The 144179-nt window shown below is 41.5% G+C and overlaps 3 protein-coding genes and 1 long non-coding RNA gene across 7 annotated transcripts; 2 read left to right on the top strand and 2 right to left on the bottom strand.

Annotated features, from left to right (window-relative positions):
- Nucleotides 1-22569: 22569 nt before the first annotated feature.
- lsm3 (LSM3 homolog, U6 small nuclear RNA and mRNA degradation associated) lies at nt 22570-25761 on the bottom strand. Its single transcript, XM_073469176.1, has 4 exons — nt 25676-25761; nt 24133-24243; nt 23874-23969; nt 22570-23539 (listed from the first exon to the last, which is right to left on the bottom strand). Exons 1-4 carry the CDS (start codon nt 25694-25696, stop codon nt 23459-23461), a joined length of 309 nt encoding a protein of 102 aa, XP_073325277.1. The 5' UTR covers nt 25697-25761; the 3' UTR covers nt 22570-23458.
- A 985-nt stretch (nt 25762-26746) lies between these two features.
- LOC140998793 (uncharacterized) lies at nt 26747-29913 on the top strand. The gene is made up of 2 exons (XR_012179458.1): nt 26747-26880; nt 28985-29913. It is a non-coding gene; the product is annotated as an uncharacterized lncRNA (long non-coding RNA).
- Nucleotides 29914-51035: 21122 nt separating this feature from the next.
- On the top strand, nt 51036-56655 carry abraa (actin binding Rho activating protein a). The gene is made up of 2 exons (XM_073467541.1): nt 51036-51662; nt 56218-56655. Exons 1-2 carry the CDS (start codon nt 51036-51038, stop codon nt 56653-56655), a joined length of 1065 nt encoding a protein of 354 aa, XP_073323642.1.
- Nucleotides 56656-72955: 16300 nt separating this feature from the next.
- rims4 (regulating synaptic membrane exocytosis 4) lies at nt 72956-132736 on the bottom strand. Of its 4 annotated transcripts, none has more exons than XM_073468811.1 (7): nt 132634-132736; nt 117980-117987; nt 92886-93010; nt 85916-86028; nt 83762-83863; nt 79521-79660; nt 72956-73174 (listed from the first exon to the last, which is right to left on the bottom strand). In XM_073468811.1, exons 1-7 carry the CDS (start codon nt 132734-132736, stop codon nt 72956-72958), a joined length of 810 nt encoding a protein of 269 aa, XP_073324912.1. The 4 variants fall into 4 exon arrangements, with proteins under 4 accessions (XP_073324912.1, XP_073324911.1, XP_073324910.1 ...); XM_073468810.1 differs by lacking the exon at nt 117980-117987 and adding an exon at nt 102972-102979 and having other exon boundaries at nt 92886-93019; nt 132640-132736; XM_073468809.1 differs by lacking the exon at nt 117980-117987 and having other exon boundaries at nt 92886-93030; nt 132640-132736.
- Nucleotides 132737-144179: the final 11443 nt, after the last annotated feature.

Below are 144179 nucleotides of genomic sequence, written 5' to 3'. Positions count from 1 at the left end.
GTGATGATGTATTTACACGATTTGGCCGCTACAAAAGTTGGCTTCAAAGTCTGGCGCTCTTCCTGGGGGCTTGGGCTGAACACACCGTCCATGACACGTAGTTAGCAGGCAAAAACATTGTTTTCCTCTGGTATGGCACACATGACGCATGCTCCTCTCATGCACCACGTGTTATGAAATATGCTCAACTTTTCACTGCAAAGCACAGAGTCACGCTGCTTTTTCCCATTAATTATATTTGATTGCCCGGTTGCACAAGCAGCCCTGCTCCACAGGCGCATCACGCTGGGTAGAGGGTAGAGTTCCTTTCCAGATCTGCCACTCTGAACCATAATTGGGAGACCACTGGTTTTAAGCTGTTTTGGTACCAGGTACCTGGCAAACCAACCCGGAGGCAGAGGTAAAGCATGTACAAATGGCCTGGCTTGTGCATGTGCTCGCTCTAGCCCTCCGCTCAGTTTGCAGCTGAATATGCATCAAACGGGACTTAGGAAGAAGAAATTCTTCTGTCTCACTCGTCGTGCTGCACCTGTTTATTCTTCCTCTCCCTTTTTGAAGGTCCTCCTGGACAAAATGGCCCCTGAACACACACTCAAACACAAGCTATGTGTGAGCTATGAGTTCGAGACTAACTTAAAGTCATTTTACTTTCACATCCTTCCATTTATTCGATTAATGTGTACTCTTAAACACAACCGTGAAAAGTTTTTATAATACTGTCAGTGCTTTCAGCAGAGAGTGAATATTTTGGCTGTACACAAAGTAAAAACATTGTCACTTAACATTTTACAGACACGCTCTGCCTCTCACCGTTATGTTAATAGAACACATGATTTACAGCTCTGCATTTCATCCAAAACAGATTTGCTGTTTCATATTCGCTGCATTAACACAATTTCTAGGAAACAGAGTTGGTCTGCCAAGTCTCAGCATGTTGTGTCAAACACAAAAATGCATCACTCCATTCGCTGGGAAAACAAATACACATGGTTTAATGTACTGTGTAGTACTAAAAGAACAATGGAGGAAAGTCTCAAATGACCAAGTCTCCTGGGGTTTGTATGATTTTTCAGTTAAACCAAGAAGTCAGTTGGCCGTCTGCTGGGAAATCTGGATTTCATGACTTCTTTTATTGTCTGGACTTGATTTCAGGACACTCCCAACCCCCCTCTGCTCAAGACAAAAAGGTATTAATCCAAATTGTTGCATAAGTCTTGTATTAGACATGCTTTTACACCAATAAGCCACAAGATTAAAAGGACAAACAGGTGAAGTGAGTAACGCTGATCCTCTTGTTACAATTCTGGTTTGGATGGGACCTGGGGCTGACCTGTCGAGACATGAACACAGGACCTCTGATGGGGTGCTGTGGTGTTTGGCACCAGAGCGTTGCTGCTGGATCCTTTTGAGTCCTGTGGGTTGCAAGGTAGGGCCTCCATGGACTGGACTTGTTAGGTCCTGTCCCATGGACACTCAATCACATTGGGTTTGGGGATTTTGGAGGCCAGGTTGACGCAATGAACGAGAGATGATGAGGCCGATTAGGCAATTTGCAGTTTGGCAACTCAGAGCGACATCATGTGACGTGTTTGGAATGAGACTCGACAATCGACTTTTCTTACAAATGACACCTTTAAGAGCACTGAGATCAGAGTTTGGAGGTCAAATTGGGAATTTTTACGGTTGATTTTTGTTTAGTAGCTTTTCAACAGTAGTAATGGAAAGTAAGACCACAACTCTGATGATTTTGTCTTGATTGAGAGACCTCCAGCAGCAGAAATTGCACACTGTGCATTGAAGGGTTTTATCTACGTTTAACCCAAATATTAGCAACAGAAAGAGTTGCTAATATTTGAAAGAGAGACCTCTTAATGGGGCTAAATCTGACTGAAACATTGTTGTACTGTGTGGGATCCGACCTGAACACAAAGAAAATGCTTTTACCTGTATATTAAAATTTCGAATATATGGTCTAAAGTCTAATTAGATTGGGCTTTTGAAGAATGAGTGTGACTTTAAACTGAAGCGAACCCATCAGTCTGCGCTAATTGTCGCTGCTGTAGCTGGATCAGTGCTGCATGAAAATATGACTCCTGCCAGAATTTCAAGTAAACACATGCCTGAGGCGACACAACAGCTCATTACGGCCGCTATGACATAAGCTCATTAGCTTTCCCGGCATTTCTTTAAATACTTCATTACACATTTGTTGTTTGCTTTCTCACTCTTGTGCAAATGAGTTTGTGATGTCTGGTACAAATTTCATCGTGTTGGTTAATGAGGAGTTTGAAGGGCAGGGTGATAACAGGAAACTGACTAACCAATCAGTCAGTTTGTTTTTTTATTCATGAGATGCAGGTGTTGCCTGTGAGGTGGGAGTCGAGGTAATCTGTGCACAAGACTGAAATGAGATTACACGTACAGCTACTACAGCTTCTGCTCTGTTGATGTGTTTATTGCGAGTCAAGGAAAGTGTATTTGTATTTCACGTTTCAACACCAAGGAATTGCTGAGACTAATTTCTATGACTTCCTCTCATTTGTCATATTGTGCGACAGTCTGGGCTCAAGTATCACCCTCAGATTATGCTACATTTTTGTTTTTTTAACTGATAGTTTTTCAGTTTTATTGCTGAAAAATAAAGCAGATGTTTTGAATCAAGAGCAGCAGACTTTGAGGCCATCACGGCCCGCGGCGTCTTTCAACCATCCAACCTGACCGGCTGGACCGCTCCCAGGACTGAAGAGAGTCGGAATAAGAGCCATGCTAATCCAGTTTGGTTTCAGGCTGCTCCTGAAGCCGGTGATGTCCAGTCGCAGGGAAAAGGAAGCAGACAAATGTGACTCAGGCTGACCAAACAACAGGAAATCAGAGACTGCTGTGCCCAAAGAGACCTCTCCCCGCCACAACATCCTGGATCAAGCTGTTGCACTGCTGTTGCGGACTCTGCGTGCTCTGAGCCAATGGAGCGCAGGACTACAGCTGGACGGGGAGAGGTGGACTCTGTGTTTACGACATTGATGCGTGGTGCTCACACACAGTCGAAGTGGATGGACAGTGTTAACCCGATGATTAACTTTTAATGTGAAGATGCCGACCACATAATCACAAAAGTTGAAAACTGCATCGTCACCATCAAAAAGAAACACTGGGCAATATCAAAAGACACATTCAAATGTGGTTTGAAATGAAAGACAAAAGTAAGTTAAAACAGGATAAAACTACAAGTCTGGGAGGTGACTTGGATGTGTTTTTTATTTTTTAAACATGCACGTGATTTAGTCGTATCTCACGCACGAAATACTCAATGTACGTTTTCTGTCACAACTTTCACATGCATATGATACTATATGCACTTGCATCCATCCTTAATTGTTTGTCCTGATTGGCAGTAGTCACTGCCGCAATGTTATTTCATAAATGAATCATTACCAAACTACTCTTACCTTGACAACTCGTCCATCAACATGGCTAGCATAATAGCTAATACAACCTACACCTGGACACTCATCGTGGATCATCAAAATACCTATTACATATACCGTAATACATACGGTAAAATGTAATACCTATTACATAATACCGTTACACAATAATAATAATACACTATTAACTTCTGTTGAACACTTGGAGTGATTATTAATATACTGTTCTCCCAAAAAATGGGTGATGACCTTACAGGCGCACAAAATACGACTATAAAACAGATGCAATAACAGTGTCATGCAAAATACTAATCAATAGTCCAAAAAGATTTATTAGTTTAATTTATAAACAGTTTTTTGGGGATTTTGTTCCCGATATGAGGTGAATAAGACCTCAGTGACATCTGCATGTTTAGTTTTGTACGAAGCACCCACATTGAAATGTCTTTCGTCGCTTTCACATTCCCTCAGAAATACTTTTGTGCTACCTCAGCTTCTTACAGCCGTGACAGTCAGCAGGGGAACACAGAGGCGGTTAATGGAGATGGATGGAGAGCAAACATAACACCGAGGTGTCACAGAAACAGACACACGCCTCAGTGTTCAAAGTCTACACTGAGCCCCAGCTGCTGGCTGCTGGTAGAGAGGGTGATGATGGAGAGGAACTCTGTACTCAGGCAGATGGATATATTTTGCTGTATGGTGCACAGAAATGCCCTAAAATAAGATTACCGAGAGGCCTGAAGAGCCCGTGTCTGTGTCAAAGTCAACAAATGATTCAGTCACTGATAAGACGGCGGTGGTAAATGAGGGACTGGCAGGATCTCTTCCTTATCACTCTCCGAGGCGAGCAGCCCACACTCCAATTAATCCGCAGAGTCAGGTAGTTCACATGCCTACCTCAGCATCCCACCTGATAACTGGCTTCACCCGTCACCACCATCCGCAGGGCTTGTCGGTCAGATACCGCAAGCTACTCTGACTCATGAGTGGGCAATTTAAGGAGCATTTACTCTGTTTAGAACGTGCAGGAGTGAAAAGATGCAGTAATGCCAGGACCTGATGTGCTGACTTCAGGAGCCAGTACTCCTCACTGGAAAACATGATATATTTATTGTATGCAAACATGCAAGGGAGGGTTTTTATCTAATGTTTAATCCATCGTCATCATCAGTTTAGTGACATGGGTTATATGGAAACTAGTAGTATTTTTGACCACCTGAAAGTTGGTCCCTACACAGGGGCGGACTAAGGATGTTTGAGGGGCAGGGGCAAACAACACAGCTGATAGGAAGTCTTTATTTTCTGATATTGACGAGGGGGCACTTCATCACATTTTGTCCACTGGAAGGCGCCCTGAAGGGAACGGTATCAAGTTTTTATCTACCATAGTGGCATCCAACAGGGCACTTTCACTGTGTTTTTGAAAATACGAAACATTATGGTGGCCACGTGGCAAACAATTAAACTAAAATATATTTCTGAAAACATTTTAGGCAAGAAATAGACAGTAAACAGGATCCTGGTCCATATTTGATCAGCACTGGCTTGTTTTAGAGATGGTTTCAGTTTTTTAAGCCTATGTTTTTGTGATCTTTCTCAACTGCAGCTAAATGATATGCTAAAATATGTTCCTGAAAACATTTCAGGTGAGAAATAGTAAGTGTAGTAACAGAACCTGGTTTTATATGTAGTTGACATGGAGAAAGTGCAAGAAAACTGGTTTAAAATCGACAAAGTCTCTGCTTAAACACGACAAAATGTAGCTAATGAAACACACTTCTGATGATTTGTTGTCCTTCTTTCTTCTTCTTGCATTACGTGTGGTGAACTTCTTCTTTCACTTGCAGGAAGCCTGAGAACAAATTTCTTGGAAAGCCACTGCTGCTGGTTATTTGTTTCAAATTAAAAGTGCGATGCAAAAGAGATTAAGTCTGGAAGACAGGGCTTAGCCAAATCAGCTGTTTGCAAATGTTGTCTAATATTTGCCCTGGATAGTCAGGTGACTGTACTTAAAGTCAAATAAAGGCTTAGTTCTGCAAAAATCAGTCACAGATCAGTGTCCATCCGTCTGTTGCTGTTTCCGGTATCCGTCCGTCTGCCTCAGTGGTTCCCAGACTTTTTCATGTCGTGCTCCCTGCTTCTCCTAATCACTTTCATTCATTCGTTCATTGTCTCTCAGTGCCTATTGTTGTGCTCCTTTCTTCCCGTCCTCCCTAATTATGATCCATCATCACTTATGCTGTCTAACCCCGCATATGCAAAGTGAAATATACAGCATGAAGGCACCAAGGAGGACGTGATGAATAAAAGAAGGAGTTAGCAAAAGAAGAAGGTAAAGAGAAGAGGACAGACATTATTGGAGCTTAGTTTCTGTTTCCTTTCCTTCTTCCCTTCTCTCTCCGCCACTGCTCCCCCTCCTCCCACTCCTCCCACTCCTCCTCCTCCTCCTCCTGGTCTGTGTGGTGAACCACATGGTTAACTGTGGTCCAAGCCTCAACGGCTGTTTCTCGTAGACCTCGTGGCGGCACAATGACACCCTGGGCGGCCGGTTGCCACAAAGCTCCACAGTCAAAACAGCTCCATCAACCAGCAGCTGAATACTGCAGAAAAACTCTGTGACCACTTTAGGCTGACGTTTATCAGACAATTTAAGAAGAAAACAAACCCAGTGCCCACAGAGCTGAGTGGTTAAATCACTGAGAGACTGAGCATTTAACTCTATCCACCTGAACAAAGCCTGTCCACGTGAGGCGGTGACTCCCCAGAAACATTATTCACAACAGAATAAACTATGGCAATGCATGTTTCTGTAAACCACGGATAAGCTGAAACTTTAAGTTTTTGTCTGTTCAAGTTTCAACTGAACATAAAGAAATACCACACTGTGCCTGTGGTCCGGTCAGGGTCAGGCAAAGATCACGTCTCACCTGCTTTCGTTGACACAAACATGGCTTGAAATTGTCCCAATGTCTCGTTAAAAAAACTCCTTTGTCTGCAGGAAAATGTCCCATCCAGCGGTTTCGTGCTTAGTTAATAGTGAAACTCATACTCAAACAGTAGCCTCTAGATTGGCAGCCATCTTGCCCTGTGGCACACCATCTTCTCCACTTCATGACATTAAAGTCAGCTCATATTAGTTAATGGTGGTGTGACACATATTGTAGAAATGACGATATGGTAAATGGACCTGCATCTCTACCACACACACCGTCACATTCACCCATTCACACACAGTGACGTAGCGCCATGCAAGGTGCTCGTCAGGAGGATACTCAGACGTGCAGCCAACGAAGCCTGGGAATCGAACCAGCGACCTTCCGATTACTGGACAACCTGCTCTACTTCCTGAGTCGCAGCCAATACAGTTCATATGAAACGTACAAATGTATCGTAGCTGTGTTTTGCAGAAAGGTACAATGCCAACACTTTACACTGGTGACAGAAATGGTTTTGTGACACTTTTTGACCAGTTTATAAACATAATATTCCTAACACATTTAAGAGTGATGGAAGCTCTTATTTATCACGTTGTCAAAGTTAAATCAAGAAACACCTCAAGCAGCAGTTTTTAACTCATTGACATGTCATTAACTGAGGCCACGGCAGTGCAGACAGGGAATCAGGATGAAAAACAAACATCACATTGCGTAACTTATTCTGCAAATGTTTTTCTGGCTTAAATTTTTTCCAGACTATTTTTAAGCACACTGGACATCTGTGGCGGACCAGACTTTCCTGAAAGTCTCGTGACACATCCTTATTTTTGCTTGCCGTGCTTTAATTGACCTAAATCGAGTCAATTATGGTCAATTTAGGAAAAAGAGCCGTGCAAAAGTGTCATGAAACGTTGTGGTGATGGGCTGGCAGACCCAAAAAAAAAAAAACAGGAGATGAGTTTTTTCTTATTTGATCAAATATGTGAACTGCTTCAAAACCTCCGACTGCAGAGGATGTTACACAAATTGAGTGTTTGCGCTGCACTAACTATTACCAACTTAAAAATAAAAAGATTAAGAAGCATTTTGCTCCAAATCCTTCCTGCTAAATCCCAGCCGGCACATATTGTGAGCCGATGTCAGCTGCAGGGCGTCTAGTGTGCAGATGTTGCATAAACTGCTGGATTTATAAAGTAAACAGAAATGAAAACTATCAACCTCCGTCGTCTGCAAGAGGATTTCTGGTGTGGTCGCATTTTTGCATGCTTAACTTTCTTTAGTGGGTTTTCTCTTGGTGAGTCTTTGAGCCCCCAATTTGTGGTCGCTTGCTGCCGGGAACTATTCAGATGGATTCACACACACACACACACACACACACACACACACACACACACACACACTCTCTCTCTCTCTCTCTCGCTCTCTCAAAATAACATCTGGATTTTAAATATTTTGTTTATTTTTTAACAACTGTGGAAAATTGCCTCAAACTCAGAAAAGGAGCTGCAGATGAGAGCTGCAGCTATCGCTCAATAAAACGAGCAAATTATTTTAACTCAACGATTATCATGTCTCGACTCCGGCCATTTATCGTCTCGTTTATCCTTTATGATAAATCAAATATAACCTCAGTTGGGAACTTACTTCTCTCTCCACAGATTTGTTGTAATGTAGTGATGTAATTAGTACGCTGACTGATTTCTGGCAGTACTTCTGACTGTAGTTAATCTTAACCTCAGGTAGAGTTTAAACTTCTTCTCTGGTGGAAAACGTTTGGATAAGTGGCCGACATTTGGGGTTTATAATCACCTCTCAAGCGTGTAAGTGTTTCTCACTCAACAAACCACCTAAAGTCAGAGAATATCACGTTACTTATTGCTTGCCTCTTTGCCTCCGAGTGCATACATATTACCATTCTAAAATGTTTGATCAGTTCTGCTTTTAACCTGGAGAGGACTTCCCACAAAAAATAAACATATCAGTGACAAGGCTGTCCACAACATTAGTTTTGCAGCTTTAAACTACAGCTGCAGGTGATTTACACTCATATATGCAACTATGAGACAGAACATCTGTCATCTGGTGACGCAGACAAACTCTAATTTAAAAGTTAAACTCAAGCTGTGAGACTCGTATGTGTTCGGTCCAGCCGTCCTCCTCCTGTGCTCATTAAAACCTGTCAGTCGCCTCTCCTGTGGTGAAGCTAGCTGCTGTCCATGATGCCGCCACAGGTAGAAAAGTAGCAGATGGTGATCATGCAACATAATTGCATGCTGATGTTCGCTGTATTTCTTAGCAAGTAGCGTCACAGGTTTTCCCATCCTGCTGTCCTCTACAAGAGAAAGCTAAAGCAAAACAGGATTGAAGAAATGAATATGAGTAGACTGAGGAATATGTCAGGAGGCCCGGGGTAAATACATGGGACTCTTCATTGGATAGAAAAGGAGTTCACCGCCATCTCTACATGAACTTGTAGACTACAGTGACCCGACAACAGCTGTTTTATTATGGATTGTTAAGATTAAACTGACCGTGACGTCACCCACTGGGTTTGTGGACAACCGTTTTTTAAATCCTTGGCATGACAGCCGTCACCGTCATGTTTTTTTGGAGGTAGAAGTGTCCATATTCGGACGAGAGGGTGAAACCGGGAAGGACATCCTGATTGGATCTGACTGAGAACCCAAGAGGACCCACGCTTCATCGTCAGTTTCTCTCTGAACAGGACCATAATTTACTAAATGAACATCGTGCTGTGTTGAAGAAGACTTGAAAGTAGTGATTGAGACCATAAACTCATTAGGAAGATGCTTACTGAGGTAATAAATCAAGTGAGAAGTAGGGTCGCTTTCTCATAAGCTTACATACGTTCAGACTTCCTTTTGCAACCATTGAAAGAATGCAGTTTCAAGGCACTTCTGTCCACTATTTATATAGTCGATGGATTCTGGACAGGATTACATATTAATTCATCTTAAAATCCACCTTTTTTTAATACAAGTGACAAATTACGACAAGAAAAAATATGATTTTTACACATTATTTATATACTGTTTTCCAGGTCTTTAAGTGAAATAAAAGACCATATTTTCTACTAAAAATAGGACTATTTGTAGCATAATCCACGGTCAGTTACATAAAACTCTAAGTCTTTGGGAACTCTTGAGGTTTATAATGATTTTAAGCATATAAAACACGTTTATCTGCTAAAATGACTCAAGGTAAATCTCTCATTTAAAGTTTTCAGCCATATTGTGTCACATCACTACATGTTCTGGTAACCTGAACAGTAAATACAGGAGCTTCACTCCTCCATGTGAGGGGCTTGATGGATGTTTTAATATAGAAATTAACAAACAAACTGCGTTTTGTCAAAAAATAATATCCTATTATTGTTATTTTAAACTGGGCTTTAAAACTGTCGCACACACACACACACACACACACACAACAAATTCTGTGCATCTGGTATTTTGAAAAGCCCGTTCTCTCGGGGTGGTTCCGGGAAGCACCAACCACAATTGACCAGTTCCCGAAAACATGTTTTTATTTTTCCACGCTGAAATAACTGCTGTCCACTGGTCCCTGATAATCACAGCATACATTACATTATCCCATGCATTGTCCTGAAACAGACTGTTACAAAAACCCTTTAGGAGTCAGACAAAGGGTCCGGTGGGCAGCCAGCAGCGTGAAACTAACTCCTCCAGACACATACAGTATTGTTGCCGTCGTCATAACAAACCAGGAGCTGTATATATTAACAAGCTGGGACATGTTGACCACAGCACGTGCTGCTGCTTCCTCGTCTGTCCGCCCGCCGCTGCTGCTGCTGCTGCTGCTGCTGCTGCTGCTGCTGTCCTGTGAAAACCTTGTAACAGTACTCGTGGTCATCTGGAGGTTTAAAACCATCAGATGAATTAAAGAAAAGTGCAGCCTTAAAGCGAAAAGTGAAACGAGGTTGTAATATCTGATTCCTTCTGAAGATCCAAGGTGTGTTTTTTGAGAGTAATGACAGAGAGGAGGAGATATGACAGGAAGAAGTGAAAGGTTGTGAACCAGCACCACATTATTAGTTAGTGAGCTCTTAAATAAACATTTTGTCTCCCTCTCTCTTATTTCTCTTTTTAATAAATGCAAGGTTTTAATGCCCCCTGTCCAGGCAGGATTAGTATTTCTGGGTCAGTCCTTTTTGTTTCTGCTTTGCTTTTAAGAGATTTAGTGAAAATGCTCCCTCGTTGAAGGTCAAACTTTATTATTTCACCGAGAACACATTTTTACACTTTAACTGCAGGCAGCATTACTGCCACTTGCTACATTTAAAACTTCACACAACACGAATCTCCCATTAGTATACTTCCCTGCAATTTGAATGTCCCAATCCCAAAAGGTGTAATTACTAAAAGGGATTAACGAGGGCATGTCCTCCTGATGTTGATACTCCAATATAACATGAAAGCAGCATTCTGTTCAGTGTTGTAAAAAAGTACCTAAAAGTCATATATACATCTTAAAGTTAAGATATTGTGTTAAAATATTAGTCTGGTAAAAGTGAAAGTCACCCGTTCTTTAGTACTTTAGTAAAAGTCTTAAAGTATCTGATATGAAATGTACTTAAAAGTAAAATTTGTATTGATTCTGCATTAAAATGTCAAAAAAATGACTGGACCTTTGTTTTGCATCTTCTTGAGATGTGTTCCTACATTATCCCAAATGTTTCCATGTGAACAGCCAGTTCACTTGACCGTTCACTAGCCATAAGCTAACGTTAGCGAGCAATGGCACACGCCAAGGGTCTGTGTGTCTGTATGTAACTAAAGAGAGGACATATGGTATATAAACCAGCTTTAGCATCGTTGCATCTGGTCAACTTGCACCTCCTATAAACAGCAGCTGCAGTTTATTGTTGTAAACATATGGGAACTGATATTTGCTAACTGCTCATTTCAATTCAAGTTTCATTCATTTCAGATTTGATTTACGTTGAATTTTCCATGATAGGAGCTTTTTTTCAGCTATTTTGGTGTTTGTTGACACTGATTTCCTACGAGACTGACCTGAACTGTTTCTCCACCTGACTGCCCGTATTTATAGTACATTACGATGTGAATATAGAATAAGTTCTATCTAATTAAACCATTTAAATGACAATTTTTGAAAAACTGACCGACACGGACACATAGAGCGACGAGGAATGGAGTCATTTAAAGCACAACTTACCCTGGAGTGATGATCCTCGTTTTTTCAGATCCAGTTTTTGGCTCAAGCAGCAACAGTCGCTCCGATACTGTAAAGCTTCCAGGGCAGAGCGAGATGAAGGATCTTCTTCACACTGATGAGCAGCCAACACCTCCAGATGCTCAATCCCAGCTAACTAGGCCATAGCTGCTCTTAGGAAACCTCACTCTGCAGCACTAAAATGATCTTTAACACCAGCAGCTGTAAATGGTTTGCAAAAGGCAGCTTTCTAAGACACCGAGTGTTGGTGTCCAGGAACAGAGTCACCTCTGCAGCTCCTGACTAGAAACAGGTGCAATCATTTGCTCTGATGAGTCTCTTCAACTCTTTGTTGTTTCTGTATCTACCCATCAAACTGGGGTTAATAACCACCATAACACTACTTTTTAAGTTTGATCTCCTTTACCATAAATAATGTGTAATCTTGTTTTCAAAAACATCCCGCAGGGTCTCAGATTTTCAAAATATTTGTCCAGCCGTTGGTTACTGATTCATATCTCTAATGTTTGACCCTTTATCATAGAAATGTTCTGTAGATGTTTTATTTTTGAAAAATGTTTTGTCTACATAAAAATGTTATCAGGCAGACCTTGAACAGTCTTTGCAGTAACAACATCCATCCATCCTACACTCGCTTATCCTTGAGGGTTGCTAGAGCTGACAGTGGGCGAGAGGCAGGGTCACAGGGCTGACACACACAGACGAACAACACATTCACACACACACACACACACACGTGCGTGCACATACTGGCAGTTAAGAGTCATTAATCAACCTGACCTGCGTGACTTCACATGGAAAAGCACGGCTGCTCGGCAGGTTTGAACCCAGAGCCTTGTTACTGTGAGTTCCAACATGTATTCTCAAAATCAAATGACAGCCTTTGTAAACAATTTTTTTCATTAAAGCGGCAACAGCGTTAATTAAAAATGATATCAGATACATATCAGTCAGTCTTTGTTGAGAGCCAAATCTCCTCTGCTTCTCACAGAAAGCAACCGACAGTGAGCCAGTGGCAGGATGAATGACGCAGCAGTGAAAGGCAATGCAGTCTGAATTATCAGAATTAAATATTATGAAACAAAATCAAAAACAAACACTAGAGGGAGGTAAAATGAAGCTTTAAGTTGTCTTACTTGGTTCTGTCGCCACAAACACGGCTGGAAAATGTCCTGACACTTCATTAACAAATATCATTTCATATATAAAACACCCAGTTTTAAGTTGCATATTGTCCTGAAGGTCTATGTCAGGTTTTCTGGCTGGAAATTGTCCCGACGCCTCGTCTGAATATGCAGTTTTGTTGCTACTAACACAGCTGGAAAATATCTCGACGTCTCGTTAAAAACACCCGTTGATCGGCAGCAAATTGTCCCGACGTCTCATCAAATATCCACAGTTCTGTTTGGATTTAACCGTCCTGACGTCTTCTTAAAAAATATCTAGTGATTTTGCACTTACGAGTGTTGAAAAGCTGTCTCGAACACTTAATTTTTGCTTGAAAATTGTCACCGCCATCTCCTCTTCCTCCTGACATGATAGTCAAGCTCGTATACAGTTAGTCTGTATGTGATCTGACACGTATCGAGGAAATGTTTATATGAAACAGCTTTAACATATATACGGTTTGCTGGACAGTACAAAGCCAACGTTGTACTGTGGCGACTCGGCTGTAAAAAAAAAACAAGAAGCATAAAACTCTAAGATGTTCTTGTGGCTTCACGCTGGTGAAAGCAGGAGAAAGGATCTCTCATATGAATACATATTCAGCAGCGCATATACGTACACAAACATAAGTTCGGGGCATTTTTTAGAACATTCTGTCTTCCCATGAGTCACTGATGCCCCACAGCTGAATGAGAGGACATCTCACTGATTACATCAAAATAAACACACTCACATGGACATATGAAGTCACGTTATACTGGCACATGGAAAACAGAAGGATTGACTCATTTTCTCAGTCACATTGAAAAAAACCTGCAAACAATCTGATGAAAGAAACTGCCTCGCTGTTATTATGATGCACCACGAAAAAAATCTCATTCAGAGTTTATAAAAAGTAAGAAATGATTTGAGATGTGAGGGAATGTGTAGGGACGACACGCGATGACCGGATGAAGCTGTAAGTGGAGGGTTAGGTTACAGCGTGGGGGTAAAAGAAACAGATAGAAGCTACATTTCGACCGAGTAAACAATGTAAAAATAAAACTGCTGTGTCTCGACATCCTGCTGACTGTGCCAGTAGTCAATTTAAGAGGAATTCAGACTCATTAGCCCTCTGAAGCCGTCATTACTGCACAATAACAGAGAGGAGAGACAGCGGTGGAAGTAGCTTAAGAGGTAAGAGGAGCTGGCGTCCGACCAAAGCGTTGTTGGTTTAAATCCTGAGGCTCACAGGGGGGAATCTGTTTGTGAAAGGAGGAAGACAAATGTCTTTTATTTTCATCCACAGACTCGTAACTCCTCATGGAGCTGCTGCAGAGGACTGTGGTCACACTGGGCAGCGCTCAGGTATGAACGTCTGGAGTCACAACAAAAAGCCTCTCTCTGGTTTCTGGATGAGTCTCATGCTGGTCAGGTTACTTGATGAGGATTATGTCTCTGCAGGATGACATCCTGTGTTTGGTTGGTTTGAGAGATCGTTGACTGCTCGCTCCGCTATAGGAAAAATGTAGCTGAAGGCATTTCCCGCAATCAGCTAGGCTAAAAACAAGGCTAACCCAGTCTGTCGCAGGCCAAACTTCAGCCTTTGTCATGGGTAAAAAAACTGACATCCATAGAAAAGTTTGGTCTCATCTTGCACATGCACAAAATATTTACCCTTTTCTGAAAAAGACAATATTCCTACTAAGCTGCTACACAACTAATGCAAGTGAATATTCCACTAATATTCCCGTTTTACGTGGAGCCATGTGCCCTTACATGTCATTTATCAAAAAAGTGTAACACCTGGAGCTGCAGGCGCCATTTTGCTTCCCACCACTGATCACAGCCCCCCTCTTTCACACCTTTAAACACCTTCTTGAAAAGGTCTGCTCGCCTTGTGATATTTGTGCATATCCCAAAAACTTTTTTATATAAAGCATGTGTCTCCTTCTGACCAGAAATGTGGGCTTTTTTCTTTTGAGCATGCATCTCCACCCCAACCTTGCAAACTGGTGGCTAGATGATGATGATTACAGTCTGTGCTTCATCATCTGTTACCTCAGATGTTTCACCTACTCTCAGTCAGACACACCTGGCCGGAGATCTAGACTCTACTAAGTGCGCTCTTTGTTCCTCCTGACATTATATAATGCTGCACATTATATTCTTTATTCCTCCGTCGTGGAGAGATGAAACGACAAAAAACCACACATTACACACCCTGTTTTCTAATGTTTGTACAGTACATGAAGAGGTGAGTGAATAGGTTGGTTTTGGCGAACAGTAAAGTGCTTTGGCTGCGTCTGAACAAGGTTTTTCATCGGTGACTCATATCAGTGTGAGAAAAGTGTGAAAATAAAAGCAGAAATATATGCAGGGAATATTGTTAGATGGGAATCTGGATTACATAAGATTATCCTGCACAGACATCACTTTATTTCATATTTTCATCTAAACTTTGAGACGAAGTGGCACCTCAGATTCACGTGCATATAAACACACACACACACACACACACACACACACACACACACACATCCGTGCCTGGGCCTCTGCTCTTCAGCTCAGCAGGCAGATCTCTGTTGGCATCATAAAACGGTTGTGGCATCTTGGTATTTTCTGGCCATCTGTCCCGCTCTCTTGTATAACAGATCCCTCTGGGCTGTTATTTTTCAACTTCTACAATGGGTCACTTGTTGGAGAAAAAAAGCACACAGGGCATTCATTTTGTTTTATCATAATAATTTCAACTCCTGGCTCGACATCTCAGTCAAATTACAAGCAAATAAGTTGGCGTTGGTGGCGTGCCTGGCAGTGTGTGTACTCTCTGTTTATTCTGTACGTGCTGTGCAGTCTTCATCAGCTGGATGCTTAACAGCAGAACAGTTCTGGCTCCCAGCGGGCCATCACCACAAAAACACTGGTACTGCAGGATCGCAATGTCCAATACATAAAGCGTTTTGAGGAGAAAACCCACAGAAACCATGTATTTTTTTCCTGATCATGAACCTTTTTGAGTGTAAAAAAAAACATCAGTATAAAGTTATGTATCCAGCTAGAAGGGAACAAAATGGAAAATAGTGACTTGAACGTGGGAAAGTTTCAGGCTCACTTAAAGAAACACATTTTGTACCACCTGAGGTTGCAGATTGCAACCAACTAAATACCCCTCAAAATTCAGAGGTATAGCATCATAGCAATGTGTTGGTCAGTTGCAACGATGGTCCTGGAGCGACATTAATTATGACGTTCTGAGAAGATGGATCAGATAAACTGCCGTGTAACATGGCGGACATCTTTGAAGAGGATCCGTAGATATAACAAGGCTCACTCTAAGGTAACGAAAAACAAAATGGTTATTTAAATCTGCCCCTGACGTAAGGCGAAGGTGAGACGAGGGGTGTTCAGTTGGGTGCAACAACACAGCTCAACCCAGAATAAATGTTAGCAATGTGCATTTGTCCGAATCACAGATGTGTTAAAAGTTTACATTTATGGGTTATGAGTGCACCTTTACGTTTTTTTGTTTTTTTTGGTTTAGTTTTTAATTTCTTTTTCTAAATCTGGTGACAACACTGTCTGTATGGTCCGGTTAGGCTAAGGCACAAAAACAGCGTGGTTAGGGAAAGGAAATGATCATGGTTTTGGCCTACCTGGTTCGGTCGCCACAAATTGACATTAGAGTAGGGTTGTCTGGGTTTGTTCACACTTAGAAATGTTGAAATGCCACTTTGAACGGTGGCAAACGTCAATATGCTTCGTATATATCGTACAAAAAAATGTAAAATGCCAACATTTTACTTTGGCGACTGGGCTGCACCACTAGATGCCACTAAATCCTACGAACTGAACCTTTAAATCTGAGTAACATAATAAAACATTTTTCGTTTCACCATAAATGCATCACAACTTATTGCCCACTGGTGCAAACCCCATCACATGCAGCTGGTGCTCCCTTTTTCATTTTTTCACACCTGCCCCTTAAAACAGTGTGAGTCAGAGCCACTGGTGCTTTTTTGTTTTGTTTACACAAACTCCAAAAAAAAGCAAAAATCTGACATTTAGATAAACGTCAGAAACTGTAAATTAAGAGGTGAAGACGATACATACATGTCTCTTAAAAAAGTGTGCATAGGCAAGCAATAAACTCTGCATACACATCACAGCAGTTGTTGTTTCATGTGTGTGTGCTCACATAACTAATACATCACACACACACACACACACACTAGGAAGGCTACATGTGCAAACGTCCAGTATACACTCAGACATAAAGAGGATACCAGGGATTTAGCAATGAGATCACGTGTGTGTTCCGCCAAGCGGCCGTGACATGATGTTATGTAACACACGAGACCCACACACACACACACACACACACACACACACACACACACACACACTCATAACTCAACTCTGTTAAACTGTCCAACATGTAGACAGACTCGGGGGAACGAGGGAGAAATACAATCTGATGAGGACGCCCGCTGCCCCGCCTCCCTCCACAGTAACCAGGACAACAGAGGACACACACAGCAGACTCAACTCAGTTTTTTTCCACAACTCTGCAGAAAAGCTCAAGTCAGCAACACTCGTTCACTGTACGGGGCTTAAAATATAGAATGTAACACCTCATAGCGGAGGGTGATTGTTCTTCATGTGACCAAACCTGCTCAGTTGCTCAATTTCTGTTAAGCTGTTGTTTAAGCGAGATGCCGAAGATGCAGCTGCACTAACAAACACCTGTGGGACGCGTCGCTTAACTTGGCAAAAACAACCCGACATTCTGGACTTTAAAACAACGTTAGTTTCCAAGGAAAAGTTTTCGTGACACCTAATCGTGTTCACAAACGTGTCAGCAGCAGCTGGCCGCAACCCAACGAACCCATCACGGTCGAATATTAAGTTAATCGCTCACACGCTAGATTTGTTACGCTGCTCTGTGTTAAATACAGAAATAGGCAGCAGACAGTAGGAGGTCAGTGATATTTCTGACGCCTTCGTGATAGTAGAGGCTGTGTGTGTGTGTGTGTGTGTGTGTGTCTGCATGTGTGTGCAAGTTTACTTTTATTAAGTCAAGGGCGCGTTGGTCCACGGTTCCACGGGCCTTTATTTGGTTTATTTTTATGCAAGTGGGTCGCGATTGCAGGACTTTCTGTGTGTGCTTACGTGTGCTACGTGTCCTTCTGTTTGCAGTTACTCCTGTTCACAATGCTTCACCACGTGGCGAACATACATCATGAGTTTATTTTCAGCTCGGACGAACTCCACGGCTACAGTCGTGTGCTGACAGGTAGTCCGAGAACAATTCTGGGGTTTTAAAGGGATAGTTCGGATTTTTTGACATGAAGTTGTATGACATCCTCACCATCAGTGTCGTGCATCAGCAGTGACTTTTCCCCCACTGCGTCCTGTGAGCCGAGGTCTGTCCCGCTGTTGTTGCTGAAGAAAGTAGTTACGGCTAGTTTGCGGGGTCACGAAGATAAAGCGTTTTGCTTCAAAAAACAATATCCGTTCAAAAGAGTAAAACATTTGCATCACAAAATCGTTTACGACAAAAAAGTCAGACCTCACGATCACCTGGCACTATTTCCCCTCCCTTCGTATCACTGCGCGCTTCCGCCTGTTGACACACGGCACCGCTCCGTCAGCTGTTTCACGGTGTTTAACAACAGCGGGACAGACCTCGGCTCACAGGACGCAGTGGGGGAAAAGTCACTGCTGATGCACGACACTGATGGTGAGGATGTCATACAACTTCATGTCAAAAAATCCGAACTATCCCTTTAACCTTGCTTAACAAAGTTTTACAGCTCGTCTGCAGCGAATCATCTGAATCTCTAATCCAGAGAAATAATTTTTTATATTAACAGTGACTCAGTGATTATCGTTTTGAGCCTCATTTAGCTCATTGTTTTGGTTTTATGGCCCTTTTATGGAGAGGGGGGAGACACAGGTACGTTTAATTACAGGAGTAGAAGCATACATCTTCAGACACTCCCTCCTTGAAGACGCTCATACTGTTTGTTCACATGAAAAACTAGTTGTATAACAGTTTTTTTTAAAAGGAGCTTGACAGAGTACCTTCAACACATGACAAACCGACATCCTTTCAGATGTGTTCAACCATCCCCAACCAATGTTTCTGCCAAAACACGGACAAGTTCAAACTGAATGTTTCTTTATGTTGCAGCTTTATGTTTGTTCAGGTTGAATTCTTCTATCTTCTCTCTCGTCACGACGCTGTGCTTATGCTTTGCTTAGGGTTTACGCACAAAAAACACTTGGTTAGGGTTTGGAAAAACATCACGGTTTGGCTTTTAAATACCTGTTTTGGTTGGAGACGTGTGACTCCCTGTGAAAAACAGCCGGTTTTGTTCGCCACAAAAATGACTAGAAATGTCCCCAGGTGGCTTTAAAAGTATCCAGGTGTGAGACTCAAACTGCGGTCGGCAGTTAAGAAGTCATTTTGGCTTTTAATGACACCACCACTACTCCCGCCGTGTCCTGATGTCAAATAATAAGCATGTAATGTAAACTTTTTGTACCAAAATGTCAATCTTGGATGTATCTGTGGTTTTCAGACGTAAAACACGAAACATAATAAGACAACCGCATTAAAAGTGCAACTACACTCATGTTAATAAAAAGTGTCATTCGGTTGGATTCCAACCACCGGCCTTCCAGTCACAAGTTCACCGCACTAATCCATAAATAACGAGCCCAGGAGGGTGCGTTAGTGTTGGCAGTGACAGGGGCAGATTTAAATAACTTCAGCCACATCAGAGACATTGTTAGCCTGAGTGCGAACGCCGAGCGATGTGGCCTCATCACATCGGAGCTCTGGTGATTAGAACTCAAAAAATATCTCTGACACAAGTGTGGAGACATGTGAAGCATGAAGTCATTTATTAGTCGACCGCTTCGAGGAACCGGATGACATAATGATTGAGTCCGTCCAGCTGCTGCTGGAATGTGCTGAAAATCACAAATTGGTGATATCTGAGGGTGAAAAGCTCTTTTATACTCACACGCTGCTCTCTTTGATTATTTACATTCAGCAACATAACCCATGAGCATCACGGCAGCTGCAGTTATTGAACACTGCTGACTTTAATCTTGGTGTTCAATTGAACTACAGTTGCATCTTATAACACGGATCAAAAACCTGGGGGATATTTTTAGCCTTTAGAAAAGACTCGGAAAAAGAAATGACATTGTGCAAAGAAAGCAGGAGATGTGGCAGTAAAAGAAAAGCTTTTGCGCAAATAGATTCGTTGTCCCTTTCCCATTTTCCCATGTGCTCTCTGCGATGTCAACAGGCATTGCCAGCAGAAGCAATAAGCCAGAAGGAGAACAGGACATCTCGAGCCCCGAGCGCAGTAAACACACCCTGCTAAGTCCCTGCTATGACTGTATTATGATAACTTCATACTTGAAGATCTGCTTCCATGTTTGCTGCTCATTACATTTAAGTAGCACTTAAACCGAGGTGACATGACACACAAGTGCTGCTTGCTTAGTTTTGGAAGTATTAAAGGTCCAGTGTGCAGGATTTAGGGGGATTTGAGAACAGAAATGGAAATATGATATTCATAAATATGTTTTCATTTCTGTTTAATCACCTGAAACTAAGAATCTTTGTGTTTTCGGCTCCTTGGGATGAGTCCACCATGTTTCTACAGTAACCCAGAGAAGACAATCCAAACACTGGGTCTAGAGATGATCTGTCATGTACGTGGGGAGGCAAACCCTGGGAACTAAAATGACTAAATCCCTGCAGAAGAAGAGCTAACAGCTGCTTGCTTGTGTGGGTTCATACCGTTACCAACCAGGTTAGGTTTAAGGGTAATTTGCCAATTTCAGCATGTGGGTTGCTAGCTTGGAGGTTGTTGTTGTTTCACTCGGCAACAAGGATTTTGAAAACAGTCCAACCAGTTAGTGGAAGGATGAGGAAGGAAGGCCGCCCCACAGAATTGCCCAATGACATGCTTATACCAAAAGTCTACATCCAGTGAGTCAGAGTACATTAGTGATGTTAGATCTGCAAACAAACACCTATTTTTTTTTTTTTTTAAATGACTCATGAAGAGGAACAAGTTAACTCACTTTGCAAGGAGAAGTCTTTTTGAGTAGAAAGTTAGTGTTTGCTCTGATCTTCCCAAACCCGCTGAAGTGACTCTTGTTTAGCAGCTAACCCCAGGAGCTCAAAGCACACGGCCACGGTACCTGCTGTGCCTGGTAGCTAACTCGGCCAGAAAGTTACGTCTGTTATATGTTTCAAAATAAAAAAAAAAATAGAAGAAAAACAAACAAAAAAAAAAGGATCCAAGAGTCTGTCATGAGTCAGTTCCCTGGAGGCGGCGAACATGAACCAGGTTACTTAAAAAAACAGTTTTTCTGGACACTACACGGCCTTCAACAGCTGACAAGACATTTCACTCAGAGCCACAAATGTCACCCTCATGCAGACGCTGGAAAAAAAGTCAGTGGATCCACGTATTCCTTTATTTTTCTCTTATTTATTCATATTAATATAAATAGTATTCAGTGATTGTGATAACGTTGACAGTTCTGCAGAAGCTAGTAAGAGGAACGTGAGATTGTTTATCATACTCCTATTTCCTGTGAGCTGATGTAAATTAATCTTCATGGTGAAGGAATGAAAAGCTCCAGAAATAAACTTGGGAGTCGTTTTGTTGAATTTCTAAATAATTTCAGCTCGGTTACATAAAGTAGCTCCTTCATTGTTATTACCCTCATTGAATAACATTTACAATAGACCTCATTTACAAACATTTAGAGGCAAGAAGCTGCTGCGCTCCTCATTAGAGTGCATTAAGGGCTTGTCCTTTTGATGTAACATTACAGTAATAGTCCCTCGGAGGTAGCTGTGTACAGTGATAATGGGTAATGATGGTGATGTGGCGAGACAGGCGGTGCAGCAGAGTTACCGCTGGCATCAACAAAACGTTTCATAATACTAATAAATAACTTATCTCCAGGTTATTGCTTATTTTAATGCGCCGCTTCTGGAAACATAAAATTAAACAGGAAGAATTAGTAAAGACTTCTAAGTGTCCTCAGTTCTTATTAAAGAGTCTGTGTCTGTCCTGGAGAGAGACACGCTGCCGCTCTGCTTCCAGGTCAATTAAAACGTCCTGTTTCATAATGATAATGAGCTGACGGGTTTATATTTTTTAGGACTCAGAAGTCGTGAAGGCACAGAAGATGTTTCTGCTGTGAACTCATCGACGGTTCTGGACAATTCTCTTTAACTCTCCACCAAACAAAATAGTCCGTGTTAAACAACCGGACCTGTGGATTATAATGAGAGACAGGTTCTGAGGAAATGTCGCTGTTAAATTATTAAACTGTCGATTTAGTTTTCCAAACTGTGAGCACCACAGAAGTATTGTATTTGAGCAGTCTATTCAGACACAGTCCTCATCTTTACCATCACCTGTTAAACAATACAGCACTGTAGATGGTTTATTAGACCTATACCGCCATCTAGTGGTCGAGCTGCAACAATACAATAACATTTATCGAGTATAGTTTTGAGGTTCTTGCATTTAACTTGTCTGCCTCCCTTTAATGTTTTAATCCCTCGTCATCTTTTGTCCAACGAGGTGTCCAGAATCAACAACAAATCAAAAGTCCTTGTAGTAGTAAATGTTGCTGAAAATACTTCTGTACCTTTGCATTATGCAGCCATCAGCTACCGAACGATTTATCTGCTTTCTTCTAACCCTTTTTATATTATTCAGTTATCAAATGTCTAAACACAAGGACTCGAACGACATTCTTCTTTTTCAAAATCACCTTTTTTATTCAAGTTACCAAAACCAAATGAGAACAAATGTTCACACATCTTTTACAAATCTGAACATGATATACTTCCAAGTCCCCACAAACACTACAAAAAATACGTATAAAAAAAAAAATAAAACCATCCCAGAGAAACTCAAACAACTTCCAAATATTCACATATCGTGGGGTTTGAAGTCACTTTGCTTTAAACAAACATAAAAGTTTCATTTGAGACATTTCAAGTTCAAAGGTTACATAAAACCTCAAAACTCAAGTTTGTTTTCTGGTAATACTTTTTAAACTTGAAAAAAATGAGACCAAAACAAGTTTACACACACAAGCAGTTCGGCTTCTTAAAAACCACGATGACACATTTGTAATTTGGTCTGCTAATTGCAGATGACTGTGAAAATGAGGTAACTGCATCCCCCAAGTGGTGATGAAAATAATATTACAATTTTCTGCCTGAATAACTGGAACAGCAGGAATTCATCAACTGCTGCACCGAGAAAAATCTAATTAAGTATTCTGAGAAAATGTAAATGTTGGCCCGAAATCAAATCAAATATTCCCTAAATCAATTTAATAACAATTTGCCCAAATAAACATAAAATAATAAGCTCTCTCAGTCCAAAACTAAGAGACAAAGTTCTTGCGACTCAAAACATGTTTTACATCTTTGCAGCCCCACAACAGGAAGTCGAGAATGTACGTAGTATCTAACCTTTGAGTTATTAGAGGACGGTGTTGACAGGAGAGTCTGACCTGAGGGGGCCGAAGATGTTTGAACCCAACCCGTGTTTCAGCCTGTCGTGACAGCACCGCCCTCCCCCCTGCAGGCTACAAACTTCCCAGCTGTCACAAACGCTCCTTCACAGCAGACAGTGGTCACGGTTAGCCAACCCTGAGAGGCGGAGCTACGAGGACGACGCCGTCTCCTCTGACAAACAACATGGGGATGTTCCTCTTGGTCGACTACGGAGACACAAAAAAGAAAAGCATGTTTAAATTGAACGAGAGCTTATTTGGTTTGAAAAAATGTTTCTTAACCCCCAAATATCTACATCAGTAATCTATTTGAAGTGTTTTTGTGTCTGACTCATTGATCTATCATTCGAATCGGCCTCATTGGGTCGTATTTCCTCATTAACCCACGCAGACAGCCAACTGTGTCACACTGACTGACACATGATGACCGAACCCGCAAAACCCAGCGCGTCCAGACTTGTTGAGGGGCCTCGACCACAACAACAATAGCTGCTCAGTAAGATGATAGGAGGCTGTAACAGGGAGAAACCCCATGTTTTACCTTGTAGAGTTCTTCGTACGTCTCCTCGTCGATCTCCACCGTCGTCACCGTCTCCTCCACGTCGCCCAGGATCATGTTGAGGTGCTGATCGTAGGCCTGGGACACACAAACACCCAAAAATATTAATTAATGATGGCTAACTGCATATAAGGGATTCCCCAGAGGACATGCTTATCTAAAATATCAGTACCCTCTACACAAGCACACACACTTCCAGGCGTTTCACTAGTTTTGTTTATGAAGCGGGCGTGTAGCTTACATGCAGTCGGCCCCGGAGCTCCCGGTCGTTCCTCATCTTGACGTAGATCCTCTCATCTAGACTGAGTCTGATCAGATCGAGTGGCTCCTCAACCGTGTTGGTGGTCGGTTGCTGCAGCACACATAAAAGGACATTAGTTAGACGTATGATAAGATACAGATTTCAACAACCTTCAGCAGCCGTTTCAGTCAGTGGGCGGCTGCTTCCATACTTCTGTAAGGTTTTCAAGGGGAGCATTCATCCACTAAAGACCCGGGGGCAACTGTAGACAACATCAATACAGACAAATATAGCTGATAATTTTGGTTCCCATCATACAGAAAAGTAACCATAGATGTCATTTCCAGGTACCATCATTTTTGGTATAAGAAAATAGAGTTGCAGAACGGGGAAGCTGATTGAAATACTTTTTTTAGTGCAAGATACACATTTTTTTAAAACCCAGGTGTTCAAACAATCGCTGGGGATTTTGGAAATGCCTTCAAAAACAGAGGTATGCTCAGCACTGCGACTCTAATATGGTGATAACACATTAAAAGGCACAAACTGGGGCTGCAGCTGGTGACATGCTCGATGCATAATTTAGAGCTGTAACACATATTTCAGAGTATTTTCAGTATCCAGCACATAAACACAGCATCCTTGGAAAAGAGACTGTGAGGTGGAGAAGCTGCAGCCGACGAATACGAGACAAAGGGAAGAAGCGTGCGTTTGCAAAAAGCAAAAAGTAAAAGACAAGTGTGAGCTTCAGTACAAGTCCATCAAAACTATACAAACTCAACCAGGACCTTTGGGATATCTTACATTAAATTGTCATGATAGGTTTGGGAAATAGAGCTCAGTTGAGTCTTGTTACCCGTTTTAACTTTCACCAACTTGTTAAACTCGCTGATTCTGCTATGAAGCAACATGCAGCTGAAATTCAGATCAATTAATCAATTATTATTTATTCAGTTATTACAAGAAAATGTGGATACTTGATTCAGACACAACACCTGGTGGACACAGCAGAGAAAAGTCAAAGAAATCCTACTGATTTAAACACAATAGGTCAAATACTTTACCTAAGCTACTCTATCTGTTTTAACTTCCCTGTTATTAACATTTACATTTCTCATCAGTCTGAACAGCTGTTTTTTTTTTTTAAACAAGTCCAACTTGTCCAACCAGTTTTCAGCCATTTGCCCACACCACAAACAAAACACAAGACCAGTCACCACTAATAGTTGTGTGCTGTCTTGCATTTCCCGGTTTTAATCTTTCCTGCATTGATATTTAAGCCTGCAGCTCACAAAAAAACCAGCACCGCCACTCAAACACGTTTCTTTCATTTGAACGGTAGCATCGCATGCTAGCCGGGCTAACTGTGCTAGCTTGTTTGACAGGCCTCTCCGCGATATTAACAGGACAAACACGGACAAATAAAACCGTGAGCCCCGTCAGATGAACACACGGGTGAACCGTTTCCAGTCCTCCTCTCAGACTATCAATATTCACGCCGGGTTAGAGGAAAAACAGCGTAGTTTAACGCCGAGGGACAAACCTGTTCAACTTCGTCCGCCATTGGTTTCGAGTCTGCGCAGTGTGGTTTGACCGGCACGGGGGTTGCCAGGTCCGCAAAAAAACCACCATTCCTCATTTTCTGATGTGGATATTTAATACTGTGTAATAAACAGTGTTTGTTTGGGTATTTATGTCCAACAGCTGATGATATGTATTGAGAGAAATGTGCAATAAGTAATGTCAACACAAGTCATACAAATTAAAAACAAATACCACAAACTTGTGTCGTCTTTATTTGGAGGATTTGCAAGTTAAAATGTTGGTTCTTTCTCAATATTGACAACTCAAAAGTCACTTTGCATGCCATTTTAGTTCCCCCCCAAACTCCACCTTTATCACCTTTAAACTCCTTTTTTATTTGTCTATTTCTATGCTATACTCACATTTCAGAGGGATATATTGCACTTTGTGCAAGGTGAGTTTATTTAGCTGAAAGCTGTAGTTTGCATATGGACTGACATATCATGAGTGATTTTTTTTAAACACAATTATTTGTTATATTAAACTACCCGACAAGGAAGGACAACTTTTATGTGTAATAAACAGTGTCTTTTACTGTCTGCGTAGAGTAATACATTACTTATTACACTACTTTTTAGATACTTTCAACAAAATGCCCAAATAATCTATATAGACCAATTAAATAAACGACTGGCCCTGGACTCAGGGATGAGCCTGAAGTGATATATTATGAGATAGGAATAAATATTTTTAATTATATGTTTCGTCATATGAAACACAACAGACGTATAACTTATATAATGTAGCCTCTAATGACATGACAAGACTTACATTTCTTCTTCTATGCCTTTTTATTTTAGTCCACAGAACAAGGAATGCATGTTGTGATCACAGAGACTGAACAAACAACTTATATATCAATATAAAAGCCTACATTAATATGACAATATTAATATATGTTGGTGTGGATGGGCTCTTAACAAAAACAAGATTAAATTCTTCACAAGACGTGTTACATAAGTAATATATTACTGTAACGCAGACTTAAGAAACTCAAAACTGAACAACTTCCTCCACGACTGCACATGCGCACTCGCGGATAAACTGCAAACCTGGCAACCCGCTACGTCGCACCGAGCGGTACCACTCTCCTCCTCGCTCCTTCCAGACCTTTCCATCCTCCGCATCTCCGTGCGGCGGCTCCGAGGCGCAAGTTTTCCGAAGGTAAGTGACAATTAATGTACAACTTTAATACTTAGACTCGTTTATTGTTCTCTCGCCGAGCATCTCACCGGTTTTCACTCAGTCTGTGGCGCTTTTTCGAGCGACTGTGAAGCAACAACTGTCAACAACAGGCAGTTTTTTTCACAGACTTGTTGTGAGTTCAGGCTTTAAAACAAGTGTTAGCTGCTAAATAACAACGCGAAGAGGCTTCAAAGCGAGCAAAAGTCAAATATTTCATCGTTTTTGTGGTTTTAAAAGTGTATGCTATACTAGCTAATCCACGCAAAGAGGCTGTTAGCTTGTAGTTGCGGGAGGAGAAGTGCCACGTTAGCAACGTAAATAAACACTCACAGAGAAGTTGTGTTGTTTTGTTCCTGTGTTTGTTTGTTTTCTGTCTGAACATGCAGATCTGTAGCTTTGTGTCTGGTCTTTATGTGACTGCTCCCACTGTGTTCATGCCACGTTGATAGTCCTGCAGCAGGTTGGGAAGTTAATCATAGGGGATGAAGCAGCAGCCTGTGATTACTGTCAGTGTCTCTGCAAAGTTTAAAGTTAAACCAAGAAGCTCAGCCTCATCTGAATGACTGATTTCTGTTCAAACAGTTCAAATCTGCATCCAGTTCATTAACTACCTGATCTTTTGTATCCACAAAGAGTAGCCCACAGTTTTATATTTATATTACTGAATACAAAAGCTTGTTTCAGGGGAGAATGAGGGTTAAAGCCAGGAAAGGTGGCAGGGTCCGCCAAATACAAACAAACAAAGTAAAAAAAATTAAAGTCAGTCAATGTCAGTCTTTCTGTTCTTCTCCAAAGCTACATGTTAGGGGTGTAAATCGCAAGTTTCATCACGATACGATATTGTATCGGTTCTTTGGACAACGACACGATATTTGCCGATATCACAAAGTCTGCCGCGATACGGGCGATTGATCGATTCGATACAGGGGCCTGCGATCGATACGAGATGACATCGTACGCCCATTTAACACGATCAGTCGCAATCAATATGATTTGACAGTTTTATTACTGAACTCTTCAGTGTAAATATTATTTTATCAATGGTTCCAGACATTTAAAAATAAAATAATCTATTGTTTTATAATAAAAACAAAGCAGTGTTTAGAAAGGAGCTGCACATGGACGGAAACGGGGATGGGAATTTCAAAATAAAGGCGTATCTTAACGATTGGCGACGATATGGATCGATGTTTTCACCTTGCAGCGATGATAGTTTATCATTGAATCAATGTAGCGTTACACCCTTCTACATACTGCACCTTTAAGGTCTTAATATGATTTTAAATTAATGATTAATCTGCAGATTTTTATTATGTAAAGATATAAAATCTATATATTACCCAACCCTGTTATTTTCCTCATGTCATCAGTGTCTTGTTTTGTCCAACCAGCAGTGCAAAAGCCAAAGATATTCAATTAAGTGTGATGTAAGACATTAAAATACTATGAAATGTTCACATAAATGATTAAATAATTATCATATAGTTACAGAATAGTTGTATTATTCACTCTCTTTCTTTATGTCTTGTATTTCTCTTGTGTTTTTCTTGTGAAGTATGTGTTTGTGTGTGTCGGTGTGTGCATGCCTCTTCTCCCAGTTCAGCCCAGTGCTTTATACTGGTGTTTGTGTATGCTGAGGAGGCAGAGAAGGGCAGTGGTGTTACCCATTCCACCCTCAGCCACAGCATGGCTCTGTGGTGGAAGAGATCCCTGCAACAAGCTGAACACCTCAGCTCGTGTGTGGCTCAACACTAACCTTTGACTGCTGACAAGTTTGCTTTTATAGCTCAAACAACCGGTACTTTAATATCCTGTCTTTAGTTGATATTTAAACATTTTAATTGCGTCCAAGTGGGAAATATTTAGTGCAAGCTGTTCTTTGCTGCTGTAAGAGGAGTGTTATCATGTTTCAAACAAAGAGTGCACGTAAGGAGAGTGAAATAAAGATTAACCATTAACTCACGCAGAGGCGGGTGGTGACCTAGAAAAGGTAGATGGTGCAATATTACGACTACTGTCAGATTCATAACGTATTTGTCCGTTTTCCCTCTCCCTCTCTCTGCTCCATGATCACATCCTGCAGGATCCAAAGTGGGAGAGACTGACCACAAGGTGGCGCTGTGTCCATTCTGGCTATTGGAAATTAAGGGCGACCCCGAGCAGGATTTTTGGGACCGATCACCGATTGCTGGAAGCAGTATCGGGCCGATACTGATCACAGATCAAAAGGACGTGTCTTTACTTTATTGTCATCTTAAGTTGTTAGTTATTAGTGGCATAGTTTAGTTTAGTGCCGTTAAAATGTTGAGGAAATAAGTAATTATATTTAGTATAGTTATATATTAAAAAAAGTAAAATATGACACAAAATATGTCTCAGTCTCAGTTGTCTCAGTCTTTGTAGTGATGTATTTGTGTATTTGTATACTTTTCACAAACAGACAGTCCCAAAAGATAAATTGATTGGACTACTTCTTCTCCTGCAGTTACCGCTGTTATCTCTCTCCACAGTACTGTTTCAGCGCTAGTTATAATCACTGGCTGGCCTCTCAACGTGAGACCTAATGAGCTATGAGAATTGTCCCGTGTTACCGGTCCATCTATCTCCTCAGTCACAAACAGCTTGCTGGCAGGACTTTGCTTATATGTCGCGCTGGTTAAACAAAGAGGGCACCGAGAATCCGTATTGATATTGGCAGGAGGAAATTAGTTAGCTGTTAGCAGCCAGTGAGCAGCAGAGTCCTGTGGTGTGTGTGGCTGTGACATTTTAGCAGCACGTAGAGAAACTGTCTCCTGTGTTTATCTGATCGGCTCTTCTGATCGGCTCTTCTGATCGGGTTCTATAGAGACCACCGATTAAACCTTTACAACTTACATCTGCCGATAACAGTCGGTGCCCACTCAATCAGAGCGCCCTTAGCGCATGTCAACCGATGTAAGCTGACTGCAAATGCCTGAATTTGATGCACATTGTAAACATTCATTTTAATAAAGTCATATTTTTATCACCTTGGCATGTTTCTGATCTGTCATTGTTGGTGGATGTTGATGATGTAAGTTGTGTTAAGAAGAAAGAAATTCCTGGAATAAAAAGCTAAGAAGTGCAGGCCGATGATCAGTTTCCTCTGAGGAGAAAAGGAAATATGGCCACTGACAAGCCCTGAAGATTAAGATCGTCAGAGAACTTGACGTGAATCAGAGACCAGTTTATCAAAGACAGACTGACAAAACTAACAGACTTCAGATAGACGTCTAAATTCATCTGGTGCACAAAGTTCAGGCTGTTAAATTAGTTGTTATTCATAATTTTTAGGGAAATAATCTTAGTGTCATGTTTATCAGAGTTGTTAAAATCTTTGCTGGGCCCCAGAAGATTTTCTGATTTCCGATTAGATGCCTGAAGGACAAAGCGTATCTGAATCGTGGCCTAATGAGATTTACAGGCACTGAAGTTCATTGTCAGTATTCATATCTGCTGCTCCATTTCAAGTAATGTAATCTCAAGCCAAAATAAATCAATAGAAAATACAAACTCAAACTCAGTAGCCGACTAATAGACTATTAAGACTTTCTAACCAAACATCTAATTTGAGATACTGTATTTCTTAGACTGATTTACTGTTGAAGACCCAGCAGATGCAATCACATCAGTGTCCACAGGAGGTCAGTGTTGGACCACAAAAATAAGCAACACTCTCCAGTGTGGACAATATTTGGCTGCCAGTAGATTTTAACTGTGCTGGAAAGTTTAGGTGTAAACATAAAAAAACATCTTAGTAAAGAACATGTCACTCGTCTCGGTTTTAAACCGCTGTACATTTTAAATTAAACATGCCATGAGCTCTTTTTAAATAGTGTGAGGCAGGTTAGATTAGGAGAGAGGGAAACAGCATCTGACAGAGGTCAAGGGTCAAACCAATGAGGAAACTCTTAATGATTTACTCGATGGTGAAACGTTGAGCTGCAGCAGCTTAAATGTTTCGACACTTCTTGTTGTTTCCTGAAGAATGAAAAAAAGCCAGCATTACGTTTTAATTAACCGGTAATACTGTATGTGTGCCCCTGAACTTTACACCCACATATGTAATTATTGAAGGAACAAGTCATTTTCAGAACCAGAGCCTGCACACTTGCTCCCCATTCAGCCACAAGAGCAATAGTGAGGCCGGACGATGCTGATAACGTCAGGCTTGCAGTCAAAGTTCAATCCTGAAGGTGTTGACAGGGTTGAGGTCAAGGTTCTGTGCAGGCCCAGTCCAGGTCCTCCACACCAAAGTGTATTATAGTCGAAACATGAAAGTGTTGACACAATGTTGGAAGCACAATATTGTCTCAAATATTATTGATTTCCCTTCATTTTAACTTGAATATTGTAACAATAACTTTATTTATTTGGTACCGTTCACAAAGTTCTTTCTAATAAAACACAGTTTGGGCAAATGTGACCCAGAAGCTAAGATATAAACAAGTTGAATAAATACCATCAGTTAAGAGAAAGTCATATAATAAAAGTGATTTTGAAGAAGAGATTTAATAATTATTATAAAACTACTCTTTCATATAACTGCAGTTGACATTATTGCCAGTTTTATTGTGATTTTCACTTTTCCTGTGCTGAAGTGGCGGACATGTTGGTGTTGTTTACGTGTGTCGGGCGAGGCGATGTACTTCACTGAGCGGTTTCACTCAAAACTACATGACATTTTACTATCTGTACAACAAACAGTGACTTTATTGACTTAAAAAAATATCTTTTTATTTCACAAACATCCGACTGTACACATCTTTTTCTCCAAAATAAGGTCCCATGAGGGAATGGATTGTGTGTTCGGCTCTCTATAGGAGTCACACACACACACACACTCACACACACACAGTAGATTCTCACCTCCAGAACTGCTCTTCTGAATTGTTTCATGAAGATTACTCACACCGACACATTTACATGAATAACATCTTCTCCGTCTGGAAGAGGACAGAAACAAGCTTAAGAAATGTGCCAGCAGCTCTGCAGCTCACGCAGACTCATCTCTCTGTGTGGCTCTATTTATATTGGACTGTAATGTTCTGACACTGACCCAGTTAAGACAACACACAAACATCTTCTGATTATCTTGTTTAAAAAGATGCACAACACAGTTCCCAGTCTTGTTTTTTTCACTGTGTGAGCTGCTGAGAGGTCAAACGAAAGGTTTTCTGAGAGCGACATGTTAAAAAAAACCACTCTGACAAAATGATTGATGGGACATAATTAAACATTATAGCTTTTTTTTTTTTTTAAAGGATATCAGCTCACTTACAGCTGCACTAAGCAACTTCCTACGCTGGCAGTTTCAAGGTGGAAATGATTTCATGTGATGCCAGTAAAGTGCACTCACAGTTTTTAGTATTCGTGCTGACTGAAGGTTACACATCAGAGCCTGATGGCACAACAATTTCCATCCAGACGAATGACATAAAAACATGGCGTTCAAAACATGGCGCCCCCCCAACCACAAATCTAAAAATATACAGACACAAGTCAACAGTGTTGTGACATCAGTATTCGTCTGTTGAATGGTGTCACTGTCTGATCACAGACCCACAGCCGTAAGTCAGTCTGTTCTCCTGCGTCATCTCCTGCTGGAAAAACCTCAAACACAGTGTGGCCGGGCCAAACAGGAAGTCACTGCTTCAACACCTAAATGTTGTTTTTTTTTTTTTTGGCCATGTGTCTGAATTTGTATGAAAGCTGCCACATAAACTAGCAAGCTGTTTCAAGAATATAAAGAACAAATGCAGAAACTACTGGCAGCCACAGGCCTGGCGACTGTTCATTTAAAAACACTTGCAGCTCCTCAGATTAGCATTGACGCTGCTGTAGCATCAGTTATATCAGAACTGGGAAGTGTTTCTTCACTGAAAGAAGAGGAGAAGAGTGCCACTGAAGGCCTTTCTCAATGAAAAACATTAGTTGTGCTCTTCTTCCGACCAATTTCGGCAAGTTTGACAGGCTCCACTGACTCCCACCATAGATGCGGGAACTAGGGTTGCCGAGGGGGCTGCAGCACCTCCTAAACTGAGGCTACAACATATGCCGAATTTACAAGAGGGCCCAAATAATTAAGAATTTGTTATAAACAGCAAGTCACAAAGTTTATAAAGTTTCTTCTTACTCAACAACTCACAAAATTGAGTGATTTTATAAGGGAGTCTGGGGACTTCAAGTGGTGTTCAAGTTTGCCGTCTGCTGTAGTGTAAAGCGTTCTTAAAAAGTTGTAAATTATTGTTAATAACGATCAGATGCATGTTATCCTGTCCATTCAAAATAATAATTAAAAAAATGAATGTCGTGCACAATTTACTATGGCGTTATTATATGAACTGACCCCTCAGCACCCCCAACTGTTGCTGACTTCAAGCGTCCCTGGTTTCTACTTACCCATATCCAGACAACATGTACATACCAGATGTAACTGGGGTCTATGTGTCAGTTTAGACATTCTAGACCATAATAATCAGACTGAAATGGGATTAATTTCAATTGTCAGTCTGACATCATGTTTTGTCTTCGCCCTAGACAACAAGCCATTTGGCATTTCAACAGTTATTTCAGCAAGTCGACCGCAACAACGCGAATAGCTGCACTGATGTCATTCACACTTGTGGCCATCTTTGTGGCTCTGGGAAAGAAGAGATGACGTCCCCCCATTTATAGTCTCAACATAAAAAAAAGCTGTGATTGGCTCATTTGTTTTTCCAACTGGGGAAACAGTTGTCGATGAGCACAACGCCAGACCGATTCGAATCAGTAAAGAAATTGGAGGATGTGGGCAGTGGGTCTCCAGCCTGGAAAACAAGCTTAATACTCCCAGTGAAAAGTCTGTCTTGTACATATTGACCTGAAGTTAACATTCAAATAAACATTAAGAAAAACTTTATATCAATTGCACCTTTTCTTCTTGTTAATATGAGGCACACTAAACAGAAATAACCCTACAGTAGCTTTATTTCACTTTCATTTCAATCCACTCCATCAGGATCAACATGCAGAACAACCACAAGGTGACAAAGAGGCTGAGGACGTCTTTACACCATGACTGGACTGCTGTTTATTAGTGCACTGAATACACCTGTAAAATCACATCTACTTTTCAAAAAGATGAGATTTATATTCCATTCGAGGCGTCTAAAAATACACTCTGGCAAGATGAGGAAGGGCCAAGAGATGAAAGTCGAAATATGGAGGGAAGGGTATGGAAGAATAATTAATTGTTGAGAATGAATGATGGAAGTGCGTACCTGTTAGGTCGCTGTGACCCGAGAATAGCCCCGCAGTCGTTAAAATGCCATTCAGCCCTTTACACTGCAGCAGTGACTGACAGGCTGATTTATATGGATTTAATAATAGATGAAGACAAAGTCAATGGAGCAATCTGAAATACAGACAAATTTACACATGCAGATGCTGATATGTATGCACTGGGCGCAAACACACGAATGCAAAGTCACAAACACACCCAGCGAGAGCAGTTTGTCTGCTCTGTAGCTATTTCTACCAGATCTATTTAAAAACACAGGCTGAGGAGGAGATGAGGACGACAGGGCCTGCAGAGGACTGCAGGGGAAAAACACACATGATACATTTACATCTACTCTTCATTAATCACTTCAAAATCCCAAAAAAAAAAGATAGAAATAACATTGTCCTTTGTTAACGAGCAACAGCAAATCATTAAGAGACACAAATGAGGACACGGGACATTGTCATTGTAACGTCCAGGACATGTTCTGTTGTCCAGATGTCCAGATACACTTAACACACTTTTGTTTAAACTTAGCCGTATACATGCGTCCCCTTTGGCCTCGTCACATATCTCACTGATCCGTCTTGGCTACATCTAAATCAGGACCAGTTCCACTCCACTCCAGAGGGGGATGGTGGTAAGCTGTTGGGTAACATCTCAAAACACCAGAAGAAGAAAAACGTGTGCACTTTAGCAGTTTGACTGAATCCATTGTCCTCCCTCTAGACTCGGAGACTGATGCTGCATTCACGTACTCCTCGGATGGTCCCATTCCCCGAGTTGGGAAGTCGTTCCTCTGACTTTTTATCGCCCGAGGCGTTTAAACAACACATCGACAGCTGTTTCCAGTATTTTAGTGACAAGAAAGAGCAAAGTTTCCCAATCGGAAAAACATTTTTTCCAATAGTTCTGACAGCACATGAACACACAGTGAGCCCTTGCGGTCTCATTCGTACGTACTGTGTTGTGTTCACTGTCGTCACGTCTTTGAGAGTGTGAGACTGCAAGGTGATGTTAGCTGCTGAAAGACTCAACTCTATAGCCTTTACTTCTATATATTTCTGCATCATGATGTGGTTGAAAACTGAAAACATCACGTCCATATTGCAATGAGTTGTGGGTAATCAAATCAGTGAAGTTCAATGAAAAGTGTGCACCCTAAGCAGACCCTCGAGAAGTCTGCAGGGAGTCTACTTGAGGGCCCTTGTGGACCGGATGAACTGTGGGTTTGGACAGCGCTCAGAGACTTCCACCTCGCAATCACCGGCAGTCTGCAGAAGCAGGGGAGTCCGGACAGTTGGATCATCATCACATGGACGACTTGTATGGATGGACTACAAAGGTTTTATCTTGCCACACGGATCATGCACTGATCAAGGATCAGATGAATTCCATACCAACATTTTTACACCTTCTACTCAGACCAACTTGTTGCGTATTAATGCACACCTGGCAAAGTGCAGACACCTTCATGAATGATTCAAATCCTCAACACAACACTGAGATTTTTAACCTTTTGTAAAATTCTTCAGTTTTCCTTCCTCTTGCATCAGTTTTAACTTTTAAATATTGCAGCCGAGTCAGTGAAACCCTACAAGACACCGTGGTGCCACCCAAGTTTGCACCAGGGTAAGTTTCTGGTTTCTTTTGCTTGAACTCTCTGTGTCCGTTTCCTTTCTGTGACAGAAACCCATTATGGAGACGGAGAGTTACAGCAATTTAGGCTGCGACCCACTGCTGGCTATTTGAAGCAATGTGAATTAGAGCATAGCTATCTATCACGAGGCCGGACCGCCATCACATCCAATGCTACTGAGGAGAGAAAAGGAGAGGAATAAAGGGAAATGAACGAAGAGGGGGGACGACGAGGAAATGAAGATAAAGATGACAAGACAGGAGAACAAGCGACATGAAATGGAGAGCTGCGAGGGAAAGGAAAGGATGAGAGGAGGCCTGGAGTCTGACTGATGTTACTTATTTCAAGTAAAAGCTCATCAAGAGATCCTTTGATCATCAGGATCCCCAATATAAGTATTTATACATTAAATACCTTACATCATAAATTAAAACGTCTGTGTCAAGATGTTGACATTAGGTGATACAACTCATTTATGTAAAAGGCTCATAAACTATATTTCATTTTAGAAAACTCACTGTGCTTTCTCTTCATTCCTCTGTACAACAGGACCTTGTTTCAGTACCTGAAGTTGAACATTGTCTTCTGGAGGACATAAACAGACTAGATGGTGAACATAGTGGAGCATTTAGCCACTAGAGACCAAAACAGAGCTAAAAGAGAGTGAATATTGGACTAACAGTCACCAGGTGGACAGACAGACGACTATAAAGATGCTCCGTTTGTTAACAAATTTGTGTCCACTTCAAAAAAATCCATTATTGCAGGTTTAACATAGTTTCTTTGTGCTGTAACATTATTTAACTTGAGCAGCCTCTACTCATCAGAAAAAGGACCATATTGGTCGACTTTGCAAGCAGCTTATTACTCCCCATATTTTTATTGATTGTTAGGCAGCGACCTCTAGTGGCCTGAGTAATTATTATGGTAGCAAAGAAGGAAGTCACATCACCTGGTGCAAAGGGCAACAAAGTCTGCATGAGGGGTGGACTAAATGTCACTTATGTTACATACTTAAGGAGACTTATCTTACGTTCCTTACTTATGTTCTGCACTTCTTTAAAGAAGTAACGTACTTATTTCAACCTAAACCACGATGTTTTTCCTAAACCTAACCAAACCACAACAGTACAATGAAGGTCCAGTTGTTCTGTTGTTTTAGGAGTCATTGCTCATTGATCCTTTCAGTCGTTCAGGTGTGAGGACGTGTTGCATTTAGTTCAGAGGATTTGTTGAGCTAGATTTCATTCAAATATTCTGTTTATGAGGGATGTGTGAGAGATTAAAAACACGATTTTATCCTTCAGGATAAAAATTAAAAGTAGTTTTCATCAGTCTTTCATTTAAAATCCTGCTTGTAAGTCACTGTTTCCTTCTACATATTGTAAACAGGGCTTGCAGGTTTGAGTGCAATGGACACGATGTTAGCTGCCGTTACACAGCAGTGCAGCGGCGAGTTAATAATATCTGTGTGTGTGTGTGTGTGTGTGTGTTTGTGACTCAAGGACTTGTTAGTGGGTCAGAGGCTCATCTCTGAGGAGCAGCGGCAGGACACACGGACATTAACTGGCTCTTTGTCATGGTAATGTGTTCCTGCAAAGTCAAAGCCAAACGCTCAGAGGTGAACTCAGAAATAGAACCAGCGCACGGCCAATGACAACAGTCAGGGGGGACAATACATCAGGCACATGTTCGTATTTCTATACTATATATATATAGCACTGACATCATGCATTCACTGACCACAAAGGCAAATGAAGTAAACACATGTACAGTACATTCACACACCTCACAGATACGCAGACACATGCAGAGCCCTGTGTGGGTCAAAACATGTGCGGTGTCTCTTGTTATAATGAAAGCTCGTTATCCAGACCAATTAATATATCAGAGAGTCGGCCTGTGGAGCGACTCCTCGCAGCAGAGACCAAACAGTTATTGGCCAGGAGGGCGACACAATGAAAACTAATGGAGAGCAGCAGCACGTCTCCACGGAGCAACGACTCCGCTAACACGTTCATTCATCACCGAGCCTCAACCAGGCGCACGTGACGTGATGAAGAAAAGATTAGTTATAAATCAGTTTATAAATACCGTCTCACCTTTTGAAAGACGTTTTCTTTTTGTATTTGCCAAACATTGAAACCAGCACAGTTTATGTTAGGATGAGGGTGGACGGGCTCTGATGGTAAACTAATAACAAGAAAACACATTCAGCACTGTAAGGTTCATAATTTGAGCTTGTTGGCAAACTTCCTACAGAAACAAAAGGCACAGAAAAGACTTGTTAAGACTGAAATATGAGGGGCACTAGTAATTCTGGGAATAACAACTTGTTTGCCTTTACTACAGCCTTCCTTTCTCTGTTTTCTACACCTTATTGTACCTTATGCTGCTTTTTTTTTAGATCCAGTTTTACTCGAGGAAAAATAAGCCAGTCTCAGGTCCGCTGAACATTAGATTTTTGGTGCCTTTATTTTGAAACAAGAGTCTACAGCCATGCCTGCAGTTTTCAGCTAAATGCTCATATCTAAACAACTGGACAGGTCAATTGTCAGCATCTCCCAAAACAACATGGCCCTTGAAGTGTTACAGCAGTAACAGCGACACACATACCGGACCTTCGTTGTACGGTTGCTGTCTGGTCAGGTTTTGGAAAGAAAACTATATGATCAAGATTAGACAAGAACATTACAAAAAACATCATGGTATGGGCTTGAATCACTGCGTTACTTTTTTAACTTCGGTTATAAACGTTGCTAAGTAACTGAAACCACAGCTGAGGTTGATCAGGGTTTCATTCGTTTCGTAGGTGTACTGGGTCATAATCGTAATTGTTAATTTTGGAAAAAGTGATGAATTAAACTGATGATGGTCCGGGAGAAAACGTTAAACAATCGCCGAAGTTATTAACTTTCTTCCTGGTGGACTGACCGCCTGACGCTGCCGTCCACAGAACCAAAACAAAAGCGCGTCGTTAAACACGTGTTGGCTTTTCATCTGACAACAACCATTTATCAAACAAACGCACAACAGCAGCAGTATTTTAGTCCATTTATGTAAAAAACAAACACATCATTTATCTCAGATTGCGTCAGATAAAACCCACCAAAACAATGAGGACGGGCACTGATCCAGGAGACGTCTGACGTGAGAGTCCCTCATTAAAAACAGAGCGATGGTGACCGATAAGCACCACAGAAGAAGAGGCTGCACATGGCTGTGCTGTAGCTGCACATGATGAATATATTAAAACCACATTTGACAGCAGCAATATTTTTCTGTGCAGTGGAGCTTGTTGCAGAATGAGAGGATCATTTATTACACAGCTTGTTAGACCAAGAGCTGTTGTTACTATCCGGCCTGCATGTAATCTGCATATATCGGGTTGTGTAGTGTACGCTGGGAGCCTCTGCAGACATCGTCCCCTGTGCATTAGGTCACGCTCTCATTACAAGACGATGAGTTAGCAGTATGTCCTGCCTTTCTTTTCACAAATTTTCACTCAGTTTTTCAAATAATATGCAATGGTCAGTTGTTTTTTAAAGAGCGGTAATAAAACTGAAATGTTATTGATGTTTTCTAGCCAATTAAAACTGAGTGTGGCCGTCCAGGAAATGTATCAAATCTATATATTCCACATTGTGTAAAGAAAATCGAGCTGAGGACGGCATTATCCCGCTCCATCACAATATTAGCTCCATTATCTAATGGGTTTGGATATGACTGCACTGCTGCACTTACAGCCAGTCTGCTTCAACACTGTGTGTCATCAAAAATATCTCCCACCATTACAGACTCACTTATTGGGTTGATTATTGCAAGAGAAGGAGGGAAGAAATGAGAGAGAGAGAGAGAAAAGAAAGGGGGAGGGAAGTGATAAATGTTGGCAATACTGTTTTCTAATATCATTTATTAATCTCCATTATAAGAATGCAGACTCATTTTCCTTGTTATCACGAGTTAACAGCGAGACGGGAAATGGACGGAGCGACAGGGTGACGAGGAAGAGAGGAAATGGAAGACAAATGATCGCTGGCAAACTGGTGCAAATTTCACTTAACTAACTGAATTTCATGGAAAAACACTGTTCAGACGTGTTATCATGGCTATTGTGTGTGTGTGTGTGTGTGTGTGTGTGTGTGTGTGTGTGTGTGTGTGTGTGTGTGTGTGGCTGCACCCTTTAACCAGACAGGAAGCTGAGGTTGGACAATTCTGCAAAATCCTGGATAAAGTCCGTTAGTCTGTTAGTTTGGTCCCGACCAAAAGATCTCACCAACTGCTGGTTGGATTGCCCTGAAATTTAGTCCACACCTTCATGGCCTCAATAGGATGAATCTTTATGACTTTGTCCATCCTCTGACTTTTCATCTTGTGCCACCAAAAGGTCAAATTTTTCACCTATTCTGTGAAGTATTTCAAGATCTAGTTGATGGATTAACGCAGAATTAAGGGCCCTGTTTGCACGATATACGGTGCATGGCATAAAGTCTATTTCGCAAGTTGATTTTGGGGCGTCGCCAAACTATAACTGCGTCTCTCCAATAAGAGAGATGATAGGCACATTTTTGCACGAGGCACAGCAGCTTAACTTCATTGATTATTTAGATCTCCGGACACGACGACGGGATCATTCAGGATCTCTAATGTTTGTTAATGTTTTATGTTCTCCTACAAATCCAAACACATACAGTGACATTTTTTTGGGGAGTAAAGCCGCTGTCCTCCTGATAAATCCTGAGCTCCATCTGTGTTAAAAAAATATTTATTTCCGAAGCTAAAAGTTTCTGCTTCCTCTGGAGAGTTTCCTCTGTCCCGTCCGAATAGAGGAAACATTTGTAATTATTTAAAGAAGCCAACAGTGATTGCATCCTGTCTCAGAACAACAAACTCTGGTCCCTGGCATCTTAGTAGAGCGTGAAGCTTAGCGTACGTTCACTGTGGCTCACTGTGTCCACTATTGCTTACGACCCCTGGCCCAAGATGGAAGCTCTTCAGAAGAGACGGAGCAGAGACCCCACAAATCATAAAAATCACAAAAATCATATATTGTTGGCACTGCTGTGAAATTCACCACAAACAGCTCAGATGATCCCCCCCAAAAACAAAAAAAAAAGCACATGTCCCATGTGTGACTGCTAATACCCCTCACATAAGTCTTATCTGAGCCCTCTGCACAGCTGTTCACCTACTTTTCACCATCCTCCACAAAGGGCACAGGAACGAGGAGATAAATAGGAGGCGAGGGAGAGGAGGAGAAAGATGGGGGACATGTTGGGAAGATTGCCGGCGATAACACACTTCATCACGGGCCGGGAAGTTTTTGCAACTGCATTACAAATCTATCAGCCACAGCACGGAGGTCCAGCGGAGAGCAAGCTGAGCAGAAATAATGGCTAATGTATAAAAGAGCAAGAAAAAAAGACAGTCATACAGAGAGCGTAAAGAGGCATACAAATCAGTTATATAGCGGTTTATTGTTGCACGCTGATAAGGAAGCATAAAAAAAACGAAAATAATGGAGGGAGAGGAGAAACGGGAGGAAGAGAAAGATGGGAAATTAATAAAATAGCAGAACAAATGTATTAGTCCGCTGTGCTGACGCTGCAGCAGAAGAATTTAATAACAGTTGAATAAACAAGGCGAACAAATCACCGTCTGCATTGTCTGCTCCATCGCGTCAGTAGTTAGGTTGCATTGGAGACGACAATGGTGAGATGGTAAACCTCTTTAATCGGCTTTACTTCGCCTATAGCGGGAAGTAAGGACACGTGGCTGGGTTTTAATTCAACACACACATGCACACACACACACACACACATACACTTCAAAGAGAATATGTGCGTAGGTGCGTTGGTGTATTATCAATCGACATAAGATTGAAGTTGACTGATCCTATTAGGTTTCTTTGACGCACCCGAGTGAATCCACACACACCTGAAAGCGCTTCACACACACAAACATGCATGCACACACATTAACAAACTCTCTCTGTGTCACACACACGTCGTTGTGTGACTCAGCTGTGTCATATTCACAGTTGACAGGGAACAGAGCGAGGAGTGCAGAACTAAAGAAACGCCTGTCAGGTTTATTTCTGTCTGTTTCTGCCTCTTGCCCGGGCGACGGTGCGGCTGTGAACGGAGCTTCGTGCTCTGATCTGGTGCTGTCCCACTTCCCCCGTCCCCCTCTCTCTCTCTCTGCTTTCCTGTATAATGGCAAAAATAAAAAAAACTATTAACAATAGACGAGTGCTGCGGCATCCAGCGACAGGAAGCGTCCACCATTTTGTCCTGTTTGCAAATTTCTTGACCTCTTGTAGGACTGAAGGCATTTAAGAGATAAGAGTTTGCTGTTAACCAAAAGCAAATAATTTCCCTGCTGTATAAAGACAGAGCGCAAATAAGTTCCTCCCTCGTCGCTCTCTGTTGACTTTGTATTGAGTGACGGTGCCTCCTTGACATTTCCATCTGCTAGCAAACAACAGAAAAAGGCCCCAAAAACCTGCTATGCAGAGGTTTTTGCACTAGCAACAGGGTAAAGAACCCAGAGCAAAGTTTTTATACGCTGCCGAACTTGAAAAACTGAGACAAAAGTGAAGCAGGCAAAAGGCATCAGCAGGAAGAATTGGAAAACAGAGGGGCATCGTGACACTCAGCATGCGAACATTATGTGTCCAGGAGCGTGACGATATTTTTTAAATTACTTTAGAAGGTTTGTTTTTGTAGGTAAAAGTGTTATTTCTGCAGGAAATATGATATCAGAAGCTTTTGCGATGATATTGGGTTGTTTGACTGTTGATAACTGTTGACTGATAATACGTTCAAATCCAGCAATTAAGACATACAAAAATACTGATAAGGGCTGATGTTAGGAAGGCTCATAGAAAAAAACACAGGCTTAAATAGACAGGGACTAATTAATAAAACACAGGTGAGGAGGGAAAAAAGGCGGAAAAAGGACAAAGGGAGGAAGTGAAAAGCGGAACATGACACAGGAGGAGAGAACTACAAAATAAAACAGGAAATAACTAAACCTCTGAAGTATTCAAACCACGACAGACTGTGAGAGACCTAACGAATATGTTGTGTCGCTGTGCTCAGGTTTAAGTACAAAATCCACTTGGTTAGGGTGAGGAAGACATCATGGTTTGGTCGCCACGATCCCAGATGGGGATGATCCGACTTCCCAAGAAAAATAACCAATTTTGGTTGTCATAAAAACGGCTGGAAATTGTCCACAGGTCTTCTTAAAAATGTGAATGTGGTAACCTTGGACGTGTCAGGTGGCAGGAACTTCATCTGCCTACAGACCGAATAGAAATCTGTCGTTAGCAGAATAAACGGCTGTTTGTACATTTTACCAGCATTTTGGTACTGATTCATTTTAATACGTTTATGATATTGTGCTGCCGATTGTTTGAAATTATTGGCAAGTAATTGTTGTGAGGTCTCGATGCGGTTAATATATTTGGTCCAAACCTCGACCAGTTTCTTTGGCTTAATAAACAATACACTGTACACATGCTCACAGTCACACTCACAGTTATTTCTTTACATGTTAGGTTGATGTTATTGTGTCTAAAGGGACCTTTTAACAAACAGAACTTATTCAGCAGTACAGTGAATTTCAAAATAAAAGTCACTTATTGCAAAAAAAGACAACAAAGGCCAGTTTTCAGTGTGTGAGCTGTTATTTTTGTTGCACACTGTAGCAGTAACAGTTTCCTCTTCTGATCCAGCCTGCAGAGCGTCCAGAGCCAGAGACAGTTGCTCTTTTCCACCAGAGACGGATCACAAACACATTGTTCATCGCCGAGGCTGCGCGATGATGTCACCGTCATCATGGGCAGCCAGAAAAACGTCCTCTTCTCACACTGACTCCAATCTGTTTTCTCACAGTCGGACTTGGACAAGCACATAAGCGTGTGTGTGTGTGTGAGTGTGTGTGTGTGTTTGTGTTAACCTACTCCCTGCATGTATGTGTTGGTTCCTGTGTTTCTACACCGGTTTAAAAACATTTTGGGGAAGTGACTTCATGTCTATAAATGGTTATTTGAGGGTCAACGCTTACGTGTAGCACTGATATTAGAAGAGCTATAGGTCAACGTAAGGGGTTTAAATTTAACCGTGTATCTGTGGTGATCGAGCTTCGGGCTACGTGTGAGCGAACGCGTTGAGTCACCGACAGCCCTCACAAGTATAGAAGTGTAAATGTGTGTGAGAATGTGAGTGTGTCACAGGCTGTGCGGTCGCAGTGTGTGTGTGTGTGTCTCACTCTGCCAGGACTGACACTTGGCCGGGCCAGAAGAACCAAAACCCAGTAATGAGATCTCACTCCTGGCTCTCCTTCCTGCAGCCGTGGCGTCAGCACACACAGAAAAAGACACTCTCCAATTAGACACAAAAATATCCAGTATGCAGGGGAGAAACACGCACGGCAAAAATATAGACACTGTGATCGGTGTGAAAATATGTTTTGTCAGTGAAAGAAACCCTCGTGGATGATTAGTTTTGAAAATGAACAGGTTTTTGGGGGTAATAAAATCCTCCCTTACTGTTTTTCCTCCTGTTGAGGTGAGGACGGATAATCAGGTCAGGAGCGTAGAAGTGTCTCCAGCTTTTCAGTATTTTCAGTGTACAATAAAACTCACGTATTCTGAGTTGTAGCCAGTAGAAATAGAGCAAATAAATAAATATTAAATGAATTATGTGTAGTAGATGAATTATACGCCTGCATATCCATCAGAGATGTGGAACTTGTCCACTCAAGTCACTGTTTTTGACAGAAAAGACTCTTGACTTGAGACATGATGACTCAAAGGACTTGTCTGTGTTCATTTTATGTTTTCAGTTTAGTTTTTCGTAGTCAGTATTTCACTCTTTAAAAGTGAAGGGGAGGGAACATTTTTTTAATGAGAGAAAATGTCAGTTTCTTTGCTTTATTATGATCATTTCACTGAATATCAGGAAATAAATTCAATTCTTAGTCACAGTTTTTGAACAGGATGTATAAAGTGGTTAATAATATCATTGTCATTAATCTTTTTCTGTATAAAGACCGGATACTGCAGGTTAGACTGAAGTTTCCTGTGTAAGGAAAAAGTGACTTGGGACTTCACGTGTGTTGTTAATACATCATGTACTGTTACTGTAAATGCAGGACTTTTACTGACAATGAATGAATAAAAAATTGTGTATTTTAACCTAATTTCACTTTTCATAACGTTTCAATAACTGATGTGTTGTCATGAGTCCATGTTTTCTCAAGTGTCAGCCCATCTTTTTACAAAGATGTGTCAAGTCACCAAAAATTCAGTTTTATGACATTTTCTAATTATTTTTTTTCTATTATTATTTATTTTATTATTTTAGTAATGCGGTTAGCAGCTTGATTTTATCTTCTATAACTGTTATTATCCTGTTATTGTCATCTTCAAGAAAATACATTCAGATAGCTGAGTACAAAAGTATTACAGTACTTTTAGTTTTTGCTCATTTTATTATTTAAAGTTGTTGAATGTGTCTCCGGTGTTAGTCATGGACCTGGACTGAGCCAATGACTTTAAACTGGAGTACAGCGGGTACATGGGACATAGTTTTTATCTTGGACAACATTTCCTGGTGTGACACCTCCCACGTGAAGTATGTGTTGAGAAATAAACATAAACTCATGAAGGAGTGTATGTGCAGTTATTAAGAGTTGTGAGGTATGAGGAGCTATTTCAGGCGACTCTGGAAATAAACCTCTCATTCATTTCGAGCTGTATGACTCACTGTTGGAGCACTTCTTACGACTTGGATCAGCGTGAAACTCTCTGAGTTAAATCATCAATACAAATGATTAACAATGATGTTAGAAAATATCTGTTTCGGGGGTGTGTGAGTCTGAGTACATAATAACTTTGATGTGGAACTTAACTCCGACTCCCGAGGAGCAATTTGGCAGGAAACCCTGAATCACTGAGCCACCTCTGGAGCTGGCTTCAGACATCAGATATCAATCTGTCTTGAATGCTTTAACGCTCAGCTTCTTTTTATTAAGGATCTGAGTCACTCTAGAAACGTAAAGCAGCTGGGAGGGGCTACCTGTAGCTATGAAGTCAGCAACAATGACGCTGCAGCAGCCGATGAAGATCTTCCATCAGCCTTCACTGCAGCTTCAGGTTGTCGTCGGTTCAGTCACGTTAAGGAATCTGACAAAAAAAACAATGAATTCCTGATGTCTGCCGAGAGAGATTGCAGATGGATTTCACACGCTTGCACTTTTCCAACACCGCAACATTTGAGTCCGGCTCATAAATACTCTCCCTCAACTACAATAACATCGGATCAATCGGTCTCTGAAAACTTCAATCCACGCAAAACTCCAAAGAATGATTGATATTTTTAAAAGTTTGTTTTGCACATAAACGTCCTGGCTTGTTATTCCAGCCTGTAAACCAACAGCTTATCATCATGAGTCTGAGCAGATGGAGGCCTGGCTCTGTGAGATTAGAGGAAAAGAAAGGAAAAGATTTGAAACCCCATTTTTACGACCAAAAACTCCAGTCAGTGATTTATCAAATACAGCGTGTACATATACGAGTATTGTGCTCGTATGGTGTGTAAGTCAGTAGCTTTAATACCAGTGTTTTTGTGTTGTTTCACTTGATTTCTCACCTGAGGAGCTCGTCTCTCCAGCTCAACAGAATTTAGGTCTTATTTAATGCACAGTTTTCTGCCCTGAGCACTTGTGGACTCTAAAAATAAATTAAAATGGTACCAGTTATATGCAGTGGGGCACCTCAGAGGGCACTTCCTCATGTGTTGTCCGCTCAAAAGGGCACCCTAGAGGGCACTTTATCGTGTTTAATCTGTCATTGGGGCATCCAAGAGGACAATCTTGGCCGCTTCTTTCCCAAACATGAGCGTTTTGTCCCCCCCTGAGTCCACCAGTGGCCGTGAGGAGTCTGTCGATCAAAGCAGCACAAAAGACACGAGATAAGCAGCTTGGGATCATGGGAGATGCTGTCTTCAAACCACCATTGCCAAGGAAAATTTATCAACTTGACTCAGACTGAAATGGTCATGAAGGAGGAAATGTTTTAAAGTTTTCTTCATGTTACTTTTAGTCACGTCACCGACTTCCTCCAGACTCTCTCCCTAAAGTTGAATTAAATTACAAATATCTCTGGTTTGAACATTGTTGGAAATTTAAATGTCAAGTGTATTATTTAAAAAATCTGAGAGTATGGTTTGTTAAGGTCTGTAAATTGTTACAGCTCAAGTTTCACCTTGTGACAGCTGCTTTGCTACAGAAAACACAGAAAACCTTCCTGTGTGAGATGCTCCCTTTAATGAAGCATATGTCAGGTTTAACACAAAGGGACCCAACTGCAGACAGGTAAGGAGCAGAAAGCGAGCTTTAATGTAACCAAAGCTGCAGGCCATGAAGTCCAAAAAGTCCAAAATGCAAAATCCAAAGCAAAAGCAGGAAGATGTGACAGGACGATGCAGGAAACACAGAGGTGAAACAGCCAAACCGACAAGAGTGTGGGGAAAACACCGGCTTAAATACACAGAGGGTGATTAACTAACGAGACACAGGTGTGCACTGAAAAAGGGCGGGACAACAGACAAAGGGATGAAGTGGAAAGTGAAACATGACACATGAGGAGAGAACTACAGAATAAAACAGGAAATAACTAAACCAAAAACTCAAAAAAAGACAGTGCTGTATTTTGTTTCTGTGTGGATCCACGTAGAAAAACAACAGGAACAGCTGTTGAGAAAAATGGGATCATATTTCAAAAAGATGAGACATTTTAAACGCTGTCACGTAGTTTACAAAACTCTAAGAGATGCAAAACTGAAGATACACTTCCTACATTCAATTCTAGTTAAACATGACCGAACACAGAGCGTTTTCCTGCAGGGACGGACAGAGTGTCCCACATTATTATTATTCAGCCGGTGACTCGCTTGTTCACACGCGGCACAAAAAGCCACTTTTCCTCTGATTAAGTCACGTTTAAATACTCGTATCGTTACACACGGCGCTCTCACACCTTTCTCATTGCTTCCGAGCGCCAGGCACGTCTATTTCTGTGCGAGCCTGCCGTGCACAGTGGGGAGCGGTGGGAGCGTGCACGTGAGGCAGCTGCTGGCGTGGGACCAGGGAACCTGAAGCACACACAGACACACACACACACACACATTTATATGGCAGAAACCTGAGCTGGTGACGGCCCCTGGTTGGTTATTTTAGTCCGCAGAGACGCTCTTTCAGGCTTTGTCTGGCTGCACACGGATACAAATGTTTTATTGGGGCTGAAAGATATTTATTCTCATGATCCAACTATGCTTTGGTTAGCCAACTGCATCAATGATACCCGAGTGGCGTGTATTTACATTATATTCTGTGTATGACGCAACTAAATGTCGTGATCAACACCTAAATAAACTAAAAAAGCTTCTTCATGGCTTTTCAGACAGATACCGACATGTTTCTGCTCTATAAGGTTTTATTAAGAGCTATAAAATATGTGCATAAAGGTGACAGCAGCAGTAAAAAAAAAAAAGAATTAAAGCACGAATTAGAGCCGTAGTTGGACGTTAACTCAGATTTCTTTGGTGAAGTGTCTCATTTAATCCTGTTTAATGAACACTAATGAGGATTCTGCTAATGAATCACTTAATCGCACAATACATCTCTCAGTCATTCTGTCGACCGATCGACAGTCGGTGCTGGTTTTTTTAATACACCGTCCTCCGTGTTGACTGTCGCTAATGAGCTCTGCCGAGAAAGAAACTTACATCACACTTTTACATATTATGTAACGAGGCAATATGAGAGTGAATCAGTGGGGAATATGTGCTGAAAAATAATCAGGTTCATTAGTTTGTGGGAGAGACTCTTTGTTCCTAACAAACACAAACAGACTCGTTTCAGATAAACATACAGAAGCAGTCAGTTCATGAGACTTACATATACTTGATAGTTATATAACATAAATTAATTTGGTTCCAATTTAAGATGATTTATGGGGAAAAAAACAGATTATTTCATGTAAAACATAATTAAATGTAAGCCATGACCTCTGTATATTTACTCCAGAGTGTTAGAGAGGAGAGTTTGTTCGGTTTCTTCCAAAAGAGTCCTTATCTTAGCGAGACTTCAGGATTTAATGGTCAGACCTAACATCTGTATTTTATCACTTAATGTCCACTTAATGGGGAAAAGGTAGATTTGTTCAATGTCATCTTAATGATCTAGAAAATGGGTTTCATCTTATTTCCCTTGTCCTTTTTATTATATTTCATTTCTTTTACTGGGAGCTACTTCTTTCAGCTACCTGATTGAACAGAAACTGATTTGTGTGATTATGGAAGATGCACAGAGACTGAGTTGGCTGTTTTACAAACAAAACATTTAAATTAGACAGTTACTTTGAGAAAACCCCAAGAAATGAGAAAAAAAGGATAAATGTCTGGCTTTTTGGTAGTATTTATTTTCTTGTTTTTGGAATTCAGTGTCCAAATTATTGAATATTCCTGCAATACGGTTACGAATAAATGTGTCTGAGTACAACCTCACAGATGGTTCACAAAATACCACAACCACAGTTCAACAACACACAGTCAAACAAGCAACAGTCAGTCAATGAAAAGAATAATTAAAAAGAAAACATAAAAAACATCAGATGAGCGCAGAGAATAAGCAGTTAAATGCATTTCAAGCCGATATGGAAACAGCTGAGTTACACACAGAATATGAATCAATGATCCATCTATTATCTATAACTGTTTATCTTTTTAGAGGGTTGTGGAGGGTTCAAGTCTAACCCAGCTGTTTTAGGACTGTTGGAGGAAACCGGAGCACCTGGAGCAAACCCACACAGACACAGACAACATGTAAACTCCACACAGAGACCCAGCTGGCCCGGTGGTTTTAAACATTCTTGCTGAGAGGCGACAGTTCACAACCCAACCAGCAGAATAAATGGTTAGCGTGAGGAAAACTTCATGGTTTGGCTTAAAATATCTGTTTTGGTCGCCACAAACATGGCTTGAAATTGTCCCGAGGTTTAGTGGTATACTGCGCACAAAATTTAAAATGTCACTAGTCCCTCGTCAAAGATATCCAGTTGGTTCACATCTACAAAAATCGAAACGTAGAAGCGAACTGCGGTGACCGGTTTGGCAGCCTTTTCATTTTCCACCACCATCATCTGTGGACGTATCAGTAACATTTCACCCTGGCGACCGGGCTGCAGTTCAAACCGTTGCACCACCGTGCTGCCCTACGTGAATCATAGTCAGATTTCACACTTACATATTGACAAATATACACTGAGACTGAAATAGTTGCAGCTCTGCATGCACAGACACGCAGACAAACACACACTCCAGATGCCTGGTGTGTGACCCACAATGTAAGAACTCACACTCACACATCCAAGTGATCACAGCATTACGGGTCGAGCCACAAAGGAAAGTTGTGTATTTGAATGATAACATCCCTATATATACACAATGAACACATACAGTACACACACACACACACACACACACTGGTCCCTCAAGTATAGCAGGCTGACTCAGAGCGATGGCCTGTTTGTGTTTCAGAGTATTTGTGTGTAAGGACAGAAACCTCCAGGCTAAAAACACTGGACACCTGTTCCCTGGATCCCACTGGGAGAAATTCCACTCCTCAGTCACCGTGTGTGTGTGTGTGTGTGTGTGTGTGTGTGTGTGTGTGTGTGTGTGTGTGTGTGTGTGTGAACCTGTGTCAGTAACAAGAATGTTGACACCGGACTTTTCTGTCTCACGTGGACGCCATGCGACATCACTTCCTTTACGACCCTTCCCTATTTAAAGGCCGGTGTGGAGCCAGAGGGGCTTCATCAGGGGGATTAAACCAAAGTCCTCGCACTCTTCACACCAGCCGCTCACCCACTGACCGACTGACGATCTGGAAGGCTCCGGATGTTTCTGTGAGGAGATGAACGGACTTGTTCGAGTGAGGAGTTCTTGAGATTCAAGTCCGGGACAAAAAGCATCGAAATATTCATTCAGACAAAAGTGTTTTTGCTTGAACCAGTTTTAAAAAGCAGTGTGACTTTGGACTTTTCGTACTTTGGAGACGTGGGAATACTTTGCAAGGTTTTATCTAAAACTTTCAACAACGATATACATTTCTGGCGACTGTCCCTTCTAGTATCCCGTCACCATGAGCAGCGGTGGGACCACCACAGTTTCACCACAGGAGCCGCAGGCTTTCAAACGAGCGGTGCGGAAGATAAAATGTGCAGCCATGGTGGCCAACTTGGCCAAGAGCTGGCAGGGCTGGGCCAACGATCACAGCAACAAACAGGAAACCATCCCGAGTGGCTGGATGCCTTCATCGGTTGAAGAGGAAAACAAAAAAGACCATGTGGTCAAACTTACTGTCACCCCACGTGTCATCACAGCCGACGCCGGCGACAACAGCGGGAGTAAGATCCGAGCCTGTTCTGTGACCAAGACCATCCAGCCCAAACGCAGCGAGTGCAGCAGCCTCGACTTGGTCAACGCCATCCGAGGCAAGATGGAGTCCGGGCCCGAGGAGAGCAAGCCGTTCCTTGGAAATGAGTCGCCAACACGGCGGCGCCACATGAGGGCTCTACAGAGCGCAGGAGGTGTAGGAGTCATCCAAGACAGAAAGCTGATGCTCCAGGACAAGAAGCTGGGGTCAAGGAGCAGCAGTGTTGACACAGAGGACAGCGGGCTGGGAGAGGAGGTCGGGCTCAGTGACAACGGTGAACCGAAATCTGAGCAGGGCGACATCCAGCCCAAGAAACAGAGCAACAGGCCCAAGGTAGAGTGACAGAACCTCTCAAGAGCCGGTGTGTGCTTTGTCCATTATGGGCTGGTGTAGAAACAAACATGGCCGTGCAACATGGTGGGAAGTGACGGCTCCCCCTGCAGATATAAAGTACTCATTCTATTCAAAAACACAACAAATCTTAGTATCAGGTCATTAAACACTCATGAAGATATAATTATGAATATTATATCACATTTCTGCCAGTAGGTCCCCCTTTAATCCTGCACAGTGGACCTTACACCAATCATGTTTTCATACTACAGGTACAATATGTAAGAACTGGTCCCCTGTCAAATTCATTCTCTCAAACACACCAAGATATCACCAGAGTAACTGCTAACTCTAATAAACTGCTAATAAAGTGAACTCTAAGTCTAACTCCTGTGAACTGTAGCTGCTAAGCTAAGCTTAGCTGGTTAGCACAGTTAGCCATGCAGCTAGCAGTTCTGACTGGAAGCACTAGTGTTTACACCGCTAGCAAGAGAGCTTTGGACAAGGACAACAAGATATCTCTGTTTTAATTCACATTCTGCTGATAATTTTAGTGATTTTTTTTATGTTTTCAACTAAAATTCTTACATATTGCACCTTAACAATGCGTAAAATAATTGTGGCTAATGCAGAAGAGGCCCTTCGATGATCCAACAGATAATTATAACCCAGTTTTTTAGCTTCTTTTACCGTATTGTTTTGGTTTAACAGTAAATAAGTCACTGTTGGCTTTGGTCTCTAAGCTCTCATCAACATGGCTTCCATCAACAAAAGACAACTGTTCAACCAAATAAACCAAGTGTACCAGTTGAGCACAATAACAGCGACTAGCTGTTGATCATAGAGAAACAGGAGCTAAAACGAGAGTGAGTATCTGACAAACATTCGTCAGGTACCCCAAAACACAACGTAGTTTAAACGATACGAATGTAGCTGCTGATATGTCAGTGTTGTACTCTCAGTTTGTTCCACTGCAGCTTTAAATGAACTTAAAATAGCACTTGTGAAAAAGTTATTTAATACTAGTGAATATGAGACAAGCAATTAACTAGCCAGCCTGACGAAGACACTCAAGCATGATTTATATTTGTTCTGTTCTTCAATTTCCAATTAGCATTTTCCACTTTTGTAGATGTGCCAGCGTGTTCCAGTTATTTGCATTTAAAAATAACACTGATGACATTAAAATGACGTAAAATAGAGTAAAAAATATTCAACATCTGTCAGCATGCGGCTCATATCTGCTGCAGATTTCACTGATGTGCCTTTAAAATATCCAAGCAGATAAAATAATAGCTGCAGAGGGTGAAAGCTGCTCGAGGCTCCTTTTTGTAATTTGTCCTTACAAAGAACAGAAAGACGAGTGGAGACACAGCGATGGCAGAAAAGGCCAAACACTTCATCTCTGGCTAACATCCAAACCTCTTATACTGTGATAGAGGTCGTTAGAGAATTGGTCCTTTGTACAGTTTAGTGTTGTTGTATGACAGGCTTATAGACGACCTGAAGAGCACAGCTACAAAAGTCAAACCTTATATAATTCCCCTTTCATTTTTTTTAAAAGTATGAGACAGTGTTTTGATCAGACACTGCCTGCTTTCTCTACAACCATCATAAATAATGCTCCTGTCCCTGAGTCAAACACACACAGTGGAGGACAAATCCCTGAAATTAGAGCATAAATATTCACACAGTGTGAATAAACAAGTTTCAGCAAAAGTCTCTTTGATGTCACCTGAAGAAATCCAAACCAAAGAGCAGAACAGTTTCATAACTCTGACTCTAAACTGTCTCCTAAAAAAGGCAGAGGAGTCCCGTACACATGTCGAGGGGATCGCCAGAGAGCGAGTCCAACTTGTAAAAGCACGAGCTGGACCGAGCGGCAATGCAATATACGCAAATAAAAATAGTCACGCTCTCCAACGTGTCCTCCAACCTGACCTTCAGGCCGAACAGGGTGAAGGCAGAGAGGGACATGGACGAGAGACGTAATCTGAGAGACCGACACTGTGACTAGAATAATTCAGAGAAAGATGAGAAACCCTCGACAGAATCAAGATGGAGTATAAAGATAATTCATTTTATTCATTTTATTAATTTACATTTACAACTGATGCATCAGAGGATGTTCTGACACATGAACGCTGAGACAGTGGTTTAATGCTGGAAGAGATTTCTTGGCAATCTAGATTTTTAAGGTATGTTGGTCACAGGCAAAGAAAAAAAACAGCTCTGGTTCGGTCTCAGTCAGCTCCTTAGATAAAAATGTTACAATATTATCTGTCTCTTTAGCTGCAAGATGCTCGACTTCTTCACCAGCTAGTCAATGACTTTGTCTTTTCTAAGAGCTATAAAGATGCAACTGGATTTACTTTAACAACTTTGCCTGCTGGGCATGTTGCATTCAGGCATTTTATTTTTGCCTTCTTCCCCAAAAACGTCTGCCCGCTGCTTCTGGAAACAATTTTGATGAACCAAAAGAGTAAAGTAGCAAAAAATGAGACACTAAAGAGCTCTGAGGGGAAACTGCAAACTCAGCCGTGTGGTCTCTGTATTTGACTCGACAAACATCTCCACTCGTACTAAACATAGTTTTAGCTTCGTGTTTCAATAAATATATTGATGATACAGCGTTAAAGGGGCACTCTGTAGTTTTAGAGAAGAAATTTAAACTCAGAATTTTTATTTACAATATTAATGAGGTAATAATACAAACTCAGAAATAATTGTGCTTCCGTAACTGAATAAACGAGCTGTTCTCAGAGGAAAATAAGGTGGCAGGGTCCGCCACATATAAACAAAGTAAAACAGTATGAAATTGTGTTGTCCTTGAAAGTCAGTTTGTTTATTCAGTCAGTGAAGAGCTTTCTCTTCTGATTAACATTTCTTCCCCAAAACTACAGAGACCATAATGTAAAATACTCCATTACAAATCGTGCATTTAAAATATAACAAAAGTAAAATTTTGCTGATTTCATAAATAATCTAACTCGAGCAAATCCACAGAATCAGGAGTGACGTGCACTTAAAAAAATCAAATTATTGTAAAGTACGTAATACTTGAATTATACTGATGTTGTAAGTGGGATTTGAATGTGTTTATTGTTCAAGGTAAAGACTATTTGAAGTACTTCATATATTGTTGAGTAGCATAATCTATGATTACTGGTTATATTTTATAAGCCATGATCTGACAGACAACAAGTCACCCCAACCAGCGGGAAAATATAATGTGTCTCTCTGAGATGCAGTGAAGTTGACGTATAAACAACCTTACAATGGAAATACCCACGTAAAGTACCTCTGAACTGCACATGAGTACAGTACTTTAATATATGTTACTGTCGGGCAGCAGAAAGATCACAGCAACAAATGCTGAGAACTAAAGATGGTGGCAAAATAGATCATTATCACTCTGAAGGGTTCACAGAGTTTCGACGAAGGTCTTCACTTTCACAGAGCAGATTCCAGAGAGATACGGTGACGCTGATCTGAAGTCCTGGCAAGCTGTGGAAAATACCAGGAGAGGTGGAAGGAGGGGGGAGACCGGAGGAGGAGGAGGAGGACAGAGGGGGGTCGGGGTGGGAGAAAAGATTAAATAGGAAGGAGAAGAAGATTTTGATGAATGATGGCATGGAGACAGAACAGAGGACAGGGAAGACAAAAGCGAGGAGGGATGGGATCTGAGATCATTAGAAGTTACAACAGTGCATGAAAAAGGGGCTAACGAGCCCACAAACGCCCTGCTTTGCTTTTTAAAAACCTATTAATGGACTCCAGAGGATGTAAATATGTTTGTGCTTGCTTGTGTATATGACCATAGACAGTTTTTTTCCATTAGTGTATGTGGCTGGGTGCAAAGCAAAGGCCAACATGGGGATCAATTACAGCAACGAGTTTATTTAAAGATTGGGAGGTCATTAATCAATGTTTATACACCGGCAGAGGGGGCGCGGTCAATGCAGACTTTTTTAGCTGATCTCAAAGAAATAATAGCAAAATAGCAAGTAAAGTAGTTATGTAAAATTGTCAGAAAAAGACAATGTTGAAGTTTTTGCAGCAGAGTCACAGATATCCTGAATGTTGAGCCTAATTTATGGTGGGGTGCTCGACACTTTCGATGAGAACCTCTCGGCAGAAATTGCATTTTTGCTGCGACAAAAGGTTTCAGCCGTCTCCAAGATTACCAGGCTGCTGGTTTGTTTAGTTGCATTATATCATCCTGATTGGTTTATTGACATCACTGTGACATCACCGGGGTTGACAGAGCTCCTCCAAAGCCACAGAGGTATTACGTTTAAGCAAAAAGAGTCTCGGGAAGAAAACACAAAGACAGGAAGTGGAAACACATGGGAAGAGAACTACAAAATAAAACAGGAGATAAACAAACCAAAAACCCTAAACTGTGACAAGAGGACAAAATCAAGCTGTTTTCACAGGTTAAGTGATTCTCAAACTGATGTTTTTGCTTTGCAGGTTTGAACACAGTGATAATAAAATGATCAGCTGCTCTTTAAACTCTGATGTTAACTTTCCCGCCATCCTTTATCTGCAGATTAAGATTGCCACTACGGGCGACATCAAAAACCGCTGGCAGCAGTGGTCCGTGCAGCACATGGAGGGCCAGAAGCTCAACCCCTTCAGCGAGGAGTTCGACTACGACTTCTCCATGGCCCAGCGCCTCCGCAAGGGCGACTCCGGCTACGGTCGGCCCAAAGAGGGGTCCAGGACGGCGGAGAGGGGCGACAGGGCGCAGAAACACATCCACAGGGAGATGGAGGAGATGGTGTGGATCATCAGAGACATGGGCTTTAAGGACAAAGAGGGGAGGACCATCATAACCTTCGGCCGACTCTTCGATCGCTACGTGAAGATCTCGGACAAGGTGGTGGGCATCCTGCTGCGCTGCCGCAAGCACAAGATGCTGGACTTTGAAGGGGAGATGCTGTGGAAAGGACAGGACGATCACATCATCATCACGCTGAGGGACTGAGGACGGACAGGATGTCTTACAAACACTTAATACACATGCAAACACGCCACACATGAGCTCGTCTGCAGAAATACTGCCATCAGTGCTAACCACAATGATGCTACACAGGAGAAATGGGAGGAAGAGAGAGAAATCTGGAAGGAAATTGTAGTTTTATTAGCAGAAACAATGGAAACAAAATCTCTAAAACTAGTCATACATTATTTAAAGGCATGTGAGCATACACGTGGAGGCTACACACACACACACACAGACACACACACTCAGCAGACTCATTAGTTCTTCTCATATACCTGACAGGTCATCCGGTGAAGGGAAGCTATCTTTAGCATGCTAACCATGCTCGCCTTGCTAACCACGCTACATACTAGGAGCCACGACAACCCTCCACCATGTCAGTCACGCTGGAGAGCTCGACTCAGACTGTGACTGAAGAAACTCATAAGTCACAGACAGACTTTAGTTACCGAGTCTCTGTTTTGTCCTCTGCGAGAGAGAGATGAAAAAATGAAGCAGCAATGTGACCAATATTTTCTTTTTTCTTCCTCTTTTTCCTCCTTTTTGGTTATTTGTGAAAATTGGTAGAATAAATGAATGAATGATAAATTAACACTCAGTTACATTTTCATTTTCATCATTATTATTACATGCACATTTTGTGGGATTTAAATGTACTTTTACCAAATTAAAAATTTTTAAAAAATCACCTTTTGCCAAAATATTGTTTGACTACACAATCTCAAGTGAAATCAAATCAGAAAGTTGAGCTCGCCATCTTTGGAGTTTTTGGTTTCGAAGTACATTTAGTCAAGTTAAATACTTAAATATATCATTTTTACATACTTGAGGATTCCCAATTTACCTCCATCACATTCAAAAAATACTTTATTTTGCTGCATTTATTTGACAGGTGTTATTTCTATTTACTTTCATTTAAACATTAAAAAGTGATGCGTTATTATGAGTTAAATCAAGGCGATGCATATCCACTCAGGTGTTTTCGGTTATGTGGCTGTTTGGACCGGTTCAGGTTGAAAACTGTGCACAGCTGTGGGAGTTATGGGATGTTTATGAGGTCAAGGATCAAGTTGCAATCCCTCTCACAACAAAACCAAAAAAAAACTTTTAGTGCTTTAACTACACTTTGCTGATAATATCTTTTACTCAAGTACAATTTTGTATGCAGGTATTGCTACTAAAGGATCTGTGTACTTCTTCCAACACTGACACTTTGTCTGGTACTGATGGTACTGATGAGAAGCTGGAGCTCAGTAACAGAAATCTTAACTGTTAATTTATATATGAAAACATTTTGTCTCTTGACTGTATGTGTGACATAAATGATGTATAGTGACATTTCATTTTACCTCATTTTAACATTTTGGACATGTATACACTGTATTATTGTTGGAATTGTGTTAAATTAAACTTAGAGGTGTCTTTAAATATCTTCTTCTTTCAAAGTGAAAGCCCCGCGCGTCTTCGTCAGAAGAACAACTTCGTTTAAAAAAAAACTGTGTAGCAATAATATACATGTGTCGTTTAGTATTGAGACTGTGAAGTTCTGTTATTTTGCTGTGGTCAGAGTTTGACATAGGCTACATGTACATCAATAAAAAAATTGACATTTAAATTTAAATTCTGACATCCTGTTTTCCTTTTTGAGATTGCTTACAGACGGCTGCCTTGACAGGATCCATCGGCAGAAGAATAAAATACATATAAGATGCGTCATTAAGAGCTCTAACTTTACATTTCTACATGGTGGGCTTGATATACTTCAGTGTCTTGGATGCGTCCCCGGTGTTCTCATTTACTGATGTCACTGTTGCAATGAAATACGGGGCTATACACTCTGAGAAGTCTACAGAGTTGTAAAAATCCTCAGGGAAGTCTCCAGAAGTTCGCGCCAGAGCCCTTAAGCGCTTGCTGATACTGCAGTGAGGCGTTCTTAAGCCCTTGTGGACTCTGTGGCTGTCAGTCCAGACACTGTGAGGTTTTTTCACCAACCCCCACCATCGCTACACTCCCCTCTGCTACCGGGGCGTCCCTTGGCGGAGACGGTGGGGAAGAAAAGGAGGTGGTGAGGGATAGTGGAGGCCATGTGGGACGGTCCAGATGTGTGCTATTGACCGAGTGGCAACATCACACCTGCAGCAGAAAGTAGCGATGTTAAACTGTGTTACTTTAACCTCATGTCTGCAAGTTTTCCACAGCTTAAAGTGCAGGTTTCATTAAATTTACATTTATGCACAATACATTTTTTTAACCAAAATGCATTGTATATATCATTAAGGGTTGAATCTAGCTATTCTCACCCATTTTTCAGACTTTTTTAAAAACACTTTATAAAAGGTAATTTTCAACAGCAGCCACTTCATATCTGACACATTCTGGTATGTTAAAATGCCTAAAACCTCTATTTTTCTGAAAAGAGACCTGTTAAAATCACGCAAATAATGACTCCTCTCTACACAACAAAGGTTGAAGTAGCATGATGCTGTCATGCCACAAAAAGTCTTACTATCTTTTAATTTGATATGGTGAATTTGGCAAATAGTTGTCTATTTGCACAGAAACATTATCATTCATTAGAAGTTGTTTCTGGCCACCTGGCAGTTTTTCTTTTTCGTCCTGAGGGAAATATTTGGCTCTTTAGCTGTTTAACGCTCCACTGTATTCATCAGTGTGTCTGCCTGCTGTTAGGTGTGAGACTGGTGGTGTGAAGTTAGTGAAAAATCATATAATCCCAAAAACTAAGAAGAGCAAAAATACCCAAAATACAAAGTAGCAACACAAAAGCTAAAACAAAGTATCAACCGAGAGGGGCAAATAAAACTCAGGGAAAACAAGAGGAATAAAGCAGGAACAAAAAACAGAAAGACATCACGGGGAGACACGGGAACAGACTCAGGAAATAACACAGGTGAGTAACTGACTAAGACAACTACACACACTAACGAGGGGGTGAGGTACAGGTGGAGGGAGGTGGAGAAAGGACAGGTGAGGGAAAGGAACGGAAAAACACTGGAAGGAGGGAAATCACACAGAGGGAGGAACTGAAAAGCAACACGCAACGCATGAGGGCACAATTTCAAAATAAAACAGGAAATAAAGGAAGAACAAAAACCAGGATCGTGACATTTGTCGCTGAAAACAGCTGCCCAAAAATGAGCCTGAAAACAACGCCATGAGGATGGTGAGGTTTTGAATCCAACCAGCGGGTCTTTGCTGCATGTCTTCAGCGCCGCCCCTCCCTACACGCAGAACACGCGCTGTGCGTAGGGCCCCACGATCCATGGGGGGCCCCATTTTGCGCAAGGGGACACATTCTCTGCAAATGCGCAAAGGATGCGCATCGCTGCCGTGAGGCGCGCGTAGAGCACCAAGTCAGCCCGAGGCAGGAGAGAAAAAAAAAAAACGAGTAATCTGACACCGCACACGTTGGCGCAATGATTGACAGCACGCAGCATCTGACCAATCAGCGGTCAGATGCGCCGACAGGCAGTTGGATGCAGGTGGAGAGATGGCCTCCAAACGGCAATATGAATCGGGAGAAAGCAAAAGAAAGACAAAGTCAAAACAAGAGGAGGAACACCCCAGCTGCTAGCCTGCTAATCATGAGACAGAAGAGAGGATAATTCTGGACTGGAGATTAAATTTTCCAGCGGCCCTGATTATCATTTATTGAATGTCTTGTTAACTGCATATACATTCACCTCTGTTGAAAAAGGAGTGGTTAATTGACCAGTTGGTGGTCGTATGTTGGCTCAGGTTTATAGCCTATCAATCTATGCTATCAATAGAAGTTTTGGGCTATTTTTATGGAGGTAAAATGTCGCCATCTCTTGGTGAATTTAAGATAATCCTTTATTTGACCCACAATGGAGAAATTTAAAGCGTTGCAGCAGCAAACAGCAGTATAGGAATATAGAACCTAGAACAAAATGTAAAAATAAGTATATAAAAATATTTAAATATAGAGGTATCAAATAGCGGCAATAGCTCAGTCCGTAGGGACTTGGCTTGGGGGCTCAGATGTGGCCGGTTCAAGTCCCGCTCGGACAAAAAAAAAAAAAAAAGTATGATGTGAACTAGTAATGGAGAATACTAGTTCACATCCTGGGCATTGCCGAGGTACCCTTGAGCAAGGCACCGACCCCTAACAATGCTCATTGGGCGCCGCCTTGTGGGATTAAAATAGTATAATAAAATCAAATCATAATGAATATAATTATTATTTGCATTAATTTTAATCTTTGTGAGGCTAGTGTTTACGTTAATTTCATTGTGTAATTTACCATTAAGACCAAAACAAATCTTAATAATCTGCTTGTATGATGGATTTCTTGTCATAACAGGGTCAATGCTTAAGTTTGTTACTAAGGGTGACACGGAGCCAAATAAAATTCTGCTTAGAGCCCCAATTTGGCCAGGGGCGGCCCTGCATGTCTTCCCCCCTCGCTTTCCCCCCTTTCCCATCATTACCCCGTCACTATCATAACGGCACAAAAAGCTAAAATAATAATTAGAAGAAGAAAACAACAGGCATACGGATGCACTTCCAGCTCCGTGCGTCTAAGTGGACACGTCATACATGTGCAGTCACTGTAGATGAATATTATCCTTGCATTTATACATGTTTGGCCACAAGGGTACACAAAGAGGACACACAGCATAAATAATGGAAGAAAGTAATTGCTTATTTTACACAATTTTTGCTATTTAGCAGGCTACTTTTTTGACAATATTGTTTGGACTTAGGCTAGTTAAGGCTGCTGTAAGCGTCGTCGTCGTTTGAGCTAACGTCCTGTCTGTTTTGCAGTTAACAATCCCCTCCCTTCTCTCTAAGTCATCACAGTAGCAGCGAACAGGAGGATCCCCCTGATTGGATGGGGACACCAGAAAAGTAATTTTCTCTTTTTCTGCATGAACAGGGGATAAAATAATTATAAGAAAATATCACTTACAGCAGCTTTGACTCCCCCTACAAGTTGTTAAGATATGAAATAAGAGTGGAGGTGTATGTAAAGGAGGAAAGGAGGAAGAGAAAGTGGATAAGAAGTATTTAATTTGCAGTATTTGTGCACAGCAGTATTGAGTGGAGGAGGGGAGGACACAGAGGGATGATGGCAGAAGAATTCCCCTTTGGACTGAATCAAAGTTCAGCGCCACATCACTATATTTCCTCTTTTTTTTCTGTGTTCAAAACCTGTAAATGTCAAACTAACCAGACAGTAATGCAGCAGGGGGCGCTACAGCGACAGCCTGTCGGGTAGAGGAGCGTGTGTGTCGAAGCACAACTCTTTCCTGTATGGTGTCGGTGTTCGAGCGAGGTGAAACATGCTGTTGTTTGGAATTGTAATTTCCCCCGTCGAGAAAATGATTTATGTCTCAATTTGCTTTTTGCACCATCTGAGGGGCCTCCTGCTGCTTCATCCAAATTTAGTGTGCGAATTTGTCTTTTCTAGCTTTGTGTATGCAAGTCACGCTAGCACTCGTGCATGTGTGTGCGCGTACGTGTGTGTGTGTGCTCGAGTGTGTGATATGGTGTCTTCTTCGACTGTCAGTCTGCGCATGTGCATGCAAGTCATGCCTTTGCCTCGGTGAGTGTGTGTGTGTGCCTAGTGTGACCTGACTTGCTGTCACGCAATTGCTTTGTGTGTGTGTGTGTGTGTGTGTGTGAGAGAGAGAGAGAGAGAGAGAGAGAGAGAGAGAGAGAGAGAGAGAGACCTTAATACAAGCTGATCAGTTCGGTCGCCAGGGAGTCTGGACGTCTGCCAGAGAGCGAGAGAGACAGTGGGAGGGAAAATAGTGAGTGATGGGAGGAGAAAGATTGAGAGCCAGAGAGATACCATAGAAGAAGAAAAAAGAGATAGAGAACGAGCTAGAAAAGGAGAGAAAAGGAGGTGGAGAGCGACGGATGTGGAGACAGAGAGTCTCCCATCTATACAGACAGGCTAAAGCTTCACACTTCACGTCGTCCTTAGCTGCTGACTGTCAAACAAAATGAATCCCTCCTCTCCTCTGCTTCGCTCTCCAGCTCCCTGTCTCATTCTCTTCCTCCATCTTTGATATTATTGTGTTTTTCCTTTCTCCTCCCTGATGTCTGTCTTCTCTTTTTTTTTTCTTCCTTCCACTCTCATCCGTTCCCCACAAGAGGTTTGTAGCTTATTGAGGTTTCAGGAAAGTTTGCAGCCGTTGGTCAGTTAACTGTTCATTTATGAAGGCGGAGAAATGTTTGACAGCACAAACACCAACAATGGTGAAATGTTTTGAAAGGTTTTCAACACTGCTGCATGACTAAAAAGTCATCTTACTTATACGCAGTATATTTATAGACAGTTATTCTGATGTATAAGCAGTTAAGTGTGGTGTCTTCGACAACCTTTGTTTTCAGTTTTTACCAATTTTTGCTCATTAGTTTGATTAATGCCAGTGTTGCAATATACGCAGATGACTCTATAATATGCCCATCAGCACAAAAGGTCTTAAATGAGAAATAAGAAGTTTGTAAAAGACTGTGTAATGGTAAATAAATGAGTTTGTTAATGTAGAAAAGACTGTGTGGTGTTTGGAGCAAAACCTGCATTAAAATCAAACGCGTTCTCACTCCCAGCTCATCGAATACAGTGCTGTGGCCTTAAGCTTCAAACTATGACGCTCTACTAACCCCTCTAGTGTCAGTTTGAACTTTCCAAATAAAGCTGACATATTATGGCTTTCGGCTTTTGTTATGAACCCTGCACTTGGTCAGGTTTAGGCACAAAAACTACTTGGTTAGGGACAGAAAAAGATCATACTTTCGGTTTAAATAACTACAATCAGTCTCGTAATGTAAGTGACGTAACTCTTGATCACAAACTGGATGCAAAGCCTGGTCTCTGAAGGGAAAGTCAACAATATGTAGCGAAAGAAAGTCAATTATTGACTCTCATTCCCAGGTTGTCAAATGCCACATTTAGTTGGTGTCAGACCCAGTCTACCCACATCAACAATCAACTATCTTTCTCTAGAAAGCCACATATTGTTACTTATATGGTCGGTAATACAGTCTAACACAACGGAAAGTCATTTAAACTTCAGCAGTTTACTTATAGCACGAGGAGTTTAGTCCTTCAGTGTTCGCAACAGCGAGTCAAGGGCTTGACCTGTCCACTCTTTTACATTGCCAAGCCAGCTTTTTGCATTGTCAGCCTCTTTGGCCTCCCACTGTGCCCTGGAGGATGGTCTTGGGAGAATCATGGTGATAAACAACACAGAACCACGCAAGGTTGCAGCGCTTCACAACAGTCAGTAGTTGTTCTTGCTTGCCTCCAAGGGTGTCAGTATGAAGACACATTCATTGGTCTTGTGATCACTCGTGCTCGTACGCCGGATCTTCGGCTTTGCTAGCTTCTGTAACGTTCTGGATTTTTCTCATGGAAGGGGTTTTTATCAGCATTTCAAAGATGAAGGTTTCTTGAGTTTGGATGGCAAAATTTGGACATTTGTGTTTGCAAGCATTCAACAACAACATCTTCCATTAATCTCAGCCATGTCTCTGTTGTCTCTTTTGAAAAATAAGAAGAAAAACAAACATTTTAGCATCATGATGGAGTTAAACTATTTTATTGACAGCTGGAATAGAATAACAATACACCAAATTGTGCATTTACTCAACAATATAACAGTTTGCCAAAGAATCTGCAAATATACTTGTGTTTTTAAATGACAGTGCGGTGAATAAAACTAAAGTTACACCACTTTGTCACTCTTCTGATAACATTCAGGTTCCTCAAGGCAGTAATACATGAGCAACAAATGGAGAGCAATGCAGATGGGCATCTGCTGCTTAATGCTTTGCTAGTGCTGCTTAGTTTATGCTAACATTCCTAGACGCTAATCTACAGATGGAATGAAAAAATACTGAACACTCCAAGAATTAATTGAGATCCTTAAATGGCTCGGTGACTCCTAAAATGTGGAGTTTAAATGATGATGCCGAAATCAGTTTGCTTATAAAACCAATTCCCTGGATGAATTCTCATCACTGACGGTTTTTCCATCAGCATTGCCTCCAACAGTTGCCCATATTGCATGTTCCTGACAGCATGAGAAGGCCTGTTAAACTGTCCCATCCAGTATCCCAAAACCAAAACATCACCTTCTTCTTAAGTAGTATTTCAGGGGGAATTAGGAACATGTCATGTTTGGGAAAATTTGTCCTCCAAAGGCCTCAAATGACGAGAATTTAAGGCTGTGAATGATGTAGATAAATTACTAAACAAGGAATTAAAGGAGAATTTGTTCAAAAGATTTTAAATTAGGGACCAAATGAGTTGAAGCCAGTGATTCACAAAATGTGAACTCGTAGAGAAAGCAGAATGGTGCCGAGAAACACGAGTTATGAAACTCCACGGCACTCTGATTCACACTGGGGTCGCCCAACCTAAAAATGTATTCGCTCTATGTGGGACACCAGATGGCATGTTGGGGGGAGCACTTTCATGAGGGTTGGGTTGGGGGGGACAGCCTCTGAGGGGGGAAAAGTTTGGGAAGCGCTGCCTCTGCAGCACAGCAGACCGGAGGAGATGTGTTGCTTTTGGGATCCACCAGCCACCGTTTCATAACATCCGCAGAGGAGCTGCATCTTAGCCTTTCATCCTCCCACTCCTCCACCTCATCCCCCTCCTCCCCGGAGAGAATATGATATGATATGTGTCCTGAAATGTACACACTGTCACTCCAGAAAAGAAAAAAAGGACACAAACAGTGCTCTCCTTCTTACTAATGAGTTAAACCCGTGAAATTAAGAGGAAAATGATATGAACGATTTAAGCTCAGGTAACAGGTTTTCTTTGTAAAGAACTTCAAAGGGAATTCTACCCAGATTCACTTCTGAGGTTGATCTGCAAAAACAGACAGAAACTTTACAGCTTAGTCGCTGCAGTCTTTGTGTGAATAAATATAAATATACCATCCGAAACCCAACAAGATCAAAAAGGTAAGCTTTTCAGCCATTTTGCATCAATGAATCAATCAATGCGTGGGGACAAAAATGTGGTTGTTTTGCAGTTAGAACTGTAATGTGAATAATGGATGTGAATTCATAGGAGGAGCAGCTAAACGTACTTGTTCTGATTCAGTCTGGAACATTTAGCTTATGGACTCGTTAAAACAAAAATTTGAACGTTTGGATCCAATAAAATTTGAGAAGTCTCAACGAGCCACATAAAATCTTTCATGCCCCCCAAGACTTTATAGGTCCCAACATTTGGAGGCCAAAGGAAGCAACTTTCATTCACTTTCATTGGAATAATTGGGATGCCATCTTGGAACGTGGTTTCCAATTGTTTTAATACATCTATCTACAGTTCTTGAAACCTGAAAGGAAATTAGTTTGGCGCTTTCAGTTACGGCTGTTTTACTTTTGTTTGCCTGTTGATTAAGCTGCCTAGTCACCAGAATAAAATGTTGGCATTTTACGTCCCTGCACACCATGGATACACTCAAATGTTTCCGTGTCCATGCCATGTTGGGCGGTGGAGTAGATGGCAATGGCATTACAGCGGGATAAGATGGCGGTCAAGCCAGAGACCACTGCTCGAGACTGCATCTCAACATTGGTGAGCATGAAACCACGAGATGTCCGCACATTTTTCAGCTTTGTTTGTGGCGACAATACCAAGTAATTTAAGCCAAAACATGATCTTTTCCTAACCCTAACCCAGGGGGTTTGTGCCTAAATCTAACCAGACCATAAGCACAGTGTAACATAACTTAAAATTTTAAATTAAACCTCAAGAAATAAGGTTGCAACGTAATCAAAAAGTTTAAATTTGCAGAAACACACAATGCCAACCTTCATTCTGGCGACTGAGTTGTGATTAGGTTGTCCCTAAAACTGTGGAAAGTCTATCTATCAATGAAATGCCTTGACAGGGATGGCTGAGGGAAAACCTTCGGGACAGACATCTTACCATTGTTTCACATTTAGAAGCTATTAGCTAAACACAGAAGCTGTTCAATAAACGTAGCACGACTGTCCCCAAGAGTTTTCTCTCTGTATCTCGGTCAATGGCTCCTTATGGTGCCGTAGAATTGAGAACAACTGATGAGGGAAAAGGGGAAAATGTCTGTTTTTGCAGGACGTCAACCTAAAAGGCAGTTTGGGTGGAAAAAGGACTCCAGTACATTTCTTACAGATGGCTAAATTGCGAATATCCTTTTTTGTATTTATCATTTATTCTACTTGATTTAAACCACAAAGTACCATTATGTGCATTCAAACATCAATAAATAAACACTAGTGTGACATAGTGTTAGAATCTAAGTTTAGAAAATAAGTCTTGTTAAGAAACAGGTCAGAATGTTTCAATATCGACTCTGCAAAAATGTTTTTTTTTTTTTGTTTTCTCAGTTTGTTCAATTAAGCCCACAGGAAGGAGTGGGGGAGAATACACAAATAGTCAGTTGAAATATCAGAAATTCATTAAGAACATACGTAAATATAATTATTTCCTTAGATGACACTTAAATTAATAGTAATGGGGTTGAAATGGCGACACTGTAAAACTTTTTTTGCGTCATTTTGATTACTTTATGTGACATTTCTTAGTCCTTAGCCCTGACAAAATGTATATCGGTGTTTTTAAGGCCTCTACTTACATTACAATTGATAGTAGTACATAATTAAACATCCATGTGGCAGACACAATCAAAAACATGGGTGAATGCAAAAAAAAACGTACATTTTTTTGGTGCTGAACATGACGACTATAACATCTATATAGCTCATTCGTTTGCCTTCAAGGTTACAAAAAAAAATGTCACAAACAGATTCAGACCGGTGAACAAGAAGCTTTTCGATGAGCGAAATTACACAATCAGTTTTTAATTAAACAAACATTAATTACTCTTATTCCTGCTAGCAATGTTGGCATATATTTTGTCTCTCTCCCGAACAATTAGAGCAGAACATTTTCTTGCGAGGGTCATCTGTGTACATGTTTCACAACAAGACGCCTGAATCTGCACCTGTAGCCATCATAGAAAACCCATCGGTCGCTGCATGCACGCCTCACTGCTGCTGCCATGCTGCTCCACCCTCGAGAGGAACTGTAAGGAATGTTTTTTTTTTTTATCTCTTAAATGCTACAATGAACAATAAGCTCTTTGTTAACATTAATTAATACTTAACGACACTTATGTTGCACAGGCAGCCGCTGCAGCTTAGATGGAAGTAGATGGGAAACTTCTATGATGGTTACCACTGCAACTTTATATTTCAAACTCTCTCTGTGATCTCTCGTCGCTAAATCTAGATCATCATCATCATCATGCAATATTACTTCTGTCTCAGCCACAGAGTTCTTCTTCTTCTTGGATGCAAAGTAATTTCTTGAGAACATGATGCACTCTGTTTGTGGGTCGCTGAAAGCTAATTTTATGCCAAGTGTGTAAACTTTCCTCTTTCATTGGTCCTCGGTTGGGAAATCAGCCCTCAAAATATGTTTAAATTTTGGCACAAAAGAACACTGACACAACATTCCTCCGGTCACAGTAAGAGTTAAGTATTTTTAAATAGTTTTTTTATATATTATATATGTATATATTTGATTTGTACAACTCGTCTAATATCACCTCATTTTTAAAAACAGTCTTCGTTTTGTTCTAACTACCAGGCAGTCGTCGTCATCGTTAGATTTAAATCCATGCTGTTCAAGGAAAATTTTAAGGTCGTGAAAAATGATCCTGCATTTTTCAAATCAGAATCTTAAATGTTATTCGGGCTTAAACTCCTGCTCCTTCTGTAAACAGAGATTCCTCAGAGACTACATGACACTCTCCTTGGAATAAGTTATGGAAAATAAACATAAATGCTGTGTTAAAATGACCTTGTTACCAGTGATTTTCACTTCCTGTGTTCAGATGCTTGAGTTTTTTTTTAATCAGGACATGATGACTTGTGTCAAAATGAAAGGATTTGCCTTTCAGTATTGTGTTTGTCATCATCAGAAAAACGACCAAAGGAGCTTATTACGACTCGTATCTTCGTTTCTTGTTAAGCGGCGATCTCTACAGGCAATAATAGTTATTACAGCAGCAAAGGAGGAATTCAGGTGAAGTAGTACAAAGAGCAATGAGCTCTCAGTCCACGTACTGTAGGGATGGGTTTAGGGGCGGATTGGTTGGACTTTCACCCAGGAGACTGCTGTTCGTGTCTAGCCTGAAAGCGGAAGTCAACGGTGAGTTATTTTAACTTACCAACGTAGGTATTTTAAGCCAAACCACAATGTTTTATTAACTTTACCATGTAGTTTTAATGCCTAAACTTAACCAAACTGCAAGCGTACAATGACGGTCCAGAATGCCTGTCCCAGGGTCATTGGCCGTTGTATCGGGAGTCGCTTGCAATCGGCCTATTTAGTCGTTTAGGTATGAGGATGTGTTTGGGGTCAACAACCTTTCTAACTTTTTGTCTGAAACATGATAAATTGGTGACATTAGTGAACTTTGTCCAGAAGATCTACCATCATTACATCTTTTCTACGATCAATGTTGGAAATATCCAAAATATATTTCAGAAATGATGTTGAACTTTATAATCAATACATCTGACAGGAGTGAATAAATCACTGGCTCAGCTGGTCATTTCCCACAGTCTCCACTGAACAACATAAACTGCAATGACTGGATGTTTTTGTGATTATTGCTTTGCAGAATGTAGCTAATTTTATTTGGAAATAAATCCAGTATTAATATCCCTGCAACACTGCTACCGGCAAAACAGAGGCCTATTTTGCTTTTAGTTTGTTTTTAGAGTAAAGTTACTCCAAATTGTCTGGTATATTTAAAATATTAATTTATTTAGTATAAGAGAAATTTGATTTTGTTCTGAAATCTTGTCTCAACATCAAAAAAAACAAACATAACATATCATAAGAGATCTCAGTTGCTGTATTCTGTGAAAGGAAAAGCCCAAAACGAAAATTCAGTAAACTCAGAATCTGAATTAATTTGCTACATATGTATCCGAACGCTCTGATTTTCACTTCTCCTCTTTCTTTCGTAGCGTATAGCTCATGCTTAGTCTTATCAAGTGGTCTGCTAATTAATTAGAAGTTTTTAATCAGTCATGCGGATGCTACCAGCTAATGCTACAATCTTACGGTAACTAGCAAAAGGTTTATCCCTTTTTCCTCCCTCAGATTTTAACATTAATCAACTAAGTCGTTATAGATTAACTTTGGCTCACTCCAAAAGACACTAACAACCATAATATTTACACATAAAAAAAGACATTAAGAATCATAAAGTGCCCAAATGAAATACATATTCTTGTTTTTTTCTTTAACAAACTATAAATTTCTCTACAGTGTGCACATTGTGTTCCCTTTTAAATTCATCCTATTGTTGTGTCCTTTTATTTTTAAATCTGTGAAACCAGACGTCAAGTCCAGACAGATCCTTTGTTTGGATGATGCAAAGTACATTTCATGCTTCCTTCCTCTCTCTTTCCTTTTTCCTCCCTCTCTTCCCTTCTCTCCGTACTGAGTCGTGGCATGGCTAATCAGCAGGTGCCTCGGCGGTCTGTGGATTAGGGCTGTAATTTAGAATAAAAGGGACGCCTCTCTGCACAGCCTGAACGCTGCTGTCAGATGTTTGCGAGCGGTTGTTTCTTGTTCCTCCCTCACGATAGCGCATGCCGCAAAAGGTAATTGAAGAAGAGGAAGGAGAAGACACTTGCTGGTAGAAATTGGCACAGTAGAAACTGTTATTGTTAGCCAAAGCTTTTTAAAAAAAAAAAAAAGAGAGAGGAGGAAATCTAAAAAAATCTACTTCTACAGTATCAGAGTGTTACGAACTACAATAAAACTGGGATATACAGCAAGTTTTCAGCCCTACACTGTCAGCCAGGCTACTCAGGCTTGTCCTCAATGCTTTTGGAAACATGTTTTTTTTTTGTATTGGCATCACGTGTCAGTGCTACAGCACAGGTACAATAATCTCCCCCCCCTGCACTTGATGTGACCTGCACTACCAGGTGGATGTGAACATTTAGAAAAACACACAACACAATCAAATGAGGTCAAAACACCCATTTTGACTTCAGACCCCAATCATACCTGCTTGTTTCATGCCAGATTTACCCCGATAAGGTTTTACTACATTACATTTAGACATAATAGTTACATGCATGATTGATTAGCTGCTATGAACTCTGATCATGATCTAAAACAATATATTGGATGCATAAAATTCAATCAAGTTTGGTGGTGACACAGATATCAGTGTGCTCAGCCCAGTCGCAAGAATAAAATGTTAGCATTTTACATTTCTGCAAACCATCAGATATGAACGTGTCATAGTACCACATCAAAATCTTCACAGTAAGTCTAAGATCGCACTCACATCATATGTATATGAGCTGACTTCAATTTGAGGAAGCCAGAGACCACTGTTCAAGACAGTGCTTCAAAATTTGTAAGCTTGAACCCGCTAAATGTTTTTTAATGATACTTTGGAACATTTTCCAGAGTTCCCAGGTATTTTAGGGGGCAATCTGATATTTTTAAAAAGCTAGGCCCCATATTTACATGTTTTGATGTGTAAATGATTCATACTTTGAATTTTGGAGTGTTTTCAGATTGAAACTTCTCCTTGAACGAGACTTGTGTTTCTGGTTATGTGTTACAGTGTATTTGAGTAGAAAATGTTTCTGTAAGGTTGTCAGACATTTAGATGAACAACCTCAGCCTGTCAGTGGCAAAAACAAGCAATTTTAGTTGTAGTAACTTTGACGGACGTAGTTGTCCCAAAGGATTACATTGCAGCCACGATTCCCAAACTTTTGGTTTCAAAAATACTGGAATTTCCCTTTAAGCAAATACACATTTCCTAACCAAGTGGTTTTGTGCCTAAACCTAACCAGACCATAACCACAGTGTTGTCAGAACATGAAATTGAAAATTGATCCTAAAGAAAGTTGCGACATATAGAAATTTAAAGTTTCAACATCCGTGGTTTGCAGAACAACATTGCCAACATTTATTCTGGTGATTGTGTTGCTAAACACCATGTTTCTACTTTAGGATGCATCTTCAGTAGTCTTGCAAGCTGAAAATCTTTCATTTGGATTAAATCAAGTTGCGACAGATTCAAGAAACAAGCAGGTAAAATGGGTTCTCAGATTGTTTTCCCTACCAAACACAACCCTTCGCTGATTTATCTGATAATCACCGTCCACAAGAGATGAAACAATCAGTAAAATGAGCTAATGTCATGATTGATAATACAAATGGCTCTTGGGTCGAACTGGCAAATGGTCTTTGGGAACTCAGAGCCTGCTGCTCTCCTTTTTAAACCATTTGCATCCAACTTGGTAACTGATTGATACTTTGCACTGCAGATGAATGTAATTCACTGCAGTCCGCACTAACAGAAACGCAGCAGTGCTCCGGATTCCCAAGATCAGGTTGAGATCTAGATCCTTCCAGGGGACAGAATGGCTGTTTTCATTCATCCCTACATCTCTTCACATACACATAATACCAAATGAACTGAACACTGAAGGGCCAAATGTGTGACACAAAACGAAAAAACAGCTCTACTCAGAGTGTTCGTAACCAAATAAGCTAAATATTTCTGTTAAAAGTCCTCTGCTGTCCCCCACGCTCCTGCAAAAATGGGAGGCTGGTGTCTCAAACAGTACGAGGGCAGTCCCACTCCTTTCTCCAGACTCGTGGATTGACAGATAACACTCAGGAGCTGTCCAGTCCCTTAATGAGGACACAGCGAGACAACAAGCAGTCCTGGGAATGAGAATCGAATGTAGGCTGTGAAGAAGGCGCGTAGCTGAAGCAAAGCTGAGCCCGCCGTGTATTGTGGTCCCCATAGGATGTGATCGATGTCGGCAACCGAGGCCTCCTTTGAAGTATCCTCATTAAGCAGGTTTTTTGTTTTTTCATCAGAGAGATCTGAAGAGAGCAAAATGTTCCTGCGAGTCTGAGGGGCGGTCGGTTGCAACAACAAAAGAAATGTGCTTCCCATGAGTCTCGGGGAAACAGTCTTATAAAATATCAAAAGAATTACAGTACGTTTCCAATGAGTGGAGTGTTTGGTGTCCCAGGAGTCGTTTGGACCTGTCAACGGGCCCTCAAGTGAGATACCAACGGGTATCTGCTCCAGGGGGCATTATCACCTGACTGACCCGGGCGCGGGGCTACAGGATTTATAAAAATGTGTCTTAGGATTTGGTTGAGACGTGAATGAAATCTTAGTCGCAACAACAAAACTTTATATTCTTGCGTGAGTCTTAGGATCGCTCACAACACGGCCCGATGGTGCTCTCCAGGGACATCTGGGACGAGTGGCGGATGAGCGGCGCCATCGTTGGGTCCACCATGGAGGAGGTAGGGAAGAGCTTGTACCAGCCAATCACCATTGTGCTGAGGTCCAGCTCCTCCAATAAGATTCGAGCTACGCCCATGAAGCATTTGCGGTCCATCCGTCCATAGTTGCCCCAAACGATCACCTACAGAAGAGCAAGATATAAACGGTTACTGGTCTTCATACCACATTACCAATCGTTCAATATTTTTTTCATTTACACGCCTTTTTTTATAAATGATGAGAGAGACTTTATTATTTCAGCTTGACCTCAAAACCATCTTCACATTAAGAAATACCACAATGTGCATTGATTTGAGTTACAAATATAATTTGCTACTGAAAACGCCCCCAAAAGAGTGCCTATAAACATTTATACACTGAGAATTTTCCTTGTTTAAACACTTTTGGAGGAAACACATTCACTGTCGGGGTTTTTCGTCATTTCAGATGTGTGACATTTGCAGAGATGGCGAGGACGCTTGGGAAGTTTAGGACACTGACGATGAGAGACCAGAGTTCACACCATGTATCCAATGTTAGATTAAGGTTACTAATATACTTGGTTAAGGAAAGACAATATTGAAAAATTCATTGCATGCATGCATGATCTCACAATTTTGAGATATTGTGGAAAACAAGACTAGGAGTCTACAGTCAAGCTAGCGGATCACAGAGGCTGCACTTGAGCTAAATGCTTACATTGATAAGTGAACATGCTTCCAATGATGAAGCTACTGATGATGAGTTTTAGATGGTAAAATGTTAACCACATTCACTGTGCTGGTTTTGTACAATAGCATGCAAACAGTTGCTTATGAGCACTAAAGTACAGCTGAGGCTGATGGGAGTGTCATGAGTTAACCAGAGTTTTGCACAAATTTACATTTTGCAAGAAGTTAAGAGATCAAAGATTTGACAATTCATCCTTTGGGGACAATAAATATCTGAAACAAATTTAGTAGCAGTCCATCCAATATTCTTTGAGATATTCAAAAAAAAGAGCTAAAATAGACCTCAGGGTGTTGCAAGAGGAAATCAACAAAGTCAACAGGCTACATCGTCCGGGCACCGTGGATATCTGTACCTGATTTGGAGCTGATTAACGTGGGATGTTGAGATATTTGACAGGATATGTGAAAACTTGATGGCGGTAGAGGTAAAGTCATATAACGTATCCTCGCTGGACCGTGAATATCTGTTGGAAAATTCCAACTGTTGTCAAGATATTTCACTCTGATCACAGATGGAGCTACAGTAAAAGTCGAGGAGTCACCAGAGTTGGTGGGATTCATCTTCTAGGGGCCGTGAATTTGAACATTTTATAGCAATCTTATAGTTGTCTAGATATTTCAGTCTGGACCAACAGACCGACTTTTCAGCAAATTAAATTGTTTTGCAGATACATTCAATACATTTGACGTCACGGTGAACAGTTTTAGTAAATGTTTCCTCTTTCAGTTGATACAAAAGCATCATTTTTTTATAGAAAATGTATTTGCTAACGAAATGCGTATATGAATTATTGTTGTGGAGTCGTCCATTAACTGAAAAGATGCATAGATCAGTGTGTTTGTTTATATTTCCGCCAGAATTACTTTTTAAAAAAGTCCCATAATGAGCTGCCGAGTGAAATATCAGCGCTGGAAGTTTGTTTTTAATTATATTTTGCAAACAATAGATGCATATTGAATGACTTCTGAGAGACCTGCAGGAAGAAAAATGAGACCAAAGTCGGACTTTACAATCCATGTTAATATTCAGACTATTGTGATTAATATAGAGAGCACAGTTGTGTCTACAGGTGGATGTAATTAACGCTCCCATCAGTGTTTCCTGCCCACTGAAGATCTATTTCAAGGGATTTAGTGCCTCAACGTGGCTTCAGAGGGACTTGAATCACGCACGTAAAACATTCTTGGGGGTAATCGAGGATCAGGCAGATTAATTGACAAAGTGATCGGGTTAAGAGTGTGGGGTTAATTAACATTAATCCAGATGGTTCGGGAAATCTGTTCTCAAGCAGCACTGGATCCTGACAGCTTCTCTCTCTGTGTTACAGCAGCACAGAGCAGGCTGAGGTTTCAATTAAAGTAAATGAAGAGGGATTGTGTGTGTGTGCGTGTGTGTGTGTGTGTGTGTGTGTGTGTGGGAGATGATGGTGCTATGTGCTTAGAGACCTGTGTGTGTTTGTACGTTAGGCGCCCTCTGTCTCCTGACATCCTGATAACATCAGGGCTCATCTCAGACGAGGCCCTCCACATCTTGTCAAGCGGCGGACAAAATAATCAATATCCGTCTGCTCGTGTTGGTGGTCCTGTGTGTCTGTGCATGGCAGCATACCAATTTGTGTGCGTGTGTGTGTGTGTGTTCAAGTGAAGTGATTTCCACAGAGACACAAGAGGCCAAATCTGCTTCAATCTATTCCCCTCCATCTTTAAAGACGGAGAATCTATCTCTCTTTCTGTCTGCGCACCATCGCTTCTCCAAACAAGGTCCTGACCTCAAACACCACAGCTGAGCAGAGAGAGAGAGATGTGAGGCCGAACCAGAGAGAAACTGGATCAGTGTTTGGGAGATGGAAAAGCACGGTGTCCTAGATCCTCCTTTCTAGGAAGTAGATCTCACACACAAACACACACACAGGTGCTGATGGAAAGACAAAAAAAGCGATTTGTTGCATTGAAGTGAGGATGAGTGGGCTGCAGACTGACGGATGGATGAACTTGAATGGAAAAGAAAAAGAACTGCAAGTGCTCAGTTACACCAGAAAGTAGGACAGTGAAATTCATTTGGACGCATGACGCGGTCAAAAGTACTTAATACTCCTCTCACACTGGACAAAGACGCCCCACAAATATTTCTCTTTTGTCTGAAAAAATCAGCATTAAATAGTTTTCCGTCTGTATGACATGTTTTTATACCATATACGACGTCATCAGCCTCAGAAAACAAGCATTCCTGCTAGAAGAGAGTCTTTTTTCTCTTGCTGTCCTCATGATTAGTAATTTCCTTCAGCAATCATATTTTTTCAAAGCCTTAATGTTGGCAGGTAAGGATGAGGTCGAGGTAAATGTATTAGCACCGAAAACTCCTATTTGTTATTTTACTTTGTTACTGCTTAAAGTAATCTAGTACTGCAGCTCAACACTGGTGGCGGTGATTCGAGGCTGGGTATGGACGTGTAGGAGGAGGCTCTGTTGGAAGAGAACAGCTTCGAGCAGCTCAGAAAGTTTCGAAGTTTCAAGTTTTTCAAGCTCTCTGGTTTTTGTATTTTGCCGACTCACTGCCTGGATTTGTTTGCTTCGAGTGGACTGATCACATGTGTGTCACTGTAAGACTTTTTAGCTAGTGTCCTGTGTCTATCTCTGAGTCTCCGATCTGCCGGTTTCAAGTTTGGTGTTAAAAAACTTAACTGGCCTGCACATTACTTCAAATGCTCAGCGTGTCTCTATCTGAGCCCCTCACAGAGTTGACACCACACTCACTCCCGTTTGGTTAGAAGAGACAGAATAATAAAGAATAATGAAGGAGGGACACATTAGAGACACATTTTCTTCTATTGTTGGTCAGCACTGATTCTCTAGCCCTCTGTCATGTATTTAATTCAGCAAGAACGGCCATACCACGTGACAATAAAACACATTTGAACTGAGACAATACAAATAAAAGGGAATTATTAAAATAGAGAAACAAGAGTCTTTAGCATGTAGCAGAAACAAACCGACATTTAGCTCGCACTCACTCCAGAAAACACAAACCAAACACACAATGGCACATGGAAAACAAAACAACATAAAGGATTACATGCGAGTTGTCAGAGAGCACGAGATAAGAGAGAAAATGAGATGAGAGGAGAAAAAGACGCACAGCCGATAATTAGAAAGGAGGCGTTTAGTGGCTAATTACTCAGCGATGGCAGCGGAGCAGCTTCAGGACGTTCTGAAGGCGTTTTCACTGAACACACTGAGGTTCAAACCTGAAACCTTCAGACACACACACACCTGGTCCCAAGTATTTAAAGCCCCGTTGCAAACAATCATACAAAAATCAAACTGACTTCAGTCCAAATGATCAGATGATGAAGCAGATAGTGGTCACGTTGCTCCCTCAGATTAGAAAACATGTGCCAAGCTAGCAAGAGATCTACCACACAAGATTGGCCCAGTGTTGGCAGATTCCTTGGGTCGCTTCTGGGCCCTTTATTAGTCAGACTGCATCAAAAAATATGGATTTAATGATAATGGAGATTCAGGAAAGCAAATTTGGATTTCATGAAGCTGAGGATCGTTGTTTTTTTTTACTTTCCTTTTCCCCCAAAAGCTTGCTGTTGGAGCAGCTGAAAGTTATCTTTTCAAAATGGTCAAAATGTCTTTGTTTGGTATATTTATAACATTTAGTTTAGTAGACTTAAACAATTTGTTTTCCAGCACACGACTGGTTCTACAGGATCTGCTGGATCTGTGTGGATTTCTTGGAAAAAGCTCGTAAAAACGTAGTTTTAGTTTCAGCTTTAGATCCTTGTCAATGTTTTCTTACACATTAGATAACTGACATATCAAATAATTTGCATTGTCACATTAAATGACTATTAATGACTGCTATGACACAGCAGGTGATTTCAGTTGTAATTTCTGATTTTATACAGGAAGGTCACATTAACGACATGTAATGGTGAGAAAATACTAAAAAATATAGATATTTTATATTATATTTTAGGAAAAGACCACATCTAAAGTACACGTGGTGACAAAAAAGCTGTTGACATTTTAGTAAACACGTGCTCTGAGTGAACGTGTTGGTTTTCTCACGTGACGTTCGATCTAAAGCCTTAAAAAAAAACAGACTTAGTCACGGAGTCACTATGAGGAAGGATCCTGAATGAATTCTCTGCGCTCTGCTTTGCTAAATCAGGAAGTGACAAATTGAAAAGCAGTGCTGATTTCAGCGATTTTCATTATCCAGTGTGAATGAGTTTGATGAAACTCGGAGGACAGCGCCGCAGACAGCAGATAATTAAGAGGGAGGCGTTTAGTGGCTAATTACACAGCGACAGGAGCAGCAGAGCAGCCCGAGGCAGAGCAGAGCTGCAGGCGTCTGAACATACGACTGTTCCCACCTGCTGATTACCCACGAAAACCTGCCACACGCCAGGTTCAAGCACACATGTGGGCCTGGCGGTGGTATGTGTTATCACAGCAGCATGAAGGCAACATGAAATATTAAAGTAACAGAGGGGAGAACGTACAAGAGAGGGAGGGAGGGAGGGAGGGAGGAAGGACCGAAAGAAAGAAGGAGGAAGGAAGGAAGGAAGGAAGGAAGGAAGAAAGACAGAAGGAGGGAAGGAAAGAAAGAGAGAGAGAAAGGAAGGAAGGAAAGAAAGAGAGAAAGGAAGTAGGAAAGGAAGTAAGAAAGGAAAAAAAGGAAATTAATTCCTTCCTCCCTTCTTCCTTCCTTCCTTCCTCCCATCCTCCTTTCTTTTTCTCCTTCCAAGGAAGAAAGAAAGAAAGAAAGAAAGAAAGAAAGAATAAAACATCATAACAGGGTCGTAACAGGAAGAATTAAGAAATGAAAGAGGAAGAAAATGATGGAAGGAGGCTAGAACGGCGTGAAGACGAGGACTGGGGAGAGAAAGAAGGAAAAAACCGAAGCAGCTACCGGGTAGAAAAACAGAAAGAAGGTAAGAAAAATGAAGAAGCCAAGGTGGTAGAAAGGGAAAAGGAGAAACAGAAGCAATGAGAAAAAAAATGAGTAGAAAAGACAAGAAGCAGAACGGCAGTAAAAGAATAAAAATGAAAAGAGGAAGGAAGGGACGAGCGGTCGGAGCTCTGAATGTTATAATAAGTCTTTTCTTTTGTGACATTTTTGATCCGGAGAGCAGCTGAAGCTCAAACAAGTGAAAGAAGGAGAATCAGCTCAAACAGCCCTCTGGTCCCTCAGGTCAGGTTCTCACTGTAAATGTCAAACTCTCCGTCCAAGCTTCTGACGGCCGGAGCTACTTCAAACCTAAATTCATCCATCCACTGGATTATAACTGAGCTGATGAACTGCTTGTCCACCAGCAGCCTGCTGTTCTTGTGTTGTAGTAACACAGCTCTGAGGAAAACATTATGGCGCTTGTGGGTCGGTCGTCTTCTTCTACTATTGGATGGATTGCTGTGACATTTTGTCCCGAACATTCATGGTCCCACGAGGATGAATCTTTCAGACTTGCTGTGAAATATCTCAGCGTTTATGAGACTGATTTGTCATTTTTCAGAGATTCCTGGCTCCTAGAAGATTAATGCTACTGACAAGTCAAATGTCTTAACAGATGATCGATGGATCGCCATGAAATTTGGTACACACATTAATATCCCTCTCGGGGGTGACGTGTTAACATTTTGGTGATTGCCTGACATTTCATCTCGCACCACCATAGGGTTCAAAAATTCAGTCTGTCCAGTATTTTTGTTTGTGGCAAAAAACTGAAGAAAAACAGTGTTTCTCACCTGCACCACTTTCCCCTGTGGGCTTTCTGAGAAGACCAGGACCTGGTTGTAGAGAGGGTCCAGAGACTTCCTCACTGACTTGGTCTTCTTCTTGGCCACACAGATCCCGTTCTCCAGGAGGTAAACTTTGATGTAGGCCGCTGAAATGATAACAGACAGGAAAAAGGTAAATCTATGGTTGGGAAGTTAAAGAAGACAAACCTTTAGCATCCAGACAGCAATCACTAAATCAAATGTTCTGACAAATAAAAGGAATTAAAATAAAGCACACAGCCGCTGAGAGACGTGGTGGCAGCGACAGGCGGCTGACACAAAGCAAACACCTACAGCAGTAAAGAGTAACTGTCGCCCCTGGTAGTTTTTATGGACATGGCATTAAACAGAGTTGTTTTTTTATGCATTTATTAGACTGAAAAAGCTGAGAGATCTTGTTGAATGTAGCTGTTAGCTGCTAACACACATCCCTGCTGGCCAGCGAGAGCTATGGGGCAGTCGGTGCAGTCAGGCAGGGTGCATTCATGTGTTTCGGTGGAGTGGAGGGAGGCCTGACGGGGGAGTTTTGTCTTGCTCCTGCTGGTTTGTACTATCTTACCAACCTTTAAGCTTTAAGTTTTTAACCTGAACTCAGTCTTCACCTCTTCATAGTACTCTGCAGTACTTTGCTTTCCAACCAAAGTTTTCAGTGAGTTAAGAAATTGAGCTGGTGTATTTGGGGTAATAATTGGATAGACGGGGGTTTTCAAGATGGCGGCTTGAAGGGAGGTTGTGTTTAGGAGAGCTAGAAGAAGCTACAAGATGCAGTGTACCGCAGACTTTCATTACTTTACAGTATATAATGAGCGTGAACATCTACTTTTAGAGGAAGTCCGACATCATGTCACGCAAGAAAAAACATGTTTCCGACGCGGCGGAGGAGTCCAGGAGCTTGCACTGGAGCCGGAGCTGAAGCTAACGTTAGCTCATTTGAACCTGCACATCGTGAGGCGGTTAGTGAGATTACGGATAACATCTCCTAAGTCATTAAGGAAAAAAGCTTGGGCCAATTTCGCAGCTTCTACAGGCGCACCGCGAGGAGCTAGACAGTCATGAAAAGCGCATAATGGAGGCACAGACGAGGATTTGGGCTTTGAAGGACGTTACGGAGCATGTTGAGAGCAAGCTGAAATCATTGGAAAAGCAGGTTTACTTGAGTGAGAGCACTGATGACTTATATATCGTTGGACTCCCCGAGGAGGCTGAAGGCGATGACCTGACGCAGTGTTTTGAGACGTGGATTGAAACAAGAATTAAGTAGACGGGAAACTTTCAAAGGACCAATAAAACCTGCAGGCCGAGGCGCGTTAATAAAGATTTCCCACAAATTTATTATGTCTCTGTCGCATGTCAGCCGTCAGTCTGAACGTCGTCTGTTTTCATTTTCACACTGAAGCTCTGCACGGCGCTACGATGCAGCAGCTTTAAAAAAGAAAAACACCCTACTCATAACCCGACATCGGTCATGTTGTTTTGATTTTATTTCCTGGAATGAAACTTTGTTGCCTGGTAACACAAGCCGAAACAATATTAGAGACGAGACTTTGACTGACACACACACACACACACACACACACACACTGCAGCTTTCCATCCTGTGTGTTATATGACGAGATTAAAGATTCGACCCTGGCACACTGAAATGTGGAGCAAGGTTCTCCTCCTTTGTCGCTCTGCTATATATGGATTTCCTCTCATCTCCGTATTCACTCGCATGTTTTTCTTTCATTCACGTTGAATTGCTCTGCACTCATCTCCACTCGTTTGTGCTTCGCTCCAGTTTTTTATTATCCTCTCTGCTTTTATCTCTCTCGTAGTTTTTTCCAGATTATTCTTGTTTTGTTTCTCCTTATTTGCTGACGCTGTTCTTGTTCTTATGCAATTAGGATCAATGGCTGCTTTAATATTATGCAACCACACAGGGGGAATACAATCAGAGTTAATAGTTTGTTGTTACACAATCTCACTTGCTGGAATAAATAAATAAATTAAAAGGCAGTGCAGTCATGTCGACGTTGTGCCAGTCCTGCTTCTGTTTCCTCTCAACACTTCTGATCGCTGATACAATAGATCCTCCGTCACGTTAAAGATCAAGGTAATTAATCTGATTAACAGCTGATTCTTTGCTTGATGTTAAGTTAATTTATTGATCTGTAAGTACATTTTGCCTTCAATATAGGCTACACTAAACAGAAATATAAAATATGTATAAATTCAAGTAAGATTTAAGACTTTTTTACCCACAAACACATAATTTCTCTCAGATTTTGAGCACAAGTTTGTTAAAATCCATGTCAGTGAGCTGTTCTCCATGACCAGGTGATCCATCCAGCTGACAGGTGTGTCATACTAAGATGTTCGCAAAAAGTTTCTCCAAAAAGACTCTGTGAAAACACTTCTTCTTCCAGACATCATCAAAAGGTGAGAATTTGCCCACTCAAGTTGGAACCAACAATGAAGCGCAGTCATGGTTTCTGACGGTTTGTGCAGAAATTCTTTGGTTTTGCAAACCAACTGTCCAGGCGACCAGTCCCAGGTGATCATGCAGGTGAAGAAGCCGGATGAGGAGGTCCTGGGCTGGTGTGGTCTGCAGCTGTGAGGCAGGTTTGCAGGTGCATTCGTGGGAAAACTGTGAGTGCTGAGTGCTGTCCAAACTAACAATTTATTCAGTCCACAAGGGACGTTGAGTGGACTTTCTGCAGACCTGCTTGGGGTTCATACTTTCCCAAACTAATTACCCACAATCCTTTGCAAAAGGAAAATAACTTCTCATGAATATGTAAAACAATTGATTTATTAAAACATTACCACAGCAGAATACACACATACGTCACATACAGTGTATATAGAGCTCATTAGTTATTAATGTAGTCCTTTGGCCAGTTTATCAGCAGCTTGTATTTTCCTTGCAGTCTCGCGCCCTCGTGGACTTGAAGTGATGACAGCGAACACGTCAAAGTACGTACGGCTGAAGTCCGAGAGGGTTCAGAAAGGAAGTCCAGAGGGACGTTTGGTTTCAGCTCCTAAATGTGTGTCCTCGTGACCAGCCCAAAGCACACCTGTGCAGCGATCATGCCGTTTAATCAGCACCTTGATGTGCCACACCTGTCAGGTGGATGGATCATCTTGGCTCACTAACGAGGATTTAAACAAATTTCTGCTCAAAATCCGACAGAAATGATTATTTTGTGTGCATGAAAAGTCTCAAATCTTTCACTTCAACTTGTAAACAATTAGAAAACAGTTGCTGGAAAAATCCTCGGGTTAGGTTTTTCCTTCTTCATAAAACAATTGCTGATTCTTCGTATTTAAAACCTGTAATCGTTTCTGTTTACCCGCCAGCAGTGTTCCTCTTCCTCCCTCCATGCTTTGATGGTGCATTGCTGCATTTCTTGGCTCATTTCCACCACCATTAGTAGGAGAAGTGTGAAATTATTGGCAGGAGTGTGCATCACGTCACACCCCTGCATGTGCATGTCTGTCCTCGTCCATGTGCGCAGTACCAACCAGTACAGGGACACACTCATAATAAACATTGTTCAATAGTGCTTCTAGTGGTTTAAAAACTCCACATGGTGTCTTTAGATCAATGCAGAGAATGTGGCTGTTGAAACGTTTCTCAGGGCTTTACTGTGGACTCATGACCTCAATGTTCCCAAAACGAGACGCGGAGTATTTCTGTCTGTCTGTTTGATCACTGATTTTTCCATCTGATGACGTGACGGCGGCCGAAACAATTTCCTGATTGATCTAAAAAAAAAATCGGACAATCCAGTAATTGTGTTTTTTACTGTACAGATACAACGGAGCGTGCACGCTGCATGTTTCAAGTAACTGTAGACCTTCACTTATTTAGCAGAACTCTCTGCTCTGTGTGTGTGTGTAAACTCCCTGAACACTGAAAACACCATTTCCTCTTCTTCACTCATGCATATTTCATATCTTCAAGGGACCATAATTGTTTTTTTGGAGAGATATATCCCATTAGGTTGCAAATGTCTGCTGCAGGCTGTTCTGTTTGTGTTTCTGTGGTGGATTCAAGTGCCGTGGGAAACTCCAACTTCTAAACTGTGGCAGCCTTTTTGATAAATAAATTAAAAGATCCGATGTTTAAGTTTTATTGCTCGACTCTGAACAATCCTGGAGAAAAAAACACAGCTTTGATTGTTTTGATGAGTCAGCAGACCGTCACACCACACCACACTGACCTGGAGGTGTCTTTGAACCTGGTTTCATGGTGAGTCCTCTGGCCTGGACGACCTCCACCTCCAGGCCCCCGTTCCTCTCCATCAGCCCGATCTCTACGTCACCTGGGATTCATGACAACACACACATGCACTTTAACGATGAGACTGGAGGAGGTGTCATTCAGAAGTTATTCAAAATTTAAACTTTTATATGATGATACTTTTTTGTGTGGTTGCACCAGCCACATTTTTTCCTACTCATTACCCCCAACCTGTGTTTCTCCAACTCACCCCCTCGTTAGTTCAGTTTGCATTTAAGTCTTTTTGTCGTTAAGTTATTGTCGAGTCATCTGTTGTGTTTCTGTTTCCCCTGACGTTCCTTCGTGTTTGCTCGTCCTTGCACTGCCGTGATCCTGATTAAAACCTCATCCACTGCACTTCCTGCCTGCTGTCTCATGCATTTTGGTCCATCTCCCCTGCTCCAGCGTGACAATGTTAGAGAAGATTTTCACTAATTTCTAATTTAGTATTTTCTCTGTAGACCAGTCATCTGCACTCTGCCCCAGGGGTCAGGGATCTGTCTATTATCATCCTCAGTCAGACAGTGTAACATCACTCGTAGGCTATAATATTCGTTCGTCTTAAATCTCTTGTTATCTTTTTGTCTGCTTTTGTACCAACAAGCCTCAGAAAAGTAAAAGCTGTTCAGGATAAGAATACAAGTTCTTGCTTGAGGCTCATTAAGTGCATTAAATGTCCAAGTGCTGAATGTCACCAAAAAAGTCTCTCTAAATGTAGATAACAGTCCTATAAGTCCTATATTTTGTTTCAAGAAGACTACACAGACTTTTAAGATGGACACGGGGCAAAAAAGCAACTGCTTGAAACAAAACAGGTCACAGACGTCAGAGTCTAGAGACCACAGAGCTCTTAAATTGTTTCAGCTGTTATGCATCTTTAATAAAGTCTGATGTCCATCTGTTAAATGAAACAATGAATAATGGCTCTGTTGGCATCTCTTTTACCAATATGACATGGATACAGAAACATTATGAGGCTCGTTTCTCTCAACTTCAGCATCCTTAATATAAATATTAGGAGCTTAACATCAAATCCAGTTAGCTCTTAACCTGTTTTAGCTAATTGTTTTGGTTTTATGGCATCTTTACTGTGTGATATAGTCACATCAGCTGTGTTTCCATCAGCAGCAGGCAGCTGTTTTTAGCAAATAAGCTCGTATAAACCTGCTGTTCTTGCACCAAACTGTAGTAAATGACAAAGGAAAAGAAAGTGGAACATCTACGGGCCAAATATTGTTTTGTGAAGAGTTGATGGAAACCAAACTAAAGCCATGAGCATGAAAATTACACTTACACAACCCCAAAATGCTAAAGTTGCTCTGTCTGCTCGACATGTGTGCAGGTAAGTGTTTGTTAACATGTTAGCCATATCAACTTTGTCAGCAAACTGCGTTCAGATCAAAATCTGTGTTTAGTGCCTGTTGTGATCTGGGAAATTAAACTTTTTCTTCATTCCACTCACTGAAAGTCACACTGGCTTCAGCTGAATGTCCCCAAAAATGACAAATGCATTCCTTTGAAAGTGACGGAGAGCAGATGACGGCCAAGTTATTCTGAGTTCTCTGATATTATATAACGTTGGAACTGGACAGCAGGTTTGGAGTGGAGTGGGTCCAGTTGGTGTCACTGTTGTCGGGCCAAGGACACCGTCTGGCTGCCAGTGAAGAAAACTGACCCACTTACAGTAGATCACTGCTGTGGAGGACGGGCTGTGTACAATATATCCAGTATATATACAGCCTGGAAAATGAGTAAGTGCAGGGGGACGAGGAAGAAACACTCTGCAGGAGGACGCGGCTCGGATTTATGGGGCACTTTTTTGTTGCCAGTGTGAAATAATTTCAGCAGTCGTTTGGTTCAGTTTTATGAGGAAATGAGCTGTTTTCACCATTTTCAGACCCATTTTTCATAAGGAGAGTTTCATGTTGTCTGTTTTTAGGGCAATTTTACAAACAGACCCCCAAAACTTAATAACTTTCCTTCTCAGCTTGGAGATAATTAAGTAAGGAGGGACAGACTTTAGTGTTGCATGAGCCATCTTTCTTAACATTTTCCCAACACGGTTGTGAAACTGAAGGCGTTTGTCGTCTCTCACCCATGGATGTCGTCGCCAGCGTCTGTCGCCCGACGAACTGGGCAGGTCCCATCCCGTCAAGGAAGTCGCTGAACTGAGCGTCCGACGCCAGACACATGCCGCTGTAGTTGAGACTGCAGAGTGAAGGAGGCAGACACAGAGACAGATGGTTAAACACGACCAGGCAGTTCTCATTGTACTTCAATTAGAGAAAGTGAGTCAGAGTCTGGAAGATAAAGGCACCATGCAAGAGAAGGAGAGACGAGCCGAGACAAAAAAACAGTCTGGAGGAATAAAAAATAGGACAGAAATGAACCGATCACTCCCGTTTCAACTTAGTTAAACTCCCCAAAATTCAAATTAGCCTCCTGAAACTAAACTCAGACTGCTGGTTTTTCGAGTTTGACCCTGTGTCCTCGTTTTGTGTGCGTCTGTGTGTGATTGTGCAAAGGAATCAGCTCAGAGTGCTTTGGTGGCAGCGAGCCAGGTATACTATAACGTGTCCGTGTGTGTTTAGTGGAAGGACAAATCCATCCGAACATGTTCTGATGCCGACGTATCATCAGTCTCTGAGTCTCAGTATGTGTCTGGAGCAGGACGGCAGAGCGAAGTCTTGGACGGAGCAGCGGTTTCAGTTCCTGAGTTAACAGGCGACATAATGTAGGTTTTCACGGGTGACCAGCTTTTAGCTCGAGAGTCCTGCAGCCATCGTCCACCCGCACAGTCTCCACTGACTCCGGTTCATTAAACCTCCTCTCAAGATGTGTGACTGTGACTGATTTGCATCCCCCAAACTCTCCTGGTTGTTTTATTGGGACCACAGCAAAGTCCTTCCCAGAGTCTGCCCATCTTTAAGTCTAATGCAGCCAGATTAAGTGAAACACCTGTGTAGGTGTGCAGGGCCTGAGATATAGCGATACAAGGTCTGCATAGGAAGCTTTAATAAAAGTAGGCAAGTTTTATTGGTAAAATGCATGATGATGAGTTAAATTAATATATGAAGTACGCTATTATTTTGAAAGGTCTGAAAACTCACTGTCCTACTGGAGATAGGGCTGACACGTTAAAATTATTATCTTAAACATCCTGACTCACCCTGCATCAGGACTATTTAACCTCCAGACTCTGCTTTAGACTTTAGACTTTAGACTTTTATTTATCCCACATCGGGGAAATTTACTCGTTACAGCAGCAGGTAGACAGACATCCAATAAATACACGAGCAGGTAGACAGACATCCAATAAGTACAGGGGACATAAAACAAGTAGACTTGAAATACTAAAAGGGATTTAAATAAGAGACAGAAAATATAAATGTGTAGAAAAATAAAATAAAATAAAAAAAGATATTAACAAGGTATTATTGCACACGGTAATTGCACAATATGGCGGAGGTAGAAGTGGTAATAGTGCAAGATATGGAGGTGTTTAAGGTGCTTATGGTGCTACGTTCAGAGTTTTTGGTGTTGTACAGTCTGACTGCAGATGGAACGAACGACCTGCGGTAGTGTTCTGTTTTACACCGTGGGTGGAGCAGTCTGTTACTGAAGGAGCTGCTGAGGGCCCCCACAGTCTCATGTAGGGGGTGAGAGGGGTTGTCCATAATCAATGTCAGCTTGGCTAACATCCTCCTCTCACCCACCTCCTCAATGGAGTCCAGAGGACAGTCCGAGACTGAGCCAGCCCTTCTGACCAGCTTGTTGAGTCTCTTTCTGTCCCTCACTGAGCTTCCACAGCCCCAGCAGCCCCTGCTCAGTTTGTTTATAACGTACAGTACTGTATAACGGCAGCGCTCTTCTTCTTTCCTCCCTCTTCTTCTTAACTTTAATTTTTCTCTCCTGACTCCACTTTAATAATTCATTCTGTTTAACATTATCTTTGCTCGTCCCTGATCTGATGAGAGTTACCTCAGCTGCACACTTATGGAAAACAGGAAGCAGGTGACGTTATTTTGAAAACAACAACAGTCCCTCCACGAGGACCGCGACCTAAATTACCCAAACAGCTTTGTGTCTTCATCGAAGGAAAAAAATGTGTTAAAGTATTTACGAGATTGCTCCGTCAAAGTTACACGGCCTGACGTTTAATATGAACTTCAGAGTGACGAGCAAGTCGTTACAAAATAATTCACAAGGAGTCATTAACACATAAAATCACTTAGCCTGGATTAGTCATTTATGCAGTTAGACGGAAGCAAACATTAAATTATCACAGGTCATTTTTAATATTTAATATCAATTATACTCCTGATGTTTAATGACTTTTTAAGTAATGTGTGTTTCTAAAAGTTTACATATTAGCTCGAGAGTAAATATAATGAGGTAAAATCCTGTGTGTGTGTGTGTGTGTGTGTGTGTGTGTGTGTGTGTGTGTGTGTGTGTGTGTGTGTGTGTGTGTGTGCTGACATGCAATAAGTCATAAGTCAGGGAACATTAGCCGAGTGGGTATTACTGGGTGATAAAATCCTGAGCTTTAGATTATAATATTGGTGTGTGTGTGAGGCACATCTGGGGATTACGCTGCCGGTTCACAGAAATATGACGCTCAATGTAAACCTGCGTGCTGCGGGCAGATGACACAAATGTTACAAATATTCAAGGTCCTGAATTGTATAATATATATCCTATATTCCATATCGTGTTATATAAGACTGTTTGCAAATTAATGTTGCGTCTGGTTTGAGGTGAAAGTCAATAAAAGTGAGGAATTTATGCTCCATTCAGGTGCCGTTCATCAACATGATGTTACAAGAACAACATACAAGAAGTCAAAGACAAAACAGTTTAATCAGTGTGCTTATTTTTCTTTATAACAGGCCCATTATGCTTTATACAACTGCAATACTGGAAACCAGGGTTTGCATCCACTGTGACTTTGTGCTACTAAGATTGTGAGTTCGGCTTAAGAGTTAAGTATAAATGCCATGTTTTGTCAACCCACCAACCCAAAGTGTTGCTATCTGTTGACCTGGAAATGAGACTCAACAGTCGACTCTCTTTCTCCAGAGTCACTGAAGCACAGAAACGACTCAAACACAGCAAAATAGTAAGATACCAACACACACACACACACACTTTTTACATAGTGGGGTCATAAGAGACGAATGAGAGGGATTATTTCTGTATGAGTTGACGCTCTGTGCCGGAGGAATATCCTGCATAGTATACGTTTAACAAAGGTGAAGATCGTTCCCTAACCCTTCAATGGGGCCTGATTTTTAACCAGCTTTGTATTACTACAACATTGGTGGTATATGCAAAATAACAACGGCACTTCTCTCCATTTTCCTTGCACCCAGAGCCACCAAACAAAAAGATTTTAGCGCTTTTGTATCGACTACAGTACTACTACGAGCAGTTTTCATATACCTGCACCCACAGAGTCAAGATCGGATAGAGAGCGAGACGCCACTGTGTCTTTCTCTTATACTGCAGAACTTTAATGTGAAATATAATTTAAGCAAAAGGTAAAGATCTTATTATTTTTCACCTAAAATGTTAAATGTTTAGCTGCAATAGAGAACGTTTGTGAACCGGAGGTGGTTGCCATGTTGTTCCTGTGTTGTGAAAACAAGGCAGTTCTGATCAAACATGAACGACGACACTGTTTATTCTCTACGTTTCACCTAGAATGTTTTCAGAAACATATTCCAGGTGGACTGTTTAGATGTTTTACGCCTCGCTGCTTCCTGTTTTAAAAGCCAGAACCAAACACCGCCCAACTCGTAGTGTGTCACTCATCAGAGGGGGCGTTTGTTGGTTCTGTGTGGCGCAGTGCATTCTGGTAATTGGAGGTTTTCTACCCTTATAGCAAAAGTATGAATACCACTGCCCTTTTTTTTATCTGTTTTCTCTGGTCATGTTGCACCAATTTCAAAAATATTCGCCTCTTCACTACTTAGACAGCCCAGTTTTATGTAAGGACCATCTTTGCAACAGACAAATCTGCCTTTCCTGACCTTGTATCATCGAGTCAGATGAACTAACTACGTGTAATACTATGTGTATCATCCCGACACAAACCATTTCCCATTTGGCCACATCATCGCCTTCGCACACACACACACACTCACACACACACAGAGAGTTTGCAGAGTCCTGAATTGGCCGAACCATAAATCAATAAGCTCATAAGTGTGATTGGATGGTGTTAGCTAACAAAGTGCTTATTCATGGTCATGCATACGCAGGCACAGAGCTTTTTCAATCAGCGGACCGAGCCAAACGGCCAAACAGCTGACGGAAACGCACACAGGCAGGAAGACAAGCAGCCGTTTGCTGCTGCTGATTTAAATAATGTGCTGCTGCAGCTCCGCTTAATGATTCAACTGTAGTTTCCCCCTCTGTGTAGTGGAGCTTGTAGCTTAGAGCATAAACACAACTTAACCATTCAGCTCCTCCATCTGAGAGAATCAGGAGATAATAAAAATTGTTATGTAACAATAGTCAGACATTTTCATTGTGATGCTTCCTGGATGGCTGGAATAGATTAACCAACACTAGTTTCCTGTAGTTTTTCATCTATCAATCCATAATCTATACCAGCTTATTTTAGTGCAGGGTCACTGTGAGTGAACTCAAAGTTCAGGAACAGTTCACAGAAAACTCACTCATTATCTACTCAGCACCACTCCGATGGAAAGTCAGGTGAAGTTTCCTAGTACACACAACGTTTCTGGAGCTTCACAGCAAAACAGCGTTGCAGCATTCCCCAAAACATACTGAAGTAGAGGAGGAATTGTTTTAGGATGTAAAGAAATCAACCAAAAAACAAGCAGCCTTTCAAGCTAATCCAAGAATCTCCAGAAGCAAACGAGATCCGAAAATTGATAATAAACCCTCGGTGCACAGTCAGGCTCGTGCACCCACGCGTGCTGAAACTTGTAGCTGCTTTGATGAAGATTTTGGCTGAAGAAAGTGTGAACAAAACGTCTTTACAGATCAATTTGGAATCCGGGGACTTGAATTACCACCGGTTGTGTTTGTGGTTGTTTATTTCAGTTTGGGCAAACTGTTGGGTAAGTTTGTCGTGAAACGTTGGCTTTATGGTCAATATTAAATTAAAGGGGTTGAAGCATGACAGGCTGATAAGGCTTAATTATGCATTTTTATGTGCATGTGCGTGTGTGTGTGGGCATCACCGCAAGAGTGGGAATAATGATCTGTTTATTCCACTACAGGAGAGATTTTTGCAAAAATATATGTGTATACGTCTGTATCTGCATCAAGGAAACAGCCAAAATGAGTTGTAAAATATCGGATTGGAGCAAAAATCCAATGTCATGCATCCCCTAACAAAGTCCCATCAAATTAACAACAAGTTTTTTTTTGCTTCCATTTTATTTTCCTCCTGTTTGTGTTTCTATCATCCATCCAACAGGACCAGTCAGCAGGGGTGATGCACAGAGAGAGAGAGAGAGTATACAGTGAAGCCCAGTGGAAAAGCAGCTATGACATCAGCGTTGCAAGTGTAGTACTACCAAACACACACACACACACACACACGGACACACACGGACACACACGGACACATGCTGATCGGTGCCAACCTGGCAACCAGCTTGAATTCCTGCAGTTGCGTAACAAGACGAGGCAGACAGACAGACAGACTGACTGACTGACTGATGGGGGGCTGGGAGGGTTTAAAGACAAACAGACGAGGGAGGAGAACAGGGAGAGGTGGAGACGCAGAGAGGGGATGATGATTGCATCATTCAGTGTGTTTGCATGCATATTAATATTCCATTTATATTTGGAACATGTAAATACTGCATGAAAATGTTGCAGCTCAAATATAATGATACCAGCTAACGTTTTAATGTTGTTCAACTGTTTCTGTTTGCCGTAGGCAGAGAGGCTGGACATAAAATCCAGAATCAGGAAGGACAGGGGATATAAACATTTAATAAAAACATACAGGTTCACGATGAAAGTGCATCTAAAAGAGGCGTATTTGTTGTGAGCTTAATCTTTCTGTTTCAGCTGTTTCAGAGTCTTTTAGGATCTTTTCACTGTATTTTTTTACCTTTACTGTATTTTCATTACTCTGTGAAACAGTCTGAATGGTCCCAGTGTATGAAATGTGCTACACAAAGTTGTTTTGCCTCAGCGGCCTACAGTAGGTGTCGGCAGCCGTGTTTCCATCGAAGCATTTTATGAAAAATCCTCTAATTCGCAAAAAAGTTTGTACTCTCGCTTGAGGTGTTTTTTTGTATTTTGCCAATCAGAGTTAATGCGTAAAATGTTTGATGGAAACAGCTGAATAAACTCTGACACAGCGAACATTCAGCTCACAGACTGATCAGCTGTTTCTGCCGTCTGCGTTATCATCATTGCATTTCTACATCGTCTCCGGACAGCATGCAACATGGCCGATGCTAGCTGACATGCATGAACAATTACAACTTGCCCTGTCGAAAGTTACTCCTGTAGACCTCTCTCAACTAACTTTGTTTCTTCCTTCGTGTTGCTTCCCTCGAGCCAGGGTTGTAACAATCAGATTGAGGTTAATTTTCAGAATATTAAAGTACACGTGAAGAAACGCAAAGGAAAAAACGAGGAAGTATCCAACTGAGAGACCGCAAGAGCACAAATTTATATTATATTTTATTTTATTTTATATTTTCACACTGTTTACTCCTCCTCCTCTTCACCAAAGCTAAAAAACACGAACCAATCACACACTTTGTCCGGCCACAGTCCTTTAACTTCCACCCTGTCTTTTAAAAATGATGTTTATGGATTTGAAATTAATTTGAAACTGCAAATATGCTTTGAAAGAAAATTAACTGCGCACAGATAAAGTTTTTCTATGAACATAATGAGGAAATGTTGTTAATTAACATATCTGGCAAGTCACAAATTGCTGATACTGAATGTTCCCTCTGCTCGTCACTACTGAAGCCTGATAAAACTTTTACCTTAACTGTTGTCGTCGTGTTGAGCTAAAACTGGGTTGTGTTTGATGAAGCGGCGCAGGACGAGTTACTCACTTGCCCTCGGAGCCGTAGCTGTTCATGCTGTCCTCTATAGACTCGTGGCTCGCCTGGCGGACGGTCCGACTGGGCATCTCCACAGCCAGACCCGTCTCCGTGCTCCGCTGGATGCCTCCCTTGAGCTTCCTGCCCTCTGTGTCCACTATTGGGAAGAAAGACAAGACACGAATAAATCCAGCTGCTGTTACACTCGGATCTTTATCCGACAGAAAACTCTGATAGTTTGAGAGCTTTACATCCGTCTGCACGATGCACAGGGTACAGAACTGACACTACCAGGTACTGATGTCATTAGCTTTTTACTGAAAATTAAAAACAAGACTTTTGAAGTAGTAGTCAAGTTAAGTTTGAATATATTTCTATTTCTAGAGTTCTGTGAATATAAGATTTTTGCTTTAACCTCATGAAAATTCAACAAAACAACAAATTAAATCAGATTTTCTTTCTAAATAATACCAAAGAATCCCTACGAAGAACATTTCTGCATCCGAACTGCTCAGCTGTGGCCGTTTATGTGTTCGTCCTGCTGCGACCTCATCAGTGTCAGTAAAAAAAGGACGACCACAGTGATGAGAAATCACTTTAACAAGGCCAAGGACAAAAGCACTCGATTCCCTCCTCAGAGCAGAGACATACATCTTGTTGCAAAATAGACCACAAAATCGATGCACGGTGCACTTTATGGGACCTATCTGTGGCTGCAAGGTGTCCTGTGTGTGTGTGTGTGTGTGTGTGTGTGTGTGTGTGTGTGTGTGTGTGTGTGTGTGTGTGTGTCTGTGTGTGTGTGTGTGTGGATGGAGGTTGATCATATAATGAAGTGCTCTTGCAGGAGGTCTTTGACCTTGTTTTTAGGACAGGACAGGAAAGTTGTTTTCCTTTAATAGCGAGGACACACAGGAACGTAAAGACACACACACACACACACAGACACACACATGAGCCCGCACACACACACACACACACACACACACACACACACACCACACAAGCCTGAAATGACCTTAGACCATGTGACAGGGTTTGTTGTTTATGTAATCTGACTGAAAGAATGCTTAAATTCATCTAATGAGCGGATTAAAGTTCAAATCAATCAAATAAAAATTCTGAATTTTTTCCACTTCTCCACATTAAAAGGACGTTTTGTTTCAGTGTCACAGCCACTCACACAGTACTGCCACAACACAGACACAAAGACCTTTCACTACACAAAAACAGCGTTTTTCTAGAAGCAAAAAGAGGCGTGAGGTTTAACAGCGTGACGTCTAACACGAGTGTCAGGCGATGCTTTCTACACAACAACAATCGCACAAGGTGGATTAACAACCGTTTACCCTCTTTGTCATATAAGATGGCTGATCTCGTCCTCTTCTCGGAGGTTAAGGCGCTCCCGGACATGGCGTTGTCTCCCCAGTGTGCAAACATTTTCGGTTGCTCTTCTTCTTCTTCTTCTTGGAGTTAGCCGCTAACTGCTGCTAGCTGTTTTTGTCCCAGTTGTGGGTCGCACACACAACACGTCGTCAAAACGTCACTGTTGGCTTTACGGGCTCACTCTTTTTTTAAACACAGACGTCGGCTCGGCTCTGTAACGTCCTCCACTGCCGGTTCAAAGGACAACCAACAAACGTCCTCGATTCCGTCTTCGTGCCTTTCACACAAAACGACGCAGCAGAAGAAACGGTGCGACGCTCTCGTCTCGAACAAGGCTGTAAATGACAAATCCAGACCACGTCGTGCTCTCTCGTTCTCCACAGACAGTTTCAATCACCTTAATGAAACGATACATGCTTTTAGAAAGACTGACACACATACGGCCTCACACACACACACACACACACACACACACATGAAGTTAGTTCTGCAGTTATTAAAGAGCGACCTAGAACGGTGCTATTTCTATCGTTCATGTGGGGATGGGTCGCTGGCAGATTTGGGTTAGTGCTTCTGCTTCGCGACTGGTTTCATATGATCAGTTAACTCCTGTGTTTTAGTTGTCATACATCGATGCTACAGACGCTACAGCCCAGAACCAAGGTCACAATAACCATTATTTAATCACACAGGTATTCCTATTACACATGAATCTTCTAAGATCTCCTCAGTCTGACGCTCAGTGCTCTCCAGTGGTTTGTGAGTGTATTTGAAGGGATGTCTCTTCTACCTCTGTCTGTACTTTCCTATATTTCCCTATTCCTAGAATAGCTTCGGCTCCAGAGAAGAGTTGTGGATTTGTTTGAAATACCAGACACCCAAAACTAGTTTAAAGTCGTGTCCAACAGACAATACAGCAGGGAGGGACGTGCAACACAAGTCTTTTGGTGCAATTAAAACACGGATGTTGTGATTTCTGCGTGCACCTTTGACCGCTGGGCCACAAGGACCCCCCTGGGATAAATCTCTGATTGCAGCCACATCCCTTATCGCCCTTAATCCTGATGTGTTTTCTGGAGCATTCCAGTTTCAACTATACCAACTGTGGGTTTATAGACACTGGTGTCTGAGTTTACTGTCTGATTGATTTGTGCCCGGTGTGGAATGGATTCTGATGCTGATGTTTAAAAAGGATTTTATTTATTTTTTTCTATCTCGGAAAATTTTCAGCATTTAGACTCAAGACTGCAGCTGCAGGAAATAAACTGTTCTGAGAGGAATTATCGTCTAAAATAAGGTTGATTAAGTTTGCAACATAGTGAAGCATCCCTGTTTCATTTGAGCATGACACTGATTCAACTTCTTTACTCCAGTAAAAGTAATAGAGTACAGGCTCTGAAATGTACTAAAAAGTCTCCCTCTAAAGGACATTTGTGGTCAAAGCTAACTGAAGCTCACGCCATATTAATATAAGTCAAAGACTATTAAAGTTAAAGGTATTAATTATTACTATTAAAGGTAGAATCAGTAGGATTTGTCCCAGCTGTTCCTGAACGCACCACAAAGACAGTTGATTGTTGAGTCTTATTCCCAGGACGTCAAATAGCCACATTTTGGGTTGGTAAAGCGTCCCGAGCAGCAACAAAGTGAGAAAATAAGAAAATCTCTGCAGATACGAGACACTAACACGTGTTTTCCCCCCGCAGTCCAGTCTCCCTCTCTGTCTGTTTACGTCTTCTTACGTCTGCCATTTATTGACACAAAATAAAAATAATCCACAATCCTCCAGATGCATTCAGACTATAGTAACGAGCCTGTTTGAAAATGGAAAGGACGAGGAAGTTCAGATGTTTGTTTTCAAATGTAGGGAGTGAAAATGAAAAGCTGTCGGAAATATAAACACTCAAGTAAAGTACAGATACCTGAATAATCTAGTGAGGTACAGTAACAAAGTATTTGTACTTCATTACTTCCAAACTCTGCTGGTGAACCAACATTAGCTCAAAGCTAGCTCAAAGCGCTAAGGAACCAAATGAACTCAGGCAGCCAAATAATGACCTGCATCTGTCTCAACTCGACAAACTACCTGGGCTACCATCACTCCGATGTTGTCATCATATGCACGTGCATGAATATGTACACATCTGATTTACATTGACTTCTAAAGAGGCGTAAGCCTCAAACTCCTGCAGGATTACGACCGACAAAAATTGGGTCAGGATGCACTTTTTATTGCTTTTGAGCCCCGGTGAACAACCTGATCAGCCACAATTTGTAAAACACAATTCCTAATCCTAATCTTGTCCTGCATCTGGATTTAAAAGCATCCAAATCTGCTTCAGTCTCAGTCCGGCAGCCCCAGTGTGCACCATTGTGATAAGACCAGTCGTAGTTCATGCTCGTCTTTGCCAGGTCCACATGAAGTCACAGTTTTCTTGTTAAACATCACATTTTTTCTGTCAGATCCAGCCAGTATCAGAAGACCTTCACCAGCCTCTGAAACACACAAACATATATTTTGCTCTCTGCTCAGGCTCAAGTGAAACTCTGCAGACTGAGCCCCCCAGCAGAAGATACCAGTGGAAGATAAATTACTGCATCTAACAGAATGACATGCTTCACAGTCCGGAGACAGTAGAAGTCCGTACGATTACCACACCGAGGCTCCAGACGTGTCTAGTTTGTTTGACTGCTAAAAACAGAAGATCACCTCAGGACAGTGACGCAGATATTACCACCATTAACGGCTGCAATAATCCAGACGGCGTGACAGCGAGCCCCTTCACGCTCAGCAGAGTCGTTCATAACAGGAACAAAGCCACATGAATAGCCTCGATAAACTTTATTTGTAAAGCAGCTCTCATACAGACAACACATATCATGTATTAGTGTATAAATTGTACTTCTTTTATTGGCCACATGTGAGCGGATCGTAACATGATCCAGCCCGGCTGGAGGACAACTCTGGAATATATGAGCGACTGGCTTCACCGAGGCTGTGTTCACTAGACAGACCTGAATACACAACACTTCAGATGGAGAATTTTCAGGGATCATGGTGGGCACCACAGTGTCCACTAGGATCATACTTAGGCACTGGAAAACATCCAGATCTCAGCTTCTTATGAGGATACACTCAACAGGATGAGTGACCAATAGAAAAGCACCAATGTGGGATCTTTTCTGGACTGTTGTATGAACACTGCCACATGCTGCTACATGTTTTCCTACGTGGCCTTTGCACTTCTGTTTTGTATTTATTTACAAAACTGACCATGTCTCTTTGCCATATTCAACCACTGATGCTATGTACATGTAAAGTGAATTGTTGTTTTGTCATGCAACAAAGAGAAAAACAATAAAAACCTTAATTACAAAAAAATGGAGTCCGCTTATATAAACTAACGACAACACAGAGCCCCTTTAATTATGAAACAGATGGGAAGAAAGTTACGCCGAACAATTTTGCAACCGCTGAAACTTTATGTTTTGTGTGTGAACGAAAAGTCCAAGATGATTCCTCAGTTCTAGTTCAGAACTCAAGCGAGTCCACTTGCCTCTGTACAGCACTTAACTTAACAGGAAGTGATGTCAGACACAGCTTGTGCCATCAGCGGTGACACAGACACTGTTGCCATGGACATGATGTTGTTTCTACGGAGACCACGCTGGAATCCAAATCTTCCCGAGAGCCTTTTAACACGGAGGCATGTTGTTTTCTACATTAGCTTGTCTTTGCGTGTGTGTATGTGTGTGTGTGTGTGTGTGTGTGCAGCCCGCTGTCACCTCTTGTCACCGCTGGTGTATCGAGGCGGAGTACAGTTACATAACTGAATCAGCAGGTGGATAATGGCTGGAGACACGTCAACCACTCTGCTTCCCCGCGACCCTTCCAATGCGCTAATGGCTTCTTATTATCTCAGTTCAGTGCAATCCTGCTCAACTGGCTTCATCTTGCAGCAGAGTGAGAGGCAATCTTCCCCGGCAATCAAGATGAAAGATTAAAATTTAGAAGACTGACAGTTTTTCTTATTTACAATATTCCTACGGTGATCGTCTCCAACACTAAAATTAGATTTCTCGTTTTTTCTTTGTCCATCTGCATCTTTCTTTTCCTGCAGTCAGCACTGTTTCACTCTGGTAAGTCCTGAAAAATGTCTTAAACTTAACTGCACGTCTACCTTCGGTAAAGTTACATGTTAGCCCTCAGTCAGAGGCGGTGCAAACAGAGTATTAGAGATGATTACTTCAGGTTATGAGACTAGAAAAACATCTCCACTTTAACGTTTTCATTCAAGATGGCTACGCACCTGTCCTCGCTGCATTAACACCGCAGTGGTCCTGCTTTTTCTTTCTGTCTTGATTTATCTTGATATGATTCTTTCTCAGAGGGTTAACAATTCTCTTTTTCCCTTTTCTCACATCAAAAAGCTCTGTCTCAATCACTATTTCTCTCTAACTCATGATTAATTGTTACTTAAAGGTGCAGTCTGCAGCAGTTTTGTAAAAAGTAACCATGACCAAAAGACGTACCAGAGTATAAGTAAAGATATCGTGTTAAAAAGTTACTTTGGTGAAAGTGAAAGTCACTCAAATGAATACTACTTGAGTTAGCAAAAGTAAAGTATACAAATAGTTACATGAATGTTCTGTATACTGATCAGACATTCAGCATTTAGCTTATCTTTCTTTTTTTGCATCTGATTGCTGATAAAATAAATAAATTAATTAATAAATAATAAATTAACAATATCTTATACTCAAGTACCTCAAATTGTACTTTTTATACAGTACTTGAGTAAATGTACTTAGTTACAAACTGCGAAATGAGAGTTTGTTGTTACTCTCAAATTGTAATCGTTCAGTATGAGGAAGAACCTCAGAGAAGAAAGAAACACAGGTTATTAAACATTATTAATGTTTTCTAAATCTGAAGATAGTTCATGCATTATGTCCGGATATAGGAGCAGAATAGGCCAATATTTTGAATTATGAAATAAAATATATCTTAACTCAAGAATTAAGGAAAGATCAGTATAGTCAGTATATATGTCATATGTGTTTTTGTGTGAAAGGCACAAAGACGGAATCGAGGACGTTTGTTTGCCGTCCTTTGAACCGGCAGTGGAGGACGTTACAGAGCCGAACCGACGTCTGTGTTTAAAAAAGAGTGAGCCCGTAAAGCCAACAGTGACAGTGACGAAGTCAAAAGAAAAAATAATTAAGCTGTGTTTATAACAAACATCTTTAGAGCCATTTATTACATTTTTACACTGGATTTAAAGCCACTATGTAGACTTTCTTCCAATAATCTCATCTTTGAAATAATCCTGATGACTTTGAAAGCTGCTGCAGTGTAAGTGATGCATTCATTCAGCATAGTGAGCAGTCCACAGCAGCTACAGGTACTGACCCTGAAGCACAAGTGTTTACGGGTGGAAGGGGGGGACAGATGTTCGGACCGTCAGCATCTGCTTGGAAAGCCGAGCTGCACCGCTTTCTCCCTCTGTGACCAGCTGTTGTTGTTTATTTGTTTCCAGATGTTTGGCATCTTAAGTCCGGTTTGTCAGTGTGTCGGAGGAATTGCACAGGATTTTTTCTGTCCACTCTGTCAACCTGATTTCTCTTCTCTTTTCTGTCGCCACACCCGCAACTCGGGTCCATGAGTGTCAGATAAAGGTCAAACAACTGCAAGGAATTAAATCATTATTATATTATTGTTAGATATGTTTGAATATGAGCACAAGCGTCTCCTCCAACCTGTTCTTTGTGCACCGAGTCACTAAAAAAGAGGAATAAAAGTAAAAAATCCCACTTCAGTCTGAAATAGACCACTGTTTGTAGCAAATGTAGCTCACAGCATGTGATGTGGAGCACCCACTGTGATGTAGCACAAAAAGTCTGATGTGACTCACAAAAAGTTGTGATGTAGCAATCAGAGAGCCAGGACTCATTAGTTGGTCTCCCAGCAGAGAGATATTAATGAAAGCAGAACAGACACCAAAAATAGCTGCTCCCCATTCAGCCGACGTCTGTGGCCAACACACTGACTGACAGACAGACAGACAGACAGACAGACAGACTGGTGGAGAAGGTAGGTCATACCTGGTGGCCTAAATGACTCACAAGACAAATATATGGGACAGAAACAGAAGCCACATGCCGTGAAGAGACAATATTTTCAAGGAGCTTTTGCATAATTGTCCCCTTGAGAATTTGCAATATTCTAACAAGTTATCTCAATGTCACAAACTGTGCTGGATATTTGCATGTTAAAGCAGTTTACCTGAACAAACTCTTCAGAGAACAGCCAGCAGGAGCATTTTCACAAAATAATCAGGAAATAAATTATAAAAACTAGCGACCAACAAAGCAGCGAGCCTTTAAATCTGAAGCATACAGGCCTTTGCCCGGTGGACTTCAGTCTGTGATATAAGCTATCTCAGTCTCCACGATATTATTAGTCTACAATTTGTGTTATCTGTGCTGCTAATCATTGTGCATTTGAGCAGTTAGCATTCTGTAATTAGTATAAATTACATACCCAGCTCGCATAAATCATACGAGTTGTCTGTGAAGAGGCATACGGTAGCCTTCTTGTGTTTAACAATAGATTCATGTGTGCATGATCGCACCGCTTAAGCGTTGGTTATAGATGTCATCAGAAATCAACACATTCAGCATGCAATGCACACATGAACAGTCGGAGCAGTGTAGGGGCAGTTTGGGGACGTGGCTGGGTCAGAGGTCAGAGGTCAGTCGGCATGTCAGCAGCAACAGCAATGGAGAAAACTTTTAAAGGGCAAGCTAATAGACCAAGTCCGCATCCGTACAATGTCACATCTGTGTAATTGCTGCTGCACAATGACAAACACGCTTGCCAAAATAGGTGGTAAAAGATCAGTATCAGTCCGAAGCTGTTATTTCCGTCCATGGTGGAAAATGTTTGAAAAGCCAGCCATCAGAGCTGAGCCAAGCCTCCCAGGACGAGCGCCAGGCTGTGAAGCCAACTTGACATAGAGGCCAAACTGTGTAATTACAATGTCACATGGTGCACACTGGCCCCAAAAAGACTTTTCCCCTTAAGCTTACATTGAGAAAGAAGTGGCTGCAGACACACAATGACTCGTTTCACTATCTGATCCATTCGGTTCAATAACATTTTGGAAAGTTGAGAAGGATCAAGTTACCGAAAGACTAAACCAGAAGTTAGCCCAGCTAGCTCTAGCACACTCTCCTGCTCTACGCGCCCATAATACAGAAGATTCAAGTAATTCTAGATGCAGTCAAACGTTTTTGGGTTCATGTGCCACTGAGCAGCTTTCATATGAACAGTGCTCTGCCTCCGACGCTGTATCCAGTTGTCATTATACATCCATGACCTCAGCTGGCTAAGCAATTTTATTAATCACCGCTCCACTGAGACCAATTTTCCACAAAATGACAGTGTTTTAGGGCGCACTCACATTAGGCAATCCGCACCATGCCCAAGCATGTTTGACCCCCGAAGTCCAGTTTGCTTGACTAGCTAACTTAAGCATTTTCTCGGCCCTGGCATGGTTGGAAGAGGTCACGGCACGGTTGCTCATGCACGAGCACAAGCACGGGTGCGCAATGTAGACTTGAAGTATAATCATGCGTATTACACCACCTTGCATAGTCAAGAAATCCAGGAATGTGAGAGGACCGTCTACGACCAAAACAACACAAAATAAGCCACAAAAAAGTCAATAAAGTCATGTTTTAGTCTTGTTCTCCATTGTGCTGCGACCATGCTACAACATAATGACAAAGCAGGTATATTTCAGGCCTTAGTCTTACCTTTCTTTGCTTGTTCACAGTCTCATCTCATCGTAACATGTCACTGAACCTTGGTTTTAATTGTTTTTTATCTCATTTCTGTTTTCTTGTTAGTTTGTTAGTGAAATCAGCTGTACAACAGACGGTGGGGGAAAAAAAAATCCAATAAACCTTTAACTCCCCTCACCATAAACAAATCATGATTTATGGGGTGTCTAGACTACTTAAGCAATCAATGACATTTACATCCATCAACTCATGACTCACACCTTAGTCACATTAAGTACAGGAAGAGAGATAGTCTAATAGCATCCTGTCTGAGATGAGAGCTGCTGAAGGGGAAGAAAAAGCAGGAAAGACTAAATATTTTTCAGGAAGGTGTGCAGATTGAGATGTTCTTCAGGATAGTTAAAAATGAGGTCATTTCTATATTTATTCCACCTCTCAACAACCTCTATCGCGGCGATCATTTGGTGCAGAACATCCCTGCGACTACATCCTCTTCTCACACAAACACTGGGAATCAAACAAGTCTCGTCACATCGAAGGTTAACGCCACACTATCCGACGAACCACAGCGTCGTGCCAGCTCCCTGCTCTCTCCTCACGACGCCTTTCCCTCTTGAAAGCCTTTGTAAAGTTTCAAAAACTCTTAACTTCACACACATCTGAGGCTCTATTTGCCTCCCGTGCCATGCTGGGAGCTTGTGACGTATCCCTGCGCCCACCCACCCTCCTGTACCTCCACACTGAGTTTGTCACGAAAACTAATGAAGACAGTCGGGGTACATCTGCTCCTCTGGGTGACGCATGAGGAAGATTAAACATCATGATGCATTTTAGCTTCTCGGGGTGAGATACAGATTACTTTGTAGACGTTGCCCTTCCTAAATTTGACTCTAGCCACCGTGAAACGCCTGCGTCTATCTATTAGTTCTGCAGACAAGTTTTTGAACATTTTTTGTCTGTCATTTCTCAAAACCAGCCAGTCATTGTTCTGCTTCTTGTATCATCATTGGCTCAAACCTTTTTGTTTTATCTATCCTTTTCCCCGAGTTTCAAAATGAAGCAACGCTGTGCCGGTAAGGGGCCCGGGCACCTCTAAAACCCCTCACGGATGAATGAATGGTTAAATAAAATAAAATGGATGTACTGCAATATCCAGTGAGTGAAATTGCTCTCTCACCATCAGCCCATTCATTACAGAAAAGAGAGAGACTCTGGCATGAGGTGGTGTCAGAGCAAGACAGAGGAGGAGGAGGATCCCGGGAGGCACTGAAAGAGTTGCATTTATTTGAAAGATGACTTTCCTGTAGAGGTGCTTCAGCCGATGACGAGCGATGACTAAGAAGCTGCTTTTTGAAACCTCTTGGCACCGCAAACGTCAGGCAAAGCAGAACGTTTGCGGGGCCGGAAGACAGAGTCAGAGCTAATTACTTTATTGGTAGATAAGCATTTTTTAACCTTTCTCCAAATGAAGGCTTTTGCTGAGTACGACATGCTATTTTTGCACACCTGGGAGCCACCGGAACAATTACAGTCGCAGGCCTATGTTACACAGTTGGCACAGGAGAGCCGGGGGTTTAAATGCTTTTGCTCAAGGACACATCAAGTTAGATTTTTTTCAAGGTGTGTGCTCGATGCTGAAATGGATAAAGATGGCAGCTTGTCAAGCAACAGTGAGAGCGTGAACCGAGTCTTCTGATCGAATCAAGTTTGATCTTTTCTCTGTTTGACATCAAACAGCGACCGCCGGTCCAGAACATGTGTGCCCAATGCACAAAGGTTATCCAGGTCCAAGGACCAAGAGTCTCTAACTCTCTAACTCTCTAAACTTTATTAATATTGGCCAACTGTAAGTAGCTACTGGATCTTCCAGGTCATTAGTTTTACCACAGTTTCACATATTACCTGCCGGTGGAACAACAGTGAGACACCGTCATGCCATTATTAGCAAGTAAAATGTTGGTATTTCTATGTTTCTGCAAACCACAGAAACATAAAAATGTGGACGTTACATTACATGTCTATGAGCTGACTTTCTCTTCAAGAGGTGGCCAAGCAGATAGTGGCATGACACTGGATATTTAAGTGAGAGACTGCTGTTTTCGAGAAGGAGTTTCAATCTTTGTCAGCATAAAAACCACTGGATATTTTTAATTAGACGATGGGACGTTTCCAGCCAAAACATGATTTTTTTCTTACCCTAGCCGAGTAGTTTTTGTGCCTAAACCTAACCAGACTATAAGCACAACATAAAATTGAAACGTAAAGTTGTGACGTAAAGAAACGTAACATTATCTGTGGTATGCATCACATAAGTTGCCAATATTTAGGTTTGAGTTGGGGGATAAAGGGGGTGGACAAGGAAACACAGGAAATATACCATTTTCATGTGCCATACGCCGGTCAAACAGCAACAACACACTACTAATCAAAGTGTGTGTGTGTGTGTGTGTGTCTGTGTGTGTGTGTGCACGCGCATGCATTCCCATCACTTGATCACTTCCTTCTCCTCCCTCCCACAGAAACATTTCCCTGGCAGATTGAAGTGGATGTCTTCCCTCGTCTCCGCTCCACTCAGGGTAAATAGAGTTTCACGGTGACCTGTGGGAGGGTTATTGATCGGGGCCTGCAGCTGCCAATACTCTGGTTAAACCTTCGCATTGATTGTACATCTCTGTCATAAAAAATCTTCATTCATCATCGGGTCATTAGTGACCTTTTGACCTGCTGCACTGAGTTTGACCTGCTGTACATTGATGCAAGGCACTTAAGACGGGTCATTAGTGGACACTGGAGATGTTTGTTCATCTTTAATGTGAAGGTAATGACACACAACATGCCTTTGTTTCCAATAAACCATTAAATTAATGCAGAGGAATGAAAACGCTGAGCTGGAAGAACTAAATTAAATCTATTACAATCACCATAACCTGATTTTAACATTACACACAGCTGAGGCTGATGGGAATATCTTAAATTAGGTCATAATTCAAATTATGACCTGTTGGAGGTTTTGGACAGTGATGATAAAGAAGTTAAAGGATCACCAAGGTCATTTTTAATGAATATTGAGGATGACACAAATTTTGTGGCTATTCAACCTCTAGATGTTGAGATATTTAATTCAAAACCACAAATGTGGTTTGTACTACGGAAATGTTCCGGGGATTATTGAAGTTTTTAGGATACATCGTTGGAGAATCCTGCATATTTGTATTCAATTTTGTCCCCTATCCATCTAGTAGATAATGACATCGATGAATAAGTGGAAATTTTGACAGTTTGCGCAACCTTATCGTCAGAATAAATGTTGGTGTTTTACGTTTCTGTAAACTACAGATTTATTGAAACTTTACGTCCCTTTATGTTTCTTTAGGTTGGAATCTGGAACAAAAACCACTTGGTTAGGATCAGGAAGGGATGTGTTGGCTTAAAATAACAAACACGGCTAGAAAATGTTTCAAACCAGAATTTGTACTCACAATTTAGGACATATTCTGACTTTTGCGTTGTCAAACAGTGCAGTTTGGTTCGGTTGTAGGCCCAAAAAACTACTTGCGATCATTCTTTGGGTGAAAAAAACCATGTTCAGTCTTGTAACTTACGCCGCAGAAGTTACGTTAACGATGACACTCACGCCACGTAACATATGTGACGTAAACTTGCTGAAGTAGCATCACTTAAGAACAAATCTCTCTTGACTCTTGGTCACAAAGAGGATCGGACCCAGGTTTCTGGAGGAGAGTCCAGTGTCTGACCCATCGGACTGCCACGTTGACTTTCCTCGCTCTTTAAACTACTGCACCAGAGGGGTAACTACAGCGTCGAACGTAGAAAGCATCGCCCGACTGACCAGGCTGCTGTATTCGACACGTTTTGAAGAGATGTTGATATGACACGTAAATGAAACACAAATTTAATGTACCGGTGGTTTGCAAAAACGTACAATGCACAACAGTTTGTGCTGGTGAGTGATCTACTATTATGTAAAGTCAGGAGGGGTTGCCAAATGCAATCAAAATCCTCCTCTGGGCGACATGAATATCTGCACCAAATTTCAATCTCTCCAACAGTCCAGAGAGATATTTCAGTCCGGAACAAAGAGATTAACCAACAAACAGACTGCAATGCAAACTATATGTTTTATCTGTGTTGTTGTAAAATCCTGCTGACCCCCAACGGAGGTCGATAATGGCAGTAAATTAACTTAATGCGCTTTTAATCTACTTAAGTCGCTCTGCATCAGGACAGCTAAACACTTAAAGGGGTAAAATATAAATGTAAGCACAGACTGTGAGCCAGCCATGAATCTGTAACACTGTGAGGACATTGGCTGAGCCTCAGTCAGCTGTCTGATTCCTTCCTCTGGGATCTGTTCAGCGTGGTGGCAGCAGGAAGGATCTGAGGACGCTCACGTCAGGGATGTTTATATATTATTTACAGAGACAGACTTAAATATCTCCAGTGCGTATCAATCCCACACAAACCGGTGCGTCTTATCGCTCTGATTTAAACACACTTTTTGGTCCGATGTGTGATGACTTTTGTTGTGTTTGCCAACAAACTTTGATACGTTTGGCGAAAGTGTGATAGAGAGACGAGGAGTGATTGAGAGGAAGCGGAGAAGAAAAAAAGAGGGAGGGAAAAAATCTGTCAGGACACAAAAGGGAAGAAGACAGAATTAAAAATAACGAGAGAGAGTGTGAGTGACGGGAACGAGAGAGAAAGAAGAGATAAAAATGAGAAGCGACCATCATAACTGGAGACAGAAAGATGACATATTTCTGCTCCTCCAAACATTAAGTACTGTGTCGCTGAAGCAAGAACAAACTGATAAACTATTTTCCAGTGGATTAAAAAACGCTGATATTTATCTTCATTGTGAGACAGACGAGACGCCACAAAATGTTCCTCCGCTCCTTGAAAAAAGTCAAAGAGGTCTTAAATATGTTGTTTATAACAGAATAATGCAGTTAAGAAGTTAGATCACGCTCTGAATCACTATTAAACTAAATACTCAACCAGAATCAGATTATTTTCTGGGTTGTCTTATTATTTGTTCCCGTCAGTTCAGATTATATTTTATGTCCTTCCCGATTTGCAGAAATGTAGACATGCAGTAAATATCATTTTGTTTGTGTGCCTGCCAGAATAAAATCAGTAGATCGACATCAGTTTGATGTTTGCAGATAGTATCCAGCACAGAGATGATAGGTCCAGGACATGCTGTGCCTAGCGTAGCATCAGGAACAAGTGGATCAAGATTGGCTCAACTCCAAAGAAAATAAATACACCTTCCTGCCATTCGTAAACTGATCTATTTATATATTTAGCAAGCAAGCAAGTTAAACAATGTATTACACACTAATCTGGCTTTTGTTTAGAGTTTTAAAAAGTCAACTTTAGCTGTACTTAGACACAGCAGCTTTGAGCTGAACGATAACATCAGCATGCTCAAAGTAATGTTCACCATCTTTATGAAGTATGTTAGCTAAGCTAGCTAGTTATACCTAGCACAAAACACCTAAAGTAAAACTAAGGCTGTCTTCACAAAATTTTGGAGCAATCCATCCCAGCCAGTCGTCACTGGTGGATTGTTGAAGGGGCTTAAAATGACCAATGTTTACGTCTGCAGCGACCTCTAGTGGCTGCAGTAATTATGACAGGAGCAAAGAAGGAAGTCAGGTGACGTCGTATAAAGAGGGAGAAAGTCTGAATATGGAAGAGGTTGGGGTGGATGGATGGGTCGAACACAGGAATATCACCTCGGAGTGACACCAGGAGTCAACGCTGACTTATTCTTAAGCACATACGTAAATGTACTTCTTTTTTCCTCCTTTCTTTTAACCCTAACCCTGAACTTTTCCTAAACCAAACCAAAATGAAAGCACATCACAAAATCACCAACGTATCGTACACGTCGTTTCCGAGCAGTCATATGCCGTGTTGTGAGTCACTTTTGTGGTTTAGCTATGGTTTTAAATGAAAAGGTCTGGGTCACTTCAGCCTCATTCGGCTATGAATGTCTGTACAGGATATCATGGCAATTCATCCAACAGTACCTCTGCATCAAATAAGATTGCTTCAAAAATATACAAGCGTATTTCAGGAAGGCACCTTTGACAGAGCAACACGAACAGTTTCCTTCTGCTTTCAGTCTTCTTGCTAAGATAAGATAAACACGGACCAGAGTGTCAGCGAACGCACATAAAAGTCCAGTTATTTTGAAGAGCTGTCCGATCAGAGTAACGCTTCATACGTTCTGTAAATCAACTCAACAAATACTTTGTTATATTGCACTAACTCCCTAAAGTCTCAGAGGTTTAACCACACCGACATGATCTTGATTTAACTTTTGGTGTTTCTGTCCTCGTTCTCGCTCTTCTTCTTCTTCTTCTTCTTCTTCTTCTTGTCGGGAGCAATGACTGGACAGTTTTACTGTGTTGCTGCAGGGAGAACAAATCACTTTAAGGGGACCGGTTCTGTTGGTGTTTCCAATGAAATAAATTTAAGATGATTTTGGCTGGATCCTTGACCGACAACACACATACACACACACACGAAAAGCACTTGTGTTAGCACTCACTCACTCATTGCACACACACACACACACAACAGAGTCCTTGATCCCATATTACAGTTGGCACTGTGGGGATTTCTTCCCGCCAAGGTCTGTATTGAGACGGCGGGGAAGAGGAGCGGACTAACGGGTCCAAAATGGGAGGAAGAGGCTCCAACAAGAACCTTTTTAAATGAGGAAAATGTCTGAGCAAGGACTTTTGGAAATGAAAAGACTACTCTGAAGACTCAACCATAACAAAGACTTGATTAAATTAGGAAAGAGCTCCTGAAGCCAAGTAAATATTAACACTGAAATCCAAAGGACAGAATGTAATATTCTGGAGAAGTCATTTTTACTTTCAAAAAGCACATTTTCTTTATTACAAGCAATAACCATCACTGAAGTTATTTTCAAAGTTTAATTACCTGAGTTACCCTCCCCTCCGAGTGCTTTATACCCTCAGACGAACCAGCAGCTGCTGCAGTTTAAAATTTTTATTGTATCAGATGACAACATGTCGAGTTGCTTTGGCTGTGATTCGTGTTAATTCACTGTGTGCTCCGCTGGAAAACTCCCTCTTAAAACGATCCCCCACATTTAAAAAAAAAAAAATCACACTCTGATGGAGGATGGCTCGTGTTACAGTTAGAGCCGAAACGACTGAATACACCGATTGCCAGTGACTCCCAAAGCGACATACAGTGCCAGCGAGAGACGAATCGAACCGTCGTCATCACGGTCGCAGTTTGCTTCAGTTTAGGCGCTAAAACTACCGAGTTAGGTTCAGGAAAAGATCGTGCAACTGTTTAAAATAAGTACATTACATAACTTAAGTCACGTCGGTTCAGTAGTGTTATTTAATTTAAAATAAGTCAACGTTGACTTTGGTTTTACACGTGACATGAACAGCAGTCTCGTGGGTGAAAGTCTGAGTGTGTTTGACCCATTTCTCCTCTATATGTGGACTTTGTCGCTCTTTATGCTGCATCACCTTCTTTGCTCCCATCATCCTCACAATAAACGTAATTGTGGATCACAATAAGCTCCCTGCACAGGTGTCACGAAGATAAGGGGTGCTTCATCTCCAAGGTTACAGTAATAACCACCTGGTCAAGGTCAGAAAAATAAAGTCAACTTTTTCTAAGAAACAAGAAATGAACGGCGGCCTCGCTTGTTTAAATCCCGTGTTTGATGACCCGTCTATGCACGTCAACTGTCAGCATCTCCCTCTACAGCAGCTAGAGCATGTTATAACTTTAACACACACAACATTTGGTGATTTGCCATCATTTTTCTAGAGATAACTGTGTTATAATTTTGTATAATGCAATGATGTAAAGATTTAGTTACACTTGTTTGCTACAGTACCAAAAAAGTCCTCTCTGAGGGCTGTTTCAGAGTTCAGAGAATGGTCATTTCTGTGTACTTGTTTGATAAAACATGTACGCTGTAGCTCTATCCCGAAGAAAAGATTGACCAGACATGAAAACAAGACACATAATGTCCTCAAACACACACTACACTCCCCAAACGCGGAAACTACCCTGTGAACTTTTTTTGAATCTCAACATTCAGCTGAGAGAAACTGTGGAGACTCTATTGAGAGCAATAACAGAATTAACAGAGTGAATGTTTAAACATAGTAACACCGACAAATCTGTGTCTCAAACATCCCCCCAAACACTCGTAAGCACAGTGAGAAACAGCTAGAGACAGGACGAGGCAGCAGTCGGCTATAAAGTGCTGCATGTGGAGAGAAAAGTGCTTCTTTTACAGCTCGGGCCCCCTCGGCTCAGCCGGAGCAGCTTTATGCCTCGCCGTAAAGACACCTTCACACAGCGCGTCTATACGTCCTCACAGTCATTAAATTAACATACTGGAGCTACGTTATCTGCAGCATGCAGGTGTCATTAGAGATTTTGTAACTCTATTAAGCGTTAGTGCACTTTCCTACATGATGATCACATCAAGAAATTACACAGAATATTAAATTAGAGCTAATGTGCAGCTTCACATTCAATTATTTTACACAACGCTGCAGCGAAAGAGACGAAACATCCGATGAGGAACTCCGAGGTTCATCAGAAGGTATCAGAAGTGTGTTATAACTGTGTTAGATGAGATCAGTGAGACCTAATAGTCACATAAGATAATTACACAAACTTAATTCCATTAACACTTTTTCTGTATTTACAATTTAATCTAATTAGCAACACGACACCCAGAGAGGAACAAGTGCATTACTGCTGAATTACAAGAGAGGCGAGCTCAGTTTTCAGAAAGTGCAGGCATATGTGAGAAATACAAATTTCATACCAGTCAGTGTATTTACAGTGTCTGAATTCAACCCTGTCTGTTACAGATCACATTTCTACACTGGAAGGAAGCGTGACACGTCCTTATACTGCCTCGGATTTACTCCCAAACGGGCGTGAATTGGGTGGTACTGGTGCCGTTCATACTTCTTCCTGGAGTCCAGTTCACCGCACCGCAAAGTTCACCAAAGGCTTTGCTTGGGTTTTTTCTCCCAAGTGAACCGGAGGCGAATGTTGATTTCACGTGTGTGTTACAGCAACTTAAAGCAAAAGTTCAACATACATAATGTGTTAATAATGAGCTCTGGTAACGGATTTTTTACCTCTGGACAGAGCCAGGCTCGCTGTTTCCAGTCTCTATGCTAAGCTAAGCCCACGTCTGCTGGCTTTATCTTGCCTTGCTTATTTTTTTTGGTCATGACTTTTGTATTTTTCTAACAATGCATATCGAGGCAGGTGTAGGAACCTCTGTCCATCGCCTCTGCATTAAATTGAGGCCTGTTGTTCTTGTTAATTCTTCTCATCTGGATGAAGATTATTTACAGGAAGGAGGCGCCTTCCAGGCTGACCATCTTATCTCCTGGCAGAGAGGATAGTGTTTCCTGGACCATAAAGACTTCAAATGAGGACAGTTTTAATTAATTTACAACTAAACTCCCATTTCTGAACTCTCTTTTCCCTTTGACCAGAACCTCCTCACACAGGTCATGAAGTTACCTGTGTCAGTTCACCAGGAGGGACGAACGAATGTCTTCAGAATGTGTTAATACAATGTCTTTACATTTGCAGATTAAGTAACACGCCTGATCACTTTCTACCTATTTCTCTCTCTGTCTCTATGACTTCTGATCCACAAACATTCACAGAGTGGACATCGGACACCTTCTGACGTGTTTTTCTATGCTGTTACTCTGTCTTCTTTAAATTTATGACACATCTGGATGCTATCTGCTCGCATTCCAAACCAAATGGTCTCTGTATTCTTCCAGATTTCAGACCATTTCTAATTAACCATTAAGTCAGTATCTCACAATCTTATTTCTTACATATTAAGAAACAGTAAGAGAAGCTCATAAAATTGATCTTTCTCCCGTTTCTCTACGATTAAGATTGACTGAAATCAAATTTTAATGTTTAATCTGTACTGTGTTCGGTGGAACCACAGCACCTCCTGATGGTGAGTCCTGATACAGTTGGACGAGAAATATTCTGTTTAATATGTTCATGGTTATAACCAGTAAATGACTCTGATATGTCTTTGTTTTAACAAGTATTAAGCTGAATATGTATAATTAATGTTTAATCACGTCATAATCCTTGTCATGATAGACAAAGTACATCTATTGAGCCATGGTGAGAAACTGAGAAGGTGAAGCACGGTTTAGTTCAGTGAGTTTCTGTGAATCTTAACACCTCCACTAAATCTTGGAGATAAAAGCCGGTAAGCCCCGCCTAGACACGCCTCGATTTGCAAGTAATAAAACGGAGAGATCACGTCTCTCGGTTAAGAGTTTTTGTTTAGTTTTGTTTACAGTTTTGTTGTTTTTAAAGTTTTGTTTTTTCAGTTGTTTTAAAGTTTTTAGTTGTTTTTAGTTTTTCTTTTGTAACTTATTTTGAAGCTCTTTACTTTACTTTGAAACACGCTCCAAGACAGCGATCTCATCAGAAGTGCTCACGCGTTGATTTTTCTCACTTTATATTTTTCGCAGTATTGATTAGCTTCTTTTATTAAGTTTGTACCAGAACGAAGTTCTGTTTTAATTTGTTTTATACCGTTAAGTATCGTAACTCGCTTTTGAAGAAGTAAACTTAATTTAGATTACCTTGCATTAACTAACAACGGAAGATCCGCTTGATCAACGTATCGTCCTCAGTTATTTTATTCAAGAAGTTAAATCTAGTTTACAAAGTCAGAGCCTGAAAACCACTCGAAGAAACGAAGAAGAACATCTTTATCACAATCATCATCACGACACTACAGCAACTTGCTGTGTCCGAGACCGTGCAAACGGTTTCCAACGAAAGACAGACTCTTTGACAAGCCCCCAGCGCTCGCTAGCGGTATCATCCCGCTGGGCATTGAGCCAAGATCTGCACCGGATCGGTACGGGACCAGCTGCCCTCTTCCTAAGACAAAGGACCGAGGTGCCCAACCGACTGATACCGGACGAGCTGACCCCGGCCATCGGACCGCCAGCTAGAGTCGCAAATCACCCGAGGGAATCCGCTGCCGCGGCCCCGCAACTCGGCTGAGAAAGTAGGCTCTCCATCACTCACAACAGCTGGATTCACACATGATACATGAGATGGTGTATAAGGCTCTGGTTCTGATCTTTTAGCTTAAGAGAAATTCGGTTAGGGTCTCGTTAGTATTAAAAATTACTACCGTAATATTTAAATGCTTCAACCTAACCCATGATCTCACCATCAGCCTATATTCCACTAATAACCCATTACTTAGTTATTTCACATTTCCTGTTACCTGTGTTATTCATTTAAATTGCCATTTCATTTATTTAACCTGAATTATTTAGTCAATAAACATAGGCTATTTAACCGTACGTCGTTGTCTGTGCAGGTTTGTTTTTAATGTGGAGAACCGATGGATATGTGTAGAATCTCACTGCTTCATATATGAGATGAATAAATTGATCTGAAATTGATTAAAATTGATACAAGTTAAACTTGTCCAGTCGAATTTGATTAATTACCTCCGGATTATTCAAATAGACAAAATAACGGAGGTGGTGCCCCATTAACGAGTGTTTATTATTAGTGTATCTCCTACATATTATTATGGTGCCGTCCGTGCGAGGCCACCTAAAACCACAGTTCTCTGCATTAAATTGAAGCCTACAGACAAACATCGGTTTTAATAATCAAAAAACCCAAAGCTGTCTTAATGTTGTTTGGCTGTCCACCGAGTGATTAGTGCGATACTTAACCTTATATTCTCTACTGCATATACCTTGAATTGTGTGTGAGCATAAAACTTCGCTGAGATTTGATTTCGCTGCTTAATATGAAATTAATGTGTATGGATGCTGCGTTGTAACCAGATCCGTGTGTGATAAAGAGCGTTCAACATCGCTGCATGTTGGAAATTAATGTGTAGATGCTGCGTTGTACCAGATCCATGATTTAAAGAGTTGTTCAGCGCCGCCGTGCGTTAATGCTTCATGTACAGATTCTGCGCTGTAATTACCAGATCTGTGAGTTAAAATTGTTCAGCGCCGCCGTGCGTTAATGTTTCGTGAACAGATCCTGCGTTGTACCAGGTCTGTGATTTATTTGCATGCATAAGTGTCGCTGCACACTTCTTAAATTAACCGGTTTGATGAATCATAAGCTGTTGCGCTGTGCCAAAGCTTAGAGATTCAGCTGAGATAAAGTCTATATCTACCGCGATGTTCCGGAGATATTTGTAACTTGCTCAGACCCTCGTGTGTTCTGATTTAGATTAGCTACCTAAACAGAAAACAGCTGTGCAAACAGTGAGAGGTTTATTTGATCTACCCCGTGTAGTATCAAGATTGGTTGCTATGGCAACAATCTCGTTCAGAAGACAGTATATTTGACTGTGTAAAGGAGGACAGGAAACCTCTATCAGTTGAAATTGTGAAAACACAAGTAAATGAATGCAATGCTAGTTGCTGGTTGAATGTTTTCTGAAGTGCTGAAAAACTTGTTGGTGCAAAAATTAAAGTGGCAGGATTCACTGCGTGTGACCAGTGAACTCAACTGCTGTAACTTTGTTTGCTGAGAAGTTAACCCTCCAGAGCCAAACCGTCACTGACCCAAGCCTTGAAAAACAAGGGGGGCATATCAGTGGGCGGAGCTAAAAGTCCCTCCTCTAGACTCTTCTTCGTGTAGCCTTGTTAAAATTAAATTCTGTGATAGCGCCCCTGGTGGCCGACTCTGTAAAACCTCCGAAGTTGCGATAGCGCCCTCTGTAGGACGATTCGGTAAAATATTTTTATTTCTTTTGATAGCTTCTTCTAATGACCAACTCTGTGAATATTAAATTTGTAACAACACCACTAGTGGCTGATTCTGTTAACAACAAATACATTTGAATATTCTGCTGGCTAACTTGATTAATTGAATTTTGTCTTTCAGCTTTAATAGACTGAAATCCCACACAGGTACTTGCTAAATTGTATTATTGGAAACCTGTGATACTGCAATAACTACTATAGTGAATTAATGTGTCTCATTATTCAGGTAAATCGAATAATTAAGTTGTAAATTACGAATTTGACAACTTTAACCAGATTTGACAACTTTATTCCAAATTCAATTGAAATTTTTGTTGTATTACTTGGAATTTGATCTTGATATATGCTACGTGCATGCAAGTCAAAGAATTAAGCTGTTAACTACACATCCAAGTACTTTTAATCGAAAGCCACATTTAGATCAAATACTTTAGTCATTGTTGTTAACACATTAGCTGTCAAATCCTTTGAAATCCAAAACGTCTGCTGTTTTTGAGCTTCACAAATTGAGTTAATTAACCAAGCAAACCCCACCTCTAATTGAAAACAATTAGAATTTAAAAAAGCTCAAATAAAATAAATAAATAAAACAAAGTAAATAGAATTTTGAATTGAATTTTTTCTTCTAAAAACAATGGCAGGGCCCGGTGATTCTGACACCGTGAGCCTAGTGAATCCCTCAGACAATCTAGATTCAGTAATATTGGATCTCACCACAGAGTTGCTACCAGATTATGCAGATAAAATCCAGAAGACCGACCCTAGTGAGCTACATGAAATAATGTCCGCGTTAGTACACCAGTCCCTGACTGAAGAAATGAAAGGAAAAGACAGAGAGAAAATGTTAGGGATGATGGTTATCGTGATGTCTGCACAACAAAAACGCAGAGACCAACTGCTAGAGAACGCTTTAGCTGAAATAACCCCTAAAAAGCAACACGAGAAAACTAAAGAGTCCTTAACTAAAGCAGAAGACTGCATTAACCGACTTGAGTCTCAGGTTAAAGCACAAAAAGAGGAACAGACTGAAATGCAGGAAGGAAACTCAGAGCTCAAACAAGTCCTTCACGCCCAAGGACTAGAGCTAGATAAAACAGAATATGAACTTGAAAAAGTAACTAAACATCTTGAAGATGCTAACAAAGACCTTGGAAAAGCAACCAAGGAAAATAAGGAGCTAAAAAGTAAGCTCAAAGTTTGGGACAGGGCCAGAGAAAGGGAAAGGAAATGTCTACATGACATGCAACAGGCACTAAAAGAAGCCAGGGACCAAGTTAACGAATCCCATCTTGAACAGATGGAACAAGAGGCAGAGCTCGAAGAGGTTAAAAGGGAATTAAAGCACTCCTTTGAGTATAGTTCATTCCCAAAAGCGCCTACAGGTGCAAACTCTCATGAGGAAAACAAAGAGAGCAGATTCCACAGGAACGCTCAATTAGGCACGTCCCCGCCACGATCTATGTCACCCATAGATCCCGTTGTCCAGTCTCGGACTGACAGGGACCTGCGTGACCGAGATAAAAGGTCTCCCTCCTCTCAGCCTCTCCCTCCTCCAAGCGCGCAATATTCGCGAAACCCCTCCGACAGGGACCTAGATAAAATAGCTCGAAACATAATGCATTTCGAACCCAAACCTGGTGCCTTTAATAAAACTCACAGGCAATTTGACCCTGAATTTTTTCCCAACCCTCCCACCCAAATGATCGGCATTGCCGCTCAAGCTCAGGTAGTAGCCAATGCTCCTGACAACTCTTCAGCACCGAGACGCTCCGGTCCTGACTTGAAATACTTGCATGACGCACGCACTGCCTTGCGCATTGTCGAGGGCCTCCTTGTACATGTCTCCGACGCTCTCACTTCACCTGCATTCGTGGTGCCTCAGAGCCACAGGGGGGTGATGCTAATGCAGGCCCATAACTCTCCATGCGCAGGACATAGAAAAGCCAAAGCAACATACCAGGCACTCCAACAAGTAGCCTATTGGCCACACATGCAGGAAGATGTAGCAAACTACATCAAAGACTGCTCAATTTGCTGTCAGGCCCAACTGTCAAACCTGCTTCACAGAGCTCCCTTCCCACGAAGGGGCCACAGAGCCTACTATGACCAAAAAGTGTCCCATGACAAAGTCGAAGTGGGGGACAAGATTTGGTACTACACCTCTGCTCCCCTGACTAGAAAGGCCAACCAAAACACCAGAAGGCTTGCCCGCAAGCTTCTGCCCCAAAAGATCAAAGTAAACAAAGGCCAGAAAGAGCAGACACTTAAGTGGATCCATCGCAACCAGATGAAACCACACAAAAACCCCATGGGACTTGACAGGGATGCAAACTTCTCTGATAGGTCATAAATAAGGATAAAACCTTTAAAGCACCTAAAAGTGCCAATCGCGAGTAGAATTTTTTTTTTTTTGTCAACAAAGGTCACTGTTGTTCGCGTCATTTACAAAGTTGAATTGAGAAACAGGCTTTGTAAATTAACCTGCTAACTTAACCTGCTTAACTAAATACAGTCCTTTGATTCACCCAAAACTAATTGATTCAAAGTGGGGGTTAATCTAACACGTTTGCCCTTTGGTCCAAAGTGTATAATAAATTGAAAAGTAGAATTAAAACCAAACTCTGAGATTGTTCGCAAGGAACATCCCAGACTGTTGATCACCAGCTGTCGTCTACACACAAAGAAAGTGTTTATCAGAATGACAGACTCGACTTACAGGTTGCAGCAGTTGCAGAAGTTCACTGTCACTCAATCAGAACTGAGTAATTTAGTTGCAGACCTAAACAATTAATTGGTGAATCCTTGATAAAGCTATCAGCTATAAAGCTTGTAAGAATATTTTGTTGGTTTAAATCTTGGACTCTCTACAGTTCATGCTGTAAGTTTATTCACAGTAAAATCGCCATGAATGTGAATTACATGCTGAAATCCCAGACATCAGAGCGCAGATCAACCAACAACAGCAGGTGCTACAAACATAAGCCAATCATTGTAGAGCATCATTTTGGTGGTCAAAACCCACAGTGAAGCTCTGAATAAAACTCTCCTTGCTATAATCAGAATTAGAATCAGAAATACTTTAGTGATCCCTGAAGGGATATTGCTTGTGTTACAGCTGCTCCCATTCAGTCTTAGAAAATAAGCAGAAATGTACATCTATATGAACAGTGTAATAAATATTTACGTGAGTAATCATTCTCCTTTCAGTCATGTCAGTTGATTATGCTCACACACAACCTGTCAGTTCGTTATGGCAGACACGCTGAGAGACATTGGATCCTCAGTGAACAGCTCAGCCATAAATAAGATTCTTCTGCATCTTATCCCACTGTTTCTGGTGAAGTAAATTTATCCACCATTACCAGAGAACGTTATCCTATACACTGAAAATTTAGCTCCATCATTTGGACACAAACCAATATGAAATCAAGAAATCTAAATTTTTCGACAAACACACACTTGAGTTAGAGCAAAACACTCTTACTCAAGTGCAGTGATCAGTTATTGATAGCGACTCTCACAGTTAGTTGATAACAGTTACTATTGACAGTTCTATAACAGGCTCCTTAATTCTATAAGATTAAGAGTAGAACTTTCCACTAACCAAGTTAGTATTATCAGTACTGTTTTCCCTTATTTTTTTCTTTACTATATGATTAGACCTTAGCACATGCCAAAGTCAGACACCATCTCTGATCATAAAGTGTGCCACCTGTGCTCCTCGACGATGGACATCATGACTTCATCGATCCAAAGTTCCCGCTACTACGGTCATTCAGATCGAAGTGGGGGATATGTAGGAACCTCTGTCCATCGCCTCTGCATTAAATTGAGGCCTGTTGTTCTTGTTAATTCTTCTCATCTGGATGAAGATTATTTACAGGAAGGAGGCGCCTTCCAGGCTGACCATCTTATCTCCTGGCAGAGAGGATAGTGTTTCCTGGACCATAAAGACTTCAAATGAGGACAGTTTTAATTAATTTACAACTAAACTCCCATTTCTGAACTCTCTTTTCCCTTTGACCAGAACCTCCTCACACAGGTCATGAAGTTACCTGTGTCAGTTCACCAGGAGGGACGAACGAATGTCTTCAGAATGTGTTAATACAATGTCTTTACATTTGCAGATTAAGTAACACGCCTGATCACTTTCTACCTATTTCTCTCTCTGTCTCTATGACTTCTGATCCACAAACATTCACAGAGTGGACATCGGACACCTTCTGACGTGTTTTTCTATGCTGTTACTCTGTCTTCTTTAAATTTATGACACATCTGGATGCTATCTGCTCGCATTCCAAACCAAATGGTCTCTGTATTCTTCCAGATTTCAGACCATTTCTAATTAACCATTAAGTCAGTATCTCACAATCTTATTTCTTACATATTAAGAAACAGTAAGAGAAGCTCATAAAATTGATCTTTCTCCCGTTTCTCTACGATTAAGATTGACTGAAATCAAATTTTAATGTTTAATCTGTACTGTGTTCGGTGGAACCACAGCACCTCCTGATGGTGAGTCCTGATACAGTTGGACGAGAAATATTCTGTTTAATATGTTCATGGTTATAACCAGTAAATGACTCTGATATGTCTTTGTTTTAACAAGTATTAAGCTGAATATGTATAATTAATGTTTAATCACGTCATAATCCTTGTCATGATAGACAAAGTACATCTATTGAGCCATGGTGAGAAACTGAGAAGGTGAAGCACGGTTTAGTTCAGTGAGTTTCTGTGAATCTTAACACCTCCACTAAATCTTGGAGATAAAAGCCGGTAAGCCCCGCCTAGACACGCCTCGATTTGCAAGTAATAAAACGGAGAGATCACGTCTCTCGGTTAAGAGTTTTTGTTTAGTTTTGTTTACAGTTTTGTTGTTTTTAAAGTTTTGTTTTTTCAGTTGTTTTAAAGTTTTTAGTTGTTTTTAGTTTTTCTTTTGTAACTTATTTTGAAGCTCTTTACTTTACTTTGAAACACGCTCCAAGACAGCGATCTCATCAGAAGTGCTCACGCGTTGATTTTTCTCACTTTATATTTTTCGCAGTATTGATTAGCTTCTTTTATTAAGTTTGTACCAGAACGAAGTTCTGTTTTAATTTGTTTTATACCGTTAAGTATCGTAACTCGCTTTTGAAGAAGTAAACTTAATTTAGATTACCTTGCATTAACTAACAACGGAAGATCCGCTTGATCAACGTATCGTCCTCAGTTATTTTATTCAAGAAGTTAAATCTAGTTTACAAAGTCAGAGCCTGAAAACCACTCGAAGAAACGAAGAAGAACATCTTTATCACAATCATCATCACGACACTACAGCAACTTGCTGTGTCCGAGACCGTGCAAACGGTTTCCAACGAAAGACAGACTCTTTGACAAGCCCCCAGCGCTCGCTAGCGGTATCATCCCGCTGGGCATTGAGCCAAGATCTGCACCGGATCGGTACGGGACCAGCTGCCCTCTTCCTAAGACAAAGGACCGAGGTGCCCAACCGACTGATACCGGACGAGCTGACCCCGGCCATCGGACCGCCAGCTAGAGTCGCAAATCACCCGAGGGAATCCGCTGCCGCGGCCCCGCAACTCGGCTGAGAAAGTAGGCTCTCCATCACTCACAACAGCTGGATTCACACATGATACATGAGATGGTGTATAAGGCTCTGGTTCTGATCTTTTAGCTTAAGAGAAATTCGGTTAGGGTCTCGTTAGTATTAAAAATTACTACCGTAATATTTAAATGCTTCAACCTAACCCATGATCTCACCATCAGCCTATATTCCACTAATAACCCATTACTTAGTTATTTCACATTTCCTGTTACCTGTGTTATTCATTTAAATTGCCATTTCATTTATTTAACCTGAATTATTTAGTCAATAAACATAGGCTATTTAACCGTACGTCGTTGTCTGTGCAGGTTTGTTTTTAATGTGGAGAACCGATGGATATGTGTAGAATCTCACTGCTTCATATATGAGATGAATAAATTGATCTGAAATTGATTAAAATTGATACAAGTTAAACTTGTCCAGTCGAATTTGATTAATTACCTCCGGATTATTCAAATAGACAAAATAACGGAGGTGGTGCCCCATTAACGAGTGTTTATTATTAGTGTATCTCCTACACAGGGCTCCTTTTATAAGCCCTGCAGGGTTTTTCTGAACCTCACCAGCACAAATTGCTTCTTTTCTTTTTGTTGTGTTTCTGTTGCTTTGTTCAAAAAGTTAAATAAAGAGTCGGATTATTGCATAAAGATTAAGAAAATTATGTTTTCGCTTAAACATTTGAAAAAGTTAAAGGATCCTCTGGGTACATTGTACACCACTTTATACTGCACACTGGTCAGACTATAAAAAAGCAAACTTATGGAGACTTCAAGCAGCTTATTAAAATGCCATCATAATATTACTTGTGAAATGTTTGCTGCCGCAGGAGTCGATACTTTCTACTTTCTATCTCATGTATAAATTTATGCGTGATTGTGACACATTCATGTGCGTTTGATGAACGTTTCTTTCTAGGCTCGACTTTAATCAAACTTTCAGAGGAATACATTTCCTACCGAGTGCTTGAATCAAACAGAGCTGATGTTTTTAGTTTCATTTGGGCTTTTTCTGATGATGAAATGTGTTGCTGTAAGAAATGCTTTTCGTTCCCGCAAAATAACCGTGGTGAGTACGGTGTTACCGTAACTTAAAAATTACAGCCAGTGAACTTAAAAATGAAACCAAGATGTTGTAAAACATTATGCTGTGCAGAGAGAAAAGAGGAAGGCAGCAGAAGAAAGAGGAAAAAGAAGAGCGTGAGGAAAGATAAGTAGGAGAGATGAAGACGAGAGAGAGCGGGAGGTGAAGGAGAAGGCAGAAAATAAGAGGTGATGAGGGGTGAAGACCGAAGAGGAGAGAGGCACAGTGGGAGAGACAGTGGAGACGATGAATGAAAAGGGGAGAAAAGGAAAATGGAAAAGTGAAGAGAGAGAAAATAAACAGGCGTGAAGAAGATGGGTGAAGACGAGAGGGAGGGAAGAGCTGATTAGAAAGGAGAGGACGGACGAGGAGGAGGAAAGTAAAAGGTCAAAAAAAAGGAAGTTGTGGGCAAAGACAGACATTTTTAGGTCTTCTTTTCTTCCTCTTAACTAATGTTTCCATTTCCTTACTAACAGACACTCGTTTCTGAACAATGTACGAGCTGCCGGAGCCGGATGGGAGGATTTAACCTGTCATCAGAAACAATGGGAGGTGGCTGTCAAAGCTCGACGGATCAACACATTCAAAATTGCCTCTCAGTGATTTCCTGTCATTACCACACAAAGCACGGCTGCGGCATTAAGAATGAAATCACACTCTCATTCATTATGTAATGGTACGTTTGAAGAGCCGTCGTGGAGCTCGTCTCATGTGGGCTTTTGTCTGCACTTGAAGCCCACATGACAACTTGACTTCCTGCTCTCTGTCTGGCACAATGCAGCCTGTCAGGACAGTCGGGTCTGTTAGAAGGGCATCACTCAGACTGATCTTCATTTTTCTGCCTCTTTATCCTCCTCCATCTTCAAGTCCTTCTCTTTTACTCCTCGCCTCCATCTCTTTCTAGTGTCTGCACCTCTGTTTGGATCAATGATCATCACGTTACAACCTCCATCCATCCAAACACTGCTGCAGACCAAAATAAAAACATTTGTGACAAAGAGCTCAAGGTGTCACCCTGCTCTCCGAGTTTCTAAGATCCCAGTCCGATCAAGCATCTGTGGGATGAGCCAGAACAAGTCAGATCCACGGTACCACCTCGCAACTCGAGGGACTCAAAGGGATCCAACGCCCTGGTGCCTCGACAGGCCTCGGCAGGTCGTTCCAGGAGAGCGAGGCAACGGTGGTGGACCGATCAATATTTATTTGGCCAATTGTGTTCAACGGTTTATACAAGTACAGCTCAAACGATTAGATATTCCCTGCAAATCATTTCATGGTTGCATCTGCACCGATGTGAGGATTTGCTTTTAATTATTTTAATTAGCCTTTTAGCATTTTTCAAGGTTTGGACAGCTGTCCCACTCGCTCGATTGATGGATGGATGTCATGATGTCATTGGTTGGACAAGCTGCATAAGTACTCGTGACATTTTGTTTTGCAGGATGAAGACACGACTAGATTTTGCTATAAAATTGCAAAAAAATTGATTTATTGTAAAAATATTTTGGCGTATATTGTTAGATAGCTGCACGACGAGAATATTTTACTTTAGTGGATGAAACAATCTGCAGATTTATCCATAATGAAAATAATCGTCAGGTGTAGTCTTATACTGAGGAATAATCTAATCAGATAATAAATAATAGTACAACAGTCGCAGGGGACATTTTCCAGCATTGAGTACTTTTGATCCTTTATGGGTTTTTTTTATTCTACTTTTACTTAATTAACATTTTCAATGCAGGATTTTTACTTGTAATAGAGTGTTTTTAGATTTTTAATTAAAGGATCTGATTAACTCCACCATGGTCAGTTCTGATCGGCTCTGATCGTCCTTGTGTCTCATGGATTGGATCTCTCTTTAATTAATTTGTGCATGTCCAGCTTGGTTTTCCATTGGGTCCATTTTAACAAACTGCAAAAAGTCAATTTTACACTAATTAAGAAAAGTCTGAATGTCTGAATGTCCCGTTAAGAGTGAACTTTCCAACATTAACTCTTCGTCGTCTCACAGCTCTTTAGTTCTTCGTTTGGTAAAGATGAGCATAATGTCTGCCGTCATATTACTTTATGTACTCTGGGTAGAAAATGCCCATTAATCAACCTCCTCCCGAACATGTAGTGCTGCTGATGTGCATGGCTGCCCACTTTTTCCTACTTCTTGTCCACGTCCGCTGTATTAAACCACCAGCACAGCCATTGTTCCTGCTCCCACATAGCTCAGTATAACAAATGAACACCTGCAGCCTTCACCTCCTCCTCCTCCTCCTCCTCCTTTGCCTCCACCTCCTCCCTATAGAATAGACCTCCTTTTCCTGGCAGTCCATTTTGTAGTCCTGACTTTTCTGGGTCATCTCTCCAGCTCAGAAGCACACCAGAGACCTCTCTCCTCCTCCCCGATCTCCCCTTCTTTCTCTTCCATAACTCATATCGTTTGACGTCGCCCTCCATGCATCTCTACCGCCTCATCTTTTAGTATTAAACATTATTGTAGCCACGGTCGCAGCGGCACCCCTGCAGGTAGAAATCTTTTCACTACTGTCTTTTTTTTTTTTTATTAAGATTTTCATTAAAAACACAACTCATAAGATTTACGTTGACTTTCTTTCCTTCGCCTCTCCTTTCGTCCTTCCTGTGCTTGGCCTCCGTCTGACTCCACAGCAGGAGTGAAGACAGCGAGATGGAGTGATGGTACGATGACGGGAAGGAGAGGAAGGAGGATAAAAGACGAGGCTAACGAGCGAGGAGGGGAAAAGAGTCCTACTGAGCCATTTTAATTTTTCAATTCTCGCTTCCTCCCTCCCTCCCCCCTGCTGTCGTTTCACCTCCATCACTCCTCTCTACGTCCTTTTTCTATCCCTCCATCTCCTCCTCCATGCATGTGACTCCTGGTTGATATATGATTGATGCTGCTTTTCTTCTCACCACATCTACTCCTTTCTCTCTCTCTCTCTCCTCCCTCCACCTTGGCTCCAACATCCATCATTTGCCTTCCTCTCATCCCTCCTTTTTCCCATCCGTCCTCTGATTCGTCGTACGCCTAATGTTCCCGATCCGCCCACAATAACTGACATCTCATTACCATAATGACTCATACTTCACACACACGATGCTCTCATTCATAAGTTTGAAAAACGATCACCTTACCTTCAACCTAAACGTAATCCTTGTTCTAATCTTGACCGCAAACGAAAAAGGTTTTGTCCTAAATTAGACGCGAAAAAGGAAGCGAGGGGCTGAAAAAAAAAGAAAATCATCACTTTGGAAGATTTTCCTCATTTTTCTCTTCCTGTGAGAACATTTGGTCCCTACAAGCAGAGAATTACAGCAGCAGAGTCTCACACAAAGAAATATAGACTCAATTAGTCTCCCTGAGCAGCAGCAGCCGTGCCTGTTCTGTTTCTATATTAGAGATTTTTTTTTTCTCCACCTGATTAATGGAAAGATCAGAACGAACAAGGAAAAAGAAAAAGCCTCTTCTTTAAGAACAGGTTACTGGAAACGTACCTGTGCTTTCTATTCTATAATTTGTGTTCTGCCATGATAACATGGAGTTACAAGTTATTTCGAGAATTTGATTCTTGAAAAAGTGACCAAGGTGCCAAGGTGTAAAGTACGGCAACTACAATAACTATGTTACAAGTAAGTATATCAGAAAATATACCGAGGTATTTAGGTATAATTGTAAATGAAACATTATTATTATTGTACATGCAGCCCCGTCGCCAAAAAAGAAATATTGGCAGCGCACGTTGCTTTTTTTTATAATGTTAGCAGTTAACGTGTCTGCAAACCACAGATACGTCCAAGGTTGATATTTGTACCGAACGTGGCATATCATGTTCACTTTATATGATATTAACAACTCACACCACTGGATATTTTTAAGACAACCTGGAGTCGTTTCCAGACAGTTTTGATGCCACAAAACTGTCTGGAAACGACTCCAGGTGTCCTTAACCTGTTAAAAACTAGCCTCTGTTTTGGGTCTCTGCTCAAAAATTATGTGCCCATAATCAACAGAGTGCATCTCTGCAACTACAAGGTCTACTTGAATAATCAAGGTATTGTAATAAAGAGAACACTTGACACTTGAAGTGTCAGGTGTCACTGGGTCTGAGTAAATAAAGTTGGCTCACAGCATAAATGAAAGATTTTATTTCCGCCAAAAATAATTAAATTTTTAGAGTGAATATCCCCGAAGAATGATGCAGCTCCAAATCTCTAGCAAACTGTAACAAAACATGTGAACATTACCAACTTTTATGCTAATAAAGTGAATCAAAGCAAAATTAGAGAGGTTTTAGTGCAAGAGTGTGACAGAAAATTCAACCTAAACAAATGTAAAGTTGCAACATAAAGAAACGTCCAGTTTTAACTTTAACTCAACAATACAAATCATATTACGTTCAGACGTGTATATAAGTTTCATTTCCACGGTTTGCAGAAAGGTACAACTGGCAACATTTATTCTGCCGGCTGTGTCGATGCATGAAGTCTGAAGCAGCCAGCAGTACATGGGGGTTGATGAACCGCATCAATCACTGTGTAAACACTGTGAGAGGACCGACTCCTCAGCAAGTACGTTAAGTGACACAAATCAGTGCGCTGGCAGTCAATCCGAATGGGTCAACAGGTTCAGCTGAACTGAGACAATGACGCTCATCTCAAAACAGCGGCACCAGTGAGCGGTGCCCTTCAAGGAATCCAATTGCCTTTTAGACCCCAGTGTGTCCAAAGATATTTAACTCTAATCATGTTATTATAAGTACCGACTGTGATACAGAACTGCAAAGTGTTCAATATTAAATACATAGTTTTTTCTTCTGACTTCAAAATCCAGAGTTTCTAATTTCTCACGTGCAAAACGATCTGAAACTTAGCTCATTTCTACCACCCCTGATTCAGCTTTTTGCTTTAAAGGACGGATGATTTGTCGTCTTAATTATGAACCTGTGGACCTAATAAACGGTTCATTGTGGTTACTGAACGGCAGTGAATTTATATTGTAAAGATATATGTCCACCTTAAAGGGTAAGTTACCTTTTAAATCCAGAGGCAGGTGAGGTCAGCAGATTTTTACTCTTTACCGTCTGATTGGTAGAAAGAGCATTTCTCTCTCTTTGACCTGAATTTCAATCTTCTATTTTTTCCTCTCTGTTCTCACGTCTCCACAGACGAAGCAGACAGGACACACACACACACACACACACACACGCTTATGTATGTGTTATCTAGCAGCTCAGGTGTCATATTTCGCTGCTCTTGGTGACAGACTGACAGCTGAACGCTGATTCTTCTGCATCAAACAGCAAATGTAAAACATGAAAAATAAGATGCTCGCTCGGCGACTCATCGATTCTTCCATCTTATTATTTGTCTAAAAAGCCCTAAAAGTCACAATGTTTACAGTTATATTGTCCTATATTCTTATATCATACAGCAATATCACTATTTCTTAATAAAATATTCAAGGAACACTGGACACAGTGTTGGAGGTGGAGCCCTGTTCATTCCTATGAAAGCTGCTCAGTGGTGTTTTGAAGCCCAAAAAGTTCGACTTCCCGGCTTTGAAAATACCTGGATCGCCGACCGAGCAGGCCAACTTCCGGTTTAGCACCCGGCTAACTTGAATGGGGATAAAATAATGTAATCGTGCGGCTCTTCTAGACCTTCCAAATGTTATGGGACTGAATGGCTCAAATTATGACAGTGAAACGAGTAATTTTCACTACCCGTGTTTAGAAAAACCCATGTAGACCCGCTAATTTTGGTTCTATTTTTATCGCTTCACTTGATGCTCTGCTTCCTCCCTGTCCTGTCAGTGAAACGTACTGAATTAAACTGGAGGTGAGAGTGTGTGAAAGAATGAAACAAAGACAGTGAGGTGGGCGGGAAAAAGAAAGCGAGAACAAAACAGCAGGGAAAGTGATTAAAAGACAATTTAAGGTGGAAAGACAGAGTTAACCTGCAAACAGGATTGTAAAACGGCGGGGTCGGAGAGAGAGCGAGAGTCTGACGGAGAGACATTGAGACAAAAAGGGAGCGAGAGAGAGAATTAACCTGCAATCAGGCCTCTATTTAGCTGCAGTCAGCCACAATCAGCAGCCATATTAGCATTTAATTAGACTGAGAGCCACAAACCACGGCCTGCCGCTTCGCTCTGATTACCTCACACACTGCTTTCATATCTGTCAGCGTGTGTGTGGGTAAAAGTGCAGGGGAAAAACCTATATTTCTGAATGCATGAGTGCTCACACAAATATTTTTTTCCCGTGTGTGAAAGCGAGTGTACAGTAAAGTTCACACTGCTGTTACAGGTGAATGTGGGATGGTTTGTTTTCTCACGGAGACGTCAAAGGAAATCTGTTTCTGGATGTAAACACATTCACACCATCACACAGGTGATGTTCCCAGCATGCTGCCCTTCATCACAATGTTCTTGGTTGGTGTCATTCACCACACACGCACACGCTGGAAGCAGGTGACAGTGTGAAGTAGCTTTGGTGAGGATCTGTATGCATTTCAAGTGGTTTGCCCCTAAGATGCCACTGGGATCAATTTTTTCAGAAAGTTTGTTGAATTCACAAATATTGCTGCATGATAGCAGACCCAACACTTCGAATATGTGTCTTTATTCCACTATTCAGGGAAGTAGAAAGAACATTAAACTACTTTTTATTCACATTTTAAGGTGAATCTTACATTTAAAATATTGAAAATGAGCTCATCTGAAGTAAAATCAAACTGTTTAAAGAAGATTGGATTTCTCATTTATTAAGATTAAGAGTCTGCAGACTTGGTAGTTATTTATTTAAGCTGTAATTAGCTTAGCAGATATAACATTTATCATGTTTATCTTCGCTGACCTCATGGTGGAGCTACAAGAACAGTCAGAGGCAGTAGTTTTCCTGGTTTGTAAGTAAGAAGCAAGAGAGAGAGAAGGTTTCACCGCTGAAAGACCTCATTCGGATCAAATGCACGTCCTACGAAACATTTGAATGAGAGTGGTACGTTTTGGCTCCAGCGCTGCTGAAAAAAACGAGAGACGCAACCTGACATCTCGTTGTGGTGGCCAATTACATAAGCTGGCAACATAATGTGACATCAGTATTCACTCAGTTTGGCTTTGTGCACCACTTTAAAACACTTGTAGGCCCGGCATGCTAAACCTACAGTACACTAGCAGAGGTAGAGTCAAGCGGGTGACACCCGTATCATAGCAAAATGCTACAGAGGGAACCCAACACTTGAAATCACTCAGTTTGGTCTTGTGCCCCAGTTTAAAACCGGCATAATGATGTGCCTCATATCCTGGTTGTTTACTTGTTATTTTTAATCTGTCGATGTGGAAAAACTATCTCATAGGAGCAGCATGCTAGACAGAGCAGCTTCTCCTTTTGCTACAACCCTGCGGCTAACTGCTGCAATGCATGATTCTGTCTAAATGCAACCTTAAGTACAGACACAAGCATCTACAGTGAACGAGCTGCAAACATGTAAAACAAACTCCATCAGAGCCTTAAGACTAATGCGAATCACACCTTATAGGTCCAGCGAGCACCGCTTGCTGCTCAAAGCCAGGAGGAATAATAATAATAATTGATGATCACTACACTTGTGGGCATTTTTATGACTTTCTTACACACGTGCAGGAGAGAGGACAGAAAATGAGAGAAGGCAGAGACGGGGAATGTCATGCAGCAAAGGTCCCTGGTGGGATGTGAACCAGGAGGCTGCTGTTCACGCCTGGTGATTAAACTCCTCGGCCACCAGAGCGCAGAAAGGACAACTCACTGAGAGCTGAAGATTACAGAGCAGTTGGCCTGTGGTTTTCAGGAGCACCTTAACACTAAGGAAGTCCACATTGAGCTTTAATGGCACAGGTAAGATATTGACGTTCACCAGGGTGATTCAAGCAGCAGTGTTATCTGTGATCGTTACAGGCAATCAGCCCCCGATGACAGTACAGGACAAATAATCTGTTAACACACGTCAATTTGTCAATTATAATGTCCTTAACAACATGTCACACTCATCTCAAAGTTGTCCTTTTATTTAGCTTTTTGTCTGATTTCACAAAAGCAGTTAATTTCTCACGACCGTGTGCGTAGCTGTGAAGCAGCAGGTGTAAATGGTGTGCAAGGTATTTCTAAAAATGAGGTGCCGTCTTCGAAGTTTTAGACTGAATGGCTGCAAGTATTGGATTGGACATTACTATTATTTGCTGTAACAATAATTACAACAGGTTGTTTCTGCCAAGCAAACTACTTGGAGTTATCATGGTATCATGTCCCAGCTGTTCAAACAAGCTCCAACTGTGTGAGAAACATCCCAAGAGACACGACAGACCAAGCTGCAGCCGTTTGTTCTCTTTTTATACTGATAATAACGAAATGTTAGCGATGCAACAGCCGCATTTAAACCCCTGAAATCACAGTAAAAATATCCTTAAGGGTGAAGGTTTTCTATATAACCCAAGAAGACATGCCTAAGTTAACATGGGCACAGGGTAAAAAAATTGTTGGGCCAACCTCACACCGACTGCACTGCCTGAAACGCCTGGTTTGGAGTCGAGCCTTTACTTCTGTAACTTATGTGCTTCACCATGTAACAGGTGTTATATAAATATGTTTTTATATATTTATTATAAAATATATACACTCCAGTCAGTCAGAAGACGTACAGTTGCTACTGCTGTAGCGGCGTTATTTTAGATCACACTACCTTGCTCGGCATGACCCGCCCTCCTCTGCCTCTGATTGGCTACATCCTGCCCGTTAAGTAACGTGCAACTCTCACCAAAGATTGAACAGAGGCGAGATGTCTCACCCTGTAGCTAAAACGGAGCGTTCAAGACAGATGTTTTTTTGAAAATTAAGTATGTAAACCTATTCTACGAGGACCCCTAAGTAAAAGTATGAACCTGAAAATAAGCGTAATATGACCTCTCAGTTAATTTTGAACAACTTGAACCCACATGTTGGTGAGTCTAGGAAAGTGTTATTACCCGTACTGACATTTGTCATGTTAGCTTGCTACAGCCATCTGTTATCTATCCATGTATCAATCTGTTTTAAGCAGAAGACTGTGACCTATTTAACTCCAGCTAACACTTTCCAGAGATACTCTTATATATAGTCAGTTACCTTTATCATTCTAATAAACTTTCCTTTATACTTCAATTTGTATGGAAAAATCAATCGAGCGCTATAGTTTTCCAGACCGGATTAGTACGACAGGAAATCAGGAGGAATGTAGCATTAATGTGAATTACATCATCTCATGTACTCGATTTGAGGACATACTCGATCCACCTGACAATCTCATCATATGAACACCTGACGTAACCACACAGGTGTGCACACATACACATCACGTATAAAAAACACGCAACAATCTCAGACTAATTTTACTTTAACGTGACGAGATGATCTGATTTAAAAATAAAATACACTAAAATGGATTTTAACATGTCAAAGCTAAGTTTAAATGAAATGTATGAATATCATGCTACTGAAGGACACAGAGTGAACAAGACATGAGAGAAAGTACTGTACTTAAGTATAATTTTTATTTAAAATTCACTTATTATCCACAGTATTTCCAATTTATGCCACCTAACACTTCCACTGCACGACATTTCAAGGGGAAATCTTGTACTTTCTACTTTGATAAAAAGTAAATACAAAATATATAATGAGCTTATTAAATATGATGCACAGTTATAAAGTCCCCACAGATGTCCACAGTTGTTTTTCAGTTTTTCAGAAGAAAATAAGGTCAACAGAGCAGACAGTAGTTACTTACAGTAGGCAAGGTGGGAGGTGCAGGTTACCTTTACAGAATCAAGGGTTTTCATTTTTTGTCAAATTTAAATGCAGAATCAAAACTCAACACAAGGTTTTTGGGTCTTGGTGGATTCAGGAGGGCAAAAGGAACAACCTCAGTTTATTAGTTTATTGAGCATCGTGAAGTTTTGGGACATCCAGTCTTTAATGAGACTGGATGTTGTTACTTCTACTGAATCACTGCTTCCACCACTGAGTCTGCTCGGACCACTTTTGTCTCAGAACTCATTCATTTCAAAACTGACTTTGTTTTAAAATAATAATTCATGTGAAATGGACACTGGCATCAAATTAAAACTCTCTTCATGGACTGTTTATAACTGACTGATAAAAATCCCTCAGTACATACAACACATGCACTATATAATGGACTGGATGTATTTAACTTGATTAAATGCCAACATTGTCGGCACAGTGGTCATCTGCCATTCAAGCATCAGCCCTGCGATGTTTATCAGAGATACATATACGTTGTCAGTATTATCAAGGCTGCAGCTGGCAAATATTTCCACTATCATTTAATATGTCTAGTATCTTTTCAAAATCTGGATTAATCATTCGCTATAGAGAATGTCAGAGGGCTGAAAGGGGCCATAACAATTCAACCAACAGTCTAAATACCAAGTATTTTAAATTTAAATGACATAAAAGCAGCAAATCATCACATTTGAGAAGCTGAACCAAGAGAATATTTGGTATTCTAAGTTGATAAATTACTTTTACACCATTAATCGATTATGATAAACGTCGGCTGGATGGCAGAAGCATTTCTTAGACAGACTATAACAATGTGTCTTGAGCTCAGTTAAACCACAGGATCAGACTGGATCCAACATTTTATAATTCAACATATAATATGAATGAAAATGTGCATTTTTGATTTGGAAAAATCAGCCAAAATGATGACAATAATAACATAAAGAGTAAAGGAGGTTTGCAAATGTTGAAAGGTGATTTAACTGAATGAGTCTGTCCTCTGTGCCAGGACAGATTTTACATAACACACTGACTGACTGACTGACTGACTGACGTGTGGATGGAAACATCAGTTTCCCAGCAGACAGGTGACAAACAACATGTGTCCCATTTTTTATGTATGGCTCAATCAATCTTATTGTGGTTGGAAGTGTCTGTGTGTGTGTGTGTGTGTCATCCACACTCACCTCCATCATCCTCATCGAAGGAGTTCATGCAGGGGAAGTAGATGGCGAGGGCCTCGAAGGACGCCGACAGGCTGATGCGGCTCTGCGATCTCTCCATGTACAGGCCCGCCGTCGGGCCCGGGTCGGCCGGCTTGGCCAAGCGCGGCTGGGCATTCTTCACGCGGAGTACGGCTCGCGGCGTCTTGGATGGCTGTCAGCTGCCCCCAAGGCAGATCCACCTCACCCCGAAAAAGAAGAGTAGAGCAAGAACCCCCGAGGTGCTCACACCGATGGAAATCGGTGCAAAAACTTACTTTAAGCAAGTGGCAGCAGGAGTGTTGCTTCGTCTCTGTTTGTTAGACAAAATGAAAGCTCCAGGGGTGCAAAATCATCCTTCTTTGCTCACGTTTGATGAGGTTAAGTGTTCTTATAAATAATATCTTTGTTTATGCTTTCTTAATAACCGAACATCTATCTGTGGTGGTGCATAGAAGAGTCGAATCCCTCTCTTCCTGTCATTTCTGCTCCTAGTTTTTGGATTCTTGTTTTGCTTCCGTTCCGAGGCAGAAGCTGATGTACATCCTCCTCTTCATCCCCTTTTGTCCTCAGAAGTCCACGTGACAGTCTGATGGACTTGTTGTTGTCTGGTTGTGAGTCTTCACCCTGATAAAACTTGATCTTACACAGTTTGTTTCACAGAAAGATAGAAAGAAACTCCCTGAACTCTGCACTCTGCATGTCAATCTGACATCCTCCTCCTGCTGCTTGTGCATTCACAGCTCGGATTGCCTGGTATTCTTCTTCTTCTTCCGATGCCGGTGAAGGAAGGAAGATGGGAGGAGACGCTGGTGGTAGTGGTGATGTTGACGCCCAGCTTGAAACGTGTTGCTGAATCAAAGCTTTCCGTCTCTGCTGCTCAGCGTTGTCATTTCCCCCGTGCTTTGACAGAGCAAAAAAGCTTTTCCTCTCTTTCACCCACATAAACTGAGTTTCAAAACCCGGGAGACGTCGGCTGCAAAATCAGCTTCGTTTCCAAGATCCCCAGATCATCTGAGAGAGCATCAGTTGCAGCAGCAATTTCACAACTGGGGTGGGGGGGGCAATCTGTTGCTTCTGCATTGATCTGAACTGTATCACTGTAAATGTTCTCAACGTTGTGATGCAAGGTTTGTGCCGTCTTCTTCTTGTCTCGTCCTCCGTCGGTCCTGTGTCCGCTCCGTTGCCGTGCAGATGCTCCACTGGCTGTCTGAGACGGGAGAGGACAGAGCGAGAGAGAGGGCGAGAGATGATGAGAGAGAAACACAGAGAGAGAGAGAGAGAGGCTGTGCTGTTTAACAGCTTGTGTCTGACTGAACTCATTCACTGACGAGCTGCATGGAGAGCGAGGGAGAGCGAGGGAGAGCGAGCAGGGGGGAAAGAGAGGGAGGAGGGGGAACAGAGAGGGGATGGAGAGCAGACTGTTGCTGGCAGCCCGGCCAATCATAACGCGGATGAGGGAATATGGGCGTGGCTTGGGGGGACAGTGGAGGTAATGCAGCGCAGGATAAGTTTACAGTCTCTCTCCCTCTCTCTCTCTCTCTCTCTCTCTCTCTCTCTCTCTCTCTCCCTCCTTGTGTTTCTCGAAAATCGTCAACGATGATCAAAAAGATGAGTCAAGAAAGAGAGGTGAGCCAATGCTGGATGATGCCTTTCTCTATAATATTTGACTAAAGCAATAAATAAAAAGAGAGACAAAGACAAAATGACTGGCATTGTATGAGAAAAGAGACATCTATAAAAGAGATCGGAGGTAAAAAGGTGAAAAATACTCTTTTATGTTGGCAGAGCAGTGCCGTGGCGTGCAAACAAGCTGCCATAGTCAAATTTTGGGACGCAGCATTACTGGTTGTTCATCCAACAACATGATGTTTACCCATTGATGACATGAATGAATGTCTGCTGGTTTAAACTAACCGCATTTATGAGCATAAAGTGGTAGAAGTATTCAGATCCATTATAAATACAAGCTGTACCACCACGGAAAAATACTGAAAATATATAATATGTAACAACCTTTGTTATAAATGTTGTTGAGTTGTGTACATATTATCCTAAATCTTTCCAACAATGTTCAAACCAAGAGAAATCTGTCATTTCATGTAAGGTAACAGTGAGTTTCGTGTGGTCGCCTGTCGCTTTAACTTCCAAAGAAACACCAGATGATGTATCGGAGAGTGAGGGAGGAAGTCGGCCAAAGCGACCAGAACATAACGTGAAGGAAACTTTAATACTTGACCGTAAAAGATGTTGCCTGATTTACGTGGTGATTGTTCAACTCCCATGATCCTACGCTACTTCATGATGTCATCAAGCCACGTCTTTTGTTTTCATTGTTTTGATTGAGAGAGCCCTAGATTTATTAAAGAAAAAGTAGTCATGCAGCACAATTGCCCCGTCACTGTTTTGTTATTTGATGATGATCACCGCAGCATTTTAATGTTGTAGCTGATGGCGAGGAGTCTTATTTTAAATAATTGACATGCATTTGGTTGTTATGTTCACAACAATGCATCATACCTTATCAACCACCGATTTGTTTTGTATGTTAAATTGTAATCTGCAAAGTAGCGTCTACAGCTTTCAAGTAAACGCAGAGGATTTAAAAGTACATTATTTCCTTTTGAGATGTAGTAGAAGTACCTCAAAGTTGTGGTGCAGTACTTGGGTCTCTTTACAAATCTGAGTGATGGCAGAGATTCAGTTGGCTGTATTCACATGAGCTGCATGAGAAGTTTACAAAAACAAACATTATTTTTTGTGTATTGATTATTTCCCCCCACCTGCTGCAGCTGTGTATGCCCGCAGTGAAAACAGACATCCTGCTGTGAAACTGGGAGGTTTTCATCAATCTTTGCAGAAACTTCACAACATGTTTAAACAGCAGGATATTTGTGTTTTCTGAACGGCTGCCTGTGGATGTTACACTTCACAGGAGCCCCAGAGGAAACAAAATATATAAATCAATGTTCACATTAAATCACTACGTAATGAAAACCACATACTGTATGTCCAAAATTGTTGATTTAGATTTTTTTAAACTTAAGGATTAAGTGTTGTCTTACCTCTTATGTGTTTTTGGTTTAGTTATTTCCTGTTTTAATTTGTAGTTCTCTCCTCATGTGTCAAGGTTCACTTTCCACTTCCTCCCTTTGTCTGTTTTCCCGCCCTTTTTCTGTGTACACCTGTGTCTCACCCCCTGTGTATTTAAGCCACTGTTTTCCCCTCACTCTTCGTTGGTCCGTCTTTGCTCCTGTTTTATTGTGTGTCTTTTATAGCAAATGAAATGTGCCTGGAAGTGATGTCACTTTCTCACATGGAAAAAGCCAGTTACATATGGTTGTATGTAATGTGAATTACGTGAAGACCTGGTCCACATGTACACGAGCATTCGTTAAAACTAATTTTTTTCCTCCTCCGGTTTAAAAAAAAAATCCTGATTTCGCAAACGCAGTCTGTCAAGTGCACGCTAAAACAATGATGCATAGAGGGATGCCACTGGCTCGGTGAAACCCTGCTGTCACGTCACCCTCTGACTCGCTTGCGCATGTTTCCAGACGGGTCAGTTGGGTTGCTGACATCGCCGCAGACCCGTTACGTGGGCCGGTCCCCACCCTGCCGATGCAACGCAGTTTGGCCGCACTGACGACAGTTGCACCGGGAGCGAGGGAGTCCCGGAGACAGGATGTAGCGAGCACTCAGTCCACGGCCACGGGAAGTGGCGAGGTCAGGGCGGGCCCGAGCCACCTTCACCTCGAGCCTTTCCAAGTTGACCAAGACCCGGTTGTGGCGCACCACGATATGTATACGGAAGGCTAAAACGCATAGTAAAAGCTTCATTTTAAGAAATTCACGTGTATGTGTGGACAAGGTTTAAGTAGCCATTCAGCTACAGGAGAGGATTCAGTTCTGACTGGTGAAAAATGACTTTGCACTTCATTTGAAGAGATTAAGAGATTCGCTATGAACCCGTTGACAACACTCCCGTAGAGTATTTTTTTCTTTCACCTTTCATTCCAGCTCATATGTACACGTGTGATTTTGTTCTGTGTGCATTTACTCCTGTCTTCTCACCTCGTCCTCCTCGTGTCTCTTCTTGTCTTTGTCTCCATGTTGTGCTCTCTCTCCCTCTGTTCTTCTGTGTCTTGTTTTCTGTGAAGCAGAGAGGAGAAGCAGAGAGGAGATGGGCTGTGTAATCACCAGCGCTTCACAGGGCTCCATTCATCTCTCTGCTTCTATAGATAGAAGCCATAGGGGACACACACACACACACACACACACACACACACACACACACTAACACATAATCAAAACAAACACACTGCACAGGTTGAGACGCACATGTGCCGTGTAAAGCTGCCTTATCACTGCGCTACCACGTTTAACAAGAGTCAACAGCCATGTCGAGCAGCTCTGTGATGCTGCACAGTGGTGCTACGAGCTAAATGCTAACGTCATCATGCCAACATTATCAACGTAACACAATAAACTGCTGATGTAATGTTTACCATGTTCACCATCTTGGAATAGTCTGCATGCTAACAGATTGTCACTAGTTTTGCAGGCAACAAGTTACCTTTTTTAACCTGTCAATGTTTAACAATTAACACCAATAACACAACCTACAACTGGACTCTAACAATTTAGCTAATAAAACATCTCCTTGTCTAATAAAATGTTTGTCTGACTTACCGGATGTAGACTGTCGGTATAAAACTTGTCACTGGGCGTCGATTACCTCCTTCCTTCTGCACGGTATATGTAACAACAGTGCCTTGCGAACGGTCTAGTCACCGTAAGTAAAAATGGTCCATGACCCGTGTTTTATGATGATAATGTAATAAACTGAGTTCAAGTTCAAGCTCTTTTTATTTGTGCCATGTTACGTCAAGCGCAGTCTTCATCAGACAGTCACTATTCTTGTTGCATTTTTCTGACTTCACTTTGAATATAAATGAAAGTATGTGTTTCAGTTAAGCTGGCCGAGAAACACTTTACGTCAATATTACATAATAATCCTGTTTTGTCAGTAAGATTTGTATTTATTTTTGCATTATCACCTATGACGCACTAAACGTAAGTGCGGAAGCATCTTGCGTCATTGAACCACCGTCCTCCCTTCACTGTCAGTTGTCGTCTACGTTGTCCATTCAGCAAATACTGGAAAAGAACATATCGAGGCAACAATTCAGAAATATCAGCGGCAAATGAATCCTGTAATCGGTTATAAAACTACCTGATCAACCCTGTACAGACAGTCGTTTTTGCTCTGGGACTGTTAAACCTTTTACTCACCGGCCTTTTTATATCATGGTTGTCTTATTTGGGGTCCCAGTGTTCGTGTGTGTGTAGCTTTCAGTCAGCAGCCTTTGTAAAAGGCTCTTTACACTGTGATGCTTCTGTCCTTGTGTGCTCTGCTGAGTCTACTGTGGCCAGTGAAGTGCACTGGTATCGTGTTGACAAGCGTTCGGCCGCTCGCTGTGAGCATGCTGTCCAAGCACACCTTATCACAGGAGCATTGACCTTTTACTACAAGTACCTGCCTGAGTCTCCGTCTCCGCCTTTTTCATGTCCCTGCCTGTCTCTCTGCCTCCCTGCCTTTTCCCTCCATCTGCTCCTCTGTCAGACTATCCGTCTTATTTTTTTGCATTTCCATTTGTCTTCTTTCTGCTATCATCAGCTGTCCTTACGTGTCTTCTTGTGTTAATTTGTCTACTTGACAGTCACGCTACAGTTTCCCCCTTCGCTGTCTGAATTTTATTTCCTGTCTGTTCCTACCATCACACTATAAGCAGATGGTGACACTGAGCCAGACGAAAGGCCGTCGTCTTGCTTGCGGCTCCCGCGGTACATGGATACCACAACGTTTAGACAGTTGTAAGCATTTGCCCACTTAAGGAGACCTCAGGACAATTTCAGGCTATAAAACTGGACATTTGTGACGAAACATCGGGACATCGCCAGCCACAACAAATTTGTGTGTTTTAACAACATAACCAAGTATTTTAAGCCAAAACAAGATCGTTTCCTACCTTTACCAAGTGGTTTTTGTGCCTAAATCTAACCGAACTATAAGCACAGCATTGTCACAACATACATTTTTAATTGAAGTTAGGTTGCAACAGGAATAAATGTGAGGTTTTAAGGTTTTATTGTTCTGTTAATTGGGTTGGCACCTTATCTTGTTGAACAAGCCAACGAACAAACGATACTGAGGAAAAGTGCACCGCTCGCATCAGTTTGCAGGCCATATAGATAATTAGCTGCTCAGCTGCAGCCCATTAAACATGATGTAAACATACCTGCAAATGCCACTTTGGTCCATTTAGATGCCGTTGTGCTCCTTACTCTTTAAAACGACTGATAACACGGTTTGAAGGCTAAGCAGCAGAAGTTTGATGTTTTGTCTCTCCCTCCCCTGCAGGTGCTCAGCCTGCCAGCTGCTCTCGATTAAACACTGACACAGCCACGCCCCTCCAGCCAGCTGAGATGACAGGGAGCCTTCTGATATTTCCCAGTGGACATTTTTCTGCTTTCTGTTATAACAAAACTATTAATAATCAATTTGAAAAAAAAAAAAAAAATTAATACATATACCTTATTTTTGACTGTTTGTAGGTTTAAGTTTGAGTTTTTGTTCAGTCATGATGGCTCAACAGTTACTCTTAGCACCTTTCCTGTTGTACTGAAGAAAAACATTTTGCAGAAATTACACAGAAGCATAGAAACAACAACAAGAGCAACATTTCCTTTAGGATAAAACACAGCTTGGCTGAGAGTCTGAGAACAGTAGGTCAAAACAATGTTCTGCTTTATTAACTGCAGGTGTAGAGAGCAGCAAACCTGACATTTATTTATATGAAAATGTCACAGTATTACTTCAGGTCGTTTAAGGAGCTACTCCAGGCAGATTTCACTGAATTTATTCAGTAAAACAACTGACAACCCTGAAACCACATTACAAAACACATCTGTCCATGCACTCCGAGTTTGTATGATTGCACCTTTCAAAGTGCATCTTTCACCTGGATGTCCATGTTTGTTTTGTTGTCTTTCAGTCTGCCACAATCAGTCTCTGATGTCTCTGATCCTGCAGAGAGCTCTGAATATATACCATGGGAATAAAAATTCATCCTGACTGAACCTTGACCTGGAGAGTGTGATCAGGTTAGGGGCATAAAGGTCACGTCTGCCCGCCCTGCTCGGCTGCCTGCCCGCCCCGATCCACAGGCGTTGCCAAGGCAACTGCAAGTTGCAGCAGCGACGTCAGGATCAGCTGACACTGATGTGAGATGACAAGACCACCCAGAGAGGAACAGAGAGTGGATGGGAAAGGGGAAAAGAAATAATTAAGGGAACAGACTGAGGACATGAGGACATTTCCTAATGACGGAGATTCAAAGTGACGCGCTGTGAGACAAAAAACTGATGGCAGTGAAATGGAAATGTAGAGTTAGATGGACAGAAGAGGGGAGATGGAAGATAACGTGCAGAGGTGCTCGTCAGCGTTCAAATCAGGTTTTTTTTCCGAAATCACTCTAAGCTCACACACACACACACACACACACACAGCCGTGTAGTCCACTGAGATTATGCAATTGAATGTGTGTTATTCCATCATAATCCTGCCTGGCTGGGCATTAATATTGAAACTTTTATGAGTAGAGCAGGTCAAAAGTGTTCTCTTATTCTTTTTCTCATTTTCTTTATCTGCTTTATCTCCTACATCTTTTCTCTCTCACACACACAATCAGACGTTATCATTTTCCAAACTCAGAAACTTCATTTATTCACCTGGTCACGAAAAAAAAACTTTACTTTCTGTGGGATTAGCTTCAGTGGAAAAGCGAAAACATTGGAGAACGCATTGATATCGCTTCAGTAAACATCCAGAAGAAGATTCTTGAGGTTGACTGCGACATTAATCCTTAAAACTGACTCGTTCTGATCGCAACACGAAAGTGGGCCAACTTTAACATTACATCTGCATCCACATCTGTTATTATACCTCTTACTTTGGTTTACCTCTTTATAAATGTCAGTGTGCTGACTGCATGTTTTCTTTGTTTGTTCCTTTGGTTTTTCAGTCTGTTCTCAGTGGACTGTGTTTGAGTTTAGTCCATAAATGGGTCAATGACGTGATGCAATTTTTTATGGTTCAGTTGAATTTAAAAAGGTTAAAATTTACAATTTACTTGCATACATTCTCTTTTTGAAAAATAATTAAATAAATAAATGTCAATGTGGTGTAACCATAAAAACTTCGTACCAAATAGTTTAACTTGTTCAAAAAAGGTGAAATTCTCAATAAAACACCCTATCAACTAGTTTGGCATAATCTTACATTTGTGTTGTTTAATAATGGATAAAATAAATGGAACACCATTGTTCTGAATATTATAATTAATTTGGGGAATTGTGTCGGTCAAGTCAACTTCCTAAAGTGTCAAGGTGGTGCAACCAACATTCAAGGAGCCATTTTGTTAATTTGTGCAAGAAGACCATGTGACAGGAAATTATATGACAGAGAAGGACCCCTGATTAGCCTAACTGCTGCATGACGAGGTTAGTAACCCTCTTTGAAATCTTGATAATTTGACATTTTTAGGGTATGGTCAGGTGTGCTTAGGGTCACATGTCAAATGGTATGACGCCAGGAAAACATTTATCATTCAGCATAACTGTAAAAATAAGTATTTATTTTAAAAGATGTGTTTGAAATCTTCACACCAAGGCCATGTGCTTACATAGGTGTCCATCATAATGCCTGTTAAATTTGAATTTAAATTGAAATATCAAATGGTGTCACCGATCCATCTGACTTTTATTACATTCTTTTTGGTTAGAGGCCGATTTTGCCAAATATCAGTAGTTTATGATGCTGATTAAAGATGTAATATGAACTAACTTACTATGTGGAACTATTTTCAAGTGTTATATTTCTTATGAAGAAGTGGTGATTTATCCACAACTTTATTATCAAAGCTCTGGAAGGTTAAATATATAATATTAATATATATTTGTATTCCATTCACTTACAATTTTAAGCAATATATAGTGCAATATATGTAATTTCATAATGTAGCAGAATGAAGTGGGTGAACAGTGACAATGTTGAACATGAACAGCAGCTTTAAAAAGTCTTAAAACTCCAATAATATGAGAATTGTCCAACTACGTTGCCTTAAAACAGAAAAATACAACTTCTGCCCTGAGACCAGGAGAGATTCACCTGCCCTCAGACAACTTCTGCCCTGAGACCAGGAGGGATTCACCTGCCCTCAGACAACTTCTGCCCTGAGACCAGGAGGGATTCACCTGCCCTCAGACAACTTCTGCCCTGAGACCAGGAGGGATTTACCTGCCCTCAGACAACTTCTGCCCTGAGACCAGGAGGGATTCACCTGCCCTCAGACAACTTCTGCCCTGAGACCAGGAGGGATTCACCTGCCCTCAGACAACTTCTGCCCTGAGACCAGGAGAGATTCACCTGCCCTCAGACAACTTCTGCCCTGAGACCAGGAGGGATTCACCTGCCCTTCACCTGCCCTCAGACAAAATTTTGGGAAACAATGGTCTCTGCCCTGGGACCAGATGAAACTAAACAGCCATGAGGAAAATCCTATGAAACAACTTCTGTCCTGAGACCAGAGGAGACAGTTGACTCCCCTTTTGTCCAACTACGTTGCCTTAAAACAGAAAAATACAACTTCTGCCCTGAGACCAGGAGGGATTTACCTGCCCTCAGACAACTTCTGCCCTGAGACCAGGAGGGATTCACCTGCCCTCAGACAACTTCTGCCCTGAGACCAGGAGGGATTCACCTGCCCTCAGACAACTTCTGCCCTGAGACCAGGAGAGATTCACCTGCCCTCAGACAACTTCTGCCCTGAGACCAGGAGGGATTCCCCTGCCCTCAGACAACTTCTGCCCTGAGACCAGGAGGGATTCACCTGCCCTCAGACAACTTCTGCCCTGAGACCAGGAGGGATTCACCTGCCCTTCACCTGCCCTCAGACAAAATTTTGGGAAACAATGGTCTCTGCCCTGGGACCAGATGAAACTAAACAGCCATGAGGAAAATCCTATGAAACAACTTCTGTCCTGAGACCAGAGGAGACAGTTGACTCCCCTTTTGTCCAACTACGTTGCCTTAAAACAGAAAAATACAACTTCTGCCCTGAGACCAGGAGAGATTCACCTGCCCTCAGACAACTTCTGCCCTGAGACCAGGAGAGATTCACCTGCCCTCAGACAACTTCTGCCCTGAGACCAGGAGGGATTCACCTGCCCTCAGACAACTTCTGCCCTGAGACCAGGAGGGATTCACCTGCCCTCAGACAACTTCTGCCCTGAGACCAGGAGAGATTCACCTGCCCTCAGACAACTTCTGCCCTGAGACCAGGAGGGATTCACCTGCCCTCAGACAACTTCTGCCCTGAGACCAGGAGGGATTCACCTGCCCTCAGACAACTTCTGCCCTGAGACCAGGAGGGATTCACCTGCCCTTCACCTGCCCTCAGACAACTTCTGCCCTGAGACCAGGAGGGATTCACCTGCCCTTCACCTGCCCTCAGACAAAATTTTGGGAAACAATGGTCTCTGCCCTGGGACCAGATGAAACTAAACAGCCATGAGGAAAATCCTATGAAACAACTTCTGCCCTGAGACCAGGAGAGATTCACCTGCCCTCAGACAACTTCTGCCCTGAGACCAGGAGGGATTCACCTGCCCTCAGACAACTTCTGCCCTGAGACCAGGAGGGATTCACCTGCCCTCAGACAACTTCTGCCCTGAGACCAGGAGGGATTCACCTGCCCTTCACCTGCCCTCAGACAAAATTTTGGGAAACAATGGTCTCTGCCCTGGGACCAGATGAAACTAAACAGCCATGAGGAAAATCCTATGAAACAACTTCTGCCCTGAGACCAGGAGGGATTCACCTGCCCTTCACCTGCCCTCAGACAACTTCTGCCCTGAGACCAGGAGGGATTCACCTGCCCTCAGACAACTTCTGCCTTGAGACCAGGAGGGATTCACCTGCCCTTCAGCTGCCCTCAGACAAAATTTTGGGAAACAATGGTCTCTGCCCTGGGACCAGATGAGACTAAACAGCCATGAGGAAAATCCTATGAAACAACTTCTGCCCTGAGACCAGGAGAGATTCACCTGCCCTTCACCTGCCCTCAGACAACTTCTGCCCTGAGACCAGGAGAGATTCACCTGCCCTCAGACAACTTCTGCCCTGAGACCAGGAGGGATTCACCTGCCCTCAGACAACTTCTGCCCTGAGACCAGAGGAGACAGTTGACTCCGTTTTGTCCAACCACGAGCTGCCCTGAGACCAGTTTTTTCTTCATTGAAAACAAACAAACAAACAATGGCCTTTGACTGTAGAAGCAACACAGTCAGGTGGTGTAACTGGTTTGTGTCAATTGGTGTAACCAGTATTATTCATAAAAATATTATAATATACAGGAAAATTCATGTGGAATAACATGTAATCCTCTATTGCAATGTACTAA

This window comes from Pagrus major, chromosome 6 (assembly GCF_040436345.1).
Source record: "Pagrus major chromosome 6, Pma_NU_1.0".
Classification (NCBI taxonomy): domain Eukaryota; kingdom Metazoa; phylum Chordata; class Actinopteri; order Spariformes; family Sparidae; genus Pagrus; species Pagrus major.
This window is presented reverse-complemented; position numbering and strand designations above follow the sequence as displayed.

Coding starts and splice junctions, on each gene's coding strand:
- lsm3 (XM_073469176.1), bottom strand. CDS start 25,696: ATGGCGGACGAAGTTGAACAG. Junction 24,244..25,675: donor TGGCGGACGAAGTTGAACAG/GTTTGTCCCTCG, acceptor TGTGTGCTGCAG/CAACCGACCACCAACACGGT. Junction 23,970..24,132: donor AGCTCCGGGGCCGACTGCAT/GTAAGCTACACG, acceptor TGTGTGTCCCAG/GCCTACGATCAGCACCTCAA.
- abraa (XM_073467541.1), top strand. CDS start 51,036: ATGAGCAGCGGTGGGACCACCACAGTTTCACCACAGGAGCCGCAGGCT. Junction 51,663..56,217: donor AACAGAGCAACAGGCCCAAG/GTAGAGTGACAG, acceptor CTTTATCTGCAG/ATTAAGATTGCCACTACGGG.
- rims4 (XM_073468809.1), bottom strand. CDS start 132,736: ATGGAGAGATCGCAGAGCCGCATCAGCCTGTCGGCGTCCTTCGAGGCC. Junction 93,031..132,639: donor CTTCGATGAGGATGATGGAG/GTGAGTGTGGAT, acceptor TCTTCCCAATAG/TGGACACAGAGGGCAGGAAG. Junction 86,029..92,885: donor AGCTACGGCTCCGAGGGCAA/GTGAGTAACTCG, acceptor TTCACTCTGCAG/TCTCAACTACAGCGGCATGT.